The 110,650-nt window shown below is 46.7% G+C and overlaps 9 protein-coding genes across 17 annotated transcripts; 6 read left to right on the top strand and 3 right to left on the bottom strand.

The window, feature by feature from the left end:
- Nucleotides 1-4,559: 4,559 nt before the first annotated feature.
- LOC101773463 (7-deoxyloganetin glucosyltransferase) lies at nt 4,560-6,374 on the bottom strand. Its single transcript, XM_004979941.3, has 2 exons — nt 5,698-6,374; nt 4,560-5,616 (listed from the first exon to the last, which is right to left on the bottom strand). The coding sequence occupies exons 1-2, from the start codon at nt 6,233-6,235 to the stop codon at nt 4,655-4,657; spliced, it is 1,500 nt and encodes a 499-aa protein (XP_004979998.1). The 5' UTR covers nt 6,236-6,374; the 3' UTR covers nt 4,560-4,654.
- Nucleotides 6,375-6,867: 493 nt separating this feature from the next.
- On the top strand, nt 6,868-11,912 carry LOC101772253 (putative disease resistance protein At1g50180). Of its 3 annotated transcripts, XM_004979938.4 has the most exons (3): nt 6,868-6,970; nt 7,058-7,874; nt 11,775-11,912. In XM_004979938.4, exons 2-3 carry the CDS (start codon nt 7,063-7,065, stop codon nt 11,869-11,871), a joined length of 909 nt encoding a protein of 302 aa, XP_004979995.1. In that variant the 5' UTR covers nt 6,868-6,970; nt 7,058-7,062; the 3' UTR covers nt 11,872-11,912. The 3 variants fall into 3 exon arrangements, with proteins under 3 accessions (XP_004979995.1, XP_012704055.1, XP_022684717.1); XM_012848601.3 differs by lacking the exon at nt 6,868-6,970 and having other exon boundaries at nt 6,977-7,874; XM_022828982.1 differs by lacking the exons at nt 6,868-6,970; nt 11,775-11,912 and adding an exon at nt 9,498-10,415 and having other exon boundaries at nt 6,977-7,874.
- On the top strand, nt 11,828-13,776 carry LOC101772654 (7-deoxyloganetin glucosyltransferase). The gene is made up of 2 exons (XM_004979939.4): nt 11,828-12,492; nt 12,574-13,776. Exons 1-2 carry the CDS (start codon nt 11,955-11,957, stop codon nt 13,521-13,523), a joined length of 1,488 nt encoding a protein of 495 aa, XP_004979996.1. The 5' UTR covers nt 11,828-11,954; the 3' UTR covers nt 13,524-13,776.
- Nucleotides 13,777-18,697: 4,921 nt separating this feature from the next.
- On the bottom strand, nt 18,698-19,722 carry LOC101773056 (ethylene-responsive transcription factor ERF094). Its single transcript, XM_004979940.3, has one exon. It carries the CDS (start codon nt 19,674-19,676, stop codon nt 19,011-19,013), a length of 666 nt encoding a protein of 221 aa, XP_004979997.1. The 5' UTR covers nt 19,677-19,722; the 3' UTR covers nt 18,698-19,010.
- Nucleotides 19,723-42,950: 23,228 nt separating this feature from the next.
- LOC111258205 (receptor-like protein 12) lies at nt 42,951-45,912 on the top strand. The gene has a single exon (XM_022829086.1). The coding sequence runs from the start codon at nt 43,083-43,085 to the stop codon at nt 45,657-45,659; it is 2,577 nt and encodes an 858-aa protein (XP_022684821.1). The 5' UTR covers nt 42,951-43,082; the 3' UTR covers nt 45,660-45,912.
- A 15,098-nt stretch (nt 45,913-61,010) lies between these two features.
- On the top strand, nt 61,011-64,131 carry LOC101771445 (transcription factor JAMYB). Its single transcript, XM_004979936.3, has 3 exons — nt 61,011-61,447; nt 62,239-62,368; nt 63,049-64,131. The coding sequence occupies exons 1-3, from the start codon at nt 61,156-61,158 to the stop codon at nt 63,683-63,685; spliced, it is 1,059 nt and encodes a 352-aa protein (XP_004979993.1). The 5' UTR covers nt 61,011-61,155; the 3' UTR covers nt 63,686-64,131.
- A 2,897-nt stretch (nt 64,132-67,028) lies between these two features.
- LOC101776455 (pectinesterase QRT1) lies at nt 67,029-68,906 on the top strand. Its single transcript, XM_004980831.3, has one exon. The coding sequence runs from the start codon at nt 67,211-67,213 to the stop codon at nt 68,681-68,683; it is 1,473 nt and encodes a 490-aa protein (XP_004980888.2). The 5' UTR covers nt 67,029-67,210; the 3' UTR covers nt 68,684-68,906.
- Nucleotides 68,907-69,925: 1,019 nt separating this feature from the next.
- LOC101769304 (beta-glucosidase-like SFR2, chloroplastic) lies at nt 69,926-80,330 on the top strand. 7 transcript variants are annotated; one of them, XR_001164742.3, is made up of 13 exons: nt 69,926-70,188; nt 70,758-71,109; nt 71,265-71,406; nt 71,530-71,696; nt 71,781-72,002; nt 72,120-72,291; nt 72,374-72,607; nt 72,689-72,838; nt 73,072-73,201; nt 73,538-73,740; nt 73,825-73,917; nt 74,943-75,090; nt 79,541-80,330. XR_001164742.3 is itself a non-coding variant. In XM_004979935.3 (11 exons), exons 1-10 carry the CDS (start codon nt 69,990-69,992, stop codon nt 73,717-73,719), a joined length of 1,950 nt encoding a protein of 649 aa, XP_004979992.1. In that variant the 5' UTR covers nt 69,926-69,989; the 3' UTR covers nt 73,720-73,740; nt 79,552-80,330. The 7 variants fall into 7 exon arrangements, 3 of the variants coding, with proteins under 3 accessions (XP_004979992.1, XP_004979991.1, XP_022684954.1); XR_215722.4 differs by lacking the exon at nt 74,943-75,090 and having other exon boundaries at nt 79,552-80,330; XR_215718.4 differs by lacking the exon at nt 74,943-75,090.
- LOC101768894 lies at nt 75,936-76,780 on the bottom strand. The gene has a single exon (XM_022829220.1). The coding sequence runs from the start codon at nt 76,699-76,701 to the stop codon at nt 76,195-76,197; it is 507 nt and encodes a 168-aa protein (XP_022684955.1). The 5' UTR covers nt 76,702-76,780; the 3' UTR covers nt 75,936-76,194.
- Nucleotides 80,331-110,650: the final 30,320 nt, after the last annotated feature.

The raw sequence follows: 110,650 nt of genomic DNA, 5'->3' as shown, positions 1-110,650 counted from the left end.
CCCTCCCCCTCCTCTCTCCCCTCCCCCGGCCGGATCTGGCACCCCTAGCTCCCCCTTTCTTCCGCGGCCAGATCTGGCGCCCTCCCGTCGTGGCAACCGGGGTGGCGGCGGCGGATCTGGCCGCGGGGCGGCGGTGGCGGCGGGTCGTGGCGACCGGGGCGGCGGCGGCGGATCTGGCCGCGGGACGGCGGCGGCGGCGGGTCGTGGCGACCGGGGCGGCGGCGGCGGATCTGGCCGCGGGACGGCGGCGGCGGCGGGTCGTGGCGACCGGGGCGGCGGCGGCGGATCTGGCCGTGGGACGGCGGCGGCGACGGGTCGTGGCGACCGGGGCGGCGGCGACGGATCTGGCCGCGGGGCGGCGGCGGCGGTGGCGGGTCGTGGCGACCAGGGCATGCTCGTCACCTCCGTCACGGGCCACCTCATCCACGCCTGCCTCTTCCACGCCCCCGTCCGCAAGTCCGTGCCCCAAGTATGCGCGGCAGATCTGGCGCCCTCCTTTCTTCTCGGCTACGGGGCGGCGGCGGGTCGAGGCGGCGGCGCCGGGTCGAGGCGGCGGCGGTGCGTAGCGGCCAGCCGGTGGTGGCAGCTGGCCGGAGGTTGTTTTTTTTTAATTTTTCGCAAAAAATGTTGCCGAGTGTTTTCTGGCCACTCGGCAAAGTCTTTGCCGAGTGCGCGACACAAAACACTCGGCAAATCCGTGTTTGCCGACTCAGAATTTGCCGTGTGCCGTTTGCCGAGTGTTACACTCGGCAAACAGTTCGCCGAGTGTTTTTAGCCCTTCGCCGAGTGCCCCTGGCACTTGGCAATGTTTCTGTTTCCCGTAGTGTGTGAAGCACGTCTGTGTGGACGGAGGATCTGAAGCACGTTGTCTCCGAACTTGAGCGTGAGCCGCGATGCAGAGGCCTGCATTTGCTTTGCTGGGGGGCCTGCCTTTCTGCCGTGTGGTCTGGTAGGTCGCCTGGCCCTGGGCAGACGCCAGATGCGATGCGAGAGCGACAGCCACTCCGTTCTTAGATGCTAATCAGGAGCGTTCGGTTCCTCGAGCTAAAGTTTAGTCCGTATCATATCGAATATTCGGAGGTTAATTAGGAGGATTAAATATAAGTTAATTATAAAACTAATTGCACAGATGAAGGCTAAACGGCGAGACAAATCTATTAAATCTAATTAATCCATCATTAGCAAATGTTTACTGCAGCAGCAAATTATCAAATCATGGACTAATTAGGCTTAATAGATTCATCTCGCCGTTTAGTCTCCATCCGTGTAATGGGTTTTGTAAATAGTCTACATTTAATACTTATAATTAGTATCTAAACATTCGATGTGGTATGTGCTAAAAATAAGCAACTGGAACCAAACGCCCCCAACTCCCTTATTCTGAGGTGTTGCCACGGCCACGTCGTGTCCTTTTGGGGGCCAACCGTGCGCGGGTGATCCCGCGGCCCCGGGGCTGCCACCGCGGCGTGCGGCTCTGCGGGGGGCCCTTGGGTTTGCAGCGTATATGCTCCGGGTCCGGGGGCGTCCCCGGTCTATAGTAAACGTATCCGTTTTTTCTTGCGGCGCGCCTCCCGTGCTCTAGAATATTCCTCCACCCAGATAAGAAAATTCAGAGATCGTGCCGGTTTTGTGGAAAGGCACCCACCTGGCGTTTTGCGGCCCCACGTGCTTGCGGCCCAAGGTCCTCCATCTCAAGGTGTGGGGCTACGTGTCCGCTTCGTGCCCCTGGAGGGTGCGCTGGACAGATTAATAGGGTGTCTTCCCAGGACCTCTTAGGCCTGGCCACGTCGCCTCAAATTCGCGAGCCGGCTGGGCTGCCACCGGAGCACACCATTTTGCGAGGAGCCCCTCAGGTTCTCTCCTTATCGGTTCCAAGTCCCGGGGTTGCTCCGCCTAGAGGTGCTGGGCTACGTGCCTTCGCACGTGCTGGTTGGAAGCCTCAAGCATAAGGATGCACTTTATTGCTCTGCATTTGTTTATGTTAGATACATAAAATTTGTTGCAGGCGGCAGCGGTGGTGCGTACATGTGCATTGGCGCAGCGTTGACGTGTTCTTTGCTGCGCCGATGTTTTGTTGCGCACATGTGGCCACCGACGTGTTGGTATGTAGTGTTTTTTTTAGTTTTGGGTTCTCACCATATATAGGCTCTTCGCTTTACTGTACTGGTATTTAGGAACCCAAAGTTTCCCTGATTCGAATCACCCGCTGCGATCATGGTGTGGTCTGAGCTGCATGATGTTTCGCCAGTGAGTAAGAACTAGTGTGTGCGTGCTCGTATCGCTCGCATGTGGGATTATTGCGGTGCTCGAGATGGACAGCCGGCTTTGCATCTTGATTTGGTGCTTGTAGACGAAAATATTCATATAAACTGCCATCACGTTCATTTGACGTGTTATAAATGACATATCTATACCTTTAACACATTGTTCATATCTATACCTTTAACACATTGTTCATGTTAGGTGGCATTATAAATGACATATCTATACCTTTAACACATTGTTCATGTTAGGTGGCATGCTGCCTTTGCTCCTTTACCGGCGGTGCATGTTTGGCCAAAAAATAAATGAAAGTAAATGCATTTGGTTTCTCCATTAGTAGTCTATACAACAAGCTCATTAAACTGGTATTGTTAGTCCCGGAGTCAACAACAACAATTTAGAAATCCTTCTCGCATGTGTACTGAATGATGGCTTTATAGGTTTTGTAACTATCGAGAAGCTGCACTACCGGAATCTGTAAGTTTGCCGTGTGTTCACGGCACACAGTGAAGATCAAAAAATACTCAACAAAACCTTTGCTGAGTGCTACACTTGGCAAACAACACATGGCATACACAGTGCCGGCAAAAGTTTCTTTGCTGAGTGTTTTTTATCAGGCCGAGTGCTAAAATCGATGCTCAACAAAAAAAGAGCAACGTGACGGCGTGAAGACAGTCACGACGCGTTTGCCAGGTGTATAACGGCATGGGCACTCAACAAACAAGGCATGTTTGCGGCAGGTGCGACGCGGGAGGGAGGTGGCGGCGTGGGCGCGGGGCGGAGGACGGCTGGTGGTACGGGTGCAGCACAGAGGATGGCTGTAAGCGGTGGTTGCGGTGCCGGAGGGAGGTGGCGGTGAGGGCGCAGGCATGACACAGACGAATGGCTGGCAGCGGTGGGTGCGGTGCGGGAGGAAGGTGGCGGTGCGGGCGCAGGCAAGACACAGACAAATGGATAAGAATGAGAGAGGAAGGGAAGGGAACGGGAAAGAATAGGAAAGAGAAGAGGAAAGTGTATTTGCCGACGGCACTCGGCAAACCCATCTTTGCCAAGTGCCTCAATTCCTAGACACTCGGTAAATATATTAATTATTTTTTCATTTCCTTATTTTTCATAATGTGTTTTTCTTTTTTTTCGATGTACTTTGAAAATACCTTATCAAATTGACTCAACAATATATATAATTTTTCTACTAATGTTATTCCATTATTTTATGCTGTTACAGCTCAAATTTAATTTATATCAATTAAAATTCTATAATTGCACTTAATAAATTAAAATTATCCAATGGGTCCAAAAAATTACCAAAAATTCATATGAAACAATATATGTTCTCTATTGCCTTTACATAAAGTTTTGAAGTCAAACCCCAGTTCGACCATCACTTTGACTCCAAATCTTAACGATTCCTTTTCAACGCTATGATTCTTCTTCGGTTTGTAAATATCATACGTGACAAATTATGTGAAACCTTCTCAATTTTTTTTACCATAGCCTCCATGTATGATATCATCACATCATGACAAATCTTATGACTTCGTTTGTTTTTTTTAGAATTTAAAAACCAATCAGCCACACGTTCGTGGTCGTGTTTTCTGAACAAGATGTTTGACATTTCTTTTCATTTCTTGGGTAAGGCCTAACATTAGACTCAATAACATGAATATCATTTTTTTACTCATTTTATTCTATTATTTCAATCACTTACAGCTCAAATTTGACTTATACCAAAAAAATTCCTAGAAATACAATAAATTAATTAAGTATAGCAAATAGATATAGAAATATACCAAATATTAACATGGAATACCAAATGTTGTATGTTGAGAGTAGAAAAAGTTTCAAGGTCAGAAAAGAAAGAAAATGAAATTATTTGCCGAGTGCCACAGATTTACACATGGCAAACATATTAACGTATGGACACGTGGCACATTATTTGCCGAGTGTTTTTTCTCTTTTGTCGAGTGCCAAATTTGCCGAGTGTTTATGCATGTTTTTGCCGAGTGGAAGTCTTTGCCTAGTGTTTCCACTGAGGGACACTCGACAAACATATTAGCGGATGTACATGTGGCACGTTCTCTGCCAAGTGCCTCCCTTTGCAAAGTGTTTTTTTTCTCTTTTGGCGAGTGCAAAAAGTTGCCGAGTGTTTATGCGTGTTTTCGCCAAGTATAAATATTTACCGAGTGTTTTTTAATTTGTTTACCGTGTGTCGCATTTTTTGCCAAGTATTTTTGTGTTAGCACTCGGCAAAGAACTTGGCACACGGCAAACCCACACTTTTCGGTAGTGTTGTCAGCTTTACTTATGTAACTGGTCAATATGTTTGTGTGAACTTATTACTGGTGGTGGGACGAGATGATGAGAACTTATAAGGAAACCTAATTAGCTACTACTAAAGCTCTTCCTTATAAGGATGGAAAACCTCATTGACCAACCTGTCAAGGTTGACCCAAGAGGACCCACCTGGCTCCGAAGCCGCAGCTGCCCTCTCCTTCCATTCGGCAGCTCTCCGCCTCAGCTCCATCCCTTTCTCCCCTCCTCCCATCACATCCCTTACCAACGCCTCCACCTCCGCTCTCTTGACATCGCCGCCGACCTCGACGCCGACGCGCCACTCCGTGCAGGCGAACCGGCAGTTGGTCTGCTGATCCGCGCCAAAGGGCCAGCACAGCATGGGCACACCGGAACATATGCTCTCCAGCATCGAGTTCCACCCGCAGTGCGTCAGGAACGCCCCGACGGCCTCGTGCTGGAGCACCGCCGCCTGCGGGCACCATCTCGTGACGTAGCACCTCCCCTTCGTCTCCTCAACGAACTCCGGCGTGATGCCGCCGCCGAAGGCGCCGTTTGCTTGGTCATCTCTGATTACCATCAAGAAGTCGTAGCCGCTGTTGGCCAAACCCCACGCGAACTCCTCTATCTGCTGGGTTGTTAGCACGGCTATGCTCCCGAAGTTGGTGTACACCACGGAGCGGGGCCGCTTGGTTCCTAGCCATGCCAGGCACCCGTCGTCCTCCTTGGTGAGGCTGGCGGCCGGCGGCGGGGCCCCGCCGCCTGCAACGACGACTTGTTGAGCGATCAAGGGGACCGGCCCAACGGCGTATATGGGCGGGAGGAAGGCGGACATGGCTTCGACAACCTCGCCATCGAGCTCGTCGAACGTGTTGAGCACCACGGCGGAGGCGGCGGTCCGGACGCAGTCCATAAGGCCGAGGGCGTGGCGGAGCATGGCGTCGTCGGGGTCCGTCGTGCGGATGAAGCTTGGGAAGTCGCGCAGGCGCATGTCCGCCGGCATCCCAGGCACCCAGTCGATGACCGTGCTGTCAAGATAGCCATTGCTCAGCTGCGCTGCATCTGCATATAGGAGATTAATTATAACACTTCGTCGATTAATGGACATTTGGATGCTTTGAAAATAGCATTATTTGATCATGCCTTTGAGCGGAACGAAGCCCTTGTCGATGAGCTGCTGGAACTGCTGGAACGCCATGAGCGCGCTGGCGCTCGCCGTCCAGAAGGCGACGGCCGGGACGCCGACCTCCCCGGCGGCGCGCAGGACGGGGTCGACGTCGGAGACGACGCAGGTGGCCGGTGCGCCGGCGGCAGCCGCGTCGTCGAGCAGTTTCTTGAGGTGCGAACCGGCAGAGGTCTCGAGGGATGAAAGCAGGGCGACCATGTACTGCGGAGTGTCGCCGCCTTCGCCAGACGGCGGCGGCAGGCTGTCCGGGATGGACGCGAAAGAGAACCCCGGGGCGCCGGCGAGCGCGTCGGGGCCCTGCGAGCGAAGGAGGCGGCGGCGGTTGCGGTCGGAGTGGACGAAGGTGACGCGGACGCCGCCCCGGGCATGGACGAGCACGGCCAGGTGCAGCGCCGCATTGACGTGGCCCTGCGCCGGGAACGGGAAGAACACCGCGTGGGCGGCTGGCTTCCGCTTCTCCACGGAGGCGGCGTCAGGTGGAGCAGTAGCCGACATGGCCGAGGGTGAGGTCAGATCGATGGCGGTGGCAATGGACTTGGTTCTGCCTGGAACCAAGCGCCTGCTGCTGCTACGTGTACATCAGTGCTCGGCAGTGAAATAAATAGTCCATAAATAGAACTGTGCCACCAAACGCATCAATTTCATTGCATAGGGGAACATGTCACAGCACCGACAGCTAAAAAAACACTCGTTGGATTATTTTGTGATTGTTTGGATCTCAAAAAATAGAGCAAGTTACGAAAAAAACGAATTTTAAGAAGATTTTTAGAACAAAAAATAGAGCAAGCCTCAATGATGTTTAGCATGTGCTTTGAGAATTCTTTATTTATTTGGATCACAAAAACTGAAAAAAAAAAGAGTTTTACCAACACTGTTTAAAAATAATGCTCCAACAAACTCCCTCTACTTTTCCCTTTTCCCATTGGTTATTGGAACAACCCAATAATTCATCCAACTCTCCTGAATAAAGGAGAAGTTCTGACTTTTCTAATGCGGTAGTTGGATTGGGATAAGATTATTGTGAGACTGCAAAAGTAACTCCCCGTAACAATAAAAGAGCTATTGGGATATCTCGGCTGCTGGAGAAGTTCTGACTTTTCTTAGGAAATATTTACTGACACACTGCTGCTGGAGATGCTAGCTCGGCTTTGTCCCGTAACACTCCGCGTCTATATGCAGCTTCAACGATGGAGTAAAGAGACAGGGAGAGCGCGCTACCTTCATTACAAGGTCAGTAATGGCAGAGTCCCATAGAAATGTTCGGTGCATATTCTACCTATAACGTCGATGGATTTGCTCGATCTGTTTCCTTCTCAGAAACGATGGAGGCTCCTGTCAGTGTTTCGCTTGGGGTCATCCGTTCCCTCCCCGCCAAGCTCGAGCTGCTGCTGTCGCCGGAGGACGACCACCGGCTGCACAAGCGGGAGAAGAAAAAGATTCGCCTCCTCAAGGACCACCTCCAAGAACTGATCGACAAGTACCTGATGGAGCCGTCGGAGGTGGAGGCCCCGACGTCGTCGGCTGCCAGGTGCTGGGTGAAGGAGGTGCGCGAGCTCTCCTACGACATCGACGACTTTCTCGACGAGCTCGTCTATGGACTCAACGCCACCGCCGCCTCACACAAGAACCTCCGTGGCAAGATCGCTAAGGTCCGCGAGGACCGGAGCCGGAGCCGCTGGGTCGCCGACGAAACCACACGATTCAAGTCTCGACTGGAGGAGGCGATTCAGCGGCACAAGAGGTACGATCTCGACAAGCTCCAGAGCGGCACAAGCAGGATCAATTCGGATGAAGCCCCAATTCCACCTCTGTACGGGATGACCGCTTCACGCCTTGTCGGTATCCGCAGCTCCATGGAAAAGCTCGAAGAGTGGTTGAGCGATGGAGAGCAGGGACTGAGAGTGGTGTCCATTGTTGGATCTGGGGGAATTGGAAAGACAACTCTTGCCAAGGAGCTGTATTCCAAGCTCAGAAGGCAGTTCGAGTGCCGGGCTTTTGTGCGGTCATCCCAGAAGCCTGACATCAGGAGGCTGCTCACCAGCATACTCTTGCAAGTTCGTCGACACCAGCTGCCCAATGATCTAGAGATGGGTAATCTCACTGAAACGATCAGGGCGTACCTGCAAAATAAGAAGTGAGTTTTCACTTTTCACACATCATCGTATAAAGTACACGTACTTCACAAATCTATTTATTATTCGACCAGTAGCTACCCTTATCTATATTGGCCCTTGGCTTCAAGTAAATTTTTTTTTATCTATATTCACGCTTTGTTAGTTTAATAATGGCAATTGCTTTACTACTCCAAAATGACCGTGGGCTGTCCATTTAATTGTACACTACCTTGTAAACACACTACGGCATACAGTAAGCAAAGCACAAAAAACGCTCGGCAACGAGTTTGCCAAGTGTAACACTCGGCAAGTAGCACTCGGCTTCGATTTTAATGGCAAAGAGCTTCGATTTTAATGGCAAACAACTCTTTGCTAAGTGTTTTTTTTTGGGCACTCGGTAACGATGTTGCTGAGTGCTAAATCGACTCTCGGCAAACAAAAGTTACGGCGACGGCGAGAAGACGGTGACGGTGGCTTTGCCGAGTGTCAAGATGCCTTGAGGAGCCTTTTTCCAAGCAGGAGATTGATGAAGTGGTTAAGCATCTGCCAGTGGATAAATCACCTAGACCAGATGGTTTCTCTAATGAATTTATCAAAAAATGTTGGCCTATCATTGCACAAGATTTTTATGACCTTTGCTGAGATTTTCACAGTGGTAATATATGCTTGAGAAGTATAAATGGATCATACATCACTCTAATCCCAAAGAAGGATGGAGCAGACAATGTGCAAGATTTCAGGCCAACATCACTCTTAAACTCTTCAATTAAAATCATCACAAAACTCGTAGCCAATAGATTGCAGGAAGTTATTGTAGAACTTGTGCATGCCAATCAATATGGTTTATTAAGCCTAGAACTATCCAGGACTATTTAGCATGGTCATTTGAATACTTACACCTCTGTCATCACTTCAAAAAAGAGTCCTTCTCAAGCTAGATTTTGAAAAAGCTTTTGATAAGATTGAACATTAAAAAATGCTAAAAATAATGGCACATGAGAGATTTGGCACAACCTAGATTTCTGGTGCACATTCTTGTGCTAAGCCAAGAGTAAAGATGGTGTTATTAGAACTTGGGAGAGTTCCCAACCGCAGTATGGATTATTCAATTGACTGAAATTTGTTACTTTTCAATCACTTGTTTTACCGCATAGTAATAATTGAACAACTCAAATGTATAGTTTCTTTACCCAATGTAAAACATATGTAGTAATTTTCATATAAATCTGCATATTTTGTTGTACCAATAACAAACCAAGTTGGTGCAATTTAAGTGATGAAATTTTATTAACTAACTTTCAGGTGCCTAAAAATTTGCAAAGCCAATAGAATTTTGTTTCGGTGTAGTCAAAAGCCTACTTTGTAATAGTTGTCAAATTTATTAATTTAAGTTGTTGTAGCGGATTATCATTCATGTCAGATCATGCTGGAATTTTGGACCTAAATGAAAGCAATTAGTGAGAAGCTCAATAAGTAAAGTCCATGCGGTCAACTCGGCGGCGGAGGTGGCATGCCGTGATGAGACAATCCTCTTTAATTCAAACCCGAAGCCTAAATGATCAGAAACTGATCCAAGAATTCGATTTGCCAACATGAAGTAGATGAATAAACGTGTTTACAAAATCTTATCTCTTATGTCGTAGGTGTGCCCTGATTGTGCGGTTGTGCAACTCCAAATCATCAATCAGCCATTCTTCAAGAGTATGCTGGTGAGCATGCAGCCTCCTGATGTCAGGTTTCATGGCTGACCGCGCAAAAGCCCGGCACTCGAACTGCCCTCTGAGCTTGCAATACAGCTCCTTTTGGCCATTGTTGTCTTGCCAACTCCCCCTAACCCAACAATATAATGGACGCCACTCTAAGCCGCTGCTCCCCATCACCATTCAGCCATTCTTCAAGCTAGCTTTTCCATGGAGCTGTCGATACCAACAAGGCGTGCAACCGTCACCCCATACAGAGGTGGAATCGGGGGTTCATTCGAATCGATTCTGATCTGTCGATTCTGGAGTTTGTCAAGATTGTACCTCTTGTGCCGCTGAATCGCCTCCTCCAGTCGAGACTTGAATCGTGTGGTTTCGTCGGCGACCCAGCGGCTCCGGCTCCGGTCCTCGCGGACCTTAGCGATCTTGCCACGGAGGTTCTTGTGTGAGGCGGCGGTGGCGTTGAGTCCATAGACGAGCTCGTCGAGGAAGTCGTCGATGTCGTAGGAGAGCTCGCGCACCTCCTTCACCCAGCACCTGGCCGCCGCCGACGACGTCGGGGCCTCCACCTCCGACGGCTCCATCAGGTACTTGTAGATCAGTTCTTGGAGGTGGTCCTTGAGGAGGCGAATCTTGTTCTTCTCCGCTTGTGCAGCCGGTGGTCGTCCTCCGGCGACAGCAGCCGCTCGAGCTTGGCGGGGAGGGAACGGATGACCCCAAGCGAAACATTGACAGGAGCCTCCATCGTTTCTGATGAGAAGGAAACAGATCGAGCAAATCCATTGACGTTCTAGGTAGATGATGAGGAATTGAGGAGCATCGCTCTTAAATGAATGGATAAAAGAATATGCACCGAACATTTCTATGGGACTCTGCCATTACTGACCTTGTAATGAAGGTAGCGCGCTCTCCCTGTCTCTGTACTCCATCGTTGAAGCTGCATATAGACGCGGAGTGTTACAGGACAAAGCCGAGCATCTCCAGCAGCGGTGCCTCAATAAATATTTCCTAATAACTCTTATATTTGAGATATCCCAATAGCTCTTTTATTGTTATGAGTTACTTTTGCATCTTACAATAATCTTATCTCAATCCAACTACCGCATTATGAAAAAGTTATTGGTCATTTGGCCCGGGTACTACGGGCCGGCCCAAGCACAGCACTAAGAAGCACGACCCATGAACGGTCTGGCTCGACTCCCACATGCCAGTGCGTGGCACGACCCGGTCGTAGTACCTTGCCTGGGCCACCATCTCGGCCCTGTGGGCTGGCATGGGCATGGCATGGTTTTTCAACCGGCACTATGCTGACCCGATAAATATCAGTCGTTGGATCTTCTAACTAAACCAGAGCTGTTAGATTCACATCAAGTCATATATAATTGTGGAATCCCTAGCTCCTCACTCTCTCTTCTCTTCCCTATCTCTATTTTTCCCACGCAAGGCGCAGGTGGTGGCGCGGCCCTCCTGCGGGCGAGCGCTCGGGGCGGCGCGGCCCTCCTGCGAGCAAGCGCTCGCGGCGGCGCGGCTCTACGCTCACGGGCGAGGTCCGGTGGCGACACGGCCCCACAAGGGCGAGCGCAGGCGGCAGCGTGGCCCACGTCGGCAGGCGAAAGCTGGCGACAGCGCGACCCCGCGAGGGCAGGCGAGCACAGGCAGCGGCGCGAGCACGCCGGACTGCCGTGCTTGACAGCACGGCTAACCACCCATAGGGTCATGCCTGGGCCGAGGTCTCAGCACGGCGGCACTATTAGGCACGGCACGGTTAAGCCACCGTGCTGCATAGTGTCGTGCCTCACCGTGCTCGTGCTCGTGCTAGTGCCGTGCCGTGCGGCCCAGTTGGCCATGTATCAAAAAGTCACAACCTCTCCTTTATTTAGAGTGAGTTGGGTGAATTATTGGGTTGTTCCAATAATTATTGGGAAAAGGGAAAAGTAGAGGGAGTTTGTTGGAGCACTATTTTTAAACAGTATTGGTAAAACTCCTTTTTTTCAGTTTTTGTGATCCAAATAAATAAAGAATTCTCAAAGCACATGCTAAATATCATTGAGGCTTGCTCTATTTTTTGTTCTAAAAATCTTCTTAAAATTCGTTTTTTTGGTAACTTGCTCTATTTTTTGAGATCCAAACAATCACAAAATAATCCAACGAGTGTTTTTTAGCTGTCGGTGCTAGGAGCCTTGCCAGCTTGGTGTGACATGTTCCCCTATGCAATGACAGGGTGTACAAGAATTTGATGCGTTTGGTGGCACAGTTCTATTTATGGACTATTTATTTCAGTCCCAGCACTGATGTACACGTAGCAGCACTTGTATAGTTGTATTACGCCGCAGCAGGCGCTTGGTTCCAGGCAGAACCAAGTCCATTGCCACCGCCGTCGATCTGACCTCACCCTCGGCCATGTCGGCTACTGCTCCACCTGACGCCGCCTCAGTGGAGAAGCGGAAGCCAGCCGCCCACGCGGTGTTCTTCCCGTTCCCGGCGCAGGGCCACGTCAAGGCGGCGCTGCACCTGGCCATGCTCGTCCATGCCCGGGGCGGCGTCCGCGTCACCTTCGTCCACTCCGACCGCAACCGCCGCCGCCTCCTCCGCTCGCAGGGCCCCGACGCGCTCGCCGGCGCCCCGGGGTTCTCTTTCGCCTCCGTCCCGGACAGCCTGCCGCCGCCGTCTGGCGAAGGCGGCGACACTCCGCAGTACATGGCCGCCCTGCTTTCATCCCTCGAGACCTCTGCCGGTTCGCACCTCAAGAAACTGCTCGACGACGCGGCTGCCGCCGGCGCACCGGCCACCTGCGTCGTCTCCGACGTCGACTCCGTCCTGCGCGCCGCCGGGGAGGTCGGCGTCCCGGCCGTCGCCTTCTGGACGGCGAGCGCCAGCGCGCTCATGGCATTCCAGCAGTGCCAGCAGCTCATCGACAAGGGCTTCGTTCCGCTCAAAGGCATGATCAAATAATGCTATTTTCAAAGCATCCAAATGTCCATTAATCGACTAAGTGTTATAATTAATCTCCTATATGCAGATGCAGCGCAGCTGAGCAATGGTTATCTTGACAGCACGGTCATCGACTGGGTGCCTGGGATGCCGGCGGACATGCGCCTGCGCGACTTCCCAAGCTTCTTCCGCACGACGGACCCCGACGACGCCATGCTCCGCCGCGTCCTCGGCGTCGTGGACTGCGTCCGGACCGCCGCCTCCGCCATGGTGCTCAACACGTTCGACGAACTCGAGGGCGAGGTCGTCGAAGCCATGTCCGCCTTCCTCCCGCCCATCTACGCCGTTGGGCCGGTCCCCTTGCTCGCTCAACAAGTCGTCGTTGCAGGCGGCGGGGCCCCGCCGCCGGCCGCCAGCCTCACCAAGGAGGACGACGGGTGCCTGGCATGGCTAGGAACCAAGCGGCCCCGCTCCGTGGTGTACGCCAACTTCGGGAGCATAGCCGTGCTAACAACCCAGCAGATAGAGGAGTTCGCGTGGGGTTTGGCCAACAGCGGCTACGACTTCTTGATGGTAATCAGAGATGACCAAGCAAACGGCGCCTTCGGCGGCGGCATCACGCCGGAGTTCGTTGAGGAGACGAAGGGGAGGTGCTACGTCACGAGATGGTGCCCGCAGGCGGCGGTGCTCCAGCACGAGGCCGTCGGCGCGTTCCTGACGCACTGCGGGTGGAACTCGATGCTGGAGAGCATATGTTCCGGTGTGCCCATGCTGTGCTGGCCCTTTGGCGCGGATCAGCAGACCAACTGCCGGTTCGCCTGCACGGAGTGGCGCGTCGGCGTCGAGGTCGGCGGCGATGTCAAGAGAGCGGAGGTGGAGGCGTTGGTAAGGGATGTGATGGGAGGAGGGGAGAAAGGGATGGAGCTGAGGCGGAGAGCTGCCGAATGGAAGGAGAGGGCAGCTGCGGCTTCGGAGCCAGGTGGCTCCTCTTGGGTCAACCTTGACAGGTTGGTCAATGAGGTTTTCCATCCTTTATAAGAAAGAGCTTTAGTAGTAGCTAATTAGGTTTCATGTACTGTAATAAGTTCTCATCATCTCGTCCCACCACCCTGGCTCCTCAAGTATCTGAATCTTTTTCTTCACCAAATTTCTTCATCACATGTGTGCTATGAAGTGAAGGATATGATAGGTATTTCGGATGGTTCAGAGAGCTGAGCATCTGAATTATTCTCGTTCATGCTCCATCCGTTTTAAATTGCAAGTCATTTTAGCTTTTTTTAATCCATAAATATAATTATGCATGTAAATTTTTTAAATTTTTTCTTTTGGTGGAGGAATATTCTATAGAGCATGGGTGGCACGTCTTAAGAAAAATAGACGTGTTTACTGTAGACTGAACTTTCCCCGGACCCAGAGCTGATACGCCGTGAACCCAAGGGTTCCGGCAAAGCCGCGCGCCGCGGTGACAGCCCCGGGGTCGCGGGATCACCGGAGCGGTTGGCCGCGAAAAGGACATGACGTGACCCACGATAGCACCAATCAGACCATATGGCAGGCAGGCCCCCCCGCAAAGTAAATGCCGGCCTCTGCATCGCTGCTCACGCTCAAGTTCGCAGACAACGTGCTTCAGATCCTCCATCCACACAAACGTTTGTAATGGGTTTTGTAAATAGTCTACGTTTAATATTTCTAATTAGTATCTAAATATTCGATGTGACGGAGGCTAAAGTTTAAGGGGAGGCCCTAAAGCCTCGTTGCTCTCTCCCAAAGAAGGGACGACCTGCGCGTATCGCAGTGCCATCGTATCGGTAGCTACGAGCTAGCGAGCTGCATGCCTCGAGGTAGCCATGGCTAACACAAAGATCGACCGTATCTTAGGGCTGCCTCTGAACTCAGCTGAGCTCAGCTGGGCCTGGGCGTGGTTGAGCGTTAGGTACGTGGGCTCCACATAGACTTGTTGCGGCATGAACGTGACGACGACTGTGATCGGAATGATTAAGGGCTCGATCAGTATGTTTTAGCAGACGAGTTAATTAGTAGGTACATCAACTGTTGATGTTCGCAGTCGACCCGTTCCGATTGATTGTGAAGATTTCGGAAGGACACAAATTGTAGTTGTGCTCTTCGATGGTTGGCCTTTTTGGGCACACATGGCAGTTGATGGTGTTGACTTGCCATCAGACTATCAGAGTATGGTCCGGCACAAAATTTAGGTGATCTACACTGCACGCAGTATGTCAAAAGTTGACGTTTCTTCAGAATATATATAGTAATGGTCAAATGTTCATACTGTTTCAGAAAACAGTGTGCATTTCTAGCTACTGTTTTTTGCTTGGAAAAACAACTGGAAATTTCCATCTATCTGAAACTGACAAAACAAAAAAGGTTCTCTTCATTGACTAAGTTCGAATTGTAACTTCTAATAGGTTTGTTTATTGGTAAATTAATTTCTAGGTTATTTTCCTCTCAGTAGAACAATACATCATTTATTTTGGAAGTAGGCTACTATGTTGAACAGTAGCATTTGCATGAAAGAGTTTTGTCCCTTCATCTCCACAACAGATCCATTTTATAGTCCTCTCTCTGTCTCCGGTAAATTCTTTGCTGATGCAGCAGGGCTGCCAGAGTTTCTCCCAAAATGTTCTTGAAATTCCATTCTGCAATAGATAGGTCCCTGAACTCCTCAAGAATTTCTATTAAAGACAAAATGAGCTTTTTGTTTTTAATTCTATTGTCCAGGTTGGAAATCTGCTGCTGACATGCTTTTGGACATGCTTTTAGAACTTTTCTGAGATTTTTGAATTTGGCTGTCAAGGCTCTGGCTTTGTCTGCTTGATTTGTTGGAATAGACCAACCATGCTGCACTACCTGGAGGAATTCCTCATATTGCATCCAGTAGTTTTCAAAGTGAAAGACCTTGCTTTTAGGAATGGAAGTGCCAATGGATATCAGACAACATCATGTTGACATCTTCTGCAGGAGGATCATTAAGATTAATACCAGCATTACCCTGATGGGCCTGTTGTTCCTGCTGCACTTGATCTGGCCATGGGGCCCAACCTTCATTAGCATTAGCTGCTGGATTAGGCTGATCCTCAACTGGCTGGAAAGGAGCTGGGCCAGGCCCGTGCTGCCCATGTCCAACGAAATCAAAAGGAGCATGACCACTACCGGAACGGGAGCTCTGCCGTGTGCCTAGGGCAAAGCCATGAATACACTCGGCAAACTGGGAAACATTTCATCGGCAAACTAACTTTGCCGAGTGTTTTTCATCGGACACCCAACAAAGACGTTGCCGTGTGTCCAAAAAAGACTCAGCAAACATTTTCGCAAGAAATAAAATAACAAATTCCCACCGCCACCACGCCGCCACCAGCCGCCACCCACCACGGCCACCACACCGCCACGCCCGCTGCCGCCCGCCACCACGCCACCCACCACCACGCCGCCACGCCCGCTGCCGCCTACCACCACGCTACCACGCCGCCACGCCCGCTGCCACCCGCCCGCCACGCCGCACGCCACCCGTTGCCACGTCACCCGCTGCCACGCCCCATGCCGCCTGCCACCACCACCACCGGAGCCCAGATTCGGCCGCCATTGGCCGGATCCGGGAGAGGGAGGGCCGGATCCAGGAAAGGGGAGGGGTGGCCGTCAGGGAGAAGGGGAGGGGGCGGCGCCTGGGGGAAGAAGGGGTGCCAGGGAGAAGAGGAGGGGGCGGCGGCTGAAGGAAGGAGGGGCGGCCAGGACGCTGCCAGATCCAGCCGGGAGGGGAGGGGCCGCTGCCGGGGAGAAGGGGAGGGGGCAACGCCGGGGGAAGGAGGCGTGCGGGGAGAAGGGGAGGGGGTGCTGGGGGTCAAGTGCAGGATTTTTTTTGTTTGCCGAGTGTCCTAGACTGGGCACTCGGCAAAGTTTTTTTCATTTTTTTCGGCTCCTTCTTTTCCAGAAAAAGATTTTATTTCTTTGCCGAGTGCAAAAAAGAAAATACTTGGCAAACCTTTTTTAGCCGAGTGTTTTTTTTTACACTCGGCAAACCCTCTTTTTGCCGAGTGTATTTTTTTGCCGAGTGTTTTCAGCCCAGCACTCGGCAAAGAACTTGTTCGCTGAGTGCTCGAGTGAATACACTCGGCAAATATAAAAACACTCGGCAAATTTGACATTTCCGGTAGCTGAGGGTAGCTCGTCCTCGTCAGCTGGGAGCCCACCATGAGGGCTCTGCTGCAGAATGTCACACTGAATGGTCCAAGATTCTCCCTCAAAACCTTCACCTTCAGACAAAACAATCCATTGTGGGACGATCAATAACTCTAGCCCGAACAATGACCCTAATTAACTTCTTGTCATCGTGTTCCCAGTTCAGGACCCTTCCAAAAGAGCAAATAGCATTCTCAACATATTAACGTTCTTCCCAGAAATCCAATGGGAAACCCATCAACATCAAGGTACATTCTCTGCTAAACTGAAGGGTTTTCCAATTTCGGCCACGATTATGCTTAACGAACGACAGGGTGATGTCATCGTACGCATGGGGACTAGAGTGAATCATACTGTCGCAGTCATAAACATGAGCAAAACGCACATAAGCCTGACCCAAGTGGCACGGCTGAATATCAATCAGTCGCAATATCCTGATATCCACTAGGTATTCTCTGATGACATCTCTGATTAGGTTGAAGGCGATAAGATTACCCGGCAAGGTGACGATGGCGACATCTTCATTGTGTGCACGCGGCTTGACGACGATTGCCCGGGCGGAGGAGACGCGATTCGATCTGCACAGGAAGCCAATGCATTCCCCTTGGGGTGAACGGAGGTGGGTCTGCACGCTGGAAGGCCATTGAGGTCGACGGCGATGGCGGAGGCGTCGACGGCGAGGAGCCAAGCGCGAGCAGAGCTGGGGTTTTTCTGTAGCAAGGAAAGTACTGTTGGTGGCTGGAGAAGATGAAGCGTCAGGTGCGATTTCTTTGAACATCCCGGTGGAAGTCACCAAAAGTGGTAAACACAGGCGGCCCACTCGAGCTTGGGTACACAGGCAGAGACTGCTTGGTACGAAACCAGGTAGCAGGATCGGAAGGCCAGGTGGCAGGATCGGTGGAGGCAGCAGCCGTCTTGGCTAGGAAGACCCGTTGATAGTCATCCAAATTCTTGAACAAAGAGGGCCCAGCCGACACGTGTCCCCATTTATGGCAGGTGTGGTAAGTGCGAGAGGCAGCGGCTGCATGCAGCGAGATTTCTGGCGATGACTGCTTGCCAAAAGACTGCTTTGAATTTGAAATCAAATTTGAACGAGAAGGCCCCAGATTCAGCGACAAATCATGCTCATCAGCACCCGTGTTCTTCGCGTTCTGATTAGAAGGGCGCACATCCAAATTATCATCATGGACATAACGAAAATCCAGACGTGAAAAAAACGAGCGAGACCGGAACGAGGAAGACCCTGGAGCTGAATTTGTTGTTCGCTGCCTTCTCGGCATCCACTTGGCGGTCTTGATCGAATACGATTGGGTCCAGTAAGTGGATTGACCCTTGAAGAAACCTGAGATATAGATGGCCATATGGCCCATGGGCCGCCCCATAGCACGGGATTTTGGCTCGGTCCAGTCACGGTCCGGCACAATCTTAGACGGGCCGAGCTGAGTGACAGGCCTGGGCTGCTGCATCAGCTTGTGGGCCGGTCTGGCCCAGCCCACCAGGGTATGATGGAGGCACATTTAGGCACGTTTAGTTGTAATTTATATATATGCTTGTATATGCATTACCTCTGAATATACATGTATATATGTTTGTATGTATAATACCACTAAATTTTTGCCTTCAAATTTTTTTTTAAAAGTTGAGCCGGGTTAGAATGGGCACGATGGGCCTTCATGGCCCAATGGGCCACCGACCCACCCCGATTTGGCTGCTTCAGCCCATGGGCCAGCACAGTATGGCAAGGTTATTATCCAGGTCGCATCGTGCTGGGCCTAAATGGGCCAGGACAAATCGTGCTCAGGCCGGCCGCCCGTTTGGCCATCTATACGTAAGAGTGAACTGCAGGGCTGCGACGCACAATCTCAGCATATGAGTGCTTATCTCGCTTGGAGGAGACCTGTTCTTCCCACTGGAATTTGGGTCCTTGATCAAAATTTACTGAATCCCGAGCAAGGGACAAACCTCGTTCATTCCAAAGGTGAAAGAAAATTCTCAAAGACTCACAGGCAAAAGTCTTGAGATCATAAACTGCCAGACCAAGAGACTTTCCCTTTCTTCTTGGCTCCGTACATGTACCTTTTTTACTAAAGCTAGCTTAATTAATAGGTGACTTGGTTAATGTTGCATCACAACAATTACCACATGTGGCAAAGGGTTTTTTTTCCTTATCAGGTGCATAGATGGCGATCTAGTTTACTTTGTAGACTCCACGCATACCGCTATGCAGAGATGTGCAGTATTTTCATGTTCCATGGCAAAGAAGAATCAGAATTCATATTGATCTTCGTGGTGAACCAACTTAACGTCGACGATGTCGATACAGGCATGACTTCAGGCTGCCAACTCGCATGATATCCGGAGGAGCTCGTCCAAGTAATCAGCGCCGAGGTCCTCGAGCTCCAGGACGCCGAAGCGTACCTGGCAGCGCGCCGCCGTCACCTGCTGCTGCGGCACCGCCATGGCCGTGGCCGACACGTCGGAGCACTGGCACGGCGGTTGGAGATCCTTGCCGTCGGCCATGCACTTAGAGCAGAGTCCTTTACGCCGCCTGCGCGTGCGCCGCTTGGAGTGCCGCCGCTTGAGCGCGAGGACAGGGGAGCCGCCCCCTACGCCGGCGGCGAGAGCGAGCGGCGCCAGCGACTCCCTCACGCGGTCGACGGGGAAGTTGAGGACTGCGGCGGCGCCACGCGCGGAGAAGGCGGCCTGGTCGTAGGCGAGCGCGGCGGCCTCCGGGGTGTCGAAGGTACCCAGCCACACGCGGGCGCCACGCCGCGTGGAGTCGCGGATCTCGGCGGCGAACGTGCCCCACGGCCGCGGCCGCACGCCGATGAAGCCCTCACGCTTCTCTGTCTCTCCCGGCGACGGCGAGGCGCCTGCGTCCGGCGGCTGCTGCTGCTGATCCCACGTGGTCGGCCACACCATTCCTGCCATGGTGGAGGACGAGGAAGTGGAGGAGAGCCCATCGGAGCATTCTTTGGCGACGGCGGCGGCGTCCATGACCGATGAGGAGCGGCGCGGCTGGGTAGCTCCAGTAGCCAGAGGAGAGGAACTGCTGATGGAGCCGGCCTGAGAGACAAGGTGACGGGATTTATAGCGTCCAGGATTTCCTCATGGCCTCCGGCCTGGAGTGCAACAGTAGTTGAATGATCAATGGATGTCAGCATTTGACTCTCTACTTCTCTGCCATAAAACATAAACAGTACGAGATAGGGACAATCTTTTGTGATGCTACTTTTTTTTGGTCTAATGCTTTTAGGGATCGGAGTCGGCAAGGAAACATTGAAATATAAACTATGCTTTATAAAACGCAAGTTTTTATTTCAAATTACAGGTTTGATAGGTTTACAAACCCTCGTATGTAGCCTTTAATTTGCAACATTTCCATTATTCTTGTACCTATAGCTTCTTAATTTTCTCTATCCCACTGCTTTGTTCTTCGGTATGCAGGTTTCCATCTTATTACTCCCACCAGGACCTAAAATACGTGCAAATTAATAGTTCATGAACTGCAGGTGAACTGACCAAGGACAACCATAGAGAATTAAACCCTTTTGTGGATTTGATGATCTGTTGGTGCTTGCAATTTTCTAGACTTCGTTTTGCCTGTTTTGGATAATCTTTTGTAGTCACATATATTACGTGTATATATAGTCAGATCTAGTGGCTACTTTTTTCTATTATTCCTTGGTATCACAAAGCTAGAAGCAGCAACTCCGTTTCATCAGTTCTCTCCTCTTCTGAGCTTCTAAATGATGCTGTTGTGGTAGGGATTAAATTAGGTTTATATGAAAGCATGATTTATTGCCTTGCTTGACATGCCTAGTTTTAGTTGCAATCAACACCAGATGGGTGATGATGTATTGTACAAATCTCTTAGCGTGATTGAAAAACCAAAGGGACTAATTAACATAAGAGAAAAAATAGAAATAAGGTTACCCAATTATAGTCTTTTTTTTAGGAACCAATGGCCCTAGCATACATAGGGCTAGTGCGTACTTTGGTGTTTCAATGACAACACATCTGAATGAACTAATCAATAAAACCGTCAGCTTAAATTAGACTAAGCAACCCTAGGCTATTTGGGAAAAATCTAAAAGAAACAAAGTTGGCGAGTTATATGGAGCCGACATCGCCATCGCGCACCAGCAGGTACGACGACATTGCAAGCATGTACTGTTCATCATCATACAAGCACGTACATGCATGCGTGATCCGGAGAATAATCAGAAATGCATACCGTACGTGCCCATGATGATCTGGTGGACTACTGCAATAAGAAACGAAAGGCAACAGTACTACTACAACGCTACGCGAACTCGCTCCTCTCCACACGTTGCTGGTCTCAGTGTTGGACCTTGTATTTTGTTTTGTACTTTGATTTGTTGTGACAGTGTTTCGTCAATTATTTCTTTGACAAATATGCTCCTGCCTTGCTACGTACGGGAAGTGATGACATGCATAGTCCACATACTCTGCTTAGTTTCCAACTACAGCTGGTCTCATACTTTACATCCCCTACAACCACATCTGCTTCTCCCCCAGCTGACCGCTGCTCGCCGTCGCCCAGGCTGGTCGGCCTTGGCAGCCACACCTCCGCTGGCGCTGGCCCTCGTTGTCGCCCGCGCCGCGAGCCGCTGCTCCGCCATCTTCTATAGCCACCTACAGAGATCCACCAACTGCAATGCTGAGACCGTAGCTCGCACCGGCAACAGTCCGTTGCACCTGTGTCGTGCCGTGGCCAAACGCCACCACCATAGCTAAGCACGCCGTTCCTGAGAGCGGGTCCGCAAGGCCTCCGCCGCACCAGCCCACTAGCCGCCTGTGCCCCCGCACAACTGCTGCCCCGTGTTCTTCATTGCCTGCAAATGGGAGGCACAAGAGTTAGAGAGATGAGAGGAGCAGAACCGAGAGAAGCAAGAGAGATAGGAGAGGAGAGGATGCAGATAGCAGACGGAACCACGGAGGTAGATAAGATAAGGTTGATGTGTGGATGGCAGCATGCGTGAGTGGGTCCCAAAGGCATCTTAAGAAAGATGCACGGCGCATGAAATTTCAGTCCACGAACCTGCGCGCGTGCGCTGGCGGGTGTCATTAGTCCTGCTGGTACAAATCCATTTACATTTTCTATTTTTCTTTTCATTTTTAATGCTAGTAAATCAGTTCCAAAGTTATTGAAACTTCTGCACAAGAACATATATATAGTACCATACATGTTAAAATTATGTTAGGACATATATGATGATTGTTTTTGAGAAGTTATATTTCATCCTGGAAGTTTGACTTGAATTATATGAAATATTGTAAGTAAACTATACTTTTGTGAACAATGTATAGTCAATTTTTTTAAAACATATTGAAATTTTTATGTCAAGGTTCTTCACTCCTAAAATGATTGGTAGTACCAACCAGGACTAAAGGTGGTCTTTAGTCCCGAGTGAAATACCCGAGACTAAAGAGAGGGGCCTTTAGTCCCGAATGATTAGTTCCAGTTGGTCTTTCGAGAGTTACGAGGCTTACCAGGTTGGTAACTAAAGGTGAGTTTTCCATGAGTGATGGCAAGGCTAGTTTCCTTGCTTGCTGATCGTGTGATGATACCGGTAGGAATGAGTGATATGCTTCAATTGGAGGAACTATCCATGATCCTTCTCAGCCATAGATACTCAATGGACAATGCAGGAAAGGTTATTGAAAAATCAAAGCTACTAAGGGTGCTTGGTGTAACATTTGAACATTGCGATGACCAAGTGGGACTAATGCGTTTCCTTACTGCTGTTGACAACTGCAACCTGCAAACCTTTTCCTTGTTGACGACTACTCTGGTCTATTTCTTGACTCACTACTGGCGTTTCGAGGCCACAAAAGTTCATGCCGTCTGCAAAAATATGAGCTGAACATTTCTCATAACCCAGTCCAAAAAGTTCCAGTGGAGTTGGCCTACCTCGATGACCTCACGCATCTGCATATCATGGTTTATGAGCTTGAAACTCAAGGTCTGCATGTCCTTGAGGGATTGCCTAAACTGGTCCTCCTCCACTTAGATTCCAATGGTACCCAGGAAAGGTGCATCGTCAGCAAGAAGAATCGCTCGCAGGGTTGCTTTCAATGTCTCAGGGTCTGGCTCAGGTGTGTGGATAGTGGCATGCATGGGGCTGCAGTTTGGTCCAGGGGTGATGCCACAACTCCGAAGGTTTCACCATATGCCAGGCTCTAGATCGGCAGTGTACTTCTTTCACCTTGATGACTTTTGAGTATTGTACCATGAGGAGGCATGAAACAAGGCAATGGTAAGGGTATCTTCTGTTAATTTAGTTTACATGCATCATTAATCACAAAAGGCTAGCTAAGATCAAATAAAAAGGAAGTGCCTGTTGCTTGGCCATGAGTGCGGAGGTGCCCCCCCGCCGGTGACCTTCTGGTCTCCGGTGTCCACGCCTGGCTGTCTCCTCTGTCTGTCTTCTTCCTCCTCTTGGTTTTCCTGCCATGGATTCTTCTTTGGTCGATCTTCGACCTGGTCTTCAGTTCTCCAAAAAGGTACAATCCCTCCTTGGAGTTTCGATTTCTGCCTCTCCTTCTGGCTCAACCTTCTGGTTGCTGGCAACTTTCACAAGATCAAAGCTGAAGCTGTCTGTTGAGCATGTTGGTTTCCTTCTGCAATCGGTTCTGGGAGGTGTATCCGATCTCTTTCAAGTGTCTGAATTGGAGGATTGGATTTTTAAGTTCTGTGTCTCCTCTAAGGAGGTTGGCCTTCTGGTTTATCAATTGGGGACCTTTCAATCAGATATTTTCAGAGTGGCTTTTCACTTATGTAATGATCGGGGTATTCAGTTCGCAAGATCCGTTCTTTCCTCAGCTCAAGGAATTAGCTCGGATTGGCATACAGTGACCTCACGAAAATCACGCTTTCATGGTCGTTTGCCTCTGACTAGCCCAAATCTCATTCCAGTAAGACCTTTCCCTCCTGGTGTACAAGTTCGGCAGAATCAAAGACATTCGTCTTCTGTTTTTCAACGATTGGGCAACAATTGGACTCCCAAGCTTTCTTCATCAGCGAAGAACACGGGTTCTGGAGGGTTTTCAAATTCAAATTCAGCTTTTTCCGGAGTTAATTTGGGGCTTCATTTGGGGCCATCATTGCAAGTTGACAGGGCTTCTCCTATTTTGGCGCTGGATTTGAATAGACCTCCTGCATCTAACTTGGGCCGCCTTTCATGCACCAGATGCCTTTCTAATAAGCATAACCGGGCCTCTTGCTTCCGGCCTGTGCGATGTGCGGCCTGTTTCCGTTTGGGCCACGTTGCCAATTCCTGCCGATATCCGCCAAGATTTCCTGGTATGTCTGTGAACAGCACCTTCTCCAATTCTGATGTTCGGAAAGGGTGGCAGGAGTCAGAGGTTCACCGCTGGTTTAAAGCACAAGAGTCTATGACAAGTGGACCATCGTACTCAGCTCCACCGGTGGTAGGAACCTTCCAACAGTTGGGTCAGTTTCTTTTGGGTGTTCCTGCTGCTGATCGGGAAGAAATTGTTCTTTGGCAACTCCCCTCCACAGCCACTATTGCCGGAGCTGTCGCTTCGCCTTCCCGGCTTTCGACGCATCAATCTCTGTTGCCTTCCTCCTCGCGGCCGCAATCTTGCTACCGTGATCTCCCTCCTTTGGCTGCAGCACACCGCCATTCCTCACCGCCGAAGGTTTCCTACCTCCCTTCTTTGGGTGTCTTGGCTGGGTGGCAGCAGGTGTCCTCGGAGCTTACGCCTTCGCCCCCAATGGCGTACAGATTTGTGGATCCTTCCCCTTTTCTTCCTCGTGGCGCACAGAGGCAGCTGGTGGGTTTCCGCAAGCCTATGTCTCGAGTCATTCTTGGTGCCCCTCGACGCAATCAATGTGATGTGGCGATAGCTTCTATTGAGCCACTTCCTCATCAGCAGGTATCTTTCCAATCCATAAGAGATCTGCTAGATGACTTCTTACGGAATCGTTGTCGAATGGGGGTTCAGTCTATTCAACCATGCCCTTATGGCCAAGCTTATGTTCGCTTTCAGTTCGTGCATGAGAAAGATTTCCTGATTGGTGGGGGGCCCCATGAGTATGGCCAGTATAGGATTTCTTTTTCTGATCACAACAAGGGTTGGAATAATCGTCTCATAACCATGAATTGTGAAGTCTGGATAATGCTACTTGGTTTCAATATTGATTACTGGACCAAAGCAGACCTGGAAAAGGCTATTGCGGAGTTTGGTAGGCTTCTGGTGTGGGAAGAGGATCCCAATAACCTGGCCAGAATTGTCGCAAAAATCAGAGTCGTTGATCTCTCAGAAATTCCCTGGTTCCTTGTTTGTTCAGAAGGGGAAGATTTCGAAGGAAATTCTTGGACTGCACAATGTGAGATCTTGCAGTATAGAATGCTAGGTGGGGGTCCAGCTGATGAAGGACAACCGCCTGATGATGTGGAACCAACTCTTTTTGACTTCTTTGGGTATGGGCAGCCTTCTGGTAATGCTAATCCAGGGCAACTTAATCTGAATGCTAATCAGCCTGCTAATCAGGAGCCAGCACCTCAATGGGGCTTATGGCCAGATGGGCCGGATGCACAAAATAATGGGCCTTTCATTGGCCCACAAGTAGCCCATGACAATCCAGCTGTCCCTATTGTTCAAGCACTGCCTGCAATCCAACCTGGGAACCCTGGTCAAGAAGCAGAAGAGGTTAATCCAGATCTTGATTTAAACATGACCCTTGTTGATGATTTGGGGGGTATTGATAATTTTGCTCCTCTGAATGATGGCATAGAGGAAGATGTTAATCAGGCAGTTCAAAATCAAGTGATTGAGGGTTCAGATAATTCAGACAATGAGCTCCCTCTAGTTAATCAGGTTCTGGAGCAACCTGTTCATGTTGAGGTTTTTATCCCTCAAGCTGATGGTCAACCAGTTCAGATGGTGCAAGACGAGATAAATGAGAATGATCTGCTGGGGGACATCCAAGGTCAAGATATTCAGTTGGAGGATGACAACAATGACCTTATGCATTTGGGCTATGTGGAGGTTATTCAGCCCAGTCAGGACCCAGTTTTTGCTCAGGCACAATCCTTGTTTCCTAACTCTTTGCAACAGCCAAATGCAGAATTTTATAGGCAGTGGGCTTCACACTTCTCTTCGGCTTCAGATGAACCCAAGGTCGAAGTTCCTATTTCTTGGGCTTCCTTCTTTATGGCTCAATTGCTTACCCCTGGATCTTTTGAGTGGGCTAAGAAATTTCTGACCTCACCAGCTATGCAATGTCTAGAGTCTGATCAATGTCTGAATTTTTCACTCCCTTTAAAATGCCCCCAGTCTGCACCCACAGCTTGTGTCAAGGCAACAGTAGATACTAAAGGCAAAGGGATCATTTTTGAAGGCAATGATAAATCCCTTATTATGAGTTCCTCTGCTTCAACTTTTTCTAGAACATCCCCACCTCACTGTGTTGAACAGGGTTCACCATCTGCTGATCTGGCCAATAAAACTCTTTCTTCTCCAGTTACTCCAGTTCAGGGTCTGCTTAAAAAGGTTGCTGCATCTGCTGGGCCATGGTCTAAGTCCCTTCTTCAACAGGCCTCCATGCTGGACAAGATGCCTCAGGATGTTTCTGGCAATCCCCTTTCTGATGATGAGCTTAGACGGAGTTCTAGGACTGCCAAGCATAACAATGGCTTCAAGGCTTCAGGTTGTAAGGACAGGAATTGCATTGGCTGTTCAGTTAAACCTCCCTTCTTGACACAATCGGTGATTCGCAACCTGGGTGAGTCTTTTTGTAACATTGACTCTTCAAAGTTATCAATGCCTGCTCTAAATAAGAAAACAAAGCCTGCAGCTCCCCCTGGTGGAAGGAAGCCGGCCAAGAAGAAGTCTGACAAGGACAAAAATGACGAACCTCATGGCCCAAAAGATCAGAAAAAGAAGCCAAGGAAGTAGTGTTCTTGGGAGAAGGCATAGTAACTTCATTTTGTTTCTGAACCAAACAGATGGCATCTTTTGTTATGTACTTATGGGCCTTTGTCATCCTGGGAGTCATTTTGTTTTGTGTACTGATGTTATTCATACAGTACTTAAGATGTTACTCTATATCTATTGATGAATTATAGTCCCAACAAAAGGATCTGGAAGGTTTTATGCTGGAATGTCAGAGGAATTAACTCTGACAAAAAGTGGCATTCAGTGAAAGATAAAATCTCTGAAAGTAATTCTGATATCATTTGTCTCCAGGAAACAAAAAGAGCATCCTTTGACATTGCTTTTGTCAAAAAATTTTGCCCTGCCTCTTTTGATTCTTTTGAGTTTTTGCCTTCACAAGGAGCCTCTGGAGGTCTTGCTATTATCTGGAAATCTTCTGTGTTCCATGGTGAATTAGTCTTTATGAACCAATATGCAATTTCATTGAAGTTATCCTCCAACCTCACTGATTGGGAATGGATCCTCACAAATGTTTATGGTCCCTGCTCTGTTGAGGGGAAATTTGCATTTATTCAATGGTTTCAAAATATTCGTATGCCGGATGACTTTAATTGGCTAGTGGTGGGGGATTTTAATCTAATAAGGGAGTCATCAAACAGAAACAAGCCTGGGGGTAATCATTTGGATATGTTTCGTTTCAATGAAGCTATAAGCAAGCTTAGCCTAGTGGAGATTCCTCTGAAATCAAAGCGTTTCACATGGACAAATAAACAACAAGTGCCTCTGTTAGAGAGATTAGATTGGTTTTTCACATCCAGCTCTTGGGTACTTAATCACCCAAACACTTTGGCATACCCTCTGGTGATGGAAACTTCGGATCACTCCCCCTGTGTAATCAGTATTGCTTCTGATATCCCGAAGAGCAAGCTCTTTAGATTTGAGAACTTCTGGCTTGAACATGAACAATTTATGAATATAGTTTCACATGGCTGGTCGGTCCCTGTGCAGACAACTGATAGGGCAAAAGTTATTACTCAGAAATTCAAAAATCTCAGGAGGGTGCTACGGGCCTGGCAGTCTCAACTATCGAATCTCAAGACTCTGCTATCCAATGTGAAGTTGGCTCTCTCATTCATGGAACTAATTGAGGAATATAGAGACTTGTCTCTTATAGAGTGGAATTTCAAGGCCTTGTTACAAGAACAGTTGCAGACTTTGCTCAAGCAACAAAATATCTATTGGAAACAACGGGGATCTATCAAATGGGTTAAGTTTGGTGATGAGTCAACGAAATTTTTTCATGCCAATGCTACCATCAAGCATGGTAAAAGTTATATTAGATCGTTGACAGACTCAACAGGGGCACCAAAGTACAATCATTTGGAAAAAGAAGTACTTCTCTGGGATGCATATAAGGAACGTTTGGGTACTTCGGAATACAATGTCATGGTCTTTGACTTACAGCTTCTTTTGCAACAAAGGGAAGATCTATCTTGTCTGGAGGAACCTTTCTCTCATGAAGAGATCGACTCTGTCATCAAACTCCTTCCAAATGATAAGGCGCCAGGTCCAGATGGATTTAATACAAACTTCATTAAGAGGTGCTGGTCAACCATTAAGCAGGACTTCTATGCTCTCTGTGATGCCTTCCATTTGGACACAGTGTCCTTGCGCAGTATAAATGGATCACTGATAACGTTGATACCTAAAGTGGATGGAGCAGCTCATGTGTCGGACTATAGACCTATATCCCTTCTGAATACCTCTATGAAGCTTCTGACTAAGTTGCTTGCCAACAGATTACAATCGGTGATCACATCTCTTGTACATGTGAATCAGTATGGTTTCATCAAGTCCAGAACAATACAAGATTGTCTTGCATGGGCATTCGAATATCTTCATTTATGTCATAAATCCAGAAAGGAGATAATCATACTAAAGCTTGACTTTGAAAAGGCTTTTGATAAAATTGAGCACCAGGCCATGTTGGCAATTATGAAACATAAAGGTTTTGGTGACAGATGGATCCACTGGATGACCCAAATTTTCTCCTCTGGAACTTCATCAGTCCTTTTAAATGGTGTACCTGGGAAAAGATTTGAATGTAAACGAGGGGTCCGGCAAGGAGACCCTCTTTCACCCCTTCTCTTTGTCCTAGGGGCTGACTTACTACAATCTGTTGTCAATTCCTCTAAAGATCAAGGCCACCTCACTCTACCAATACCTTTGTCATGCAGCTCGGACTTCCCTATCTTGCAGTATGCTGATGATACCTTAATAATCATGGAAGGATGTCCTAATCAATTGTTACATTTGAAACAGTTGCTCCACAATTTTGCTCTGTCCACTGGTTTAAAGGTCAACTTTGGAAAATCAATGATGGTACCCATTAATATCACAGATGACAGACTGCTCTTCTTATCACAGACTTTTGGCTGTGCTATTGGTACATTCCCCTTTACCTACTTGGGTCTCCCTCTTGGACTTACCAAGCCGAAAATTGAGGATTTCTTGCCTATGGTTACAAGATGTGAACGGAGGCTGCTGTCCACATCAAAATTTCTATCAGATGCAGGGAGACTTCAGCTGACAAACTCCATTTTCACAGCCATGCCCATGTTTCATATGTGCACTTTCCAGTTGCCCAAGGCAGTTATTAAGCAGGTGGACAAATATAGAAAATGCTGCCTTTGGACAAAGTCTGATGTCAATAATAGGCAAACCCCAAAGGCTGCCTGGGACCTTGTTTGCCTACCAAAGAAAGAGGGGGGCCTTGGGGTGCTAAATCTCAGGACCCAGAACGACGCGCTCCTCCTTAAGTACCTTCACAAGTTTCTGAATAAATCAGATATACCATGGGTACACCTCATTTGGGAAAAGTATTATGCCTCCGGCAGACTGCCAGGACTGGTCCGAAAGGGGTCATTTTGGTGGAAGGATGTTGTGAAAATCTTGGACAAATTCAAAAGTCTGGCATCTGTAACCGTGCATAGTGGTCAGACCTGTCTCTTATGGCATGATTTGTGGAATAACAAGATCCCAGCACAGGCGTATCCCCACTTGTTCTCATTCACTACAAAGCATGATATATCTGTTAGGAAAGCTTTTCATCTGCCTAGCTTGCACCAACTGTTTAATTTGCCCCTTTCATCTCAAGCTCTGGATTAGCTTCTTCAGTTAGGAACAGATCTGAATGATATTCAATTTAATGATGCTCCTGATTGTTGGACTTTTATATGGGGCTCTCCTCACTTTTCAGCCTCAAGGGCGTATCGTGTTTTGTCTGGTCATCGTCAGGTGCATCCGGTTTTTGGATGGCTTTGGAAATCACACTGTCAAAGTAAACATAAGTTCTTCTTCTGGCTCCTCCTCATTGATCGGCTCAGTACCCGCAATGTGCTTCGAAGAAAACACATGGTTCTACCCTCCTATTCTTGTGTCCTGTGTTCACAGGACACTGAGGAAACTTTGTTTCACCTTTTACTGCAATGTCCCTTTGCCCAAGAATGCTGGATTAACATCAGTCTTTTTGCTAACCTTGATGAGGAGCCTTACACAATTCTTACAAGCTTTAAAGCTCAGTTGCAAGTCCCTTTTTTCATGGAAATCATTGTGCTCATGAGTTGGTGCATTTGGATGGCAAGAAATGATTGGATATTCAGGAGTGTCACTCCCTCGATTCAGGATGCAATGAGGAGGTTTCGGAATGTTTATACTCAGGTTGTCCTACGAGTAAAGGAGACTTGGAAACAATCCATGTTAGAATGGCTAGAGCAATCATTGTAATTTTTCTGATCTTCTTTTTCTCCTTTTTTGTATCCTGATTTGTACACTTTCTTTTTTCATCTCTTTTTTATATATATATATATCCAGCAGGGGATAATCATCCCCTCCTGTTTTCCTCAAAAACATTTTTTTTGGAGAAATTAAAAAGGCTAGCTAATTAACATTAAGTGGTGGAGTTCCAGGCCAGCAACACACAAGCAACGGGCTGGTCAGTGTACCTAAGCAGAAAGGTGTGTGCTAAGTGCTTGTAACCTAGGATCAGTAATCATTGCTACCGTATAATTTTGACTTCAGAAAACAGAAGTACCTTTCAATCAGCTTCAGCATGAAAACATCATCTTTTGAAAATTCTGGCTTACTCTAGAACTTAGTCTAATAGAGATGCAGTTAACAGCCGGTTTGTTTGATGTAATACACAGTACAGATTGGTTTAGATTTATTTTTTGATGAAACACTAGGGAAGGTCCCTACTGGATTTTTTTGTGTATTCTATAAAATGTAAATGATATGTACATGTACAAGGCCCTAGGCCCAAAGAGAGATTCAGGACACTACTCAATAGTAATGGGACAAATTTGCTACAGGACACCTTCCAAGGTTGGTCCTTCCTCTTGTCTCAACTGCAAGAGGCATTCCTTCCTCTTTTACTAATCCTCCTCAGCACAGACCCTTTACGGGTGTCGGGCTGGGGGACGGTCAGGTCTTTCCCTTCCCACGTGCAATGCAATTGGCTTCAAACATGTCCTGTATTTGGTGTCACGAAAAAAAAACCACGATTGAATAGTGTCCTCCTTCCAGCAAAAGCAAAACCAAACATTTTGTGACTTCCTACTAAAACATATTGAAGCACGTCACTGTAGAGTATGTCTGTCTCGTACTGATAACAAAAATTTGTGACAGAATCGATTGTCAAATCCACGCATCTGTCAGCTATCCAACATGCAACTGTGGTGCACCCCGGGAAACCAGGATCTCGGCTCTTGATTCCCTTTGAAAATTGTTAGCTTACTCTGCCACTTAGTCTAATAGAAAATTAAAATCTGGTGTTTTTATATGATGCAAATATGCAATCCAGTACACTTTGTTTTTTCTTTAAAAAACGAACCGGCAGGTGCCAAGAGAGCTGCCTTTCATTATATTAAAGAGCAAAAATAAACCCAGATGGCAATACTTTGGTTTCTAATATTCCAGTGAAAATAGGTAGCCGAATTTGTCACAGCACATTGTCACTATCTCTCGTACTGATTTGACATTTTTCTTGCAGAAACAGTACATGAATCGCAGTCATTCGCATCAGCCGAGGAATCCAGACATCTATCGACAACTATTCATCAATTGTTGCACACCAGAAAACGACGAGTAGGGCTGGAATCGGACGTGTCGACCATGCCAAAGCTCGGACGTGTCGACCACGGCCATAGCGGCGGTGCCGCCGCAGCAGCAGGAGGTGATGGCGCGCTGCCAGTGCTGCTGCGGCGTCCTGGAGCTCGAGGACCTCGGCGCGGATTACTTGGACGAGCTGCATGCGAGTTCACAGCAGGATCTGAAGTCATGTTCGTCGTCGTCATGCATCTTAGTTTGTACATTACACATATGATGCCAGCCAACACGATCTAATTTGTACAGTGCATGACATCGTCACTTTGGCAATAAGAATGAGCAAACGGATTAAGCAAGAGAGATCCCCTCATCTTTGACTATCCAGAACCCAATTTATTAACACTGCTTATTGAACTACGTTGCTGGGCCACGGGCAGAGAAGCCCAGCCCATTGGGCGGATCCCTCAGTTCTTGTGCTATGGTGGGCCGGATTAGCACGCCCATAACCAATTCCTCCTGATCATCCAGATGGGACCATGGTTATCAAGCACTTGATAAAAAGTTGGATCTATGATCATCCAAGTCATTAATAGATGATGCACAGTCTTAGATGTCTATATCTGTCTGATCACACATCAGAATGGACAGCACCAACAAACACCCTGAACAACCCAGGTAGCACGATACAGCCCTTAGCTGAATCACGGATCTGTTCGGCTGGACTTATAAGCCGGCTGAAAAGCTAAAACGGCTGATTTATTGTGAGAGAAAAACAATGTTAGGTGGCTGATAAGCTGGCTGATAAGTTGAAGCGAACAGGTACGACATCACACTGCAAACAGGTTTCTTATTGCCAGAGAGATTATTGGCGCACATAAGACATAACTATAGCAGATGAGATCATGGATAATTGGCCCTGTGTGATCGTCACGGATTTGACAGAAAGTTGGACATATGATCATCTCCATCATTTATCAATGTCGTCTATGATAGTTGGTCTAGTGATCATATGCCCATCCAGAGCTGTTGTGGCCGTCATCTTTTTTCTAACAACTGGGCCTTTTCATCCATGGGTGGAGCCTGTCCTATCACTCTGTCAGGATATGGAGAAGGCTATTCCCCGTGTCTCCTTCAAAAAAGAATTGACCGTGACATCCTAAAGTTAACCACGCACCCAAAAGATGATGCAGAGTGTCTTCGAGTTTTTTTTTTCCTTTTTTGGCCGAGAAGATGTTCAGAACAATTCTTTAGCAGAGGCTGTCACTTCAGTTTTACCTCACCACTACTCTCAAATCTGTTGTGCGCACATCACAGGACATTTTCTAACATAATTTGTGGCCAGCAACGAGGTGTCAAAGTTTTAAAGTTGACCGTGTGCAACTACCCGATAAGCAAGTAATATCATTACACAGAATATATAGGCGCATAATTCAAACGGGTCGATAACGAATGAAACCCAAGAGACCAAGAACATTAGACAGTTAAATAAAAAAGAACAAAAATCAAAGACAAAGAAAGCTTCTCCTGCTTAATTGCATTATTGATAAGTCATTATTTGACGTCGAGCAATACTTTTGTATTTCCTGCTTCCTCCCTCTCTGGAAGGAATAAGTCTTCCATGCATAGTCTGCAACCTTTTTTCAGTTTCTGATTTCACACTGAAATGGTAGAAAATGCACGCTAGTGTTCGCCTCATGAAGCAAAAGGTGAATTTTTTATGAGATGATCAGCGTATTCTCAGGGCGTATTCTCAGGGGATGTTTGATATGAGGTACTAAACTTTAGGAGGGTGGGCGATGCATGCCGCTGCAGTCCCGCAAACCGAACCAGCACCAATACGCTGCAGTGGGCTGATCTTACACTCATGGCCCGTGGTTGTTCTCAGCAGCGGTGTCAAGACTCGGCTGTAAACGGCAGAAGACACGGCAGAAGACACCGAGGGAAAATGAGTGCGGAGGTGCCCTCCCGCCGGTGACCTTCTGGTCTCCGGCGTCCACGCCTGGCTGTCTCCAGTGTTTGTCTCCTTCCTCCTCTTGGTTTTCCTGCCATGGATTCTTCTTTGGTAGATCTTCGACCTGGTCTTCAGTTCTCCAAAAAGGTACGATCCCTCCTTGGAGTTCCGGTTTCTGCCTCTCCTTCTGGCTCAACCTTCTGGTTGCTGGCAACATTCACAAGATCAAAGCTGAAGTTGTCTGTTGAGCATGTTGGTTTTCTTCTGCAATCGGTCCTGGGAGGTGTATCCGATCTCTTTCAAGTGTCTGAATTGGAGGATTGGATTTTCAAGTTTTGTGTCTCCTCTAAGGAGGTTGGCCTTCTGGTTTATCAATTGGGGACCTTTCAATCTGATATTTTCAAAGTGACTTTTCACTTATGTAATGATCGGGGTATTCAGTTCGCAAGATCCGTCCTTTCCTCAGCTCAAGGAATTAGCTCGGATTGGCATACAGTGACTTCACGAAAATCACGCTTTCATGGTCGTTTGCCTCTGACTGGCCCAAACCTCATTCCAGTAAGAACTTTCTCTCCTGGTGTACAAGTTCGGCAGAATCAAAGACATTCGACTTCTGTTTTTCAACGCTTGGGCAACAATTGGGCTCCCAAGTTTTCTTCATCAGCGAAGAACACGGGTTCTGGAGGGTTTTCAAATTCAAATTCAGCATTCTCCGGAGTTAATTTGGGGCTTCATTTGGGGTCATCATTGCAAGCTGACAGGTCTTCTCCTAATTTGGCGCTGGATTTGAATAGACCTCCTATGTCTAACTTGGGCCGCCTCTCATGCACCAGATGCCTTTCTAATAAGCATAACCGGGCCTCTTGCTTCCGGCCCGTACGATGTGCGGCCTGTTTCCGTTTGGGCCACGTTGCCACTTCCTGCCGATATCCGCCAAGATTTCCTGGTATGTCTGTGAACAGCACCTTCTCCAATTCAGATTTTCAGAAAGGATGGCAGGAGACAGATGTTCACCGATGGTTTAAAGGACAAGAGTCTATGACAAGTGGACCCTCGTACTCAGCTTCACCGGTGGTAGGAACCTTCCAACAGTTGGGTCAGTTTCTTTTGGGTGTTCCTGCTGCTGACCGGGAAGAAATTGTTCTTTGGCAACTCCCCACCACAGCCACTATTGCCGGAGCTGGCGCCTCACCTTCCCAGCTTCCGACGCATCAATCGCTGTTGCCTTCCTCCTCGCGACCGCATTCTAGCTACCGTGATCTTCCTCCTTTGGCTGCAGCTCACCGCCACTCCTCGCCGCCGAAGGTTTCTTACCTCCCCTCTTTGGGTGTCTTGGCTGGGTGGCAGCAGGTGTCCTCGGAGCTTACGCCTCCGCCCCCAATGGCGTACAGATTTGTGGATCCTTCCCCTTTTCTTCCTCGTGGCTCACAGAGGCAGTTGGTGGGATTCCGCAAGCCTATGTCTCGCGTCATTCTTGGTGCCCCTCGACGCAATCAGTGTGATGTGGCGATAGCTTCTATTGAGCCCCTTCCTCATCAGCAGGTATCTTTTCAATCCATAAGAGATCTGCTAGACGACTTCTTACGGAATCGATGTCGAATGGGGGTTCAGTCTATCCAACCTTGCCCTTATGGCCAAGCTTATGTTCGTTTCCAGTTCGTGCATGAGAAAGATTTCCTGATTGGTGGGGGGCCCCATGAGTATGGCCAGTATAGGATTTCTTTTTCTGATCACAACAAGGGTTGGAATAATCTCCTCATAACCATGAACTGTGAAGTCTGGATAATGCTACTTGGTTTCAATATTGATTACTGGACCAAAGCAGACCTGGAAAAGGCTATTGCGGAGTTTGGTAGGCTTCTGGTGTGGGAAGAGGATCCCAATAATCTGGCCAGAATTGTCACAAAAATCAGAGTCGTTGATCTCTCAGAAATCCCCTGGTTCCTTGTTTGTTCAGAAGGGGAAGATTTTGAAGGTAACTCTTGGACTGCACAGTGTGAGATTTTGCAGTATAGAATGCTAGGTGGGGGTCCAGCTGATGAAGGACAACCGCCTGATGATGTGGAACCAACTCTTTTTGACTTCTTTGGGTATGGGCAGCCTTCTAGTAATGCTAATCCAGGGCAACTTAATCTGAATGCTAATCAGCCTGCTAATCAGGAGCCAGCACCTCAATGGGGCCTCTGGCCAGATGGGCCGGATGCACAAAATAATGGGCCTTTCATTGGCCCACAAATAGCCCATGACAATCCAGTTGTCCCTATTGTTCAAGCACTGCCTGCAATCCAACCTGGGAATCCTGGTCAGGAAGCAGAAGAGGATAATCCAGATTTTGATTTAAACATGGCCCTTGTTGATGATTTGGGGGGTATTGATAATTTTGCTCCTTTGAATGATGGCATAGAGGAAGATGTTAATCAGGCAGTTCACAATCAGGTGATTGAGGGTTCAGATAACTCAGACAATGAGCTCCCTCTAGTTAATCAGGTTCTGGAGCAACCTGTTCATGTTGAGGTTTTTATCCCTCAAGCTGATGGTCAACCAGTTTAGATGGTACAAGAGGAGATAAATGAGAATGATCTGCTGGGGGACATCCAAGGTCAAGATATTCAGTTGGAGGATGACAACAATGACCTTATGCATTTGGGCTATGTGGAGGTTATTCAGCCCAGTCAGGACCCAGTTTTTGCTCAGGCACAATCCTTGTTTTCTCACACTTTGCAGCAGCCAAAAGCAGAATTTTATAGGCAGTGGGCTTCACACTTCTCTTCGGCATCAGATGAACCCAAGGTCGAAGTTCCTATTTCCTGGGCTTCCTTCTTTATGGCTCAACTGCTTACCCCTGGATCTTTTGAGTGGGCTAAGAATTTTCTGACCTCACCAGCTATGCAATGTCTAGAGACTGACCAATGTCTGAAATTTTCACTCCCTTTAAAATGCCCCCAGTCTGCACCCACAGCTTGTGTCAAGGCAACAGTAGATACTAAAGGCAAAGGGATCATTTTTGAAGGCAATGATCAATCCCTTATTATGAGTTCCTCTGCTTCAACTTTTTCTGGAACATCCCCACCTCACTGTGCTGAACAGGGTTCACCATCTGCTGATCTGGCCAATAAAACTCTTTCTTCTCCAGTTACTCCAGTTCAGGGTCTGCTTAAAAAGGTTGCTGCCTCAGCTGGGCCATGGTCTAAGTCCCTTCTTCAACAGGCCTCCATGCTGGACAAGATGCCTCAGGATGTTTCTGGCAATCCCCTCTCTGATGATGAGCTTAGACAGAGTTCTAGGACTGCCAAACATAACAATGGCTTCAAGGCTTCAGGTTGTAAGGACAGGAATTGCATTGGCTGCTCAGTTAAGCCTCCCTTCTTGACACAATCGGTGATTCGCAACCTGGGTGAGTCTTTTTGTAACATTGACTCTTCAAAGTTATCAATGCCTGCTCTAAACAAGAAAGCAAAGCCTGCAGCTCCCCCTGGTGGAAGGAAGCCGGCCAAGAAGAAGTCTGACAAGGACAAAAATGATGAACCTCATGGCCCAAAAGATCAGAAAAAGAAGCCAAGGAAGTAGTGTTCTTGGGAGAAGGCACACTAACTTCATTTTGTTTCTGAATCAAACAGATGGCATCTTTTGTTATGTACTTATGGGCTTTTGTCATCCTGGGAGTCATTTTGTTTTGTGTACTGATGTTATTCATACAGTACTTAAGATGTTGCTTTATATCTATTAATGAATTATAGCCCTAACAAAAGGATCTGGAAGGTTTTATGCTGGAATGTCAGAGGAATTAACTCTGACAAAAAGTGGCACTCAGTGAAAGATAAAATCTCTGAAAGTAATTCTGATATCATTTGTCTCCAGGAAACAAAAAGAGCAACCTTTGACATTGCTTTTGTCAAAAAATTTTGCCCTGCCTCTTTTGATTCTTTTGAGTTTTTGCCTTCACAAGGGGCCTCTGGTGGTCTTGCTATTATCTGGAAATCTTCTGTGTTCCATGGTGAATTAGTTTTTATGAACCAATATGCAATTTCACTGAAGTTATCCTCCAACCTCACTGATTGGGAATGGATCCTCACAAATGTTTATGGTCCCTGCTCTGTAGAGGGGAAACTTGCGTTTATTCAATGGTTTCAAAATATTCGTATGCCGGATGACTTTGATTGGCTAGTGGTGGGGGATTTTAATCTAATAAGGGAGTCATCAAACAGAAACAAGCCTGGGGGTAATCATTTGGATATGTTTCGTTTCAATGAGGCTATAAGCAAGCTTAGCCTAGTGGAGATTCCTCTGAAATCAAAACGTTTCACATGGACAAATAAACAACAAGCGCCTCTGTTAGAAAGATTAGATTGGTTTTTCACATCCAGCTCTTGGGTTCTTAATCACCCAAACACTTTGGCATACCCCCTGGTGATGGAAACTTCGGATCACTCCCCCTGTGTAATCAGTATTGCTTCTGATATCCCGAAGAGCAAGCTCTTTAGATTTGAGAACTTCTGGCTTGAACATGAACAATTTATGAATATAGTTTCACATGGCTGGTCGGTCCCTGTGCAGACATCTGATAGAGCAAAAGTTATTACTCAGAGATTCAAAAATCTCAGGAGAGTGCTACGGGCATGGCAGTCTCAACTATCGAATCTCAAGACTCTGCTATCCAATGTGAAGTTGGCTCTCTCATTCATGGAACTAATTGAGGAATATAGAGACTTGTCTCTTATGGAGTGGAATTTCAAGGTCTTGTTAGAAGAACAGTTGCAGACTTTGCTCAAGCAACAAAATATTTATTGGAAACAACGTGGATCTATCAAATGGGTTAAATTTGGTGATGAGTCAACGAAATTTTTTCATGCAAATGCTACCATCAAGCATGGTAAAAGTTATATTAGATCACTGACAGACTTAACAGGGACACCGAAATACAGCCATTTGGAAAAACAAGTACTTCTCTGGGATGCATATAAGGAACGTTTGGGTACTTCGGAATACAATGTCATGGTCTTTGACTTACAGCTTCTTTTGCAACAAAGGGAAGATCTATCTTGTCTGGAGGAACCTTTCTCTCATGCAGAGATTGATTCTGTCATCAAACTTATGCCAAATGATAAGGCGCCAGGTCCAGATGGTTTTAATACAAACTTCATTAAGAGGTGCTGGTCAACCATTAAGCAGGATTTCTATGCTCTCTGTGATGCTTTCCATTCGGACACAGTGTCCTTGCGTAGTATAAATGGATCCCTGATAACGTTAATACCTAAAGTGGATGGAGCAGCTCATGTGTCGGACTATAGACCTATATCCCTTCTGAATACCTCTATGAAGCTTCTGACTAAGTTGCTTGCCAACAGATTACAATCGGTGATCACATCTCTTGTACATGTGAATCAGTATGGTTTCATCAAGTCCAGAACAATACAAGATTGTCTTGCATGGGCATTTGAATATCTTCATTTATGCCATAAATCAAGAAAAGAGATAATCATACTAAAGCTTGACTTTGAAAAGGCTTTTGATAAAATTGAGCACCAGGCCATGTTGGCAATTATGAAACATAAAGGTTTTGGTGACAGATGGATCCACTGGATGACCCAAATTTTCTCCTCTGGAACTTCATCAGTCCTTTTAAATGGTGTACCTGGGAAAAGATTTGAATGTAAACGAGGGGTCCGGCAAGGAGACCCTCTTTCACCCCTTCTTTTTGTCCTAGGGGCTGACTTACTACAATCTGTTGTCAATTGCTCTAAAGATCAAGGCCACCTCACTCTACCAATACCTTTGTCATACAGCTCAGACTTCCCTATCTTGCAGTATGCTGATGATACCTTAATAATCATGGAGGGATGTCCTACTCAATTGTTACATTTGAAACAGTTGCTCCACAATTTTGCTCTGTCCACTGGTTTAAAGGTCAACTTTGGAAAATCAATGATGGTACCCATTAATATCACAGATGACAGATTGCTCTTCCTATCACAGACTTTTGGCTGTGCTATTGGTTCCCTCCCCTTTACCTACTTAGGTCTCCCTCTTGGACTTACCAAGCCGAAAATTGAGGATTTCTTGCCTATGGTTACAAGATGTGAACGGAGGCTGCTGTCCACATCAAAATTTCTGTCAGATGCAGGGAGACTTCAGCTGACCAATTCCATTTTCACAGCCATGCCCATGTTTCATATGTGCACTTTCCAGTTGCCTAAGGCAGTTTTTAAGCAAGTGGATAAATATAGAAAATGCTGCCTTTGGAGAAAGTCTGATGTAAATAATAGGCAAACCCCAAAGGCTGCCTGGGACCTTGTTTGCCTACCAAAGAAAGAGGGTGGCCTTGGGGTGTTAAATCTCAGGACCCAGAATGACGCGCTCCTTCTTAAGTACCTTCACAAGTTTCTGAATAAATCAGATATACCATGGGTACACCTCATTTGGGAAAAGTATTATGCCTCCGGCAGACTGCCAGGACAGGTCCGAAAGGGGTCATTTTGGTGGAGGGATGTTGTGAAACTCTTGGACAAATTCAAAAGTCTGGCATCTGTAACCGTGCATAGTGGTCAGACCTGTCTCTTATGGCATGATTTGTGGAATAACAAGATCCCAGCACAAGAGTATCCCCACTTATTCTCATTCACTACAAAGCCTGATATATCTGTTAGGAAAGCTTTTCACCTGCCTAGCTTGCACCAACTTTTTAATTTGCCCCTTTCATCTCAAGCTCTGGATCAGCTTCTTCAGTTAGGAACAGATCTGAATGATATTCAATTTAATGATGCTCCTGATTGTTGGACTTTTATATGGGGCTCTTCTCACTTTTCAGCCTCAAGGGCGTATCGTGTTTTGTCTGGCCATCGTCAGGTGCATCCGGTTTTTGGATGGCTTTGGAAATCACGCTGTCAAAGTAAACATAAGTTCTTCTTTTGGCTCCTCCTCATCGATCGGCTCAGTACCCGCAATGTGCTTCGAAGAAAACACATGGTTCTACCCTCCTATTCTTGTGTCTTGTGTTCACAGGACAATGAGGAAACTTTGTTTCACCTTTTACTGCAATGTCCCTTTGCCCAAGAATGCTGGATTAGCATCAGTCTTTTTGCTAACCTTGATGAGGAGCCTTACACAATTCTTACAAGCTTTAAAGCTCAGTTGCAAGTCCCTTTTTTCATGGAAATCATTGTGCTCATGAGTTGGTGCATTTGGATGGCAAGAAATGATTGGATATTCAGGAGTGTCACTCCCTCCATTCAGGATGCAATGAGGAGGTTTCGGAATGTTTATACTCAGGTTGTCCTACGAGTAAAGGAGACTTGGAAACAACCCATGTTAGAATGGCTAGAGCAATCATTGTAATTTTTCTGATCTTCTTTTTCTCCTTTTTTGTATCCTGATTTGTACTCTTTCTTTTTTCATCCCTTTTTAATATTTAAATATATATCCAGCAGGGGATAATCATCCCCTCCTGTTTCATCAAAAAAAAAGCAAAAGGTGAAGGAATCTCATTTCATCAGAGACAGCGAACCTTGAGGTGTTTTCTTTCCTTTCAAGAACAAGCTTTAGCCATCATCAGCAGTTGTGGCCATCAACACCTGCTTTGCTGAGTAGTTGCATGGAATTTTGCTTCTATGCTCCCTTTCCTCCCACTAGTTCCCCAATTTGGGTGCAGAAAGGTTTCTTGGCAGTGCAGTTTGAACTTGGTAGGTTGCTTAGCTGGAGAAACCCTTGTATTGGTGTTGAAGAATCAAGACTGATTGGACTTGTCCATGCAATGCAGCTTTAGGCTTTGTTTAATATATATGAGGAGTGTTATACTAATCAGAAGCATGGTTTGCATGATGGAAACATTACAAACTTTAGGGATAGATTTTTTGGTTGGTTTCTGATCTGTTTCTCTGACAGAGTAACCAGAGCCTAATGCTGCCCAGTGCCCACACCCAGTGCCCACTTGACACTCTAGACTTGGATAATCAATAATTTGTCAGAGGGGTTCTTGAATAGCTAACGCGTGTTGAATAATATTCTAAGAATAGTCACATGAGTTGAACTCCTTAATTAAGATGGCTGTGTGGTGGGTATCATGTTGCTTTCTCTGATTCAGTTAATCAGTTCTTTGCTCCAACTCTATCAAAGTCATAGTACGTATTACGCGTTAGAGTACTGGGGTAAATTCATTGAAGTATAGTTCTTTGCTCCAACTCTATCAAAGTCATAGTATGTATCATAGTATAGTATGTATTACGTGTCATAGTTTGCTTAACTGAAGAAAACTATTTGAAAGTGGCATCGAGTAAATTCATCTAGGGCAATCAAAAAAAAGTTTTTGTAAGCGAAGCTAACTCCACAATCTAATGTAGAAACTCTTCATATTTGTGATAGTTTATTTACAATGCAAACACATCAATTCTGCAACTTAAGACTAATAACTCTTGATTAGCTTGGCATTTTTGGAGCCAATTGATGCACAACCTGTTCATGCCTCCACTTTTCTCTGATTTTTTTAGGAATACTTTTCGCTGAAATTAATTCTGCTGGGAACTTCAACGGACAAATAGCTGGAGGTCGTGGGCCCAAGTCTTCTTGTATTGTAGTAAACTACTGGGCCGGGGTCTCGCAGGCCTCTGCACCACCCGTGTGTCCAGTTTGGTCGTCGCCTCGGATGAGTTCATGAGTCTACACACCGGCGCATGCCGCGTCAGCCTCGACGAGTTCACCGTCGTGCTTGACGGGCGGGAAGCACAAATCAGTTCAGCACTGCACGACTGCCACAAATAAGTCGCGGTAGACTGGAGTAGCGTGCATGCCAGGGCAAATTAAATGGCAGAAGAAGACACTGCGTTTCTGGTGGACTCATTGGATGGACAGCCACGTGCTCCGATGTCATTGATACCTACGCTTCCAAGACTTGCTAAAGCTAGCTGAGATCGACTGCATAACACACTCCATGCATTGCCAGTTTTCCATCCAGCAGCACTGCAAACGGAACCAGCACAACGAACACACACAATGGCTGTAACGCCAGGATCATGTGCCTCCTTTCATGGAGCTGCAGCTGTCATGTGCCTCCTGTTGCTCTTTTCCCCAGCGCCAACAACAGCCGTCGCCGCTTCTTTTGCATCAGGCAGCTGCATCACGGCCGAGAGAGATGCGCTAATCTCCTTCAAGGCCAGCATCACGAACGACCCCGGCAGATGGCTGAGATCTTGGCGAGGCCAAGACTGCTGCCTTTGGTACGGCGTGAGGTGCAGCACCAGGACAGGTCACGTCGTCAAACTCGACCTCCGCAATAACTTTGTCATAGACGATTATTATGGTCAGCATTTTTATAATGGTCCTGCTGACAATGTTGTTCACGGGTTGAGCGGTCAGATAAGTTCATCTCTTCTAGCCCTACGCCATCTCAAGCACTAGATCTTAGCGGAAATGGCCTCGGGGGTAATATGCCTATACCAGAATTCATGGGTTATCTCAAGAGCTTGACGACATATCTCGACCTCTCAAACATGAATTTGAGTGGTCAAGTACCTCCTCAGCTAGGAAACCTCACCAAACTGAAATACCTCAACATAAATGTCAGCTACAGCCTCTATAATCAATATTCATATGCATCAGATGTTTCATGGTTAGCAAATCTTCACTCGCTGGAGCATCTTGACATGAGCACTGTGGACCTTAGCGCAGCGGTTGACTGGGTTCATTGGGTGAACACCCTCCCAAATTTGAGAGTTCTAGATCTCAGTAATTGTGAACTTAATAGTTCCATCCCATCACTTCTACACAAAAACCTTACGGTGCTTGAAAATCTGGATCTCTCCCTTAACTCTTTTCAGAGTCCTGCTGCACCCAATTGGTACTGGGATGTGACTAGCCTCAAGAGTCTAAACCTAGCTGCCTCGGGTTTGTTAGGCCCCTTTCCTGACGAATTGGGTAACTTGACCAAGTTGCGCAACCTTGCTATGGAATCCAATGAAATCCAGGGGATGATACCATCAACACTGAACAGAATGTGCAGTTTACAGAATATATACCTCAGCCAGATCAATATCGGTGGGGATATAGCACATCTAATGGATAGGATACCAAAATGTTCCCTGAATAGTTTGCAAGAGCTATTTTTGGATAGAACCAACATCACTGGCACGATAATAGAATCAGTATCCAACTTCACTGCCTTAAGCATTCTTGACATCAGTTACAACCACTTGAGCGGTTCTTTGCCTGTGGAGATTGGAACGTTAAAAAATTTGACTGAGTTGATTATTCCTGGTAACGGCTTCAGTGGTGTGATATCAGAAGAACACTTCTCTGGTTTGACGAATTTGAAGTACATTGACTTGACTGATACACATCTTCAAGTCATGGTAGGCTCGGATTGGGAACCCCCGTTCGATCTGCACACGGCATATTTATCATCCTGTTATTTGGGTCAAATCCCTAATTGGCTTCGATGGCAAAAAAGCATTTCATACCTCAACATTTCAGACACAGGTCTCATTGGTACGATCCCGGATTGGTTTTGGAATACATTTTCTAATGCCACATCTTTGGACCTCTCTTACAACCAACTTTCTGGTAAGTTACCTCTTGATTTGGAGTTCATGTCTTCAACGGTGCTTCTTCTCCAGTCAAATAATTTAACTGGTTCAGTACCAAGGTTACCAAGAAGCATTTATTTATTGGACATCTCAAAAAATTCTTTAAATGGACAACTTCCATCAAATTTTGGAGGCCCAAATTTACAGGTCGCAGTTCTGTTTTCCAATCGTATAACTGGGATCATTCCTGACTCAGTTTGTCGATCACCTCAACTGCAGATCTTAGATCTTTCAAACAACCTGCTTACAAGGGGACTACCAGATTGTGACAGAGAAGGGTTGAAACAACAGAATCAATCTAGGAGCAACTCATCAAGGGTCGGCTTCGGCTCTGCACATTCTTACAGTTTGAAAATCAGTGCTCTCCTTCTAAACAACAATTGTCTTTCAGGTGGATTTCCTTTATTCTTGAAACAATGCCAAGATCTTGGATACCTCGATCTAAGTCAAAACAGATTCAGTGGAAAGTTACCTGCCTGGATAAGTGATAACATGCCTAAATTGGTAATGTTACGGCTAAGATCTAACTACTTTTCAGGTCATATTCCGATTGAAACAACAAGGCTATCTTATCTTCGTATTTTTGATCTCGCAAACAACACCTTCTCTGGGGTTATACCACAATCTCTTGCAAACTTGCAAGATCTCACTACCACTGAGGATGTAGACCCATTTAATCCTTTCGTTGAACTTTATCAGTCTGGGAATTTTTTGTATTATATGGGTATGTCTGGTGATAGCTTTTCGTTGGCAACTAAAGGACAAGTGCTTCAGTACAATGGGAATGCCGTATTTTTTAAGAGCATTGACCTTTCTTACAACAGGTTAGTCGGAAAAATACCTGAAGAAATAGGCTCACTTCTTGGGCTAATAAATTTGGATTTATCATCAAACTTCATAAATGGAAGTATCCCATATAAGATATGCAATCTACAAGGCTTGGAGTCTCTCGACTTGTCCAACAACCAACTTTCTGGTGAAATTCCTTGGTGCTTGTCAAATTTGACTTCACTGAGCTATCTGAATTTGTCCTACAATAACCTATCAGGTAGGATACCCTCAGGACATCAATTAGACACTCTCAGGGCAGATGATCCTACTTCAATGTACATTGGCAATCCTGGTCTTTGTGGACGTCCACTGCCAAAGGTATGTCCTGGAGATCAGCCGCCAGTACAAAGAGATCCCGTCATATCGCATGAAGATGACAAGGCTCAAATTGATTTTCATCTCGGTCTGATCATGGGATTCTTGGTAGGCCTTTGGATAATATTTTGTGGCCTTCTGTTTAAGAAGACATGGAGATATGCCTATTTCAGCCTATTCGACAAACTGTATGACGTTCTATGTCTGTTTTGTAGTCACTTGTCAACTATGGTTCACAAAGGCAGCTCCAAACTGATTGAGCTCTATAAGGGGTAGAAGTACTATATATGGGAAAATAACGCTCCAATCCATGGAGCATTTAATTCTATGTAATACTAGATTGTTATACTGTAAATTTCCAATGTAAGGGATTGCTGATCATATAATAAGGGTAGAAGCAGGAGAAGAAGAACATATTATTGAATCTATATGTTTAATATATCATCGCCATGTACAAGCAGGATATTATCCTCTCATTGCCATAAGTTGCTGTAATCTTAGCAGACAAGGAAAGTTGTAACAAACTGTAAGACCCCATGTGCCACAAAGGCCTAAGATGTCACTAAATGCTCTTCCCACATGTTGGAGTACATATCTCGGTAGCAAAACCACATATAGAGCAAACCTCGGAAGCAACAACATAAATGATAATTAAAGGTAAACCATACATTAGGATTTATTGAGCAACTTAATAAAAGAACAATTAATAAAGGTCTCCCACACTTATTATTATGAATTCAAAAGGGTCACCATGAGGTATATATGTTCATTACAGGAAGACAAAAGTATCAATATTAATATAAAAGAAAAGTGAGAAAAAAGATGTGGTAACATGCAGCTAATCCCATCCCTCAAGCAAAGCGTCCACTCAAGCACCTAAAGATATAGGGGTGTGAGAATAAATCTCAACAAGCAAGCCGTTTTGATGAGTTATTTAAACTAAGACTTCATTAGGTATCAATTTAAACATATATAGATAAAGCCATATCATTATGAAAGTCATCCTCATATGGAAATTGAATAAACCACAACCGCTTATGAACCTCAGAATAAAATAGTAATCCCCGTATCCACTTCCATGTCAATGCATAGTACTGGAATATATAATCCAAACATAATGCAAATGCAATGCATATGCCATGTTCATTGCCTCCGTACCCAACATTCCAACAAGGTATGCAACTATCGGTGTTTAGACCAGTAACATACTGAGAGATTCCCTGAGGTAGTACATTGTTTGAAGGGGTTTCGCCTAGATCATAACTCAAAGGTGCACACTAGATACGATTTAGACAAGTTTGGACTACTGAAGAGCATAATACCCTATGTCCTGTTTGGTGGATTGCCTTCTATTGGGAGTGATTGATCTACATTGGATTGCCACTGAAGTCTTAGTAAGTTAAGACAAGAGAATTCCTAATCTTATTGCAAACAAGTATTTTCCATCTATATGACTAGTTCTATTCTTAATAAAGTTAATTACACCATCCTACACTGTTTCCTTCCCGAGCACACAAGTTGTCCTATCTCCTTTTCGGAGTAGTCCATGCCACACTAGTAGGCCCACGGATCCTGGTATGTCAAGCCCTCAAGCTTTTTGTAGTCGAGTCTTGTAGCCTTCTGAGTACTTTTCAGATCCTTGCAAATTCGTTTTACCTTTTTCCAAGTACTTAACTTGCATTGGTTGGATCTTCAAGTATACTTATCAAAGCTATGACAAGGTTGTGGTGCTCAAGCCCCATTTTTCTTGATTTTGTAATCTTCATTATTGAAATTCGATATGGAGGGTGACACAAGTCACACTCCATATGGAGTAACCCCAAGCCTTAGGTTGAATCGCAGAATAAAGCTGAGGGTCATAATCATCATCCGCTTCACATCTTCGGAGAAAAATTTAAACATTTGACTAATGAACATGTGTCACATAGCCCTCAAGTCTTGAGCCGACTATTTTGTAGGAATAAGGGTCATGTATTTCCCACGTTTGAATTTGGAGAATTCTAACCAGTTACAGAATAATGATCAACACGATAATCTTTTTCCAAGAAAATTGGAGAGTGCTTAGATTGAGCGGTGTCTTTGGGGAGGAACAGCGAATCTCTTCTATATAATGGGGAGGAACTGTTAGCTTCTCACTTCACTTGAACCTCGCCTCTTTGCCTTCAAACTTATTGTAACCCTAGCGCTGCTCTGCTACCTCCCCAATACCTAGCCCCCAAGAGAATGCCGGTGAAGATGCACGGGGTGAAGAGGATGAAGAAGAAAGGCACTAGTAAGAAGCAGGCTGTGGGCAAGGAGTAGAAGGAATTTGAACTATAATGGAGAATAACTGGATGAGGTCTAGAACTAGCAACAACCTAAAGAAAGACAAAGATCGGGAGACCCAAAAAGGGATTAGGTTGATCATCCCATGGAGCCCAAGCCAGTCAGCCTTGGTGCCCAAAGTGCCCATTCGTGCTTATCTATGGCAAGCAATCCTCTAGAAGATTTCTGAAAGATATAGCAAGTTAATCTCAAGATTAAAGTGAAGCAAGTGAAGATTAGGAATGTTATCAAGAATCATTCTTATCCTGAGGTCATCGTTGAGCTAGGCCCACATGCAAATGAAAAGAAGACTCCAGAACTTCGAATAAGACTTGGGAATGAAGGGAGATGTGAGAGGCCAAAAGGAAGGGCCAAGACGATCGGCCTGGACCCACCCTAGCTGATCATCTTGGGCCATTCCTATCCCCTCGATTTCCCATTTTGACCATGGCTTCCTCAGATGATAAATACCCCTATTCTCCATCGCCACAAGGAATCCATTCAGCACATTCATCGTCAAGCACCAAAGAAGCAAAGGAGCCTGAGGGACACCATTCCAGAGAGCCGAGGTCCACGCAGTTGTCTAGGGATTAGCCAAACTAAGCCCTAGACAACGTGGTAACCCTGCCAAGAAGATCCACGTCGGAGTTCTGGAGCTAGAATTAACACATCAAGGTAAGGATCCTAGTGGAGATCTAGTGATGTACAATCATTCATGGTGAAGTTCTATGGATTGATAAACCTTGTTGTAATACTCTAAGAGAAGAGCTACAACCGATCTGTGCGCACGAACTGACGGGCTAATAGCTACAAACAATGAACAAGTTCGATACAGATTCAGTGTGTAGTCTTTTCGACTTCTGAATTGCTTGTATGTTCTTTATCGATATGATTTCCTTATATATGCATAGTGTATTCTGGGTAGCCCTCCATGAGTCCAAACCTGTTAGGTGGCTTAATTACGAGAACTAGGCATAAGTATTGCAAAAAAATCCCTTCAGATGCTCATCAGATGCTCCCACTGAATAGTTATCTGTATAATTCTTTCTGAGTTGTGGAGATAGATACCCGGGGATCCAGTACATGCAGGTGGTGTACGGATTGCTATGACCCCATCAGATGCTCTCCCTGAGTAGTTTATCTGCAACTATTTTTGTGTTGTATAGATATGTACCTGGGATCTGGCATAGGCGAAGCATACTTGACAACACAAGTTGCTTTAGAATCCTCTCGAAGAAGTACTCGATGGAAGTATACGGCCTATTGGCTTTGGAGAAGAAGTTCGGGAGTCAGATTTCACGGTGAAAGTACCATATGCTTTTATGAATTGTAAACAAATCTAAAGACACGTTTGGCAAAGCTCCCGAAGCAACTTCTAGGCTAAATCTAGGAGTAGCTCTACCAAACAGTTTCAAGACAGAAGTGATTCTATGTTGATTCTTAGTAAAATATTTTCATCTATCCGAGTAGTTCTATTCTCAGTAAAATCAAATACGTCATCCTATACCCAAGTACGCGAGCTGTCATATCTCCTTTTTGAGTAGTCCATGCTACGTCAGTAAGCCTATGGATTCTGATAACGATGCTTTACTGGTACAGTCACAGCCAGCAAGTAGCGACATTCATGTGCACCATAATATGATGCAATGAATGGTGTAATTGCAAGTAAACTTACCACTTATTACCCGCAACGTTGCTGCCTATTGATGCTTGGCATCCCGTTGCAAGTGACGATGCTGAAACAAAAAAAAAATATGGGCAGCCAAGCATGTTGATCCACCTATGCTCGCTCATTAAAAAATGATTTCGCGGTCTGACGGAAGGGGAAAAGGAGTCTGACAAAAAAATAGCTGGAGGTCGTGGGCTTAAGTGGGCCCAAGTTTTCTTGTATTGTAGTAACTACTGGGCCGAGTCTCACACGCCCTGTACCTGGAAATTCTATTCATCTCTCGGAAGATAGATAACTAAACAACTGTAAGCCAGTAGCAGCTCAATAACTGACCCTAAGGGTCCAACAAATTATCTCAAAATCTTTTACGTAAAAAGTTGGTAAATGTAAAAAAATGTTGAGCAAAAAATATTGGTGAGTGCAAAAAAAATCAGAGAAAAAGGTTGGTATATATAAAAAAATATTGATCAATGTTAAAAAAAAATTATAACAACTAAGTCAGACTTTTTAAAAAAAATGTTGATGAAAATGTTATACATGGACTTAAATAGGCTTTAAAGATGAGTTGCTTATCTACCTTTCTGAAATATAGGAGCTCCCTATGCACCACCTGTGTGGTAAGGCAGTGTCCAATCTAGTCGTCGCCTCAAATGCAGGGGCGAACCTACGTTAGGATTAGGGGGTGCACATGCACCCACAACAAAAATACAAAACAGTAATTAAGGTCTATTTTTCACCATATATGCATCTATAACATTTAAACTTTATGCACCCACAAGGCAAGCGCACCCTCTTCTAATTTGTTCTAACTTCGCCATTGCTCGTATGAGTCTACACTCCGGCGCATGCAGCGTCAGTCTCGACGACTTCACCGTCGTGCTCGACGGGCAGCACAAATTAGGTCAGCAGCGTCAGGCATTCGTAACAATATCAACGAGTTCACCCTCGGCAGTTGAACACTTTCTCTTTAGTTCTAGTCCAACGCCGACTTTCTCTCTTACGGCGGCCTTCACAAGAAAAAGAAGCCCACTAAGCGCAGAGAAAAGATACCAGCCTGCTCGCAGCGAGCCCATTGGGCGGATCCCTCAGTTCTTGTGCTGTGGTGGGCCGGATGGCTTTGAAACCACGCCCATAATCAATTCTTCTTGAGTCCGTTAATCCGTGCACCTTTGCGATGTTTAATTCCCAGCCAAACTAAACTTTTCGAATCACACAGTAAGTACAGTACAGACGTAGACACTCATATACACGTATGCACACTCGTCTCTACAAACATACGCACACGTCCCTACCTTATGAGCACATTCGAAAGATCAAAACGATAAATTCTTGAAATTGACAAAGTCACCATAAGCGCCCTCGCTGTCGACGGGCATGTCGCATACCACTGAAAGAATGGCAGAAATATGAAATAAATCTAGAAAAATGCAAGCACCAGCATCGAGTCGAGTACTCAAATCCTGACGGATAGGTTCCACCACAAAGAACCTTACCAGCTGTGTTACGCTCAGTTCGCAGCCGCACCACAACTTTAGCGGCCACAATAATTTAGGAAAGTGTGTTGGATTACTTGCTTTTAGCGCGCCACAACTTACCATTGATTCTGCTGTTGTTTTTTCTCGCCACGGTCGCCAAACCTTCTACGCGGATTTTTGCTGTCACGGACTGTGGCACACCACTGGTTGGCGTGGCTTTCTATCGCCACCAACCAAGCAGCCGAAGAGTAACAGAGTATGGAAATAATGGGTCTAGGACGCTGAAGAGTAACAGAGCGCCGACGTACGTGTCACGGACAAACAGGAGGAGGAGAGGACGACGCTGCCTGCCCATGAAACGTTCGCAGACGACGCTCATCAAGATGCCTGACGCCGGTGAGTGCACGCAGCTGCTGCAGCCATCCTCGAGCTAGCACATGTGCCATCTGGCCATCGCAATGCTTAGCCAGATGAATTATTGACGAGTCCACTACATATGATGCAAAGTTGGATCTATTATCATCATTGTCATTTACAAATTACATGTCGTGATGTCTATATCTGTCTGATCCTCGAACATCGCTGGAACGATCACGTCAGAATGGACAACACCAACAAACACACCCTCGACAAAGAATCCATCATTGGTAGCACGATACAGCCCTTAGCTGAATCACAACGACGTCTCGTAGCAAACAGGTTTCTGATCGCCAGAGAGTTTGAAGCACGTAGGATCTGTTTCGTAAGGGCACCAGCAATGTATGGAACCACCCTGGTTCTATAGATGGGTCCTACGATTGAGTTGATTTGTTGTGTTGCAAACCGTTCAATGTTTAGAACCAGGGTAACTCCATATGTGGGACCAACAAAAGAAAAAACAATTCCCCTTTGCGGCGGGAGAGGCAACGGCAGGAGAGAGAGAGAGCAGAGGGTGGGTGAGAGAAATCAGTTTTTTATTTCTTAGAACCAGGTCCTTTGCATGGAGTCGGTCCTTCAAATTTTTTCTATAGGACCGACCCTGCAATGTTTAAAACCGGCTCCTAAACGTTATAGGACTGGGGTTCTGACAACATTGGAGAGGTCCTAAAGCTCCATCTGATTCTGGTTCTCTACGGGAGCCGATTCTCTTCTGGTTCTCTACGGGAGTCGATTCTCTGAGAGAAGTGATTCTGCGATTAAAAGTGATTCTCTTTGATTCTCTAACATAAACTCTTAAAATCAAGATGGAGAAATACTTCACAGAATCATGAGAAGCTACTTTTTTTTAGCTCCCAGCCTCTTAGTTCATTTCAGGGAATCACTTCTCTTTGAAAAACTGTTTGACAGCTGCGGCTGAATTCAGCAGAGAATCAGCTCTAGAAGCTCTGCCAAACGCACCCAAAATATAGCAGATGAGATCATGGATAATTGATCATGTGATCATCACGCATGTTAAAATATGATTCGAGTTCTAGTCTAAGTAGTAGTTGTGTTATCGGATTTGATTCCAAAATCTTCTCTAGAGATAGAGTTCTATTTCTACGTGAGTTCTATTCCACCCTTATATATGTACGTCCTATGTAGACGGTAGGGTAAGACATCTTAGATGAGCCATGTATCATTCCTACTTATAAATTCTCCTCAATTATTTTTCCACGTTAAATTCGTCTCTGTGTTCGATCTCGTTTTTCACTTGTCATTGTCGTCTATGATATTTGGTCGTGTAATAATGCCCATCCTGAACTGTTGTGGCCGTCATCTCTTTTCTAACAACTGGGCCTTTTTATCCATGGGTAGCTAGAGCTTGTCCTGTCAGGATACGGAGAAGGCTATTCCCCGTGTCTCCTTCAAAAAAGAATTGACCGTGACATCCTAAAGTTAACCACGCACCCAATTTAGATGATGCAGAGTGTCTTAGAGTTTTTTTTCCTTTTTTGGCCGAGAAGATGTTCAGAACAATTCATTAGCAGAGGCTGTCATTTCAGTTTTACCTCACCACAACTCTCAAATCTGTTGTCCGCACATCACAGGACATTTTCTAACATAATTAGTGGCCAGCAACGAGGTGTCAAAGTTTTAAAGTTGACCGTGCAACTACCCGATAAGCAAGTAATATCATTACACAAAATAGGCGCATAATTCAAACAGGTCGATCACGAATGAAACCAAGAGACCAAGAACATTAGACAGTTAAATAAAAAAGAACAAAAATCAAAGACAAAGAAAACTTCTCCGGCTTAATTGCGTTATCGATAAGTCATTTGACGTCGAGCAATAGCTTTTGTATTTCCTGCTTTCTCCCTCTCTGGAAGGAATAAGTCTTCCATGCATAGTCTGCAACCTTTTTTCAGTTTCTGATTTCACACTGAAATGGTAGAAAATGCACGCTAGTGTTCGCCTCATGAAGCAAAAAGTGAAGGAATCTCATTTCATCAGAGACAAATTTTCCAGCTATGAGCGAACCTTTAACTTGAGGTGTTTTCTTTCCTTTCAAGAACAAGCTTTAGCCATCATCAGCAGTTGTGGCCATCAACACCTGCTTTGCTGAGTAGCTGCATGGAATTTTGCTTCTATGCTCCCTTTCCTCCCACTAGTTCCCCACTTTGGGTGCAGAAAGGTTTCTTGGCAGTGCAGTTTGGACTTGGTAGGTTGCTTAGCTGGAGAAACCCTTGTATTGGTGTTGAAGAATCAAGACTGATTGGACTTATCCATGCAATGCAGCTTTAGGCTTTGTTTAATATATATGAGGAGTGTTATACTAATCAGAAGCATGATTTGCATGATGGAAACATTACAGACTTTAGGGGTAGATTTTTTGGTTTGTTTTTTATCTGTTTCCCTGACAGAGTAACCAAAGCCTAATGCTGCCCAGTGCCCACACCCAGTGATCACTTGACACTCTAGACTTGCATAACCAATAATTGGTCAGAGGGGTTCTTGAATAGTTAACGCGTGTTGAATAATATTCTAAGAATAGTCACTTGAGTTGAACTCCTTAAGATGGCTGTGTGGTGGATATCATGTTGCTTTCTCTGATTCAGTTAATCAGTTCTTTGCTCCAACTCTATCAAAGTCATATAGTATGTATTACGCGTTAGAGAGCACTGCTTCACTGAAGAAAACTATTTGAAAGTGACATCGAGTAAATTCATCTAGGGCAATCAAGAAAATGTTTTTGTAAGCTAAGCTAACTCCACAATCTAATGTAGAAACTCTTCATACTTGCGATAGTTTATTTACAATGCAAACACATCAATTCTGCAACTTAAGATGAATAACTCTCTTGATAGCTTGGCATTTTTGGAGCCAATTCATGCACAATCTGTCCATGCCTCCACTTTTCTCTGATTTTTTTAGGAATATGTACTTTTCGCTGAAATTAATTCTGCTGGGAACTTCAACGGACAAAAAGCTGGAGGTCGTGGGCTTACGTGGGCCCAAGTCTTCTTGTATTGCAGTAACTACTGGGCCGCCGGGTCTCGCTGGCCTCTGCACCACCCGTGTGTCCAGTTTGGTCGTCGTCGCCTCGGATGAGTCTACACGCCGGCGCATGCAGCCGTCAGTCAGTCTCGACGAGTTCACCGTCGTGCTTGACGGGAAGCACAAACCAGTTCAGCAGCGTCAGGGCATTTGTAGCAATGAATAAGATTGCAGGTCCTGCACTGCACGACTGCCACAAATAGCTTCGACTCCTCTCCTCCTCCCTGGAGTGCAACTGCAAGAGTCTGCTCTTACCATCCGGTGACCCGTTGTCAACTTGCCATGCTCGTATGAACATGAGACGATCAAGTTCCACGGCATATATCTTTGCCACAAGTTTTTTTTCCAGCCTCCTTTTTCTTTCCTTCAAGTGCTCCACTTTGATTTTTAGCTGTGTGGCACAAAAAGTGCTCACACTCTTTTTGCAAAAAGTTTCATTTAACTAACTTGGCTTCTACGACTCTCACTTCAGGGCAACCATTGGATGATGAAACTTATCGTAAAAGACACGTGGAGGTCTTTGGAATCCTGTCGACATTTTTTTAAAGAAAGGAAAGGTGGGTTCAATTATGCAAGCGATTAAGAGAATGGACTGATAGACCTTCCGTAATTACAGCCACTGATTAGCAGGACGACATGAAACGTCCTGGCAAGGTGCCATCATCTCCTTTGAAATCCTAGGGGGGCAAAAGAGAGGGTGGTAAACATCACGTCGAGCATCTGATCGAACGAACACCGATCATCAGTGGAACAATCACATCACAATGCGGGGCATCAGCACTTTGCTGAATCACAGCCGCAGCTGACTGAAAAAGGGTTTCTTCCTACTACCGAGTGGTACTATGGAGTATATGATGTTTTTTGACATGGGTAAAATTGTAATTAGCACAATATATATTATTTAGGGGGTTTTTCCGCACTCCATTTTCCTGCACGCCCTCTCCCAGCGCTCGCCCGCTGAAAGATTTGATATATTTCAACAATACCATTTTACATATTTCCAATCATACCTCTATACTACCCATACTACTCATGCATACTACCTATACTACAACTAAGATTTTAGTAGTATACAATTAATCTCAACCGTCGGATTCTTACATACGAGTTCTTTTCGAATAGTAGTATAAAGTACTATTGTGTACCGTAAAAGACCACTTCTTATTTTTGTGTGTTTCCTGCTGCTTTCTCACTCTCTGAAAAGAATAAGTTCTCATGTATCTGCAATTCTCCACTACTTTACACCTTTGGTTTCACATTTGCAATGGTACAAATTAAAAGGCATGCCAGCCAGTAGTGTTTGCATCAAGGAAGCAAAGGTGAAGGAATCTGATCAGTTAATCTGTGATTATTTTCCAGCTTTGAGCCTGCCTTTAACTTTAATAGAGGTGATTTTTCTCTTAAGCACAAGCTTTTGGTCATAATCAGTGGTGACCATCAGGACCTACAATTCGTTGAATAGATGAATGGCATTTCCCATTTGTGTCCCCACTACTAGTTCCCCACTTTGGGTGCAGAAAGTTTTCTTGGTAGTGCAGTTTGGTAGGTGCCTAGCTGGAGTTGAGTAACCCTGGATTGGTGTTCAGAATTCAAGATTAGGTGGCCTTATCCATGGAATGCAACTTTAGGCTTTGTTTAATAACATATAAGGAGTTATCTTAATCAGAAGCATGATTTTCATGATGAACACTGATACTTTAGGAGCAGAATTGTTTTTTAGTCCAGTTCTGGTCCTTGAGTTCAGTGTGGCACTGACAGAGTATCAAAGCCTGAATATGCAGCTCAGTGCTCACCAGTCACCACTAGCATCAGTGTTTTTGTCATGAAGAAATGGCCACTAGATAGTTGATACACTAGGGTCAGCTAACCAATAATTGGTCAGGAGCTTCTGAATAATTTGTGTGTGACAAATAATGCAATCATATACTAAGAATAGTCACATGAGTTCAGTACTTAAAATATCGCTGTGTGGTGGATATCAGGTTGCTTTCACTAATTATTGCTACACACCAACTCCCTCTAGGTCATATTGTGCATTAGCCACAAGTTCAAAGGAGAAAAGTCAGAAAATTAATTTGTAAGTTACACTTTAATTTATAACTTTAAACAGGGGAGACAATTCGCCGGGGAAAAAAATTGTTCATGGAACAAAAAGAACATGTCTGATGCGCACAAAAAACAAATATGAGAACATTTCTGATTTTCTGAAGCTGCAATTTTTTTTAATCCAAGTCATGCACGGATGCAAGCCAAAGAAACAGAGCTTCCAGAAGGTTGACTACCACTAGTGCACAGAGAATAAAAGTTCTGAAGTGATGTTCTGCTTTCTGACAGCATGATTCTGGAACATGTTTTTCCCTCCCATTTCCTACTCTGTGCTGTCCACAGGGGAAACAAATGTACCCCTAGTCTTTCTAAGCATCATCAACTGGAGTCAGACTGTGAAAAGAAATCAAACTGAAGAAGATAGAAAAAAAAAAGGAACTGATGGAACTTAGCACAAGAGCCATGTATGCAGTGGAATTCTTCATGCATTCCATGTTGCCCTCCCTGCTTTTCCCTCTCTCCAGTTTGCACTGAAATTCTGTCCACACTTCATAGGCACACACACAAAGAGAATAATAGATGCACATTTACAAACAAACTCACAAGGCTATAACTGAATATTTCCATTCTGATGCATTAAATTCTTGAGGAATTCATTTTTTTCAAAAAAAATAGTATTTCCACCAGCTATTCGGAGCCACACAAAAAAAGTATATACCCTATAATAACGTGCCATCAAATTCTTGTGGAATTCATTTTTTTTTTCAAAGTTGTGTCCCCTACGTGCAAGCACAGTCCACCTGTCGGTCAGTGATTCGTGCCCTACGGTGACCGTCAAGCTCGCAACCCCCCTGCATTCTTAGCTTCAATTCCCACTGAATTTGACCAGATTTCCCAGCAACGCATGCCAAATGCGTGTAGAAATCGTCAGCACGCACGGCCAGGGAGCTAGAAAAACCGTTAAAACAGCAGCTAGCTAGCTAGCCAATTGCCGTCACTGTCATCCTCCTCACCTAATGACTTTGTCACCACCCGTCAGTTTCCAAACTGACCACAGTTTTCAGGGCGATGAACAAGAAGTTGTGTGCCGCCGGCCGGTGACCGCGTACGGCGGCGGCTCGCCGGCCGTGACAGGCGGATGGATGGATTGCTTACTCCATCACTAGATTCTGCTACGCTCATAGGTGTTTGGATAGTCAAAGCTCATGCTTAGTTTTTTGCAGTTCTTTCCATTGTAGGTCACGAACTTGTGCACTCATAGGTGGGAGAAATCCAAAAAAAGGAACAAAAACTTGGGCAAGATGTAGTTTTCAGTACAGCTGTTGTCCACAATATATGCAGCAGCTGCTTGTATTCATCCATGTGTTTTTTCAACACAACTGATTTTTGTCAAAGTTGGAGTTGTGCTTTACCTACCAGTTCCAAAAAGAGTTGACATGCTAAGGTTTTCGGAGGCAAACAACATGGACAGCATCCAGAGAGAGAGAGAGAGAGAGACGGTGTGGTGAATGAAGAACAACGACGCGGAGGAGACTGCGAGACCGACGACGACGATGATCTGAGGTCGGTACTTGTCCACCACTTGTATGGACGGACTTTGCACACTTGGCGACTACAAGGTCGCCAAATCGGCTTCTTTCTCTCTCCCTCTCACTGTTGACGAAGCTAATGTCGCGGTACCAGACTCCGAGTTGCACCGTAAAAGAGCTTCTGAAGAATCACTCAGTTGAAAACTTAAACTTCAAATTTTCTACTAGAATTCCATACCGAACATGATCAAATTGACAACAAAAGGAACATTCATGACAATCTGAAATGCTTCTAGCTTAGCTAGTGAATCCAATTAGTGCTCTGAAACATGCGTAACAGTCTGAAACACTGGTCGTTTTACGTGCACTCAGGGGGTCACCATATATAATAAATGTTTTCAAACCGGTAAACCGTCAAGCCAGGAAGGCTAGCTAGCGAGAAGGAGCACGTGACCTTCACGGCGATGGCGCCGCCGTGGAAGAGGGAGAAGCCCTTCCCGGCCAGCCGGCCGGCCGCAGTTCTTGCCGGCGCACGAGGGCAAAGGACACCCGAAATTGGAGTAGCTTCTTCCAAGCGAACTCTCATTGACTGGTCGATCTGATCACACTGGAGCTTCAGGTTTTTCCCTACTCCGGTGACCTGATCCTGGCCGTCGGTTCTCGGTCGGACGGCTCAGATGGGGTAGACGACAATTTTCAATGGGTAATATAGAATTGAACTGCGCGTGGAAGTCCAGATACACTGGAAATACGGACACAATACGGCGTCGTTGTCGACTTGTCATACTAGTTGCATGTATGTGTGTGTATATATACATGTCTTGTCGGTTTTCGGTGACCGTTTTTGCGCGTAAAATACGGATTTTGAATGGTATGTGTAACCTGTAAAATACGTTCAAGCTGTCTATTTCTCAAATCTTGTAGTACGACTGCTCCTTCGGATTTTGTTGCCACGTACAACGACTTTCAGGAGCCACACCTGTGCTCTCGCCGAAGAAAAACAAGAGAAGAAAAAAAAAACATAGCATTTCTATTTTTTATATCTTTTTGCAAATGTTGCTTTTGAGCGTACAGTAAGAGTTGGCGATTTATGTTTTCTAAAACAGAGGGGAGGATGCAATCATGTTTTCTAAAATGAGATTTTTCTAAAATAATGAGATTTTTTTTCTAAAATGAGATTTTTTTTAAAAGAAAAAATCGTCTCTCGTTTGATGTTTGTGATACTGACGTTACATGTTTCTGATCGGACGGCTCATATCAATAATGGAGATTTATGCTTTCCATTTTCGGAGATTCGGTCCACTTGTCGCAAGGCGAGCGAGAGAAGAGATGGAGCACCAACACAAGCCCGGTGCTGCTACGTCAATTTCCATTGCTCCAAGCAGCTAGCTATCATGGCTTTCGTTGTTGTTGATGGTGCTCATCGTCCTCATCTCGGCATATCACCAAGTACATGTACCATTAATCTGCAATCCAACTAGTGGCGTGCCACCCTCATCATCTAACCCTTTTGTATATAGAACCTTGCAAGCCTAGCTTTTTGTTCCATCAATGTGTTGTCCATTCTGCAGTCCTCACTGGGCAGCTGATGGCAACAGGTCCCTCTGCAACTTTACCTCCACAAAAAATGGGAGCTTAGCACCCCTTTGGTCATGGCACCTACATTTCTTTGGATGACACACAAGAAGGCGTGTAGGAGTGACGCACCCTCACATTGTTCACATGGGTGGGCTTGCAAGGGGCAAAGGCATTGCCGTCACTTGTTTGCAAGGGGTGTGTGTGTGTGTGTTGGGTGGTGATGGGTGATTGGGATGTTTTGTGCATGCATGGAATGGAACCGGTTGGATGGGCACACCAATGGGCTAAGGGGGATGGATGGGTGCTCATTGGAAGATAAGGGTTTTCCATAGGTCAGAAGGTCGCTGGAGACGTCGAATCTGGAACTCAATTCATTGTCAAAACTAATGAATACTACTGCTTGTGTGGTTTCCTATATTTTTGGATCTGTGTCAATCTATACCATTGGAAGATAAATCCAGCGGTCCATAGAGTCGTTTCACCCTTGTTATCAAACCTTTTTCCAACCTCAAATTCCTAGTCAAGCTTTTTTCCAAATTTGCGGGAACGAACGTATAGAATGGTTTAGATGCCATAAAAAACAGAGAATCCACCATTTCGTGGCCGATATCAATCTAGCTCCCATGGAAGCATGCTTGATCCGAACCATCGCTCTGGCACACATCTTTTCTCATCAACTTAACTTTTTATCGGTGAATTAGGCATGGAAAATAAAACTGCAAATAAGGGGCAAAGCAGTCCTCTCTCTCAAAAAAATAATAGAAAAAGAAGAACCTTGAGAAGAAATTAGAGGAGGAATTTGGAGGCGGTCCTTTCGCTGCTCACATGGGCATGTTGATAACTCCCAGCCCTAATCTTCGCCCTGTACAGGCTGCTGTGCTATGAATTTCGTTCCAAAATGGCTTGTACATGAGTCACATGCCCCCATTGTCATGCAACTAAATCCTTCTGGAATTAAACCAACACGGTACATGAGGGTGCTAGGCATGTCGTACAGAACATCCGTGCTTGCGGCTAGCTCCTTCAACTGTGCAAATGAACGTGTGCAAACAAGGCAAGGGGTTCGATTCACTTATTGATGGCTACGCGCTATGTTTTCGCATTCATTTCCATGTGAATCAGAATCGAGAGCATTTAAGATTCCAATCTGATGCGCGCAAGTTTTAGTCTAAATTCGTTTTAAAAATCAATGAAATTTGTTTCCTTCGTTATCTTTTACGAATATTTTTCTTCATCATATTGATCCGCCCCGCGGCGATCTAGAAACGGAAAATTCTAATGAGCAATAACCCGAGGTTTAATTGGAACCATAAGGACAAAAGCGAACACATCGAATTCACGCGCTACTACAAAAGTTACGAGTTTCTAATTTACCCAGGAACACAAAGTAATGAATTGCTAAATGTTCTAAAAGGGTTGTTTGATTGTTAGATAACCAGTGCATAGCTTTATTAGCTTTGGTCATGTGTTGCCACAGAAGATCCTGATGGGCTTTGTTGTGTGCGAGTGACCCCAGTCCCATCAGTCTTCTTCTTCCTCCTCCTCTGCCTCTGCCCTGCCACCACCACCATCTGTTTGGCCTTTCGCCTCCTCATCTTCTCCAGCAAACCCTATAAAAGGCATCCTAGTCCTAATCCGAATCTTCCCCAACTCCTCCTCGCTCTTCTCTCTGCCTTTCTTCTCCACCGCTCGATCGTATCGTCTCCCCGATAATGGAGATGGTGCTGCAGCCGCAGAGGGCCGCCGGGATCAGCGGCGGGTGCCGGCCCGGGCCGCCGAGGCCGGCCGCCGCCGCCACCGCCGCCACGGCGGCGATGATGGCCATGCCGAGGGCGAAGCGGGAGCACGAGGAGATGATGGAGGCCGCGGATGGCGCCGCGGCGGAGGTGGAGGCGGAGGCGGAGCTCCGGCGCGGGCCGTGGACGGTGGACGAAGACCTGACGCTCATCAACTACATCGCCGAGCACGGCGAGGGGCGCTGGAACGCGCTCGCGCGCGCCGCCGGTACGTGAATACGCACGCGATCGATCGACGCGCTTGATGATGCTAGCGATTTAGTTTCTCTCTGCAAAAACCATGGTTTCTGGTCGTGCGTCCATGGAAAAAAGCAGAGGAGATGATCGATGCGAGTCTGTGATCTGTTCCTGTAGCATCTGTTGGATTATCCCGCGCAAGTTGGCAACTTGGCCAATAATCATGGCGATTAGAGACCCTCGTCGTCGTCATCGTCGTCCCGTGCCGTCTCTGATAAACTATGTCTCGGCGCATGCATGTCGTCCCTATCATCTCCGGTGGGGGTGAGCTGACGGCTGACGCCACCGTAGATAGATAGATTGGTAAAGTAATCACCTTTTAGCGAACTATATCTTGGCGGCACATGCATATCGTCTCTATCATCTCCGGTGGGCTGACGGCTGACGCCACCGGCTGAGCGGATATAACATTAGTATCGGGCCTAAAGGTACAAACTTTCAGGATGAGAGATCATTTTTCTAGTAGTGATAGATAGATAGATAGCTCGTACGACATAAGTGATGAAATATTATTTTTCTAGTAACGATAGATAGACAGATAGCTGGTATGACATAAGTGATGTATAAAATACAAAACTTTAGACATGTGTAACATGTGACGGCATAGTCGTGATTGAGAAGGATGCATGGAGTTCTCCATTGCACACGCATATATTTGCAATCACTTTATTATTATGATGTATGTATGTATGTATGTATTTGGTGACAAAATCTGTGATAGATGGATGGAGATGACGAGCGTGTGCAATGAATGAACTGCAGGTCTGAAGCGGACGGGGAAGAGCTGCCGGCTGCGGTGGCTCAACTACCTGCGGCCGGACGTGAAGCGCGGCGACTTCACCGCCGACGAGCAGCTGCTCATCCTCGACCTCCACTCCCGGTGGGGCAACCGGTACGGTACTCGATCTCCCAGCTTCCTACTCTGTCACTGCCTCTCGTCATCAATCATTACTCCGGTGGCACGCCAGCCAACCGTGCGTCGACACGTGTCCGTGCTCCATTAGCATCCTTGTTAGCTACCGTGATTAGCTGGTGATGATGGGAGAGATAATATACATAGGAGTATGTTATGCATCAGAGACTCGTGTGTACGCGCGGCAAAAGCAAGCAAGTGGCCGCCGGCCGGCCGGCCAGCCGGCCGGCCGCCGTTGCGCCGCCGTCTCTCCCTGCTGTTGACGTCGACGCCACCGCCCGGCCGGCCGACGTGACGCGCATGCACGAACAGAGAATACTGTACGTGTGTATCGTCGTCGTAGCTTTTGGGAAAAAGAGACTACTGTACATGTACATGTATACTACGTAGCGTAGATTCGTATACGGTTTGAATAAGCATGCGTATCTCGCTAGCTGCTGAGTGCTGACGCTGAAAGGTGTACTGCAAGTTCGCAACCCGCACGCTTCTTCTTTTCTTTTCTTTTATTTTTTTGTCTTTTTTTCACACTAGTAGATGCTTTGCACGTACGCACGCAGAACAGTGGTTAGCAGTGTAATTAAGCACGTTTGTTTTGAATTTTGATGGATCATTAATAATGAACTGAAGCAAAAAAAAAAAAAAAATCATGTGCGCTGCAGGTGGTCGAAGATCGCGGCGCAGCTGCCGGGTCGTACGGACAACGAGATCAAGAACTACTGGCGGACGCGGGTGCAGAAGCACGCCAAGCAGCTCAACTGCGACGTCAACAGCGCCCGCTTCAAGGACGCCATGCGATTCCTCTGGATGCCGCGCCTCGCCGAGCGCGCCGCCGCCGCCCAGCACCAGCACCACCAGCAAGCGGCGGCGGCCATCGTCTCCGGCGGCGCCGCCGTCTCCACCACCCTCATCACGGTGCCGGAGGTGATGACGATGATGATGAACAACGAGAACGATGACGACCGCTCCCCCTGCAGCGCGGTCACCACCGCCACCACCACCTCGTCCTCCAGCTCCCACACGTCATCCGAATCCACCGCGCGCGACGCCGTGCCGGTCGGTGGCGGCGGCGACGAGTGGGCGGCGATGCAGCAGCAGGACCAGGAGTTCTGGTCCACGGCGTCCGCGCTGCAGCAGCTCACCGCCGCCGGCAGCGGCGACCACCACCAGCTGTTCCAGTTCCAGGCCGACCTGCCGCTGCAGGACCTCACCGGCTGGGTGCAGGGCTTCTCCGACGGCGTCTCGCCGGAGACCACCACCCAGCTCTGGAGCCTCGACGACATCTGGAGGATGCAGTGAATATACCAATCATATCGTCGCTACATTTTTTTTTTTGCGAGCAATCGATTAATCAATCACATTACATTGGGATGCGTGTGTGATACAACGGCAGAAGGGAGGGGAGACGATCAAGGGAACCGTACCAAGCAAGAAAATGTGTTCGTTCTTTTTCTTTTCTATTTTAGCTCTAACTTTATCATAGATTCTAGTACTAGAGATATCAGAAGTATACATACTGAAAATTGGAATTTCTTCTTCTCTTTCGGTTACCTTCCTCTTTTTGTTGGGAGCTTCTTGCTTCTTCCCTGTTAAGTTTCTTTCCCCTTTTTTTGGCCTCTCAAGGAAGTAGGGGCTGATTTACAAGTGTTTAGGTTTTTCCCCCCTTTTTTTCTCATATATGTTTAGTTTGATTTACAAGTGTACTGATAATTGTCTATTAATGAATTTATCCTTAACTCGTCTTAGTTCTTCTCAAAAATAAAATATCTAAAAAAATGTAACATTTGCCATGCTCTGTTTTCTTTCTTCACGTGCTGTTCTTGGGCAATTTGGTTACTCCCACACTGGGAATCAAAATGAGTTCGTACGTCTATCCGCGTCGCCATCAACAAATGTGGAATGAATAAAGGTCACCTTTTTTTAAGAGCAAAACCCTACGTCGATCGTGACAATCCAACCCCAACAGATCCAACGCGAGTACACAATTAGGTAAGGTAGCATGTGAACTCCCACTTTGTAAATTTGAGTACACGACCGTACCAACCGGGAAAAAAATCTTTTCAGTAACAAAAATTATGAACTCATTCGAACAAATTAGAAACTCTACATTTGAGGAATGAAATCGTGATCATTTCCATTTTGTATGGTTCGAGTGTCGCTACCTTGGCGTGTGAAACTCAGAATGCATTGTCCGCCGCGCCGCTGTTCAGGCCACCGGCCGGCGGCGGCCGCCTGGGTTTGGATCGGGGGCGCTGGGACCACCACGAGAGCAAAGGGACGAGAAGCCGCACGTGGTGGAATTGGCCCCCGTCCACATCCGTGAAGCTGGGAACGGGAACGCGAGTGGGCCAACGGCTCCTGCCGTCCAGGTCCAGCCACTTCTAGAAGCCGACACGTGGAGGCCGGCCACGTCAGCTAGCTCGCACGCGCTCATCACGGGGCGGTCCGCCCTGCCGTCCACGTCAGGGCTTCCCGGCCACGGCGACCGGCGACTAGTCAGCAGATGGAGTGTCACGCAAGGTCCACGAGCCATTAGAGGCTGCTGAATGTTCTCGCGGGCAGTTAGTGCGTGATTAGCTGCGCTAATCATTGGGGCCGGACGCACTGGGCGATGACGACTGAGCTCGTCGTCTTCGTCGGCGGCGGCGGCGGCGGCGGCGGGATCGTACGTACGTCCGGGGAAGCGAGGACCGACGAGATACCCATCTCGCTCGACTGGATTTTCGCGCTGACCGTCGGAGAGGCCGGCCTTTTGAAATTTGAGCACATACAGTGCCGCACGCTGCGGGTTTATACGAGTCCTCCCCTCTGCGCTGTACGTACTTGCGCGGGAATTGAATTTGGCTCGTATTTGGTATCGACCAATCGGAAGGTACAAACTAAATTGGAGATGCAAGGAGGAGGCTACTAGTGTAACGTGTATTCGTAACCATCGAAATTGAGTGATATTAGTTGTGCCAATTTTTGCAAAAATTTAAAACTTTTTGTTTGATCGGTGTGAATCATACTAATACATGCATTTCTTTCCCTAAATTCAAAAGATAGTAATTAAAATCGTGCATTCAGATTTAAACATAGTGATTTGGATTTATTGGATTTTTCTTTCGGTTTAATTGAGTGCCGTTTGTATTTGAATGTTAGATTCAAACACAAACTAAATGACTAACTAGTCAAACCTATCCTCTCTAACCAGCCCGGCCAGCTAACCTCCACGCGCAAACCCATGCAGGCCGCGGCCTGTTAACTAACTAATCTAAGCCTGCTAACCTACCGAGGCCTAACATGATCCCACGCTAAACCACCAGCCCACGTTCCCTTCCTTGTCTGCGCGTGAGCCCAGTATGCGGCCTGCTACCGCTCATGCATGCTGCTGTTCACGCCAAGCCCAGCCCAAGCTGGCAGTTCGCGTGAGTTGCACGCGTTGCCGCTGTTCATCGTCGTCACCCCGACGCCGCTCGCTTTCTCTCGCAAAAAGCAACGGCGTGAGGTCACCGCTCACGGCCGCGCCTCGTCCCCCTGCCAGCACGCGCGACGCCGCCGTACTCACCTGCTCCCGCACCCGCGTACCCTCCACCCCACCATCCGGATGCTCGCCACGTGCCCCATGCACGGAAGCCGAAGATCACCACCGTCCGCGCCTCACAGCCCCTAGCGGAATCCGGCAACTATCACGGAAGTGCGTAGACTTTCATTCTCAGAAATGAGGATTTGGATCGTGTCAGTGAGTGTCGTGTGGGGTGGCATACGATTTGTCAGGGGCAGAGCCCAGGCTTCTTATCGGTGTAAGCCGACCCCGATGAATTTGCAGAAAACAGTGGCAAATCACTGTTTGTAGTTCAAAATGACCCTGTCCTCTTCTACATGAGACCCCGGGATCTTCTAATCTAGCTTCGCCTCTGTGATTTGTTCGTGTTATTGAGAAAAAAAAATAATATTGCTTACTACTCGCGTTATTCAAATTGTAGGTCGTTTTACCATTTCTAGGTGCATAGCTTTTGCTATTCATCTAGATATATATTATGTCTAGATATATAGTAAAAATTATGAATCTAAAAATATCAAAATGATTTATAATTTGGAACGGAGGAAGTAGTAAGTGTTAGTGATTACTTCCGCCATCCTAAAATATAGGAACGTTTAGTTTTGTCAAAAGTCAAAATAAACCATTACTCTACCCGAGACTTTTGCATCACAAAGCGTGAGTGTGAGTGTGGTGTGGAGTGGCATACGATTTGTTCTTGTAATTGAGAAAAAAAGAATATTGCTTAATAGTAAGTGTTAGCGATAATAATCGGTAATTCAAAGCCACGGTACAATGGAAAACTAAGGACAAAGAACCAAAGACAATATACTTCTCTTCTTATTACTCGAATGAATTAGAGCGTCCTAAAAAAAACTTCTTCCTATTAGTCCATATGGGCCGAAAAAACTGGTCCCGGCCAGCTTAGGTGGGCTGGGCTTTTAAACCTTTGGGCCAGCGGGCTATATCCTCTGTGGACATGCTGCTGCAGCAAAGGTGGGCTATATCCTCTGTGGACAACAATCTCAGCCCAAAGATTGTTGCAGCTGCGGCTGCCTGCAACAGCTAGCCTGCTAAAACTACAGGAACCGGTGTTGATGGAGCTGCAGCCGCAGCTGCAGTACAGCGGCAAGAATTCAGAAGCGAGCCGCAACGTGCGTGCGTTCACGCGCTCATGGAGGCGATGGAGCTCCCGAATTAGCTCACCCATGGCTACCTGCGCGCTCCGCCCAACAGCCACCGCCCATCACCCACCTTAAAGACGCTCGTGCCCGGTCGAGAGAACGAAGACCCGCCGGGCCAGCATGCACCGCCGATCGACAATGGCGCGGCGATCATCATCAGCGGCGGTCGTCCCGATGATCGTCCTCGCCGCCGCCCTCGCGTCGTCGCTTCTGCCGGCCGCGGCGGCGGGGGGCGGTGCTGGCGCGTCGTTCGGCAACTGGATCGCGCTGAACCAGCAGAGCTACGCGGTGAACGCGGCGCTGTACGCGCAGAAGTCCGCCGGCGAAGGGGGCAAGACCCTGGACACGAACCTCTCGGCCGCCGAGGAGAAGAAGGTGGTGTACGTCGTGGACCCCAGCGGCGGCGGCGACTACACCAACATCACCGCCGCGCTCGCTGACATCCCCGACGGCAACACGAAGCGGGTCATCCTGGACCTCAAGCCCGGCGTGGTGTTCCGCGAGAAGCTCTTCCTCAACATCAGCAAGCCGTTCATCACCTTCAAGTCCGACCCGATGAAGCCGGCCACCATCAGCTGGAACGACACGGCGGCGACGCTTGGCAAGGACGGGAAGCCCGTCGGCACCGTCGGGAGCACGACGGTGGCCGTCGAGTCGGACTACTTCATGGCCTACGGCGTGGTGTTCAGGAACGACGCGCCGCTGGCGAAGCCCGGCGCCAAGGGCGGGCAGGCGGTGGCGCTGAGGCTGTTCGGGACCAAGGCGGCGCTCTACAACTGCACCATCGACGGCGGGCAGGACACGCTGTACGACCACAAGGGGCTCCACTACTTCAAGGACTGCCTCATCCGCGGCAGCGTCGACTTCATCTTCGGCTTCGGCCGCTCCTTCTACGAGGACTGCCGGATCGAGTCGGTGGTGAAGGAGGTGGCGGTGCTCACGGCGCAGCAGCGGACCAAGTCCATCGAGGGCGCCATCGACTCCGGCTTCTCCTTCAAGAACTGCAGCATCGGCGGCGTCAAGGGCGGCCAGATCTACCTGGGGCGGGCATGGGGGGACTCGTCGCGGGTGGTGTACGCGTACACGGAGATGGGGGAGGAGGTGGTGCCCATCGGCTGGGACGGCTGGAACGTCGCCAAGCCGGAGAGCAGCGGCATCTACTACGGCGAGTTCAAGTGCTTCGGCGCCGGCGCCGACGCCAAGAAGAAGAAGCGGGTGGGGTGGGCGCTCGACCTTACGGAGGAGCAGGCCAAGCCCTTCGTCGGCGCGCACTACATCTTCGGCGACTCGTGGATCCAGCCGCCGTCCGTCACCTCCGGTGGCCAAGCAGGAAAGAAGGGGAACCAGACGGAAGCGGCAGCGGCACCGCAGGCGGCGGCGAAGGCGCCAACAACCGCGGAAGCGCCGGCGGCGGCGGAAGCGACGACAAACGTGACAGCGGCGAAGGCGCCGGCGGCGGAAGCGAAAAACGCGACGGCGGCGAAGACGACGCCGGCGGCGGAAGCGAAGAATGCGTCAGCGACGGAATCGGCGAAGGCCTCGCCGGCGGCGGAAGCGACGAAGTCGTCGTCGTCAGCAGCGACGCCCAAGTAGAACCCGTTATTGGGCTGGATAGGTCGATCCTAATTGGGCTGGATAAGATTTTCCTGATTCGGCCCGTGAGCGACCCATGTACATTTCGTAGTTTTTATTTCTCTCATTTTCATTTGCTTTGGATTCATTGTAGTAGCAGTCCATCGAATCAGGGGGCGTTTGGATATCAGGTGCTAGACTTTAGCAGTATCACATCGGATGTTCGGATGTTAATTAGAAGGACTAAATATGAACTAATTATAAAACTAATTGCAGAACCTATGTGCTAATTCGCGAGATGAATTTGTTAAGCCTAATTAATCCATCATTAGCAATGGTTACGGTAGCACCACATTGTCAAATCATGGACTAATTAGGCTAAATAGATTTGTCTTGTGAATTAGACTAATTGTGCAATTAATTTTGTAGTTAATCTAGATTTAATATTTCTAATTAGCATCAAACATCCGATGTGACTAGAAACTTTAGCATGAACGGGGCCTTGTTGTCCCTCTAACAGTTCATTATTCTCCATTCCGTGTCTCCATTGTGTCTCTAGGGAGTAGTCTTGTAAGAAACTGACAAGAGCCAAAGCAGCAGAGAGAGTTTAGCGTATACGAAATCCAACCCCAACAATCCTAACGAAATGCGCTAAAATCCAAGGCGAAATTTTGAGTGGACGTGAGCCGTGAGCGGCATCTTTCGGATCTGGTTCAGCCACAAACTTGTGCGCATGTTTTCTACGCCGGCGTCGCGATGTTTCTTCTCCGTTGTGTGGCTGCACAAAATCCGATTTATCTGCTCTAACAAGTAACATGAAATGTGCAGTTTTATGAGGTGATGGTTCTACGAGGGATGATCACAGTCAAACACATTCCGGTCGCTAAAAAACGAACAAAAAAAAAGGGAAACAGGGAGGAGCTCCTGTCAGAACTAAAATTTTGAATCCTTTTTTTTTTCTAATTTAAAATTTTAATCTGCAAAATTTTGTTAAAAATCAGTTCATTCCATGTGTAGACTGATGGAAACCATATATGAATCCATGCATAAATCACACCTTGTTTGACTCCGAATAAGCGTGTCAAAACGGGCCAAGTGGGCCCCCCGCGGAGGCCCAGCTGGCCCCGGCAAAATCTGGCGCGCACCATCTCTTCCCGCCACGTGTCCGGGCGATAACGACCTGATCCTCCTCATCCGGTCATCCCCGGGGGATCCCGTTGGTTCCCGCCACTCCTATTTCTCCGAGGAAAAAAAATTCCCAGGAAAATAAATTAAAACCGCAGCGCGAGGGAGGGAGGAAGGGAGGGAGCGCGCGAGTATTGTGGAAATGCCACTCCCGGCGTTCCTGGCGGCGGCGGCGAAGCTCGCCGTCCTGGTGGCGGCCGCCGCGACGGCGGCCAACGCGGCCTCCTTCGCGCGGTACCGGCGCCGCCACCTCCGCCGCATCCCGAACCCCATCGACGAGTCCGCCGACCCCGTCGCCGACTTCCGCGCCCTCCCCTCCGCTGGCGCCGGCGACGACTCAGGTCTCGTTCCCCCTCTTTCCCGTGCTAATCCTAACGGTATTCTAGTGGTTTCTATTGATTGGCTCTCTCGTTAGTGTGCATCGCTCTGAAGGTGCGGCATTGGTGCATGCGGTTGCCAATTTGGTTTTCAGGACAACACAATCGACTGACCAGTTTGGGTTCAGTCAATTTATTTTTTGAAATTGCTCACCTTTTTTAATTTCAGATGAGTAATTGATCACTAGATGATGTGAATTGATTGATGCAACTATACATTAAAACATATGGGCTCTTGTGAAATGGCAAGTTCAGTTCAGTCGAAATCCACTACAGTACTGTTAATTCGCTCAAGTCCGAGTCTTCCCTAAAAAAAATTTGGAATTAAAACATGTGGGCTCTTGTGAAATGGCAAGTGCAGCGTATGTACCCGTGCATCAGTTCAATCACAATCCGTACAGTTCTGTTAATTTGCTCAAGTCCGAGTCTTTCCTTCACAAATCTGAGATTCCAAACTCCAGCTGCCTGATTATGTACCAGCAGCCAATTCCAAGCAGCATGGAATTCCTGATGGTGTGTCGAATCATGTGCAGAAGACGGCAGTTTCTTCTTTGGGCTGGCGACCGCGCCTGCGCATGTTGAGGACAGGCTGGAGGATGCTTGGCTTCAGTTTGCAATCGAGCATTCCTGCGACGACAAGGAGGCCATGCGTGACCAAATGACAGCAGACGCGGTGATGGCGTCGGCTGCCGGTGATGGAGGTGCTCAGTTGGCTTCCAGGTCTAGAGGGGAGGAAAAGGCTGGTGAAGGAGAGAGGAGGAAGCCTCTTAAGGTTGCCATGGAGGCTATGCTCAGGGGTTTTGAAATGTTTGCTGAGGGTGGTGAATCTGGTTCTGGTGATAACTGCAGCCACAACGTCGCAGCTTGGCACAATGTTCCTTGCCCGTAAGTGCATGTTGTCTTTTGTCACTTCCAACCTTTTTTGGTTATCTGTTCAATTATTCTGGATGCTGTCTTTTTTCCTACACTGTATTGTGCGTAACATGTTGCTTATGCACAATAGACTCTCACATGTGGAGAAACTGTTCGTATTTGTTCAGGCAAGAAAGGCTTAAATTTTGGTCTGATCCTGATACTGAATTGAAACTTGCCAAGGAAACTGGGATCAGTGTTTTCCGCATGGGGATTGACTGGACAAGGGTAATGCCTAAGGAACCAACTGATGAAGAGTTCAAGAGCTCAGTAAGTCTTAGGAACCTACTGTGCAGTTCATATGCTTTGTCCAAACATTTATATTCTCTCTTCTCTCTGTAGTGTGTAGAGTTTTTGTGTTGGTGGAATAACAGAGACATCATGTTTTTCTAGGTCAATTTTGCAGCACTTGAGCGTTATAGGTGGATCATCCAAAAGGTTCATGAATATGGAATGAAAGTGATGCTTACACTATTTCATCACTCACTTCCACCTTGGGCTGGAGAATATGGGGGATGGAAGATGGAAAAAACTGTCAAGTACTTCATGGATTTTGTGAGGTAATCCTTTCTAGCTTTCAACTGTGCTTTCAATACTCTTCTACGAGACAAATATTTTATATGAAGTTAGTTTTGGATCTGCAGGCTTGTCGTTGATTGTGTATCAGATTTAGTGGATTACTGGGTGGTTTTCAATGAGCCTCATGTGTTTGTGATGCTGACCTATTGTGCTGGTGCTTGGCCTGGTGGAGACCCTAATGCAATTGAAATGGCAACATCTGCTTTGCCAACTGGCGTATACAATCAAGCGTTGCATTGGATGGCCATTGCACATGCAGAAGCCTATGATTACATACATTTGGAGAGGTAAATAGTATGCTACTTGAAATGCAATTTTCTATAATGAATATCTATTGTTCTGACTTGAAGGATTTGATGTTTGTGTTCCTCTCATTTTCTAATAGTTCATTTGTCGGTTGACAGTAAAAATAAAAGGAAGCCAATTGTTGGTGTCGCTCATCATGTATCATTTACACGGCCGTATGGACTATTTGATGTTGCGGCTGTCACACTAGCTAATTCATTGACCCTTTTCCCTTACATTGATAGCATATGTGATAAATTGGACTTTATTGGCATCAACTACTATGGGCAGGTAACTTTGTACTAGCTTCTTAGACAAATGGCTCAAATTCGAATGTGTCAACAACAGCAGTTGATGCTCCACTTTCATGCAGGAGGTGATATCGGGTCCTGGTCTAAAACTTGTGGACAATGATGAGTACAGCGAATCTGGTCGTGGTGTTTATCCTGATGGGCTATTCCGTGTCCTGATTCAGTTTAATGAACGATACAAGAGCTTAAATATACCTTTTATGATCACTGAAAATGGAGTTTCTGATGAGACTGATCTGATTCGTAAACCATACATTCTGGAGCACCTGTTAGCCATCTATGCTGCAATCATAATGGTCCTCTCTTAATTAATTTGCAATCAAATATTCTTTACTATATGCTCAACTTTGAGCACTGATAGGCATATTGTTTTGAAGGGTGTGCGTGTGCTTGGTTATCTATTCTGGACAACATCCGATAATTGGGAATGGGCTGATGGGTATGGTCCCAAGTTTGGGCTTGTTGCTGTTGATCGTGCCAACAATCTAGCACGGAAGCCTCGTCCTTCATACTATTTATTCACCAAGGTGAGCTCTGATTTCAGCAAATTATACTGCCCCGGTGTATCCATTGTCCGTGGAACGGGAAAAAGAGGGGAAAATTCTTCTTTGTAATGTTACTGAATTCTTTTTTCTTGCGTCCCTTGTTTCATCAAATTGTCTAGACTTGTGACAACTTAATTTCCCTCTCTGTTTTTTTTTTGCATATTAGCATTTGATGGTTCTGTGTTGATCTTTAACAAGATGCGCTTGAATGCCAGGTTGTTACAACTGGGAAAATAACAAGACAGGACAGAGCGTGTGCTTGGAGGGAACTGCAACAAGCTGCATTTCAAAAGAAAACACGCCCGTTTTTTAGGGCAGTAGATAAGTATGGTCGGATGTATGCAGGTAGGTGGTGATTCTTTCCAAAACATTCTGATATTGTAGTAAATTGATATTATCTATAGGTAGTGTTGATAAGTAGGATAAACAACAGATATTGACTGATTGTAAAATATGTCAACAGCAGCTGCTTTCTCTGCAGGCTTTCCAGAGTCAAGAGTGTTGCACATGTGTTTGTTAGTTTCTTTTTTATATGAATTATTTTCAGTTCGTCCTATTACTTACTCAGCTGAGTTATTTAATTACGAGCCTAGGAAGAAAACAGCTGAAATACAAATATTAGTTGGTATAAACCATGATTGGTACCTCCATCTAACCATTATGGCCATCTTTTTGTTACAGGGGGTCTAGATCGGCCTATTCAAAGACCTTTCATATTACGGGATTGGCGATTTGGTCATTATGAAATGGAAGGCTTGCAGGATCCTTTGAGTTGCTTTATAAGATCCATTTTTTCACCAATTTCACACAAGAAGAAGATTCATTACATTGAGGATGATGATGTTTCTTATTCTATCTCCTGATAATGCATGTCACTATAGTTGGTGAGTCAACAGAATCCAAGAGTCCTGTTTTTCCTTTCACTGTATATCATCTATCTAGAACTGCTTGCCGTGATTCTTTTGTAGGTAAGTAGGATAATTTGTCCTCTAGGTAAATAAAATCTGGGAATCAGAAGTCTCTTTTTGGATGGATTACCATGTGTACTATTTATAATAGCAGTAAGTATCTTGTATATTACCTTATTCTTTCTGTTTTATTGTTATTTCCTCTGAAATTCATTTGCGAGTTAAATTCTTGATTTGATGAAGTTATGTCTGATCTAGGGTCATGTGGACCAATATCCTACTAGCTTTTGTTTTTACCAACCCAAAATATTTTTTTGGATCTACTTTCTGCTAGCTCAGAACTATGCCCCACACCTTTTTTTTTGGCGAAGAAGTATGTCCTGCACTTCTGCATTGGAGGTGCTTCTAGGGAAATGTCTGAGTGATCATATTGGTAACAAGACATTACTATCTACATCCTCTCTGATTCATCGAGATCTTTGTGAATGTACACATTCAAGTCCTGTGAGTTAATGGCTGCTATTTCTGGTCTAAATCACAGCAACCATCACATGATGAGACCTACCACCTTTATAGGAGTTTCAAAACTAAATGTGGCACACTAGTTTTCCATGTTCTCCCCAGCCCTGTGGAAGTATATCCATCATTCATGAGAAGTTATCTTCTCTTGTTTAGATTTTTTACCTCATATACCATGTGGCATACTTTCATGAAGTTTTAAATTCATGACAAGAAATGAATTTTTATCATGAAGTTTGGAAGCTTTGTGCAACATATTAACCTTGCCATGAAGGACTAAACAGGTGCAGTTACCTCATAATTTGTGTGAAGATTCTTGCATCTAAAATCAGATAGAGATTATCAGCAGAAGGTACAATGATAGGCAATTCTCATTAAGTGAAGTTGACACATGATGCCATGCAGGGGCTATTTGGTTGCATAATTGAATTCGTCCCTGCAGGGGTGGGTGTAGGACTGGAGATGGGGGCAGGTTGCATAGAACGTTGACATGCATAAGTGGATATGCCTAACTGCATTGGCCAATTTTATGTATCCGGTGTGATCAATGCAGATCTATGCTCCTGCATGAGCTCTTGGTTTCATGTGCTCCTTGAGTCCTCTAAATTTAGTACCGTGAAATGTTATTGTAACTATGCTGGTCCATACCTTTCTTTCAGGAACTTCTTCTAAGTCTGTGCATGTCTTCTTTGATAGAACTAGTTCACTAACTTATCTATGTATGCTACACTACGTGGTACATACAATTAAATTTGGTATGTCGGTACCCTGATCTCCAGTGAGCAAGAATGGATCATGCGTTCCCCTGTAAGTGCACCCCTTTTGTAGCTGAAAATGGACATGTTAATCATTGATCTCTTGGTGATAAACAATCAAATAACAAGTCATAACAATAACATATTTTGACATTTTCTTGGCATCAAGGGTGTTAGGTTCTTGATCTTTATGGTAGGATCTTACAGCCCTACATCCTGTTGGACCACTTTGATCCCGATCCTAGTTCCATCTTACTCCCTCATGCCACAAAAGCATATCATTCTGAACATCGGACCTAAATATACAACATGGACAACTGACTTGTATTTTAATATATCTATAAATCCTAGTAAATCTGTAGTATTATAATACAAGAGTACTTCTTGAGGCAAACCTGCATGTACACAGTTTCGTAATTGGAGGAACTAAATAATAGAAGCCAAGAGATTATACTCTTAACAATAATGACTTCTGTGGTCCTCTCATGGTTTAATGATACAATTCTAGGATCCTGATCCTATAATAGGAGAACAGTCCCTATCACCTTACTTGACGATTTGTATAACCAACCTTGCTATCTCCTACCTTAGACTTGTCGGTAAAAGTTTCATCTTCCACTTGTGAAAGAGACAATAAATTTGCCTGAGCATAATTACAAGTCATGCAAATATTGTTCCCATTTTACAGACTAGATTTCTTGATCCTTCATATTCACGTGCCTTGTCATGTGAAAATAAGAGAGAAAATAAAAATAAAAGGCATCCTGTAGGGGCATTTTCTTGGAAATATATTAGTAATATATTTTTTCTCAGAAAATAATGTTAGCAATATATTGGTATAGAATGCATGAAAAAGGCATTCGGTGGTGGTATCTTCTCAGAAAAGAGAACAAAGAAAGCAAGCATATATAGAAGTTCACAACATGCTTCATAGTAGTAATATAGATCCATATAGTACATGAAAGGAAGTTGGGTGGTTGCCTTACAGGACAATACACACCAGGGCATTCATACAACAGAAGTATATAAGAACTCTGGGTTATCACCTTCGCAGTTCATAAGCAGACAGTAATGCACTAGTTCAATTATTATTAATATATGTCGGGCTAAGAGTTGACGATGATCACGAATCCAAATCTCAGTTGAAGCAGAAGGATCAGTTGTTTTTAACAACTTGTGGAGCTCCCTCCATTAGGACCACTGGTTTTGGTGCAGCAAAGTTCTTCTTCTGATTCTCCTTCTCTGGGATATGGAAAGCTGATGCAGGGAAGGTCCTGGTAATCCCTGCAATGCTCTTGCAGATAAGCTTCCCAGTTGCGGGTTCATCAAGGGCAATCTCCTCCACTGGGACCCACACCATGAGCTCCCTGGTCTTTATCCCTTTTACCTTCTTGATCCTGCCTTTCTCTGCATAGCCGGTGATCTCTGTGCCATAAGAGACCAGCCTTCCTAGACTCTGGAAGACATGGTCAACCCTCTTCTTTTGCTTGAGCCATACATATCCAGTTTCCTGCACATAACCACACTCGATTAGGTCCTTCAATGGAAGCAGACCATTGGGGAGGCCTGCTTCCTTGAGCAAGAGCTGGGTACACTGTTGGCAGATGTCATCACCGTAGTAGACCTCAGCCTTGGCCCTGAGTTCATCAGCTATAAGAGCCATTGTCTATGGGTTATCTCTTTTCTCTCACACTCACTTCTTTTTTTCTTCTTTGCTCTGAAGCAGTTTCGGGGGCTAAGCTTTGTATGCTTTTGAAGTGCATGGCTGCCTTTATATAGGAAATGCCTTGTCAAACTGTGCCTCATCATGTAAGGAATTTTCCGTCTTGCCCTTGTCTATTAAGGACATGGCAACATATAATGGTCATAAAACCTGTAGGGTCCTCTTCTCAGGGTTAATTTTGCAGCAGTGCAAAATATCTTGTGTAGAGTATAAGATGGCCCCATCAAATTGATGTCATGTGACCGGTTGGGCCATTGGGACTTCGAGTCTTTCCACTGGTAGTTCATACTACCAGTTCATACTACTTTACTTTGAATCCCTTTCTGCCTCAATACAAATAAAAGGTAGAAATTCTGGTAGTTTATCCTATTTACTGCAATTGGAGAGCATACATGGGTAGTTGAGCAGATAGATGTCTTGTGGATTCTGACATACAAAAAGTTGCCTCTGGGTGAGATGAGAATTCTACTCGTGTCCCTGGTGTCTCTTTTGTTGAACCTCTGTAAGGCTCTTATAAGCTTCCTATGAAAAGTTCTGTATAATGATTTCTGGATAAAGTGAGAGGAGAGTGTTATAAATTATCGTAGAATAATGTGTAACCAAAAAGATATGCAGATATCAAGATTTTTCAAAAAACATTTTTGCTTCCCTTTTTCCTTTGAACACGAGTAACTTTTGTATTTCAAAACTTAAACTAACAACAACTTAGCTTGGACTAATTTCTGAATTTAGTTTAGTATTTGACAAGCAAACATCTTTTGGGGGGCTTGGAGGGCTGTAGTAATTTAGTTGAACATACAATTGATCAAAGCATGTTCTGGGAAACTGACAAGCTACCAAGCCTGTTCCGGCGAAACTTACAAGTTACCAAGCATGTGCTAAGTTTACCTGGTACAGATTTATCCTGGCACCTCGGACCCTTCTGCACCAACTGTGAGCCTGTAAGCTGCCAACCAACTAAAACTATTGCAGTTCTTCCATTACTGCCCAACACCTGACATACTTGCCATACCTAGTGCCTGAGACTGCACATGGAGGGTATTCAATGTCGTAACATGTAAGCTAGAGACGTGACCATCATCTTCTTCATGGATAATCTAGTCAATCTGCAGAAGGTGCCTTTAGTTTTCTAACCTAACATTTCCACAAAAGACAGTTTTGAGCAGTGGCCCAATTGATGGTCCAGAGATGAAGTTTCAGGTCTTTATTTTTTCCTACTATTTCGTATCTATGTTAAGTAAGTCAGTACGATCCAACCATTGGTCATTTTGATACGAACAGTTTGAATAACTATCAATCTTGGTTTTACTCTGTCCATCATGTCTCACATTGGTACTATGGACTGCCCTCCCTATCTACTCACTTTATTGTCGTCATGGTCCTGCATGTGCCAAGTTTCTTCCTTCAGTAACACGGTATTGATCTGATTCATGAATCTGGAGGTACCAAGTATGAATCTTCACATTATGAAAGTGCGTAGAGGATGGGCACAGGGTTCATGCACCCACTTTGCATTTGCTAGGTTACCGTCCAAGCGTGGAATCAGACAGCCCATATCATGTCGGAACCGGTATCGTGCTATCATGCTCCAGCTGTGCCTCATCTTTTTCCAGCAATTTTTTCATGGGACGGCTACCTGAGCCTATAGTCAGTCTACTCGTTACCGAGTGATTCACCGTAATGAGCTGTGCTCAAGAGAGGTGCATATTGGAGGAGGATAGAAAAAGGCAGCCCGTTACATGATTGGGGGTAGTTCATGCATGTGCTTAGTTAATGCCTTAATGGTGATGCCGTCTTCCCTCTCATCAGCCCTCCCCAATAGGCCTCCAGCACTCGTTTTTGCAACCATAGAAGTAGATGGAGTGGTACAGCTCTTGTGGTCCTCTAGGAATTGACTGGTGATAAGGTAACGAATCACATAATGGATTCATGTGACAATGTATGAATATATGTGTCTACCAGAATGAATTCAGGTACTTTCATGTTTATAACTTGCACCACATGTGTTGGTACCTAGAAGAACATGACCCATAGGCATATTTACAGAACATGTTTATAACTTGCACTACATGTAGACTGGTTCACTTGTCACTAAAAGTTAAAGAAACACAGTACTGCCTCGTGTACTTGATAGACGTAGACTGGTTCACTTTTGACTCACACAATGGAGGTTAGTAAATGCCTTTTGCTGATACTCGATGTTGGTGAGATTGTTGGGTAAGAACATAAGATAGCCAATGACTTCTTCCCAAAAAGAAAGTATAGTGAAAACACAGTCGATTTGTAAGGGATGCGCTGGGGCACTTCCTTGGTCAGTCTTTTGCATGGGTTCTGAGCAATCTTTCTGTCCATAAGAGTCAATTTTTTATGAATATCATTTATTGTGCTTATGCCACGAAAATCTTATGTACTGGTCCATTGTTTGTTTTCTGTAGTGCATTTGAACCTGTCTAGTACAACACATATTGGGCCTGCTTTATTTTGTACTATGATGGCCATGCCATAGACAGCACAACACCCACAACAGTTTTTCTTTTGTAATGGTTGCATCAGGAAAATGTTTTGGGGTCTAGCGTAGCAGAAGAGTGTTTTGAAGGCTGCATATTTCTTTGTGTGGACTTTTACTCACAAAAATGAAATATGTAACTAGACCTGTGCTTGTTAATTTATACTTGTGAGTTGTGGGTTACTACATTCTATTAATGTGACTTACGTTTTTGCTCTGCATTTAGCATTCGTGTGGTGGATTGCAGAACTGAGGGTGTTAATGCAGCCACAGTTCTCTTGCAGGACCCAGGGATCCCCACAACTCTGTGGGTTTGTCTGTTGTTCATCATCATATTATTCATCCTGTCAAAATCGCATCTTGATCGCGATGGAGCGTGCGAATCTTGGAGAAAACCACACTCCTTCCAACAGGCAACAGTCAGAGGAGTTTAGCACTGGGCACATCTGAAGCCGGTGATAGGTATCATGATACTGCTAGAGCACAGCTAACATATTAATTCCTCGGCTTGGATTACAGCTATCTGTGGCGACGCAAGATTATTGTTAGCTTGGCATATATGATTAATGCAAGCGATTGGAGAGCAGTCAGGCAGCATGGAAGGATCAGGACGCCATCAGCCCCATGATGTATACTTATTCGTTTGGGAGATGTCCAATCACCATGGCATGTTTGCAAGGGACAGTCCTGTTGCAAATCCCAGTCCAATCAATGGCTATCCATGTGTATAAGATGAATGAAAGCCATGGACTTGGATGTCGTTATGTGGAGATGATGTTTGTGCAGCTGCAAACTTAACTGAAGCCATCTCCTAAGTTGGTGCCATGTCATTTTCTATTGTCTGGGCATAGAACTGCATTGGCTGTCGTTGCCTCATGTATTGCGAGGAAAAAGACCTGATAATCCTGTATTTTTGCGCGTAATACAGTGTGTACTTATGATGCATCAGGATGATTGAAGTGTGACTGTGTAAGTAGCAACTATACAGAAACAATGCTGTGTCAGAAAGGGGGAGGCAAACTGTCAGTAGAAGAAATAAAGAGATTTTAAGTTGCTGGCTTGATTGTCTCTGTGAGTATCTAGTCCTATGTTGGGTATCTGTCATCAGTGACAAACTGACAGTGTACAGTTGTGGCTCAGAGAGGGTGCATCACTACATCTGGCATCAAACAGTTTGGCTGGGCGGGCTCATATACTGGGCCGCTACCATCACACACCGCCTGGGCCGTTTCTTCTCGGCCTCTTGATAAGCGCGGGCCAAAGCAAGGATTTTTTTATTTTTATTTTAATATTTTGCAAAAATATATGGCCAAATAAAAAAATTACAAATCTATACCTATACCGTCGTGTACGCTACCGCCTTGAACCGGTGGTAAGTTCCCTCCTCTGGGCAGTACACTTTTAAAAAATCATAACTAATTTATATGAACCAGGATGGAGATAAGCTTTATACGAAAATTGTAGACCTCGATGAGATCAACAACTTTGTAGTTCAAACTTTTTTCATTTGGTGCCATCTTGGTACTCAAATAATCGACACAAATTTCAGTTGTCGGAGGAAATAGAGAACCTCGTCAATACGGTTGCAAACTTTTGGAAAGAAATATGCATCTGGTACAACGGAATTGCAGTACAATTGGAGGAGATCAACCTGGACTTTCAGAAGATATCGCAAAGGCTACGAAATAGAAAGACGATCAAAAGGGACAATTCAATTTGTGCCCTAAAAAAGCATATGTAAAATTTGATCAATTTCCGTTCAAAAGAATCATATTGAACCAAAACGAGTACAAACATGATTTCATATACACTGTAAAACACCGTTGGAATTGTCACACAATTCTGTTTTTTTTTTTGGGTAGTGTAGAGTTTGAACTGCTCCATAAAAATTTCAACTCAACTTTGTCAATCTTATAAATTGATGCTGCTGAGTGTTTTAGGGCGATATGTATGGTTACATTTTCATACTTCATATACTCTCTATTCATAAATTACGGTTGTTTTAGACATTCGTATAGATTCAACATACAACTGACTATGTATTGTTCAATTTAGTTGAGAACTGATCAGATGCCTTTTTACTACTGTACTTCGGTCTCAACATACCAATAGTATGTACTCCCTTTGTTCTAAATTACTAATCCTAAGTGAAACACATCTAATTTTGATCAAATTTATAGGAAGATATATTAATAACGGAAATGAATGACCGAACAATATGTAATTATTACATGGTGTATGCTCAGCCAAACATCGGCCTCAAATTTAGAGATGTAAGTTTGCCAATCCATCTCGTACGGGTACTTAGTCACACGGCCGACACCGAATCTCAAGGTTAGCCGGACCGAGCCCCTGTCAAGGTTGATGAGGATATCCTGCCCGTCGATGTCACCGAACAAGCAGCCGCTCCTCGGGCAGAAGCTGCTTATCCGGACGTTCCAAAAATGCGGCCAGTAATAGGGGATGAAGCCCTGCACGTCGATGGTCCGCCGCAGCATCCACCGGCCGTCACCGCCGATGAGCACCCACACGTCGATCTTGTGGCCCTGCCGCTTTAAGATCAGGGACAGCCTGCCATCCTCGGATGTGGCCAGCGCGATCATGGAGCATCTGATGCGTAAGTCCAGCGCCATCAATCTCTCCTGCAGCTGCACCGTCCATGTCCGTTCGGTGCGCACGTCCACGGCGAGCACGCACCAGTGTTCTCTCCCGTCGTGCGCGAAGCCGACCATCAACTCGACGAGGCAGTAGACGACGGAGTCCCGGCCAACGACCACGTCCTTGGCCTCCTCACACAAGTACGGCCGGAACCTGTCATCCTCCTCCGCCACCGCCGACCATCTGAGCGGCCCCCACTCGCCGGACGCGCAGGAGAAGACCTGGTAAGTGGTAGGTCATGCCGCCATTGATGTAGTCCACTCCTCCTTGCTTCACTGCGAGTATCCGTACGCCGACGCCGGGCGTCGAGTCATCGTCGCCGGTGACGAGCATGTACTTGCAGATCGGACCGAACGTGGCGGCGGGATTGGGGACGAAGCTGCAGCTCCCGGTCAGGGGGTTGCACAGGCACAGATCACCCGCCGCGCTTCCGCCGAGGAGGAGGAACCCGTCGCGCGACGACAGCGGCTCGTCGTACGAAGCGGCGTCGACGCCGCCGCGAGCTGCGGCCGCCGGCACCGTCGTGTCTGCAGCGACGTCGGAGGAGAGCAGGTCCTCGAACGGCCCCGGCACGTACTGCAACCGGGCGACGTGGCGTCCGTCAAGCCAGCGCCGGTGGAAGAAGCCGAGGAGGAGGTTGGGGTTGAAGCGGTCGGGATAAGGCCGGAGGCGCGAGGCGTTGGCGATGATAGCGCGCCGCCACGGCTTGCAGGCTCCGGCGCATCGGACGACGGCACTGGCGGAGTCTAGGCGGCGGAGGATGTCGACGAGTAGGTCGCAAGGTAGCGACGCCCACATGTTCGCGTCGTCTTTACGAAGAAGCTAGCGGTTTGCTGTCACACCTGTTTTAAAACAAAATCAAGTGCTACGTATAAATCAAGTGCTACGTATAAATCAAGTGCTACGTATACATGTCAGGATCTAGTTTCATACGTATAAGGACATTATTAGTGAATAATAATAACAATATCATGTTAAAAATAAGAGAGTATATCAGTACTTACGCTTAGTCCTTGAAACGAAAGCTCCAAACTTCACAGGCAATTGACTGGGGGCTGCGTACGTAAAGAACTCAGCATCATCTTCAGAAAGTTTCACACACCTTCTTCTTCTGAGCAGCAGTAAGCATTGATGAGTACACTTATGATTGGTACTCAGCAAGGCCACAAGAAATAACCAGATAAACGATTTAAGTCCATCTTCAGATTTATTAATCATGTTAGGGTCAAGGTCGCTCTTGACTGCAGAGACGCTACGAGACCTTTACAAAGATTCCTTAATAAGTGATAACCCGCTAAGGTTTCCGGATCAGTAGCAGAGCATAAACCTCCTTAGTGGGTACAGTGTCTTAGCAAAGCTCACTTTCCAAGAGGACCGGGTTATACCCCATCTACCGCCGCCCCTCTTGCCCTTTCGGCAAGACCGCTTCAAACTAGAGTCTCTAATTAATTACCTAAGATCAGAGCCATATAGTTCTTGTGGTTGCACTATTTTCCTAGGTGGTCGCTCCATGTTCCAATTAAAATTATCATGATATTATAAACAAAGCATAGGTAGAAGGGTGGTTAGGGACACTTGCCTTTCTCCAAAGAATAGCTGCTCTTACTGCTCTTCAGCTCTTGCTCTCTTGAAACTCTTAATCTTCAAATCTTTAGTAACCCTTCTACTCGAAGCAATCACCGACACAAACATACAAGCAAGCAAACAAATACAACTAAGAATAATATACTAAAATAAAATAAAAGCTCAACTAAAAATAATACACCAAAATAAAAAAGAGTTTTAAAAGAACGTACTAAAGGATAGGATTCAATTATAGGATCACGAAGGTGCAAGGAACTAAGGTTGAAAAGGTACAATCGAGTGATTTGAATTATAAAAGAAAAGACAAGCGCTACATGCTTCATTTATTTTAGTTGAGAAAAATAATGTAAAGATATTTTAGAGAAATATCCTATGTTAAAATTAACTTACATTATATTTATATTTTGAAAACTCGACGTAAAGCTTAACCAGATTTTAGTTACAAATATTTATGTATAGCTTATACCACTTTAAACATTTAATTTGGAAAAGATATCATATGTGGGAACATCTAAGAGCATAATTCATGTTGAACTAACCAAATTATAATTCAACAACACATTTATGTTTATATTAGCAAAATTAACATTTAATTATGAAAACTTGACATATGCTTTTATCCATAAAGTAAATTAAATAAACATTAATCAGATTAAGTTTAATTTATAAAAAGTCGAGGTATAACTCTAATTAGCTTTTAATTGGAAGATTTGTTTAATTAAATATTAACCAAATTTACATTAGTTATGAAAATGCGTTGTTAATCTTTAATTAGATTTTAATTAGAAAAATAAGTATATAAATACTTAATCACATTTATATTCTGAACAAATTACAAAACATAGAATATGATCAACACTGCTTCTAATGCGTAATTTAAGTTGATATGAATCTAACGCAATAAGAACGAGGTTAAATGGAGCTAAAACGCAAAAGATATGACTTAATGAATCTCTACGGACTTGCTGGAGAGGTTTAGAAACTTCTAGGGGCTTAACTGCGAGAAACCGAGGGCAGAAACCTAATTTCGTCAAGAAACCCGAGGACTAACGCGCAAAAGCTTAAAGACGAACTGGATTGCGAGAATCTAACTTTTATGAGGGCCCTTTCGTAAAAACAGCAAGACTCAAACTTTAAGATCAGGAGTTCCTTTTTTTTCAAGGGTTAAACTGCAAAACGGCGTCATCTTCAACCTCCCGACTGAATCGGCCCGTGCGGCTGGTCCGGCCTTCCCGGCGGCGTCGATCGGGCTGGGGCGGCGGCGCGGTGCGCAGGCCCGGGCGCGGGGCGGCTCAGGGGCAGCTCGGGCGCGCGGGCGGCTCGGCGCGCGGGAGACTCTGGCGCGCAGGGCCAGGCTGCGGCGAGTGGCGGCACGGCGCGGCTCGGGGCCAGGAGGCGGTGAGCCGGCGCGGGCGCCCAGGAGGCGGCGAGGCGACAGCGGCTGGTGGCGGCGCGGACCAGGGGAGCGACGCTAGGCGGCAGGGCTAGGCGAGCGGCTCGGGCGGTGGGCGGCCGGCGGCGGCTGCGCAAGAGGGGGCCGGGCGAGCAGGAGCCCGGGCGGAGGCCATGGCCATGGCCACGGTGGAACAGAAACATGGAGAGGGAGAGAAAACAGGGACTCGCTGCAAACGAAGCCCGATCTCGCGCATGAACGGCAAAACGGGACGACAACGATGAGACGAAGGCGTCGGTGCGCTCACCTTTGGCCGAGGAACGACGGTTGCGTCGGATTTGCTCGCCGGAGTTTACCGGATTGATAAGTTCATCCTCGAATTGCGGGTGTTAGGGTTATTGAAATGAGGTGGCATTTGCGGCGTTGGAACGAGAATGTCAAGGAGATCACCGGAAAGTATTTATAGGCTGGATTGGAGTCCGCACATCCATGTTTGCCATGTCTCGTAGTACAATTTTTATTCATCACATCTGCACATGTATGCTATTTCTGATGTTGCTAACAATTTAATCTCATGAGCAATTTCTTGTTACAATGTTACGTGTGATACAATCGTCACTTCACCTAAAAATTTGACCTGCCACGTCTCATTTGAAATATGTTGCATATAACACAATTATTACATACCTAAAGAAATAATCTATTAGATATCAAGAAATATATTTACATATGTACATTGCAACTCACATGCAACCATTAGTATATTTTTTAGGTTACCTCATGTTATTTTTAATAATAGCACGTGTGGGTAATATAGATGCACATTTATGGGTTACTTTAAGGTATTTTTATTTAAGTATTAGTGGTGGACAATTTAGTTACTAATTTAGGAGGAGGTAATTTTAAATTATTTTTATAATAACATAAGTGAGTTATTTTTATGGTGGACCTTGCTAAAGTACACTCCTCCCAGGAGTACACTCTTACCTCCTGGGAGGTAAGACGTGAATTAAATCTGGACCCTTGATTATTAAGAAAAAAATCCAATTAGAAAATAGAAAAAAACTACTAACCTACTTCTTTCCATCTACCGGTGACATATATGCATGCATCCATCCAGTCTTTATCTCTGTAAAGTCCTGTCAGCACGCGTGCATAGCATCATAAACATTTTAATTTTTTTTCCACAATTTTTTTCTCTACTAGCGTGCAACAGCATGTAGTTCCATATTTGCCATGTCTCATAGTACAATTTTTATTCATCACATCTGCACATGTATGCTATTTCTGATGTTGCTAACAATTTAATCTCATGTCCAAGCAATTTCTTGTTACAATGTTACGTGTGATACAATTGTCACTTCACCTAAAAATTTGACCTGCCACGTCTCATTTGAAATATGTTGCATATAACACAATTATATCTATTAGATATCAAGAAATATATTTACATATGTACATTGCAACTCACATGTCAAGGAGATCACCGAAAAGTATTTATAGGCCGGATTGGAGTCCGGATTTATTTTTCTTATTTTTCTAATTTTGGGAATTAATTTCGGATTCAAAAACAATTCTAGAAAATTCTGAAATCGTAATTAAATCATGAAAATACTCCGAACACTTCGAAAAATTTAGGAAAATTCTTGGAGATGATTTGGGACATGAGTAACCCAAGTAAAATACTTGAAGCTCCTAGAAAGACTTGTAGAACCATCCAAAAATTAGATTAAGCTCTAGAAAAAAATTCCCAAAAAAGCTAAAAAATTCTCAGAACAACCTGGTCGTCATCTAAACGCATTTTAAAATACTTTCACTTAATAAAAATCAAGATGCATCGGTATGAATGCAACACACAGAACAACACTATTTAATTCAGAAAAAAACAACCCATTGCTTTCCTAAACTAAATTTCCTAAAAAAAATAAATGTTGGAAAAATTTTAAAATTATGAAAAAATTATTGTTCAATTATTGTTTTTAATCACATCATGAAATTCAAAAATTTCAGGGTGTGACATTTGCTAATTCCATACTTGTATGATACATACACGGATCAAAATTCGTTGAAGGCTTTGCGTATTCGGTTTGAAAATGTATCCAACTCGGTAGGGCCCGGAGTTGCAGTATTCCTAAGCCGAAAGACATCAAAAAAGACCAGCGAAATCTTATTCAAATCCTAAAAAAGGGAACATCAAGTTTTACCCTAAAAATGCTTACTAAATTTTAATTACTTTTCCACACTAAAGAATTTGAGCTGAGACAGAGTATATGCATCATCTTATACAATTATTGGGAAAAAGTCTATTTTACTCCCCTCAAGTATTTACTTTGTTCGTTTAACCCCTCGAACAAAATTTAAACTCACCTACTCCCCTGAACTATTTCATTTGCTTCAATCTACCCCTAATAAGATTTTTCTTTTTTTTTCTCCATTCCAACATCACCCAAAGATGCAAATAACAGTATATATGTACCAAATCATGGCTAATCTCTTCTTCATTTACTGCTCCCTTGATCCCAAATTATAAATCATTTTGCCTTTTTTAATTAATAGATTTTGCTATGCATTTAGATATATATTATATCCAGATGTACAGTAAAAGAGATGAAGTTAGAAAACCCAAAACGATCTATAATTTGAGATAGAGGTTAATTTGAGATAGAGGTAGTACAAAAGAGATTGCAAGGTCACCATCAACATCTGCGAACGGAGGGTTATTTTTATATCAAATAAGCAACAAAAGATGAATTGCCCCCATAATTCAATTGTACAAATCATGTATAAGATCGCCAAATATTTTTAAATATTGCATTAAATTAGTGACAGGCAGCTTAACACTTAGCTATAAGTACTTCGTCTTAGATAAGTACCTTGACCAATCCATCTCGTATGGATACATGGTTCCACGGCCGACACCAATTATTCCGGCAGGCCGGAGAGAGCCTGTGTTTAACATCCATGATGAGATCCTTCTGGTCAATGTCACCGAACACGCAACCACTCCTCGGTCAGAAGCCCCTTATGATGAGCCAGACCTCCCCCTCTTGGGCAACCCGGGATCAAGCTGTGCAGGGTCCATCGCCGGCCGCAGCGTCCACTCGCTGTCGTCGCCGACGTGCACCCACACCTCGATCTTGTGGCCCCGCAGCTGCAAGATCAGGGACAGCCGGCCGTCCTCTGACATGGCCAGAACGAGCCTTTTACAGGTATAGATATCCAGCACCTTGTGTTTCTCCGGCAGCTCCATCGTCCATGTCCGCTCGGCGCGCACGTCGATGGCGAACACGCACCTGCGAGCTGTACTGGGCCGGTTACCGGCGAATAACCTGACGAGCCAGTAGACGGAGCCTCGGCGGACGACCATGTCGTTGGGCACGCCCCTCATGTCCGCCATGATCAGCCCCTTCTCGAACTTTGCCGAGCGTTTCACCGGCCCCCACTCGCCGGAAGCGGGGGAGAAGATCTGGTAGATCACGCCGCGCTTCACGTCGCATTCCCGCCTCACGGCGAGGATCCACGCCGCCGCCGTCGTCGGTGACGAGCACGTACGTGCACATCTTGAATGCACCGAGCTCGGCGGCGGGGATGAACCTGCAGGTTCGCGGGCAAGGGGATTGCACAGGCAGAGATTTGTGACCTTGCTCCCGCTTCCGCCGCCAAGGAGCGCGAACCCGTCGCGCGACGACAGCGGCGCGTCGTACTGCCTGACGTCGACGCCGTAGCAGGCGGACCACGGTAAGAGGAAGATGATCGACGTGCGGTGCGGGTTGTGGTTGTTCTCCCACGTGTCCCACGCTGTGTCACCGGTGTCCATGGCGAACAAGTTCTCGAACGTTCCAGGCGCGTACTGCAGGCGCGCAAGGTAGGATGAGGATCAGCATCTGTAGAAGAAGCCGATGAGGAGGTTGGGATTGAAGCGGTCGGGTCGGGGCCGGAGGCACGAGGCGTTGCCGATGATGGCGCGCCGGCACGGCCTGCAGGCGCCGGCGCATCGGACGACGGCGGTGGCGGCCAGAAGGCGGAGGACCTCGACGAGCAGATCGTGTGGCAGCGACGCCCACGTTTCCGCGTCTATCACGTGTGAATTTCGGAGACAAAGAGGCGCTGCTTCCATGCAGGTTAATTGGCGGGAGAAGAGACCACCTCTTCGTAGCAAATGCGTATTCTTTCAGATAACATATACGATTCGATACGAGACGGAGCTGTATTACTCCTGGAATTCAAATTTTGAATTGTTTCCGTTCAAAGGAATCATATTGAACACTCCAGCTATAAAATCGTATGGTTGGTTTTTTCACCTAAAAAATAACCTTTTTTAGTTTTTGACTGCATCGTCGATTGCGTTGGCCCGGCGATCTACGTCGCATAGAACGAAAAGCTGGACCAGAGATAATGCGAAAAGCTGGACCGGAGATCGAACCGGTTAGGCTACTATATATACCCTGGTTTGAGTATTTAACTCAACATGGATGTAAGTGTTTACATATCCTACTAGATTCAGAACCCTGTTGGGACTGGCCGTAAAACCACGACACTACCTACTGGCCATGTGCAAGCTTTATAAAGTTCCTTATAGTTCATCACACCAGTATATATTATAGATGGCCAAACGGACAGCCCGGCCCGACCTGGCATGAGCCCGATTAGGCCCAGCCTGTTTAGGCCCGCATAGTATCCGTGCCGGGCCGGGCCAGCCCACGTGCCGAAGGAGCGGCCCAGGCCTGACCTGCTGCCTTCTTAGGTGGGCCGTGCCGGCCTACTAGCCTGGCGGGCCTTAGCAGCCTGGCCGTGCTCGTGCCGGCCCGTGGCACGGCTCCAACTCCTCCTTTCCCCCAATCCCCACCGCAGCCTATATTTCCCTCAAATCGGCGAGGCCACCACCAAATCACGCCAAAATCACCACCAAATCGGAGCAGCAATAGCAACAGCCAGCAGGGACTTGCATCGACGAAGGGGCGCGGGGAGGCAGCGAAGGACCGCGGGAAGACGTGGCCGGGGGTAGGCGGAGGCCGCCTGGTGTAGGGGGAGGCGGCGGAGGGCCGCGGGAGGAGGCGGCCGGCTCCGTTGCGGGAAGAGGCGGAGGCCGCCGGGGGCAGGGCTGTAGGGGGAGGGGACAGAGGGCCGTGGGAGGAGGCCGCCGGGGAGTCGAGAGGAAGCGGAGGACGGGGGACGGGGGGACGCGGCGATCGCGAGGGAGAGGGCGAGTCACGAGGGAGGTGGCAGTCGGTGGGATGAAGGTGCCGTGAAGCAGATAGGGTTGGTTTGGGAGGAGCAAGCCACTAGTTTTAGATGGACACGGATGTGGGCTGAACGGGCCTAAACAGGCCATGCCGCCCGTTGCCGTCCCATGGGCTAAATAGGCCAGGTCGTGCCGGGTCAGCCCACGGGCTGAGGCAGCAGCCTAGGCTTGGGCCAAAATGCTGTGCCGTGGGCTGGCCCATGGGCCGTAGGCTGGCCCATGGGGCGTAGGCTGGCCCATGGGCCGCGGGCCAAATGGCCAACTATAGTATATATGCACGTTTTCTGTTTACATTATGCCGTGTACACAATAAGTTTGCATATATCAAAAGATTTAGAGAATATGAAATGACACAACCAGCATATCTCCGGCATCATCAACAAGATTAATCCATAATAACGGCTGCCATTAATCCTACCGCGTCAGCAGCAGCTAGCCTAGCCAGCGCCAGCATGGGAGTTGAATGCAATAAGATATGGCCAGCCTGCAAACAAATCTTCAAGCTAGGATATATCTTGAGGACGTCAGTGCGCAGACCATGCATAAAACACTAGGATCAGTCGACTTGATGACTGCATCATCAGCATAGATCCGTCGTCCAGCACCAGCATTATATAATTCACCACCACTGGAACAAGACCATCAGAGGATGAGGGCCATGTCGTTACCTTCTACCGCGATCCTTCTCGCCGCACTCCTCATGTCCACAGGTGATTGCAAGACTGATCTGTGCCCATTTTTCATCTTTAATTACCTCGATCTATGCGGCCAATGATCACGATTACTGACGACGCCGGCATCTGAAACTGACCTATATATGCAGGCTACGCACTGAAAGCGTCCGTGCCAGATTCGCCGTCGTTGAAGCCGGCGGCGGACCAGTGGCCGTGCAACCCGTTGGGGGCTGGAAGCACGCTAGAGCAGTGCCAAGACTTCTGCCGCAGGCTGGGCGCCAGGCTTGGTACCTACCACAATGACGTCTGCTGCTGTTATTAAACCTTTTTTTCCGTGAAATAAAAAGGCACGCATGCATGCCTGGCCGGGCCAGCGGTATTTGCCGGACCCATCAAGTATACGAATCTAATATGCATGGTTCTTCCTTCCCTATGTAATCGCATGCGTATGTTTTGTAAAACATATGGTGGATTACAGCATCTGCAGGGCACTTTGCTTTTCTTTTACGCGATTCTACGTCATAGTAACTACGACTACTTTTTTTGAGACCACGTACAATTTCCTCTCGTTAACTTTTTAACAAGTACTGAATTGCAGAATAAAAACATGGAAACAATTTGTGAATTGTTGTAACATCTGAATCAAACAAATGGTAAAATCTCACAACTAAAGTACAAGCTAATATTAAAACATAATCTATAGGATGCAACTGATTCTTAGAAGAAAAAAAACGGGTCTCAGGGAACAGATCAGAGACCGGAGAATCAGTGATTAATCGACCATGCTTGCTGCCACTAATTCTATCCCATCCGCAGCAGATAGCTAGGGTCAGCATCATTCAATAAGATGGCCTGACTGCAGGAAGCATCAGGCTAGGATGTCTTCAGAACGCTGGCAGGCCATAAAACACTAGCAGGATCAGTTGACACGAGCACAATATATGAGCATATCTCCAGCACCAGCATCATCCATCACGACTGGAACAAGACCATCGGTGGTGGAGACAACAATGGGGCCAGGTCTCGTTCCACCGCGGTCGTCCTCGCCGTAGCCGCCATCGCGGCCCTCCTCGCCACCACCGCCGCCGCCGGTGGTTACTGATCTCCGTCCCATTTTCTTCTTTAGCTGGGTGCGGATTTGTTTATAATCCAACCGTGGGTATTGACGACGTGTGCATGTATCTTTGCAGGTTAAGCACAGGAAACTACTGGCGGAGGGCTCGGTGCCGTGCAAGTACCTGGGGGCTGGGATCAACGGTGCTGCAGTGCATGGACTGGTGCAACAAGCAGGGCCAATATCTCTTATCTGGAGGTCCATTAAATAGCTGTTGGTAACACCAAACGGTACAATCAAACACTGGAAAATATATCTTATCTAAGTCAAATTGTTGTATAGATGAGATGATAAGGAAGCTATGCGCGAGATGAGAGATCCTTGGTTCGAATCTTATGCACCGCACACGTGCATATTTCTCTTTGAATGCTTCTTCCTCAAATATGAACTGCTCAAATTAATTGTTGAAACGATAATGGGCAACTGGATCTCCAGCTGTGAGAATTCTTTGATCCCTAGCGCGTCGTTCACCAGCAAATGAAGCCCCCTGCAGAGAAAATGCATAATGGGAGTTCTTTCGGTCGGCATTCTTCACCTTTTGCAATTCTTTTTGGCTTGGATACCACCAACATATCCGCCAGATCAGTGAATGCGGACTACTACATGAAAAAACTAAAAGGAAGTAGCTGCAAGCACTTCCCTTCTTATAGATCAGCAGCACACGCTTCTCTCTAACGAGTGTTGCGCTTCCCTTGAAGAGATGTTGAATCACGCTCTACAAAACTACAATAAGAAAAGTGTCTAACATGAGCAACTGCGCAGCATTTACTTTGTCAAGTTTTTACACATACCTTTGTATACCTACAATCAGAAGTGTCCAGGTCTTCGGAGTCCAACATGAAGTCGTTTTCTCCTGGTGCTGATGAAGCTCCACGATCACAGCAGCCTTACGACGAAGGGCAGGACTTCGTGGGCTGGAAAAATACTGATGAAAAAAAATCATAATATATTTTCTACGTACATTGTAATGTCCACTACTACCCTGCAAAAATTTTAAATTAAAATTCAACTCGAAATATAGTTTAAGGGGTAAATTGAACAACAAATTGTTCAAGGGGTTATCCAGATTTTGGATATACAGGGGACTAATTGTGACTTTTTTCTATACAAAACGAAATGAGCATCTCGATTATGCTGGCCGCCATTAATTCTACCGCATCAGCAGCAGGTAGCCAGGAGCCCAAGACCAATCCATCAAATCCTGCCTGCACCTGCAGACATCACAAGGCTAGTAGGATCAGTTCACTCATCACTGTACTATATATATAATATATACGTGCTTGGCACGGGTGCAAGGTGTTCGGACAGCATTGGGATACAAGACCATCGGCGCCGGAGACGACGATGGGGGCCAAGCTCGATCCGTACCCCCACCACCAGCAAGGTCATCATCGTCCTCCGCATGGTCATCGTAGCAGCACTCCTCGTCTCCAATGGTGATTACGTAGACTGATCCGTGCCCAATTTTCCTGTCTAATTAGTAATCACGCGCGGGTAATGACGATGATGTACGTGAACTCGCAACTATGCAGGGTACGGTACGCACATGGAATGCCGGCGGTGGCACCATCGCCGGAGGAGGACGACCCGCCGCCGTGCGGGGGCCCTTTTGCGAACCTGACAGAGTGTTCCAAGTGGTGCAATGGGCAGGGCTTCTACGGAGGAGGCTTCATCCACATGCTCTGCTGCTGCGGCGATCGATTACCACCTCCACAACCTGGAATTGATTAATATATGCCCGTTATTTCCGCGAAATTAAATAAAGTTGCATGTATACATGCTTGTTCCAATCTATATATTTCTCCATAATTTATTGTGGGAAATATATTTATCTCTCTTCCCTATATATACATCGATAAAACAAGGTACATGAAGGACCGCTGATTATGTCCTCCCTTCCCGGAGGTCAGTCGTGGGCTTGGGGAACCCGCCTTGAACATGTACGCAAATCCGCTTCCGACTCCCCGTCTCTTTCCCAATCTTTCCGTCCTCGATCGCCTCCTCCTACACCAATGCCTCGACTCAGTGTTCTTTGTGATCATAGTTATTCCCTTAATATAAAAATGTAAAATAGTTAGGTTTACAACAACTAGCAATAAAAAAATAAAAAAGTAAAATACACAAGAGATACAATAACTAATTCGGCAAATAAATTGTTGGCGCGGGGGCATTGGCTGAACATATGTATCCGACCTATGCCAACTTCCACCAAGTTTCATAGTTCATCAAACCAGTGTGTGAGTACACATTAAGTTTGCATATCAGAAGATCTGTAGGCTATAGTTTTGAATGTCAGCCAGCTACGGTTTGTACACAGTATGAAATTTTGAGGGCGTCTCGAGTAGATGACAAACTAATTACAACCTCCATCCGGTAGCCTAGTGTTCTAGAGTTGGCTAAGGTTGAGATGGAGGCTCGAATTTTAGTGTAGTGGAAAATGTCATGCTCGCATTTCTGTATGTATAAAGCCCAATCGCATTTCTCTCATCTAGAGCATCATTATCCACAAGGCCCAACTACGGGTACCAACACTATGTTGGTAGCTACCTCAATGATTTCTGCTGCTGTGGAATTACAGGATTTTTTCCACCACTTACTCAAATTTAAGCTGCAATGAACTAAACTTAGCTTTAATTTTGTGAAATAAAGGGACAGTGGTACTTGTCAGGCCCAAGTGCACATGTTTGCGAGCTGAGACGAATCTAATGTATATACATGGTTCCTTCCCATGTATTTTTCGTATATATTATTCATTCTGGAGAACATATATATGGTGGGTCATCGCATATACAGGACGATGCTTTACTTTCGTTCGACAGAATACAAGGTAGAATTAGTGTTGGATATATGGACATTAAAAGTGCATATGCCGTCGTTAAATGTTTTTAACAGTCACACAAAATGTGGTCGTTGAAGGCTCGTGGTTGAAACAATTAATTTCGTGTCATTAACGTTTCCACAACGGCACAATACTCCCTAGCTTGGATCCATTTTCTTAGGCGTTTACTATTTCACACAGTTTCTGAAAAATAAAACCCTGGACTAACCAGCTGCTAGCTTGCGTGCGTAAAGTTTCTAAATTCATCACACCAGTGTGTGTGATTATAGATTAGAATTTAGAAGAAGCTTGATTTTTATGTATAGCCACAATGTACAAAATAATTTTATTTGCATATCAGAAGATTTATAGGCTATAACTATAACTAATGCTTTGAACATGGTATCCAATTTTGAGGGCATATCCAATAAAAAATAGTATAGGCGTTTTTGGTTCAGCACATACTGATCTTCAGGACGCTAGTAGGCCGCATATAAAGTGCAAAAAGAAAGTTGACTTGAGCACACAACTAGCATATCTCCAGAATCATCAGCACGATTAATCATCAGAATCATCAGCATCTATCTATCTCTCTATCTATCTGTCGGATGCTGGTAGGCAATAAAACACTAGAAAACAATTACCTCGAGGATAGTATATATACAAGCAAGTTCATAGCACCAGAACAAGAACATCGGTGGCAGGGACGATGGGGGCCATGGTTCGTTCCGCCGCGGTCGTCCTCACGATAGCAACTGTCGTCGCGGTTCTCCTTGCTTCCACTGATGGTGACGACTGATCTCTGTGTCTCCGTCAATGTTTTTCTCTACAGCTTCATGCGGATTTGTTTATCATCCAACTATGGGCATGCATCTATGCAGGCTACGCACAGAAACCGGCAGTGCCACATTCAACACCGGCACCGAGTGATTTCCTGGTGTTCGAGCGCTTGCTGCCGCCTGCGACGAGCTCCCCGCGGCCGCTTGCACGGCACGCTGAAGCTCCTAGCCACCCCGGCGCCCAGGTCTCCGCTCGCCGCCCGCGCCCACAGCGGGTGCCGCTGCCAGTGCCTCCAGATGTCCGCCCGCGTCCGCCTCCGAGTATCCAACCGCTGCCTCCGGGTTTCCGCCCGCACCCGCCGCCACGACGACCGCGCCCGCGCCCTCGCCCTCGCCCGCGCCCGCCCGCACCCGGCCACCCGCACCTGGAAGAAAGAGAGGAGAAGGTAGCGCCATGAGGAGGAAAAGAAATGGAGAGGAGCTAGGAAGAGTTAGCACTGGGAGGAGGAAAAGAGAGAAAGGATACAAAATTTATATCTCATTAAGAACTACAACTTTGATATAGAATTTGTTTGTATCTCCGAGGTCATTTGAAAATAAGTAAAGTACCATGGCGGTCGTTAAACTTGTCTTGTTGTTAAACTTGTCTTGTTGTGTCATCCCGGTCCCCGAACTCTCAAAACGACCGATCGGACCCCTAAACACTGTTCGGGTCTCATTTTAGTCCAATTATGTGGGAAAGCGCGGGATTAGCTGACGTGGTTTTGCCACCGTGTCGCCGATGTGGCTCTCTAATTTTCTTTCTCTCTTTCTCTCTCATCCGAGTGCCCGATGATGCTCCCTCCTTCTTCCCTGCACCCTCGTGTCAACTTCCTCTGCCTCCGCTATCACCCCACCTACACCCCTCCCCTACCGCTCGTTCCGCACCTAGGCCATAGAGCCACCGGCGCCGAATCTCACGCCCACCCATGCAAGAGCTCTAGCCCATGGCGCTCCCTCCTTCCTCCCCCCATCCCTGCACTCGGCCTCCTCTACCTCTGCCATCCTACCACCGGCACCCGCGCGGAGAAGCCCGACCGCCACCTCCGCCTACCGGAGTAGCCACCGCCACTGCCCCCGCTGAAGGAGCCTAACTGCCACCACCCCTGCTAGCTTGGCCCCCCGGCCGCTCGGCGATACAATAGCCGCGCCTAATTCAGGCGACAAAGGTGCGATTGAAATCTGGCGGCGCTCGGCATAGTGAGCTCGATTGGGCAGTGCTCCAGCGACGGAAAGAGGATGGAGACTGGTGGCGGAGCTACAGCTCGACGTCGTGGAGCTTGTGGCAGCATCAATTTGCTCCGGTGGATGGCATCCTTAGCGAATTGGTGGTCCAAGGCCCCCCTGTTGAGGATACATCCCCAGTACCCGCAAGGAAGGAAGAAGTCAGACTCCTACTAGGATTCCCCTGTAATCCGACTAGGACTAGTCCCGAGTACTCCTACTAGGACTCCTCCTTGTATTCCGACTAGTACTCTGCCCCCTGGAGTATATAAAGGAGGGCAAGGGTACCTAGCTCGGCAGGTCAGACCCCAAGGTCATACCTCAACACCCAAGCCCAGGACACCTAAGATCAATCCTCAGGACCCGAACATACATCAATACAAACCAACACACAGGACGTAGGGTATTACGCGATCTAGCGGCCCGAACCAGTCTCAATCGTGTTCCTTGCGTCACCATTGATTCCTTGATTCTCGACGACCCTTACCACACAAAAGACCACCTAGGGTACCCCTAGGCGGGTTGTCGGTCTAAAACACCGACACCCCCGCCTCTCTTTCGCCCCGACCTCCAAGCTCATGCGCCGCTCGATGTGGGGGAGCATCCCCGGAGTCGCGTTCCTCTCCGCGGCCTCCACCGCCACCATGGCCGATGAATGACGCGACTCCTTCGCTCTCCGTGACGGCCGCACCCATCATGAACTCCTCCATCTTCGTGCGCCCGGGTCCATGCGGTAGATCTGGTTGACGGAGATCGCGGTGACGGGTGGTGGGGGAACATCCAGAAGCTGAGGTAGAGATATTGAAGAGCGTGGCGGGGATGGGTGTTTTGGCCTCGAGCGGCCACGTGCGGTTGATGAGGAAGAGAGCTTGAGCCAGCGCGCGAACGGGGCTCGATGCTCATCCGTGTAGTACTAGGTGAGGTGGATGCAGGCACGTAGCATAAGGGGCCCAAGTGCGTGTCGAGGATGACGAGCAGCGTGGTGGCGAGGGAGTGGTGACATGGCGCTGGTGAGGCGGCGCGGGGAGGTGACCGGGGTCACCTGGATGCGCTCCCGTCCACAATCACCCACAGGCTGGCCATGTAGATAGTCATGTCATACTAGTGTCATGGGTCCAAACCTGTTTGGGACCAAAACGAGAGTTTAGGGTCTGATTGGTTGTTTTGAGAGTTCGGGTACCGGGATGACACACCATGACAAGTTTAAGGACCGCCATCATACTTTACTCTTTGAAAATTTTAAAATTCAAGATTTGAAAATTTGAGATCATTTGAGCTATTAAACAACTATAAATGAAAATTTTGTCACTACAAAATTTTAGATCTAATATAAATCTACAAATTCGATATAAAGTTTGTATTCATCCGAGAACGTATGAAAAAGTTTGTATTAAAAAAATATATCTTTTCAAACTTAAAACTTCAATCATTAACATCAAATGAAAAACTTGTATGTCTGGGACAACTTAATGGGTATTTGAGTTGAAGAAAATAATTAAGTCAAAATTCTTTAGCCAATAGGTAGTTAGCAGTGCCAAGACTGGTGCTACGGGTACCAACACTATATTGGTAGCTACCTCAATGATTTCTGCTGCTGTGGAATTACAGGATTTTTTCCACCACTTCCTCAAATTAATTTAAGCTGCAATGAATTAAACTTAGATTTTTTTTTGAAATAAAGGGACAGTGGTACTTGTCAGGCCCAAGTGCACATGTTTGCGGGACAAATCTAATGTATATATGGTTCCTTCCCATGTATTTTTCCTATATATTATTCATTCTGGAGAACATACGGTGGGTCATCGCATATACAGGCTAGGATGCTTTAATTACTTTCGTTGACAAAATACTACAAGAATAGGTAGAAAACTGACGTCTACTACCGGTTCATAATCCCCCCTCTAGTACCGGTTGAGCAACCGGTACTGCACAATCGGTACTAGAGGGGGTGCCTCCAGTACCGGTCGAAATAACCGTACTAGAGGAGGGGGGGGGGGTTAAAAAACGAAAATCCCTCCACCCAACTACCCCATCCCCGCCGGCGGCCCCCTATGGCCACCTCCCCGCCCCTACCGGCTCCCCGCGCCGCCCCACCCTGGCATCCTCCCCGCGACACCCTTCATCCCGCCCCTCCCCGCCGCCACCGACCCCTCCTACCCTGCCACCCTTCCTCCTCTGCCCCCCTCCTCTCCCTTCCCTCCGCCTTCGCCAAAGCCCCCCGCCTCTGCCGGAGCTCCCACCACGCCGCCGCACTTGGAGAGAGAGAGAGACGTACCGGATCCCAGCGCCATCCCGCTGCACCGCTTCCATCCTCGCCCCGCCACCATCGCGTCGCCACTTCACCTCGCCTCACCGCTGCTCCTCACTGCTAGTGAGGGGCGAGCGGAAGGGGGAGGGGAGGGGAGGTAGTGGCGGACGGAGTCTCAGAGGGAAGAAGGGGAGAGCTTTGGCGTGTGAGAAAGGAGAGGAAGGGCTGGATCTTCACCGAGTGAGAAGGGAGGAGGGAGAGGGAGTGGCGCCTGATTTTTCTAAGTGTTGGAGTAGGGAGAGGATAAGGAGCTGACTGAGTAAAAAAATGTGTGCGCTGGAAGTGCACCCTCTAGTACCGGTTGGACTCCCCCACCGGTACTAGAGGGCCTCTGGGAGTTGGCATATTTAGAACCGGTACTAATTCTAACATTAGTACCGGATCCAAAAATAACCGATACTAAAGCTAGGGATGAAAGGTCAGTTTTCTAGTAGTGAATGTTGGATATACGGACATTAAAAGTGCATATGCCGTCGTTAAATGTTTTTAACAGTCACACAAAATGTGGTCGTTGAAGGCTCGTGGTTGAAACAATTAATTTCGTGTCATTAACGTTTCCACAGCGGCACAATACTCCCTTCGATCCCTTTTCTTGGGCGTTTACTATTTCACAGTTTCTCAAAAATATAACCCTGGGACTATAAATAACCAGCTGCTAGCTTGCATAAAGTTTCTAAATTCATCACACCAGTGTGTGATTATAGATTAGAATTTAGAAGAAGCTGATTTTTATATAGGCACAATGTGCACAATAATTTTGCATATCAGAAGATTTGTAGGATATAACTAACATGGTATCCAATTTTGAGGGCATATCCAATAAAAAGTAGTAGAGGCATTTTTGGTTTAGCACATATATCTTCAGGACGCTGGTAGACCGCATATAAAGTACAAAAGGAAAGTTGATAACTTCAGCACACAACCAGCATATCTCCGGAATAATCAGCATGATTAATTGATCATGACGGCTGCCATAAAACTGGCCCAGCAGCATGGTTCAGTAAGATGCCTGACGGCACCATCATCAGGATAGGATGTCTATCCCTTTTTTGAACATCGGTGGCAGGGACGATTGGGGCCATGGTTCGTTCCGCTGCGGTCGTCGTCCTCACGATAGCCACTGTCGTCGCGGCTCTCCTTGCCTCCACTGGTGACGACTGATCTGATCTCTGTGTCTCCGTCAATGTGTTCTCTCTATATCTTCATGCGGATTTGTTTATGTTATCATCCATAGTGCTCGCTGATGATGTGACCGCGGGCATGCATGCATCTATGCAGGCTACGCGCAGGAACCGGCAGTGGTGCCACATTCAACACCGTCGCCGTGTGATTTCCTGGGGTTTGGGCAGCCGCTGACTCGCTGCATAGAGTGGTGCAACAACCAGGGCTTCATTGGAGGCGGCTTCATCCACTTACTCTGCTGCTGCGGTCCGCCGTTACCACCTCGGCAGTCACCACCTCCGCAAGCTGCAATGAACTAAACCATTTCCGTTGAACAAATGGCACCGAGTGTTGCCGGCCTGGAGTACCTATTTTGCGAGACGAATCTAACATATATGTTTTAGATTATGAAAAAAGTTCCAGCGTCCGAATCTAATTAATATATATACATGGTTCTTTGCTATTTATTCTCCTATAATTCATTTTGGAGAACATGTTATGGATTATAACACATGCAGGGCTACACCAAATTACTTGTTATTAACTGTTACCACCCTTTAATTTACTAGTAAGATGGCTACACCAAATTACATGCATGGCTAGATCATCTTTTTTAGGATATTGGACCGTATATTTCTGGCTTCAGTTATCCTCATCTAAGGATGTATCAGGCCACAATTATTCCACAAGGACGCCACTACTACAGCAAACAAAGCTAGGCAAATAACCAAAAGAGCATGTAGCAAAGATATCAGACAACTCAGATGTAGCCTAAAAAACAGAAAACAAAGAAGAAATACAAGTTCTCCGACAAGCATCTCGTGTAGTTGCCCGCGGCAATCTAGCTTTGTTAGGTGATTTCATCTCCAATAATATAACACCAGCTTCGTAGCATTTCTGTTTTACCCGGAACGGGAGCTTGAGCCAAATTGAACAAAGATGAAAAAGTAACTTCAACTGCCGATCGAACTCTAACCATGAAGATGAGAAAAAACCACCACAGCAGAGCAGCCTCATCACCCAAAATAATAGTTGCCTATTTGAAGATCCCTTTAAAAGAGAGTGAGTTCTTAAGACACGATTGACCACTGTAGGATACTTGGGATACTGGAACATGGCAGCAGCACCAAGCTTCAGTTTGCAAGGCAGCAGCCATCACCGAACAACGCCTGGCATCACACAGTCGGCACCTTATGGGGTTCTCCCAAAGAAGTTTTCAAAGAAGAAACAACATCGTCCAAAACACCACCATCGCACTGCCAGCTCTACCACTGAACAGCAATGCAAACCCCGTGGCCTGCATTATCGAAGCTTACTGGGCTCTATTAAACGGAGTCCTAGGACGCCATCTTTGATCTGTGATCCTGTGCTCCCCTTTCCCCAACAAGTAGCTAGTGTGGATTAGGTATGATTTAACCAATGAGTCCTGGGTTATATGTTACTAGTAAAAGACAGAATTGTTCCAGAAGAAAAATATTGTAGCTTCAACTAAAATATATGGTGTCCTCACGTTTACCGTTGTACCGCAGCGGATTAAAATTAGACATGCGTGGCAAGTCACGAGTGAAGGGATTTTCATGGAAAATACCGGGGTCGTCGTGCAGTCTCTCTCTCTCTCTCTCATCAAACATAGCCTACTTACCATGTCATATATGAAGCACTTCTTGGTTTAAAAATTGTAATGAATATTCTGACGGCAAACAATCTGCGATGAAAAAAAAACTGAACTATGAAGTTGTTCATCTCCTGGAGAGCTAGAATTTCATATAATTTTGACTTCATATGAAAATTTTATTATTTCTAAAATTAGAAATCGTATTTCTTTTGGAGGGCTGCATATTAACCATGTGTGGGACTCGATTTATAGAAGCGATTGCTTATGTGTTCCAACTATAAAAATGGGCCTATTTCTAGTGGCGGTTGTTTATGTGGTTCGCCTTTGCGAATTGATTTTTTTGAGGCGGGCCTCACCTGTGGTACGGTACCCATCTTTCATGCTATACACAGAGGATAACCCATGCGAATGTCATGTTTAGTAAAGTAGATTCGTCAGAAAAATCATTTGTGCAGTAGTGTAACCTAGCATCGAGACAACTATTTTCCAAATAGGCTCCTACATTGCACAGCTCAAATTTCCCGTAACTTCCTCCCAGCGTAAAAATCTAACCATTCTCGGTATGAACCTGGACAAGTGTTTATCCATATACGTACCGAGAAATGCTTATATTTGTGGCTCGGAGGATCGGAGTGTTTAATTAGATACCAATTTCTTAATGCAGGTAGCAAGCACCATATATGGCCAGCTGCAAGAAAAGAACGCTGGCACTATATCTTCAAGGCAGGCCATATCCTGCCTGTGACAGAATCTCACCAGCTAGTAGTAGGATATCTTCAAGATACTGACAGACCGTAAAACACGAGCAGTAATTGACTCGAATAATGCTGTCATGCAAGACACGATCACAGCTACATACGCGCAGCAAAAGGCTCATTGCGCTCTCGATATAAACCATACGGCTGCAATGTGCTGAGACACCATTGGAACAAAGCCACCGGAGGTCGAGACGATGGCGGCCAAGTTTCATTCCACAACCACCTGCAAGGCAGTCGTCCTCCTCGCCATCGCCACCATCGCAGCGCTCCTCATCTCCACAGGTGATCATTATCTAGACATGCCGAGCCTCTGCCTTTAATCTTTCTTTCCTTCTCGATCCCCTGATCGATCTGCCCATTGTTTTTTCTTGTGTTCGGATCGGGTTCAAATGGTTACGTGGGCATGTATCTTTGCAGGGTATGCACAGGAAACGACGGCGAACGACGCACCGCCGCCGTGCACCAAGAGCCTTGGAGATGGAGAGACATGCGGAGACTGGTGCGGCAAGCTCGGCTACAATGAAGGAAGCTTCAGCAATAGTGTCTGCTGCTGCGCTGCTAGGTTATTACCCCGTCTGCAATCTGAATTGCATTAGGACATGTAGAATGAACCGCATCCATGCCTAGGCAGGCAATGTTGCAGAGCAATGGAGGATGACCAGATTGTGAGACGAATCTAATAATTCTATATATACGGTGTTTCTTTCCTAATTGTTTGACAAAAATCAATTTGAAAAAACAGATATGGATTATCGCATATGCAGGGTGCTTGTTACTTAGACTAAAGGCGTGTTTGGTTTGCGTCCATGGGCCACCAGGCCAAACTTGCAGCTTGGCACTTGCTTAGGCCACTTTTTTTTTGTTCGCAATCGCACCTTGGGCATGCCATTTACCCTTTGGGCCAGATGCAGGCAAGGACGGAGAAAGGTCCAACTCGCAGCCACCGGCAAACCTCATTTGCACATGTTGCCAGTATCCATATGGGTAGTGGGGAAATATGACTCCGAGCAGCAGCTACCAATAAAACGAAGATGATGCAATACTCAAATCCATTAAAATTGGACACTGAAACTCCAAGCGAACAATTGGTTTCGCTAATCATAAACAAGAATCCATCAATTTTGTACTATCAATCGAAATGTAAACCTAACTGGAACACAAAATCCACATAGATCGACTACCTTTAGCACACAAATGCCCAATTTCACAACTTATTATTTCTAGGATGATGGGAACAACATCCAGCAACAAAACTAGGAGCTCAACTGATCAGAGATCACCTTTTCCCATCGTTCCTGCTCCGAGGGCATCGCAGTTCTACGGACCAACGCCTTATTCTTCGCCACCGCGAGCCCGCCGTGCCTGAAACCAGGGCTATACCCGTTGTTCTGTCCATGAACTCATAGGTGGGCTGCACTTAATGATAGTCAAGATATCCAATGATATAGAATATTTTAGGTTATGAGGTTACAACGGCGGCACTCAATTGTTCATGAGGAATTATAAGAGGTTAGGGACAAACGGCGAAGTACAAATTCTCTATTACAGAATTCCTGCCTTGGCGAGGAGGAAGAACAAGCCTAGATAGATGTGTCCTGCCACACGGGCTTTATTACCTCGCTCAACTAACCCAGTCTGGGCCATAAGTCTTTGGATTGGGCCGCCGGGCGCGATGCTTCATGGGCTTACTAGGAATCCTTGCACTAGCCGTCGTGGCAAAAGGATTCATCTTTGACAAGTATGTTGACCAATCCATCTCGTACGGATAGCTTGATCCATTGTAAATGATGGCAGGCAGGTTCACGATCGGGCGGGATAAAGCAGTCTCGACGTTGATGAGGACTGCTTGTCCTCCGTTCTCCTTCACGAGCAGGCACCCACTCCTCGGGTAGAAGATGTCGTTCCAGAAAGATAGGTTGGGAACGAACATGGATCGTTCGTTGCAGGATCCACCGGTCTCCTTCAATGTGCACCCTCACCTGTATATGATCGCTGTGGCCGAAGCGTTCGGCGTCCCAGAGCAACGAGAGCCGGCCATCCCCAGTCGTCGCCAGGACATGCGAGGAGCCAGTCCTCCGGCATTCCTTCGGAAGCTCAATCGTCCATGTCCGACCAGTGCGCACGTCCATTGCGACGATCAAGTAACTGGGCATTACGGAAGTGGTCGGGTCGCCGAGCCAGTGGATTGCGCCGCCACAGAGAACCTCTCTGCCGGGAGAAATGATCGCCGTGAGATGCTTCTTAAACTCCGGAGAGCTCTTGACTGGCCCCCACGAGCCGGTGCCAGACGACGAAGTAGAGGAGAAATGCTGGTACCGTAAGCGTAAGGTCTTGTTGCCACGACGGAAGTCCCTTTTCACGCGACGATCCGAATCCGAACCGCCGTGTCGTGGGACTCGGGCGGGGAGAGGTCGTAGCCGGTGACCAAGACGTAGGCGTCTGCCTGGAACGCCGCGGCAGGGAGGAACTCGCAGACCCCAGTCATGGGGTTGCAAAGGCAGAGTTCAACCATGTATATGCTAAGTCTTCTCTGTAGAAGGAGGATCCCATCCCGTGAGGATAATGGCCAGTTGTACAACGCTAGGTCGGCGCCGCTGGAGGAGGCTGCCGGAATGAGGTCGCAGGGCCTCGCGTAGCAGCAGCTCTCCTCGCCACCGGTGCTAGCTGCGAGGAAATCTACTATTTCCTCGCACTTTACTTTCAAGTTGACGACTTCGTCAGTACTTTTCTTCTTTTCACGAGTTCGTACGGGTTGGCGGGGCTGCATCAACTTGATCTCCGACCGATTCTGTAAGTTCCGTTTATCGAGTAATATCTAAGCTTTAACTTCGGACGCATCGCTGTCGTTTCGTTTAGATTTATTCATCAGTTATCGATATTCACTAGAATTCCAGGTTTTACCTGTTGTTCTAGTTTTATCACCAGTTATCCAACTTGGAATTAGAGCTTTCGGTTTACTTATATTTTATTGCTTAATCTACTGCTCTTTTGCATAGCCGATTAGATCTGTTCCTAGTGTTGCTACTGTGGCGTTGTTTAGTTTACTCTAGATGTTTTCTTCACCAACGTTACTTGGTAATCGGCTGTATTATAGCCGATTTCTTCATTACAACAAATCGGCCGATTCGCTGATAAGCTTCCTCGAGATCGGAACCTTAGCCAATTGAAGCCTCTAGGATCTGACACGTTTCTTTCCTTGCCAATCAACAGGTCAGATTGGCTGGCACGCCGCACGAACCGCACCAGGGCGATCACCCGAACAGGAGTTAAGCAGATTCTCCCGGGTCGTGTGTCCGACGCTAGGGATTCAATCGGCCAATCTTTAGCGCCAACAGTAGGTATATTACCAAAAACCAACCTCAGATGCAATTGATATAATTGATTGGTCGTATAACTTGTCTACACACCAACATCGATAGAATACGCCGTGTACAAGAATGTGACAATCACTTATTAATGAAATCACTTCCTCCTCCATCCGCTGGATCACCCTCGCTCTCCCAGCTCTCCGTCTCCTCCCTTGGCCGGATCCCTCTCCCTGAGCTCCCCACGGCTCTCCCTCTCCTACCCCGGCCGGTGTAGGGTGCAGCTGCAGGCCACAACGTGGCGGCAGCACAGGGGAGCAGCGGCATCTGGCGAGTCTGCGGGGAAGCAGCGAGTGGCGGCACGGGGGAGCAGCGACGCGGGTGGTAGAGGGGGGTGGTGGAGGAGGAGGGAGCTGCAGCGGCGCGTGGTGGAGGGAGCTACGATGGCACGTGGTGGAGGGAGCATCGGCGGCGCGTGGTAGAGGAGCCGGTGGGCGCGGTTGGCTGCAAGCCCATTTAGTTGGGTGTGGTGACGGCCGGCGGGACCACGATAGGGCGCGGTAGTGGACGCGTGGCCCCTGATCGGTGTGGGCCTTGCAAGCCTGCAGATGTTTTTGTTTTTTAATAGGTTTTTACTGCCGGTTCGTCACCCGACGCTAAGAGCAACTCCAAGAGTCTTCCAAAAAAATCTTCCCCAAAACTATTTATTGGGGGCTCTACTAAATTTTTTTATCCCAAAATCATGTCATCCCACAGCAGATCCCGAATAATAAACTCTCCAATACTTCAAAACTGGCCACGTCAACACGTGGACCCCTCTGCTGGTCGATGAAGGTATCGTCCGCATCATGGTCACCCTACTGGACTGCGGCGCCGTGGGCGGGTCCAAGGACTACAGATAAACGGGAAGAACTCGCGTACTAGTGGAGCCACGCTTGCTCAAGCCACTCGCCCAAGATATCATCACCACACTTCCCTAATGCCTAGCCTCACCTGCCTCACTGTTCGCACGAAGCGTGCCACGAACACCATGTCCGGCGCCGCTCGAGTCTCGCCTGGAGGCTGCCACCCCTCAAGATGCTTCCCATCAAGGTCAGCTGCTTCTGCTCAGGAGGTCAAGACGGTGAGAGAGAAGCTAGGGAGTTCGATTCATCCGCATGGAACCTTGATTCGCTGGAGCTCAATGTCAAGACGGCAAGAGAGTAGCTGCGCCGGTTAACACTTGCTCCTCCATGATCCCAACCAAACCTAGCTGCCAACCTCAAGCGTTGACACTTGCAAACTGCTAGTAGCAGGAACACCCGTTCCCCCGAACAACTAGGGCCGAGCCACGCAAGAATCCCAAGCTCTCTCCATCTCCGCGCCCGTGATGGCCCATTCGTCTTGGCTCGCGACATGCTCGCCGTGGTCGACTTTCGTGGCGCTGGCTCTGGTCTTCAGCTACGCGTCGAGCTCCTTCCTCAACCAGCGAGCGGCATATGAGTATGACGACCCCTACGGCTCAGACGTCGAGCCGTCAGCGGTGGCGGCGGCGGGGGCGTTGGTGTCGAGGAAGGGGCTCGGGTACCTGCCAGTGTTCACGTACTACATCAGGAGGAGGGGGGGGGGACTGCCTCCGGGTGACGCGGCTGGTTCACGGATTGGGGAAGGATCGGACCCCTGCATATTTGCGGGACGATGGAGGTGTTTTTAGTGTCCGCATATTTTTACAGGGAGGATTGGGGAGCTGTTGGAGGTAAGTTTTGTTTGTTTTTTCTCTAAATAAGGTTTTGGAGCAATTTTAAGAGACCTTTTGAAGTTGCTCTAATGGCCAAAATCATCACTGATATATATGTGACGAATCACACAACCGGCGGTGACGTGGCTTTTTGGACCGGCAGTGATAGGGAATTCTATAGTAGTGCATCTGCTTCCTACTACTTTGATTTCTCAAAACTAGTCCCAATGAGGCTAATATACCCACCCAACTAGTCCAAATTGCCCAATTATATCAATTGCAACTGAGGTTGATTTTTGGTAATATACCCACACCCAACTATGCAATTGTTATAATTGATATAACCAACCTCAGCTGCTGGCATCTAATGTTGCCCAATTAGCTCATGGCATTGTTAATAAAATCTTTGTCTTATGCAGTCACGTTCCCATATGGTTGCTGGTACCACACCAACCATACTATATCGTATGAACTCGCTGCAGAGGGGCTTGAAGGGAAAAAAAAATGCATTGGTAGGCGGCAGAGTGTAGCCATAAAGTAGCCTAGTGACACAGATGAAGTAACAAATCCCATGTACAGCTAGTTTGAAAGCTCCACGAGCTAACAGATAAAAAGACAATACGTACTATCACAACTTCACTACAAGATAAAATAGTTACGGTTAAATCTTAGAACGGGCTTTGAGAGACATGAGCGTCCCTATGATACTTACAAGTACGCTAATGACGGAGAAGGCCGTGAAGATGGCTTTCTTGTTCTTGTAAAGAAACGCATGCACCTTGGTCCAGATCCTCCTTTTGACCTTGTACTTCTCAATCTCTACCATGACGCGGACATAGCATAATCCGCGCAGGGGCAGGCTCTGAAGACCGGTGAAGAAGTCGAGCGCGTCCTTGTTGATGAGCCCTGCTCCTCCTTGCAGTAGATGCTTCGTTCGCAGCTCTTGCACGTCCTCCTCCCTATGCACCAACATGGAGAGGAGGAGGAGGTACGAGCACACGGCAGAGTCTTCTTCTCCAGCATCTAGGAAGTTAGGGGTCGTGCATAGCTCGAGAGCCGCCATGTTGATGAGGAAGCTTGCACGCTCGTCGTCCAGAGAGAGCGGCGCCAGGGAGAGCTCAGCGGAGAGGATCCCTCTCTTGTTGACGCCCATGTGGATGAGCTCTGTGGTATGCTTGGCTGTCAGCGTGATGCCGATTTCGGCAAGCTCGATGGCGCTGACAGAGACCGATATCGAGTCTATTTTGGCTCGAGTTTGCAGCTTGGCACTGCTTCTTCCTACGATGTAGAAACGGAGGAGGCCAAGCAGATGCGGTGGCTCGTAGCTCTCATCCAAGACCACAGGCTTTCCTTCGAGCACCTTGCGGTCTTGCAGATATGCTCTCCAATCAGCAATGAAGTCTACCAAGTCGACGGGCCTGAACCTCATGACGGTCTCGACTACCAGCCAGGGGAGCTGGTTCTCAAGCAGCATCAGGTCATGGCGGAGGACCTTTCGGTTGAAGTCGAAGAAGCTGCTCAACGAAGCCTCCATCTCACTGGCGCCATGCGTAGTACACCAGAGCATGTACTGCACCAAGAAGCAGGCGTCAAAGAACATCATGGGTAAGAAGTCACCGTCGCCGATACCTCTCATCACGTCCTTGTCGTAGAGGTGGCGGGCATCGTGCGCGGCTGAGACGACCGAACCATACACCTCCTCAAGCGAGTGGCCCGATTCCCTAACGCAGTGGTAGGCAGCCACACGCTTCACCTTCTCCACCTGCTTCAGCTGGTCATGAAATGACGGCCGGGCATGGTGGTAAGGGCCCATGGCCACCATTCTTGGGACAGAGTACCATTCATCGAACGCTCGGAGGCTTGGAGGGTACCTATGGATCTTCATTCTCATCATGTCCATGTCAACCTTGAACTCCTGTGCTTCCTCCTCGAACTCACGAATTAGGTTGTCATTGATCTTCACGTCGATATCGTGGAAATCGACCTCGAACGACTCCTGTTCTACTGGTACTTTCTCAACCAGGTCTTCGATACCATATCGTGGAAATTGGAGGCTGCTGCCAAAAATCTCAGTGGCGGCATACTGATACTCCACAGGGAGATCATGAGCCCATACTTCTGGTTCCATGCTCCAATAATTGGACATCTGGAAGTCGCATGGTACCCATACTGCAGCTGGTAATTCCATGCTAGCTGGTTCCAGCTGAAATTATAGTTTTCTGCAAAAAAAATTACTGGTGGACACAAATTTGAAAATGGAGAGTGGAAAAAGGCCTAGAAACAGATCACACACAGAAACCAGTAGCTGCTACCATATCAGGAATAATCTCATATGGGAATATGGGAGAAACAAAACTAATGACTTGTTAGAGGCCAAAAGAGAGAAGATCAGAAAGGAAGACTTACAGACGGGCAGAAGAAGGATGGCCTTGTCGACGCTACTCTTATACAGCATAAACCAACCGGCCATGCATGTTCATTGGAGTACCTTTTTTTTTTTTGTTCTGTTCACTCCAATCCAAGCAAGCGGCCACGTAGGCATGTGTGGTTAAGCATAGTAAGGGCATAAACTGGTAGCTGACGACTCGCTATTGGTTTGTCTTTCTCAGTCGTCACTAATGGCCGCTTCTAAACAACATGGACACACTAATGGATGGACCATTCTACCCAACAAAGCTCTCCTGTTTGTGCTACGAGAGCATCAACCAGGCATTTTGGTTGATGGCCCTGTTGTAGTTGGTAATTAACATAGAGTTAGGTGTATGGTACGCAATATTAAATGTCTATCACTACTACAGAACAAGCCATCACACCGCGCGCTGACCTATTACCATAAAACCGGTGGTAATATCCTTTCAGCACCGGTTTAGAAACAAATACGGGAATAACACTTATAATCGTCAGTGATGCTCCATTTCACCGCCAGTTGGTGTTAAAAACCCGACGGTGATAACATCACCACTGGATTTTAACACCTCCCCTTTCTCACGTCCG

Source organism: Setaria italica, chromosome VIII (assembly GCF_000263155.2).
Source record: "Setaria italica strain Yugu1 chromosome VIII, Setaria_italica_v2.0, whole genome shotgun sequence".
NCBI classification, from domain to species: Eukaryota; Viridiplantae; Streptophyta; class Magnoliopsida; order Poales; family Poaceae; genus Setaria; species Setaria italica.
Note: the sequence above shows the minus strand (reverse complement) of the source record. Positions and strands in the feature narration are given on the sequence as shown.

Excerpts from the sequence above, each read along its gene's own strand:
- LOC101771445 (XM_004979936.3), top strand. The coding sequence starts at position 61,156 with ATGGAGATGGTGCTGCAGCCGCAGAGGGCCGCCGGGATCAGCGGCGGG. Across the intron at positions 61,448-62,238 it reads CGCGCTCGCGCGCGCCGCCG|GTCTGAAGCGGACGGGGAAG; the intron begins GTACGTGAATAC and ends AATGAACTGCAG. Across the intron at positions 62,369-63,048 it reads CACTCCCGGTGGGGCAACCG|GTGGTCGAAGATCGCGGCGC; the intron begins GTACGGTACTCG and ends TGTGCGCTGCAG.
- LOC101773056 (XM_004979940.3), bottom strand. The coding sequence starts at position 19,676 with ATGGACGCCGCCGCCGTCGCCAAAGAATGCTCCGATGGGCTCTCCTCC.
- LOC101769304 (XM_004979935.3), top strand. The coding sequence starts at position 69,990 with ATGCCACTCCCGGCGTTCCTGGCGGCGGCGGCGAAGCTCGCCGTCCTG. Across the intron at positions 71,110-71,264 it reads TGGCACAATGTTCCTTGCCC|GCAAGAAAGGCTTAAATTTT; the intron begins GTAAGTGCATGT and ends GTATTTGTTCAG. Across the intron at positions 71,407-71,529 it reads ATGAAGAGTTCAAGAGCTCA|GTCAATTTTGCAGCACTTGA; the intron begins GTAAGTCTTAGG and ends ATGTTTTTCTAG.
- LOC101768894 (XM_022829220.1), bottom strand. The coding sequence starts at position 76,701 with ATGGCTCTTATAGCTGATGAACTCAGGGCCAAGGCTGAGGTCTACTAC.
- LOC101773463 (XM_004979941.3), bottom strand. The coding sequence starts at position 6,235 with ATGTCGGCTACTGCTCCACCTGACGCCGCCTCCGTGGAGAAGCGGAAG. Across the intron at positions 5,617-5,697 it reads GGGCTTCGTTCCGCTCAAAG|ATGCAGCGCAGCTGAGCAAT; the intron begins GCATGATCAAAT and ends TCCTATATGCAG.
- LOC111258205 (XM_022829086.1), top strand. The coding sequence starts at position 43,083 with ATGCCTATACCAGAATTCATGGGTTATCTCAAGAGCTTGACGACATAT.
- LOC101776455 (XM_004980831.3), top strand. The coding sequence starts at position 67,211 with ATGCACCGCCGATCGACAATGGCGCGGCGATCATCATCAGCGGCGGTC.
- LOC101772654 (XM_004979939.4), top strand. The coding sequence starts at position 11,955 with ATGTCGGCTACTGCTCCACCTGACGCCGCCTCAGTGGAGAAGCGGAAG. Across the intron at positions 12,493-12,573 it reads GGGCTTCGTTCCGCTCAAAG|ATGCAGCGCAGCTGAGCAAT; the intron begins GCATGATCAAAT and ends TCCTATATGCAG.
- LOC101772253 (XM_012848601.3), top strand. The coding sequence starts at position 6,997 with ATGTTCGGTGCATATTCTACCTATAACGTCGATGGATTTGCTCGATCT. Across the intron at positions 7,875-11,774 it reads GCGTACCTGCAAAATAAGAA|GGTGTACAAGAATTTGATGC; the intron begins GTGAGTTTTCAC and ends ATGCAATGACAG.